The following is a 144,179-nucleotide window of genomic DNA, read 5'->3' as shown; positions in this document are numbered from 1 at the left end:
TGGACAGGTTGCTCTTCTCAGAGCCCCTAATCAATTTCGAGAGGCAAATTGTGCAGACAACACTATATCTGTCCTCGGCGCATTCCTTGAAAAAACTCCACACCTTCGAGAAACGTGCCCTCGAGGTGGGAGTTTTTCGGGGCTGGGTACGAACTGGAACATCTTGGGAGATTCCGGGTGTGGCCTGGCTTCGCCTAAGCTGCTGACCTCTGCCTCTGCCTCTAGCTACCCTTTTTGGTGCTGCACTTGCCTCAACATCCACACTACTTTCCCCGCTTGACATCCCCCCTGTCCAGGTCGGGTCAGTGTCCTCATCATCCACCACTTCCTCTTCCAACTCCTGTCTCATCTCCTCCTCCCGCACAATGCGCCGGTCAACTGGATGCCCTGACGGCAACTGCGTCACATCATCGTCGATGAGGGTGGGTTGCTGGTCATCCACCACCAAATCGAACGGAGATGGAGGAGACTCTAGTGTTTGAGCATCTGGACACAGATGGAATCGTGACGTGGAGAGGCAGGTTGAGGGACAATGAAAGGAGCGGAGAACAGCTCTGGGGAGCAGGGACAGTTGGGGTTATTGTTCTGTGAAGCTTGGGAATTTTGGGAGGAAGGAGGACAAGACTGTTGGGTAATAGGAGGAGAGGAGGCAGAGTCTGACTGGCTGCTGGACAATGTGCTGTAAGCGTTCTCTGACAGCCATTGCAAGACCTGTTCCTGGTTCTCGGGCCTACTAAGGTTTGTACCCTGCAGTTTAGTTAATGTGGCAAGCAACCCTGGCACTGTGGAGTGGCGCAATGCTTGCTGCCCCACAGGAGTAGGCACGGGACGCCCTGTGGCTTCACTGCTACCTTGCTCCCCAGAACCATTCCCCCGACCTCGCCCACGGCCTCGTCCACGTCCCTTTCCGGGAGCCTTGCGCATTTTGAATTCCCAGTTAGAAATTGGCACTATATACCAGTAGCAAAAATTGTGGGTGCACGTAACCCCAATATATTCTTTGAATTCCCAGTCAGACAATGGCACTATATACCAGTAGCAAGAAATGAGGGTATTTATAACCCCAATATATTCTTTGAATTACCAGTCAGAAACTGGCACTATATGGCAGTAGCAAGAAATGAGGGTATTTATAACCCCAATATATTCTTTGAATTCCCAGTCAGACAATGGCACTGTATACCAGTAGTAAAAATTGTGGGTGCACGTAACCCCAATATATTCTTTGAATTACCAGTCAGAAACTGGCACTATATGGCAGTAGCAAGAAATGAGGGTATTTGTAACCCCAATATATTCTTTGAATTCCCAGTCAGAAACTGGCACTGTATACCAGTAGTAAAAATTGTGGGTGCACGTAACCCCAATATATTCTTTGAATTCCCAGTCAGACAATGGCACTATATACCAGTAGCAAGAAATGAGGGTATTTATAACCCCAATATATTCTTTGAATTCCCAGTCAGAAACTGGCACTATATGGCAGTAGCAAGAAATGAGGGTATTTATAACCCCAATATATTCTTTGAATTCCCAGTCAGACAATGGCACTGTATACCAGTAGTAAAAATTGTGGGTGCACGTAACCCCAATATATTCTTTGAATTACCAGTCAGAAACTGGCACTATATGGCAGTAGCAAGAAATGAGGGTATTTGTAACCCCAATATATTCTTTGAATTCCCAGTCAGAAACTGGCACTGTATACCAGTAGTAAAAATTGTGGGTGCACGTAACCCCAATATATTCTTTGAATTACCAGTCAGAAACTGGCACTATATGGCAGTAGCAAGAAATGAGGGTATTTGTAACCCCAATATATTCTTTGAATTCCCAGTCAGAAACTGGCACTGTATACCAGTAGTAAAAATTGTGGGTGCACGTAACCCCAATATATTCTTTGAATTCCCAGTCAGACAATGGCACTATATACCAGTAGCAAGAAATGAGGGTATTTATAACCCCAATATATTCTTTGAATTCCCAGTCAGACAATGGCACTGTATACCAGTAGTAAAAATTGTGGGTGCACGTAACCCCAATATATTCTTTGAATTCCCAGTCAGAAACTGGCACTATATGGCAGTAGCAAGAAATGAGGGTATTTATAACCCCAATATATTCTTTGAATTCCCAGTCAGACAATGGCACTGTATACCAGTAGTAAAAATTGTGGGTGCACGTAACCCCAATATATTCTTTGAATTCCCAGTCAGAAACTGGCACTATATGGCAGTAGCAAGAAATGAGGGTATTTGTAACCCCAATATATTCTTTGAATTCCCAGTCAGAAACTGGCACTGTATACCAGTAGTAAAAATTGTGGGTGCACGTAACCCCAATATATTCTTTGAATTACCAGTCAGAAACTGGCACTATATGGCAGTAGCAAGAAATGAGGGTATTTGTAACCCCAATATATTCTTTGAATTCCCAGTCAGAAACTGGCACTGTATACCAGTAGTAAAAATTGTGGGTGCACGTAACCCCAATATATTCTTTGAATTCCCAGTCAGACAATGGCACTATATACCAGTAGCAAGAAATGAGGGTATTTATAACCCCAATATATTCTTTGAATTCCCAGTCAGACAATGGCACTGTATACCAGTAGTAAAAATTGTGGGTGCACGTAACCCCAATATATATCTTTGAATTACCAGTCAGAAACTGGCACTATATGGCAGTAGCAAGAAATGAGGGTATTTGTAACCCCAATATATTCTTTGAATTCCCAGTCAGAAACTGGCACTGTATACCAGTAGTAAAAATTGTGGGTGCACGTAACCCCAATATATTCTTTGAATTCCCAGTCAGACAATGGCACTATATACCAGTAGCAAGAAATGAGGGTATTTATAACGATATATATTCTTTGAATTCCCAGTCAGACAATGGCACTGTATACCAGTAGTAAAAATTGTGGGTGCACGTAACCCCAATATATTCTTTGAATTCCCAGTCAGAAACTGGCACTATATGGCAGTAGCAAGAAATGAGGGTATTTATAACCCCAATATATTCTTTGAATTCCCAGTCAGACAATGGCACTGTATACCAGTAGTAAAAATTGTGGGTGCACGTAACCCCAATATATTCTTTGAATTACCAGTCAGAAACTGGCACTATATGGCAGTAGCAAGAAATGAGGGTATTTGTAACCCCAATATATTCTTTGAATTCCCAGTCAGAAACTGGCACTGTATACCAGTAGTAAAAATTGTGGGTGCACGTAACCCCAATATATTCTTTGAATTCCCAGTCAGACAATGGCACTATATACCAGTAGCAAGAAATGAGGGTATTTATAACCCCAATATATTCTTTGAATTCCCAGTCAGAAACTGGCACTATATGGCAGTAGCAAGAAATGAGGGTATTTATAACCCCAATATATTCTTTGAATTCCCAGTCAGACAATAGCACTGTATACCAGTAGTAAAAATTGTGGGTGCACGTAACCCCAATATATTCTTTGAATTCCCAGTCAGAAACTGGCACTATATGGCAGTAGCAAGAAATGAGGGTATTTGTAACCCCAATATATTCTTTGAATTCCCAGTCAGAAACTGGCACTGTATACCAGTAGTAAAAATTGTGGGTGCACGTAACCCCAATATATTCTTTGAATTACCAGTCAGAAACTGGCACTATATGGCAGTAGCAAGAAATGAGGGTATTTGTAACCCCAATATATTCTTTGAATTCCCAGTCAGAAACTGGCACTGTATACCAGTAGTAAAAATTGTGGGTGCACGTAACCCCAATATATTCTTTGAATTCCCAGTCAGACAATGGCACTATATACCAGTAGCAAGAAATGAGGGTATTTATAACCCCAATATATTCTTTGAATTCCCAGTCAGACAATGGCACTGTATACCAGTAGTAAAAATTGTGGGTGCACGTAACCCCAATATATTCTTTGAATTCCCAGTCAGAAACTGGCACTATATGGCAGTAGCAAGAAATGAGGGTATTTATAACCCCAATATATTCTTTGAATTCCCAGTCAGACAATGGCACTGTATACCAGTAGTAAAAATTGTGGGTGCACGTAACCCCAATATATTCTTTGAATTCCCAGTCAGAAACTGGCACTATATGGCAGTAGCAAGAAATGAGGGTATTTGTAACCCCAATATATTCTTTGAATTCCCAGTCAGAAACTGGCACTGTATACCAGTAGTAAAAATTGTGGGTGCACGTAACCCCAATATATTCTTTGAATTACCAGTCAGAAACTGGCACTATATGGCAGTAGCAAGAAATGAGGGTATTTGTAACCCCAATATATTCTTTGAATTCCCAGTCAGAAACTGGCACTGTATACCAGTAGTAAAAATTGTGGGTGCACGTAACCCCAATATATTCTTTGAATTCCCAGTCAGACAATGGCACTATATACCAGTAGCAAGAAATGAGGGTATTTATAACCCCAATATATTCTTTGAATTCCCAGACAATGGCACTGTATACCAGTAGTAAAAATTGTGGGTGCACGTAACCCCAATATATATCTTTGAATTACCAGTCAGAAACTGGCACTATATGGCAGTAGCAAGAAATGAGGGTATTTGTAACCCCAATATATTCTTTGAATTCCCAGTCAGAAACTGGCACTGTATACCAGTAGTAAAAATTGTGGGTGCACGTAACCCCAATATATTCTTTGAATTCCCAGTCAGACAATGGCACTATATACCAGTAGCAAGAAATGAGGGTATTTATAACGATATATATTCTTTGAATTCCCAGTCAGACAATGGCACTGTATACCAGTAGTAAAAATTGTGGGTGCACGTAACCCCAATATATTCTTTGAATTCCCAGTCAGAAACTGGCACTATATGGCAGTAGCAAGAAATGAGGGTATTTATAACCCCAATATATTCTTTGAATTCCCAGTCAGACAATGGCACTGTATACCAGTAGTAAAAATTGTGGGTGCACGTAACCCCAATATATTCTTTGAATTACCAGTCAGAAACTGGCACTATATGGCAGTAGCAAGAAATGAGGGTATTTGTAACCCCAATATATTCTTTGAATTCCCAGTCAGAAACTGGCACTGTATACCAGTAGTAAAAATTGTGGGTGCACGTAACCCCAATATATTCTTTGAATTCCCAGTCAGACAATGGCACTATATACCAGTAGCAAGAAATGAGGGTATTTATAACCCCAATATATTCTTTGAATTACCAGTCAGAAACTGGCACTATATGGCAGTAGCAAGAAATGAGGGTATTTATAACCCCAATATATTCTTTGAATTCCCAGTCAGAAACTGGCACTGTATACCAGTAGTAAAAATTGTGGGTGCACGTAACCCCAATATATTCTTTGAATTCCCAGTCAGACAATGGCACTATATGGCAGTAGCAAAAATAGTGGGTGTATATAGCCCCAATTCTATTGCTAGGGGACTTGCAGGGTATTTCTGGGGTGAAGGTGGGGGGGCACACCGTTGGAACGGGTATCGGGGGTATATATCGGGTATACGGGAATACACTGACAGTGTATTCCATTCAGGATCCTGGGAAAGCTGGGTTGCGGCGATTGAGCCCGTCAGTGCCACGTTACACTGACAAGCTTCTCCCTGGAATTTAGCTCTTACAAGAGCTGTTGTGGTTGTCTTCTCCTTCCTATCCTAGCCTGTCCCTGCCTACCCAGAATCTAAGCCCTAGCTAGCTGGACGGAAACCTCCGTCCTCGGTGAATTGCAAGCTCAGAATGACGCGAACCTGGGCGGCGCTGTTCTTTTAAATTAGAGGTCACATGTTTTCGGCAGCCAATGGGTTTTGCCTACTTTTCTCAACGTCACCGGTGTCGTAGTTCCTGTCCCACCTACCCTGCGCTGTTATTGGAGCAAAAAAGGCGCCAGGGAAGGTGGGAGGGGAATCGAGTAATGGCGCACTTTACCACGCGGTGTTCGATTCGATTCGAACATGCCGAACAGCCTAATATCCGATCGAATATGAGTTCGATAGAACACTGTTCGCTCATCTCTACACATCATATGACAAGTGAGTGGCTTGTTTAAAAGGGCTTAATATGCTGCGAGACAAAATTTTGGTCAGAAACCAATCCAGCTAATAAGTGGTAAAGTTAGTTTAAAATTACAGCAGATTTTCATACAGCATTACAGTATGGAAAATCTGATGCCAATTAAGACTGACTAGTCTGACCGTCTAGTCAAACTTTATACAGCCTAAATCTTACAGTTTTATTTTCATCTGCCCCAGAGTCTTAATAAATTCCTCTCATTGGAGGTTATTTGACCCTTTTTTGGCCATACTTTTCACAGGTGTGCCTTTTTTTTTTAACTAGTTCTATTATGGTGATTATTTATGATGTAGACACATCTCCTTATTAAATGTTGTGCACATGTTAGTGTAGATGTGCCATTTTAGGCCATGCGCACTTTGCTACTTTTTGGTCAAAAAGGTACAATTGCCCCTTTCTAATGAGTTCTAACCTGACGGGCTCCTTGATGATGCCCATGGACTGAAGTGCATTTGCGCCTTTTTTGCACCTTCTTAATAAAAAATAAAAAAAAGTCATAAGTAGAGCATAAAAAGGATCTCCATTTAGGCCATGCCCTTTTCTCGCCAAAAGCAAAAGTGCTTAGAGCAGCATAAGGGTCTGTTCACATGGAGTTTCTTGGCAGCAGTTTTTGACGCACAATCCACCTCAAAATCTGCTACCAAACACAGCTCCCATTGACATCAATAGGAGCCACTTGCTTCTTTTTTCCGCTAGCTACCGTGTTTCCCCGAAAGTATGACACCCCCTGAAAGTAAGGCTTGCGGGGGTTTCTGTTGAATTGCCTAATATAAGGCATCCCCCCAAAAAAAAGGCATGCCCGGCAGTGGTGTGCAGGATTTCGGGGGTGGGACTTAGCGGAGCTTTCGTGGGCGGGGCTTAGCGAGCTCCACTTCACTGACACAGCAGCCATGCTATGTGCTCCGTGTGCACAGCAAAGCCGGCTGCTGCCTCTGCTGTTGTAGGATGAGCTCTCCCAGCTCATCCCAGAGGCAGAGACAGCAGCTGCCATACAGAAGAGGCAGCATCCGGCTTTCCTGTGCACACGGAGCACAGAGCACGGCTGCTGTGTCAGTGAAGTGGAGCTTGCAAAGCTCAGCTAAGCCCCCCCCCCAAAGCCTCGCTAAGCCCCGCCCCCCAAAGCCTAGCTAAGCCCCGCTCACCACTTCCAGGACGAACAGCAGCACCAGCGCTGCTAGGAAGAAGGAAAAGGTAAGTATGATAACTTCCCCCCTCCCCTACACTACACTACCTACAACTGGCAGTCATGCTGACGCTCCACTAAGGAAGTGCCGGCATGACTGCCGGTTGTAATAAGGCACCCCCCGAAAATAAGACAGGTCCTATATTTAGAGTGACAATTTAATATAAGACACTGTCTTATTTTCGGGGAAACACGGTAGTATTGGAAAAAAGATATATATATATATATATATATATATATATATATATATATATATATATAAAATCTAAGTTGCTTAATGTGCCCCATTGTGAATTGCAACTAAAGTGTTCATTTGCAATAACAAAGGTTTCCCTTTTTATTTATTTATTTATTTATTTATTTATTTACTCTTATTGCTTTTGGGTTGTTGGAGTAGGAAAAAGCCAGGTGGACCCCACACATTCAGAGAGAACTTGTCTTGTCATGTCTAATTATTCTGCAAAACTGGATATTTGGGCAAAAGACTAATGTATATAGCCAGCTTAAAGGGAACCTGTCATCAGGATGCACCACTAGACCTAAAGCAAATATCCTTTAGTTTCCCCTCTGTTATGTTAAAAATTGCCAAGGTACCTATAAAAAATCATCTTGTCTTTTTATGAAAAGAGATGCATTGGATTGTTTTCTGTTGAGATTAGTCACATATATGTTGCAGTCGGTAGCATCAAGAACCAGCTCTGGTGTTATTTCAAATTTCAGTTTTAAAAGTGTGGAGCTATCGCCAGTTAACCCCCGACCTTCCCAAAAGTGTTTTTCCCCCTTATATTTCAGATGTTGAATTTATGGGTCAAGTAAATATTGTTGGCACATAACTCTGGTGTCTTATGTACATTTTAACCCTATAGTAATCTGCCACATTTAGCCTCCTATCAGTATCTTATCTCTCTCTGCATTTCAGCATAACTTTTTCCATTGTATTTCAATGTAGTTTTACTACACCTTTACAATTTGTAGGTACATATGACTATTTGAACAATTTTTATTTTTATTTTTTGGAGGTGAAAAATGGTAAATCAGTTCTGGTATCTAAAACTTAAGGTTTGTGTTTATTGTCTATCTTTTTCTTTTTTTCTGTAAAACCACTTGTGGTGTGGTCAGCATAAGGAAGCACAATCCTGGTGAAGTTTTAAGACTGCGATTCTCTACTTATATCCCTTCCTGAAATAAGTGATCAAAGCATCAAGCATACCAGAAATTGATACCAATAAAAAGTACAACTTCCCCTGCAAATAAAAAGCCCTTACATATTTGTGTACAAAACAGTAAAACAAAGTTATAATAATCAGAATACAGTGACCCCAGGAAAATTGTTCAATTAAAAAAAATTAAGTATTTGTAAAGGCGTAAAAAAATAACAAAACCAATATACCGTATATACTCGAGTATAAGCCGACTTTTTCATCACATTTTTCATGCTGAAAAATCTCTCCTCGGCTTATACACGAGTCAGGGTCCACAGCAGGGGCGGATCCAGGGCCGGGCGGCCCTAACAAAATGGTCCCGGTCAGCTCGGCATAGTCGGGCAAGAGCCTCTGGGGGCCCCCCGGCACTTGCCTGTCACGATTTCAGCTCATCAGCGTCCATCCGCCGATGAGCTGAATACATACGCAATTAAAGCAGGAGCTGTCAGCTCAGCTCCTGCTTTAAAGCTCCGGCCCAGCTTGCGTGTGTAGGCGCGATGACGTCATCACATCACGCTTACACACACAAGCTGGGCCGCAGCTAAGCATTTGCTGAGCTGTCACAGCTCCTGCATCGCGTATGTGACTGGAGTGGGAGAGAAAAGCGTCGGGAGAACGATGGAAGGTGAGTGATGGAAGGTGAGTGTAAGTGTTTGTTTTGTATTAAATATTAAGGTGGAACATAATGAAGGGGGCCCATGAAACTGGGGGGCAAATGAAGGGGAGGGGGGAACGGCATGATACTGGGGAAGATGAAGGGGGTGGGGAGAGAACGGCATGAAACTGGGGACAAAGATGGAGGGGGCCCAAAGAAACTTGGGGGCAAATGAAGGGGAGGGGGGAACGGCATGACACTGGGGAAGATGAAGGGGGTGGGGAGAGAACGGCATGAAACTGGGGACAGAGATGGAGGGGGCCCAAAGAAACTGGGGGGCAAATGAAGGGGAGGGGGGAACAGCATGACACTGGGGCAGAGACGGGGGACGTTAAACTGTGGGCAGATGAAGGGGGAGAACGTGATGAAACTGGGGACAGAGATGGAGGGGGGGACATGAAACTGGGGACAGAGATAGAGGGGGGGACATGAAACTAGGGTTAGATGAAGGGTGTATATGAAAATTGGGAGAGATGGAGGGGGATATATAATTTACGGGTGACTTTAGGAGGATTATACTGTGTGGAATCACATGAAAAATGAATGAGAATGGGCGGAGTCAACATAAAAGTGGGCGGGGCCTAATTTGCTGCGGCGCGCTGTGCGTAGGGCCCCGCCAAAGTCAATTGCCCAGGGACCCGCAAACCCTGGATCCGCCACTGGTCCACAGAGCACAGAAAACTGGAGGGACCTGGAAGGGAGAGGTCCTTTAGTGCTACTGCTCTGTGATTGGCTTGTCATGAGGTCACGTGACTGTGATGTCATCAAAGGTCCTGTGGTCACTGCTATCTAACATCTGCAGATAAGGTTGAGTCTAAATCCTAGTAGCTCCGCCCACACCAGAGTCTGATCACATGGTCATGACGTTATCAGAGGTCCTTTAGCACTCTAGGATTTAGCATCTACCCTGCAGATGAGTGGCCAGGGTTACTAATATGTGAGACACATGAGGGTACTAATGAAGGACCTTAATTATGAAGATACCTAATTATTACCTCCATATGTCCCACATATCAGTAACTCTTATGGGAGGCACACAGGGGGTTAATGTGAGGGACATGATGGGGTTAACTGCTATTACTATGAGCCCCATGGAGTTACTAAGCTGCAATGCACATGACCAGACTTTTTATCTGCAATGGTTGATTTCCCCCCTCGGCTTATACTTGAGTCAATAAGTTTTCCCAGTTTTTTTCAGCTTATATTCGGGTCGGCTTATACTCGAGTATATACGGTAAATACGTTATTGCCGTAATCATAATGACCTGCTGGACAATTACTATGTTATATTTAATGCAGACTGAACACTATAAAAACACATGTACACATGGACCCCCCAAAAGTAGTAAAAGCTAATCAAAACATTATATGTACCCCAAAATGGTGCAAAATGAAAATACAACTTGTCACGTAGAGAATAAGCTATGTCGACTGAAAACTATAGAAAGTTATGAGTTTTGGAATGCAGAGAAGGAAATTATGAAAAAAAGTCACCAATCATTAAGTCCAAACTATCCTCAAGGGGTCAAACAAGCCACCTCTTCACTAGTTTATATAATTATATACAGTTGTTACGGTCATCAGGATATATAAAAAAAAAATAGAAGAAATAATATTCTGCGGAGCCCTCTGGACTCTGACTGCTAACACCTAAGTGTAAATACGGTCTGGCAGTTAGTGTCACTTCCAGAAACCTAAAGTAACTGGGTGTGCTCCTGTTTAATATCACAGAGCCACATGTGCAGATCAGAGCAGCCGTTGATGCCTATATCAGATGAGATGACCCTCTGAAGAATAGACCTGTCCACCAGAGCATTAATCAAACCTGGTATATACTTGGTGTGGGTTTGAGTAAAAAGAATAATCCAATTTCTAGAGGGGTGCTGATGTCTCCACACAAAGAGCTGGTGGGACTGTAGAATATTGACTATAGGGTTAGGTTCCGACACAGTCTGAGGAGTAGTGGAATCCATTGATGGAACGATGGAAGGTGAGTGATGCATGAGTGATGCTATGCGCGGAACCATGCAGAGAAATTGCAATTGCCTCCTGCTAGGGGCATACACTGAAACTAGTGTATTTTGGACATTGTTAATGTGACACAGCAGAATGACATATCTCCCCTCAACATCGGTAATCTCCCGATCAATAGAAAAGGCTAAGGTGTCTCTAACAAGTATTGCTACTCACCACATGGAAAAAACCTAAGCTGGATAACGCTTGTGGTGGAGTTGAGGAGCATCCTCCTGATTCAAAAGTGTCTCCTGGAGACAAATAGTGTCAGAGTTGTCCTCGCCTCCTTCCACAGTGCCGCTCTTTTATATGGAGAGTTTAAGCCCTTAACATTCAAAGATAATACTTTTAATCCCATGACTACCAATCCAGTTGGCTACGAGGGCTGGGGTGTCGTCAGGAAATGTGGAGTGCAGTACCGAATATCACCAGGAACACTGGGAACATCTTGCATCATTTGTAGTCAGACTGGAATCTACTGAATAAACATGAAGCAAAGTATGTACATACAAAAGAAAGAATATGACACAAAGGATGTATGGTGGGTACTCCCAGAGACCTGGGGGCGAAAATTTTGATGTTAGGGTTCCCAAAATGTGCCGGGCAATACTAACACCATGCGTCCTACTCCATGCACTGCTAAGCCGTGCCCCTAATATTTTCACATTCACTAATATAAGAGCTGGATACTTTTCTATTACTTACATTAAAAAAAAAACTGTCCTGAGTGAACTTGACACCATATTTCTTATCCTCTGATTGCAAGACTTAATGTACGGATATCAATAGCTTAACTGGATTAAATTTCCAATGCTTGTATTACCTTCTATAATGACTTGTGTAAACATGAGCTTACAATATCTGATTTAAAAACATTGTGATCCCTGTATATACCATATGTTATGAAGTTCTTTGTGATATGTACAGTGCAATACAGTATGTACTACCATTTCAAGTCAAACACCATTATAATGAACCAGAAGCAGTTACACCTATTTATTGTGCAATAAAAGTTCTAAATCCATTAGAACAATTTTGTGTATACTATGATAGATATAGTTATAGGAATATAGTCTCATTACATTGGGGCCACACTGTGATTCTGGCCTCATCTTTTATCGTATTGTAAGTTGATGGAACACATACCTTTTAAAATGGACATTAGCGTTTTAAATCCTCTTCCAGTGGTGAACTTGATGGAATTCCCTTAAAGAATAATGGCCCCTCTTGAATATATAGTTTAATTTCCTGTGCAAAACAGCTATGTGTTGTGATTGAATTTTGGAAGTGAGAAAGGAAAATATGATAAACGTTGCCAAATATTAACGTACAAAGTACCCTGCATCCTTAAAGGGATCCTATCATTTAAACTCAATTTTTTCTGCCTATCATGTCGGTATAGCCTTAGGAAAGGCTATTCTTCTCCTACCTTTAAATGTTTTCTCGGGGCCGCCGTTCGGTTAAAATCCCGTTTTTTGCTGGTATGCAAATGAGTTCTCTCGGAGCACTGGGGGTGGGCCCCAGCGCTCAAACACCATTGGGGGCGTCCCCAATGCTGTCAGAGAATTCTCCAGCGCCGCCTCCATCTTCTTCAGGAACAATACTATTTAAGCAGCCATTTGCTTGTGGCTGGCAGGCATGCGCAGTCGGCTTTGCCCTAGGCCCGAGGCCTAGAAGTTTAAAGCCAACCCCCGGAAGAAGACGCATCAAGACCCCGTTCCTGAAGAAGATTGAGGCGGCGCTGGAGAAGATATCTAAAGGCAGGAGAAGAATAGCCTTTCTTCAGGCTATTCCTATGTGATGGGCAGAAAAAATTTAGTTTAAATGATAGGATCCCTTTAAAGGGTTATAAGGACTCCAGAAGCATGGTTCTAGTTGCTACAAAGTATAACATATTGGTATCTGAATTGATCTACCCTTTAAGCTTCTGTGTACCTAAATCTCCGTACTATTCATGCTGATAGACATACACGCATAAATGGCAATTTGTAGCAGAAGAGGGAAAAAAGATAATGCTGTGGATTTAGTGGTGAAAATACTAGTGACAGCGGTACTCTAATGGTAAATTCCCCAAACAATCGTATTTCATATAAGAGTAGGTATTTTATTCTAGATACTGTGGTACAGCATCCCTTCTGCTAAATATGTAGATAAACCGAACTTCTGCAATTGTTTAAACTGCTCCAGCAAAATAGCATCATTGAGTAAGTACAGCAACTGTTCTGTGATAAAGCAACCATTTTTACCATAACAGTGCAAATAAGCAGCCCTGGGGCAATCACGTGATCTTCATTCCCTTCTCTGGTGACGTCTTGTATCCCTCGCACTTCCATCCGTGGTCCGTACAGTTTAGGCACATCCTCTTTGTCTCACTTCCTTTCTGCATTCCCTGTCCATCTCCTCTCTGCACTGGTTGACATTACTGCTATAGAGCACATGGATCGCTCATGTGGAGGACATAGTAGTGATTTAAATATTTATCTGAAAAAATTTTAACGTTCTATGGACTACAAATTTAAATATGGCTATCTTCATGGGAAAACCCCTTTTAGGCCCCAGTTAGGGAAGCACAACAAAAATGCTGCATATAAAAAATGGCAGAAATGCAATGCGTTTTTTCCTGTGTTTTTCACAGAAAGTGGTTCCATAGATATAATGTAATTGACATGCTGCGGTATTGAAAAATGCAAGTGTTTTTGAAAACACAGCCTATATGTGTAGGCACTGTAAAACGCAGTGCTGTTTCATCTTGTAGTCCATCTTCATTCAAGGAGAGCATGCACAGTTATTTTTTCCCTATATCTGTTTATTAGATCAGTGCCACATAACCATGCATGCGCTGCATGAATAATTTATTTTAGGAAAAATTCAATGTAGCAGTTAATGTAGTCATTGGGAAAAATTTAACTAAGAGATGTAGCAGAGCTGAGTGTGCAATGAACCCTGCTACATCTGAGATGCAGTAGAGCTGAGTGTGTGCTGAACCCTGCTACATCTGAGATGCAGCAGAGCTGAGTGTGCGTTGAACCCTGTTGCATCTCCGGTGTAGCAGAGCTCAGTGCACGGCCATCTCTGCTACATCTCGGGTGAACACCGTAAAACCGAAGCCCGTAAGAAAGTCGCAGAGCTGTGCACTTAACACTGCTACATCTGAGATCGGACCACAATGGAGACTGCTGTGGACCAATCTTAGACTCCGCCTCCTCACAGACGAGCCTCCGGCAGAACCAGCGTTGATTGGACGAATGCTGTACTCTGTATGGCATTCAGCCAATCAACGCTGGTCAATGCATTCCTATGGGGAAAAAAAGCTGACAGGGATCCCGACGTAATTCAGGGACTTGGGCATGTTAGGTGCCCCCAGGCATGCTTCCCCTGCTGTTCCAGTTGCATTCCAGGGTGTTGGCATCATTGAAATCAATGGGAGGCTTTTTAACCCATTGATTTCAATGTGTTACGCGCGCTAAACGGTACCCATTGAAGTCAATGGGATTCTGTTTTGCAGCGCTGATTCTGACACGAGTTTACGTGTCATAATCAATGCTGCGTTACATTGTGTGAATGTCCCCTTTAAGAGAGTGTGTCCAGGAAACATTTGTCCGGTGGTTCTGCAACTTAACTCACACCTGGCCAAGCTCCTGGTGTTGCAATTGTAGCAATACTATTTAGTGGATTCCACTGCATTTTGCAAACGCATTGCATGAGCTCAACCTGCATGGAGGATACCCAGCTGCCATTATTTCTAGGAAAGCTGCCCGTTTTACAGTGCCTTTCAAAAAGATTCATAACCCTTGAACTCTAGACAGTGGAGACCCAGTGTACTCTGATGACGGGCATTGTTGCAGGCCAGGACCCCCTCCACATAATGAATTTAAAAAAAAAAAAAAAAGTGACTGGCCCTGTACCTTTCATCGTTGCAGGCCAGCTCTCGCGTGGCGACGATTGTGTAACCAGCCTGTTCAGCTGACAGGTTTTTTTCTAGCAATATTATTATTGTGGCTGGTGTAAGACAAAAGAAGCTGCGTTTCCGCAACGTGGGGCGTCAGCCTAAGTCTCACATATGCACTTTCTCCATTCCCCTCCCAATTTAGAATTTTAGCTCAGCTTTCTAATACATTGTACAATGATTTAAAAAAAAAAAAATAGTACCATTATGAATAACCATTTGTCCTACACACATTAAGCCCTTATATGGCTCTATGATTGGAAAAATAAGTTATGGGGTTTGCAAGGCAGGGAGTAAAAAACTAAAATCAGTCACCAGCAGGAAGGGGTTAATGTGATTAAGAAAAGTCTCCTGGTCTTGCAATAAAAAGCAACCCAGAAACTCATTGAAATTCCACCTTTTACTGTATATCCTGGACTGTTTGCACGAGCACCAGAAAGTAGTCCGTAATAGCTGCAGCAGTGCCAGATGGCAGGGACAATGGTTTATTATTTTACACATTAAAAATCATATTAACATTAAGTAAAGGGATGGCCATTGGATAGCCTTTCTTTAAGATCCTCTACATTGGGAGTAAAAATTGGCATATTACAAAAAATGCTCTGTACCAAAACATAGAATACATAGAATATTTTTCACAAATAATTAAAAAAGCAATTAATAAACCTGTCAATAGTAATGTTAACAGGGCTGAATACCAGCCAGAGATTGCCACTTCAAAAGTGTGGGCCAGAAAATTCCCTTTTACAAAATATCATTTTCAGACAATGCTTCTATACATAGTGAAACAATGAACTTATAAAAATTACTAACCAAAGTGCTTCCATAAATACACACGTGGACAAAATTGTTGGTACCCCTCGTTTAATGAAAGAAAAACCCACAATGGTCTCAGAAATAACTTGAATCTGACAAACTGGAATTTGCCAAACTACATGTTGACAAGCCACAAAGCTTCTGGGAGAATGTCCTATGGATGGATGAGAGAAAAACTGAACTTTTTGGCAAAGCAAATCAGCTCTATGTTCACAGATGGAAAAGGAAGTATATCTTAAAAAGAACACTGTCCCTACTGCGAAACATGGAGGAGGCTCTGTTATGTTCTTGGGCTGCTTTGCTGCATCTGGCACAGGGTGTCTTGAATCTGTGCAGGGTACAATGAAATCTCAAGACTATCAAGGGATTCTAGAGAGAAATGTACTACCCAGTGTCAGAAAGCTTGTTCTTATTTGCAGGTCATGGGTCTTGCAACAGGACAATGACCCAAAACACACAGCTAAAACCACCCAAGAATGGCTAAGAGGGAAACATTGAACTATTCTGAAGTGACCTTCTATGAGCCCTGACCTAAATTCTGCTGAGCATCTTTGGAAGGAGCTGAAACATGCCGTCTGGAAAAGGCAGCTTCAGACCCAAGACAACTGGAGCAGTTTGCTCATGAGGAGTGGGCCAAAATACCTGCTGAGAGGTGCAGAAGTGTCATTGATACGTATACCAATCATTTGATTGCAGTGATTGCCTCAAAAGGTTGTCTAACAAAATATTAAGTTAAGGGTACCATCATTTCTGTCCAGGTTTGTTTCATGAGTTTTTTTTATTTATTTTTGTAAATTCTGTTGAAGCACGTTGAAAAGCAAATAAATTTTATTTATTACTTTTGTCAGATTCAAGTTATTTCTGTTACCATTGTGGGTTTTTCTTTCATTAAATGAGGGGTACCAACAATTTTGTCGACGTGTGTAGCTGCCAGAGTGCCACAATATCCAGGGCAACAGAATGTCCATGCAAACAGTATCAGTCTGGCAGCATTGCACCTGTAAGTAGGTACCTCAAATTTTACAGCCAAGCGGGAGTGGAAAACGTGTAAGGATTTCCTAAACAGCAATGAACAGAGATCCTGTACAATTCCTGTGAAACCTGGTTGGTAATATGTAGAGGGAAGAAGCGATGAAAGGCACGGCCACCATGTTGGTGGCAGTTGTGCCATTTTTTTAATTTTTTTTTTTGAAAGCTCAGAAGGTTGACTCTACGAAGGCTTTTGCAGTACAAAGGGTCCTAAAGGGTTAGAGAAGAACACAGTCAAGAGGCAGGGGCAAGAGGGAACCCCTAGATTTAGGGATCGGCAAGAAGTTAGGTTTGGTATTGAGCCATGATGATCGTACCATGAGAATCACTGTAGGGGAGCGTAACACAGGGCGTCACACATCAGGCCACCTGGGTTGTTTTGGGCCTGGGGGGGGGGGGGTTACACAGGATTGATGACTGTTTAGCTGCTGCTTAAGGGGACAACCTGTACAAAGGGGTGAGCGTCAAATGATGAGGCTCCTCCCATTCTCTATGTATAATGTTGGAATAAAAGAGCCTTGAAATTTGGTGACCAAATTGAAAATCTATTTAGTTTGATACAATTGTGTGTTTGTGTTTTTTTTAAGTTTTACAAGGCATTGTATCACCATTATCATTGCAATTACTATACCACAATACCGGTTTTTCCAGGGATCAGTTAATTGACAGGAAAAATGCTGGTTGGAAAAATTTATGGTAGATTAATCTAACAGAGCTGAACAAACAGGTACTGGAAATGATCTGTCCAAGCTGAAATATAAATATGGTTCAATGTTATATCTGAATAGTATTACATTTTCTCTTTTCAAATAAAAGATTATGTCTGATTATCGAGTGAAATATAATCTGACAATTTTAATCTCAGAATAAATCATAATGCAGCCATATATTGAAATAAAGTTCTGTTCATGTATACGTCAGGTTTTACATCAACAACAGATACCGCTGACACTTGATGGATCCCACTGCCTTATAATGGGCCCATTGGAGTTTTGTCAACAATCCTCACATCAAAACTGATGTTATTTCTGATTTTGAAACCACCATGTAATAATTCCCACACCTACTGACTTGGTAATGAAGACAAATTAAAGTATCACAATACACTATAGAACCAATGCACATTTGTTTAGTTATTTTTGGAGACCTTGCAGCTATGTACCTTTTAAGATCTCAAGAAGCAAGGATACAGCAGCTCACATTTTTATACAAGAATATCATGATCCCTTGAGTTCTAACTAGTTTTGTTGTCCAGGTTATTTTCAAAGCAAGTTGAACCCATTGGCAAGATTTGGAAAGACAAGTACTCCTGCATCTTACAAGTGCATATCCTTCTATAGAAGTTGAATTGATTAGATTTCCTGGGTAGGTATAATGTTTATGTACAGCAGTATGAAAAATAGTCATGTTGGAACTTTGTAACATTTTAACTCCTTGACGACACATTTTTTCATGTCATTGCTGCATCACAGAAGTCATTTTTGTTTTGTTTTTTGTTAACTTTGTTGAGTTGTTTTTTTTTTTTGTTTTTTTTTTACACCATTTTGGAGTGCATGCAACTTATTGATGAATACTCCATGCATAGGAATAAAAAGGTAATTTTCATGAGAATAGAGCTCCAAAGCTGAATAACAATAGCATATTTGGACACTGTAGAAACATCTACAAGCTACTGTGAGTAGGTCTCTAACCAATTTGCCACAGGCAAACTTCCTATAACCCCTTAAAGACTGCCAAAAAACGCCTTAAGGACACAACCCTTCATGGTATTGGTAAACTCTGAGCTATATTTTTTCTGTTTATTTAAAGAAAAAATTGGAAATTTGATGAAAATTTGGGAAAACAAGACGCAATTTTAACTGAAATGTTCTGCTTTTTGGACAGTCATACTCACATACATATATTAATAAATATTATACACCAGATCTATGCTTTATATTGCATTCTTATTTAATTGTCCTTTTATTTTGGACAAGGCCAGATTTACAAGAAAGTTGACCAAAACCATTTTTTAGAGACCACTTCCACTTTATAGAGGATTTTAAAACCCCTCATAAATCGCTTCATTTTCAAAACTGCACCCCTCTCCCTCAAGGTTTCAAAACAGCATTAGGGAGCATTTTTGAATCCTTTAAGCATTTCACAAAAATTACAACTATATGGAGGTGAATCTCACAGAGGGTTAAAGAAAAAAAATGCATACCATAATTTGATATGCAATTTCTCCCAAGCACAAAAATACCAAAGATGTAGATGCAGAAACTCAGCAAAAGAGTGTCACTGGTCCCCTAAAGCACTAGTACAGTAGAAAGCCCTGAAAAGTGATACCATTGTGGTAACTACACCCCTCAAAGAATTTATCAACTCCAATTTATCATCTCATGTGGGCAGTGCGCGGCAAGCACACGGGCCCCATGATAGTCTATGGGGTCTGTGCGCTTTGACAGCACAGCGCTTGAAATTGCGATTGTATTCCGTCCGGGGGGACTCCATGCGGACTCTGACCGGATGGAATACATACGCTAGTGTGAACCAACCCTAAGATAGGTCACTGTGTATTATTCATCAGTGGGTCTACCCGTTGATTATATACAGGTAGACCCACTGATATACAGTATACCCACTATATATTATAAGCGATTTTGCTCTATGGTTTAGGTGTGACCTCTGCACAGTAATATACCTGCCTGTGTCCCTACGCACTCTGGCTAGATTATTAGACCTTTTTGGAGCCTTCTGAGCTATCTTTTATACATTAGTTATTGGTCGACTTTTAAAGAATATTATTAAAAGTTAATTTTTAGTGTTTCATAATTTTTCTTAATTTTATGAGGTTTTACTATTTTTGCAACAACTATGATATGCCATCTGTCTTCTATGTAACTTATTATGTGATCGGAGTGTTTTTTTTTTTTTTTTTACTAAGCAGTATGAAGCTGTTCTTTGCATCTAGAGAGCGCTGGTTGGTCTTTGAAATTGTCGCATTTTGTCACGTATGGAGCCGTTCATTCTACTCGGTAAGACTTGGCTATCTTATCATGTGACTATAATATTCTTCCGTGGGATTACAGGTAGTCATCAATAATATGTGGTCCTTCTGGTTTCATCTTTTTTTGGTATGTTCAATATAGTTTTTGTTAAACGTAATATTTATATGTATGATTTATATGCATGTTTTGTACATGTTTGTTTACTGATTGATTTAAGGACTTTTTTCTGGGGGGGTTTATGTGCCGATGTCGTGGTATTTTCGTTCTGTGCACTGAGGGTTAATTTTACATCAGGTATTTTCGGGTATGTTCACCTCTTTGACACTATTTCCTGGTTGTTCTGTCCTTTGACATACTATGACTAAGGAGCGTATTTTGTTCTGAGACGCATAAGCTGGTGCTTCATTTTAATCATGGGGTTTTGTTATTTTATTTTTAATGGTTAATTAAAAGTTACTTTTGCTGAGAAGACACTTGTGTGCTGGAACTTTTTTTTAACCATCAGCTCTATTGAACTATGGACTCCACTAAAGGGAACAGAAAATTTCCCTGCTTCTCTGGGGTTATTTTTACAGAGGAACTTAAGTGACTATAAGTTGTTTTTTTCCCCCTCTTGGGTCATATTTTCGATTGGATTTTTTCATCATATCTGTCTCGCTTTACTCCAAACTGACTCCACCTCTATTGGGATACTATGTAGTCAGATTTCTATACATGTAAGAGACCTTTAGTTCCCCTCCCCCATCTCAATGGTGAATCAATGACTCTAGTCTTCATCACCCAGATTACCAGGATATTATTGTGAAGGGAGTTCTTCCTTACTAATATGGGCTCTGTCTCTAATCCCCATACTCTATGAAAAGTGCATAAGGCTTTTATGAGGAGTGTACTTATAAAGTTCTGCTCGTAACACGAACGTAAGAAAGAGCAGGATTTTAAAAACATTATGCATAAGTTAGCCACCCATAAGGTATAAAACAAATCCTCAGCTTCTTATGCCCTCTCTGTAGAGCTGCAAGCTTTAGGTTTGTCTACAATCACTTCGAGACTCAATGCAATAGAACATTCGAATTTTCAACTACAAACTTATCTCCACAACAATAAAGTGAGCTCATACTTACATAGTTAGTTACATAGTTGATGAGGTTGGATAAAGACATGAGTCCATCAAGTCCAACCTATAACCCTACAATCCCTACAGTGTTGATCCAGGGGAAGGCAAAAACCCCATGAGGCTCATGCCAATTGCCCTATTTCAGGGGAAAAAATTCCTTCCCGACTCCAAATCTGGCAGTCAGTATAAAACCCTGGATCAACGTGTCCTTAAAATCTAGAACCCATAACCTGTTATATTTTTCTCTTCAAGAAAGGCATCCAAGCCCTCTTTGAACTTGTTTAATGAATCCGCCATCACCACTTCCTGGGGCAGAGAGTTCCAGAGCCTCGCTGTTCTTACTGTGAAGAATCCCCTTCTATGTTTCTGGTGAAACCTTCTCTCCTCCAGACGTAGAGGATGTCCTCTTGTCACTGTCACTGGCCTAGGAGTAAAAATATCCTTAGAAAGTTCTTTGTACTGTCCCTTCATGTATTTGTACATTGTTATTAGATCTCCCCGTAGACGTCTTTTCTCTAAGCTGAATAACCCCAAGTTCGTTAATCTATCGTTGTACTCCAGTTCACCCATTCCCTTAATCATTTTGGTTGCCCGTCTTTGCACTTTTTCAAGTTCACTTATGTCTTTCTTGTATATCGGGGCCCAAAATTGCGCACAGTATTCTAAGTGTGGCCGTACCAGTGATTTGTATAGAGGCATAACTATGTCCTGGTCATGAGAATCTAGACCTCTTTTGATGCATCTCATAATTTTATTTGCCTTGGCAGCAGCTGCCTGACATTGGTCATTAAAGGTAAGCTTGCTGTCCACCAAAATCCCTAAGTCTTTTTCATTGGCAGTCTTACCCAGTAATTTACTATTAAGTACATAATCATACATTTTATTACATCAACCAAAGTGCATTACCTTACATTTGTCAACATTAAACTTAATTTGCCAAGTCTTAGCTAGGAAGGTTAAGCAGGGACATGCCAAATCTTGCACAGCATACTTATTAGATTCACAGGAAAACAAAATAATTGATCCTAGATTAATTTCTCGGCACTTCAGGGCTTATTACGAAACTCTATACAATATAAACAGAGATTCCTCTACATACCTACCCACTGATTCTGATATTAGTGTCTTCCTCAAATCCATAGTCTAAAGTTCCCTCAACTCAGCTGCAAACACTCTCAACACCTTTTTGAGATGGAGGAAATCATTACTGAATTATCTTGTCTTTGAAATATCATTAGGCTTTTCTAATACTTTCTAGCTTTTCTCTGATATCTTATCTCCATACCTCATAGGTTTCTTTCACAAAGCTAAAAGAGGGTATAAATCACTCCACTATACTAAACATAATTCACAGACTGGATGATATCTCTAAAACATAACTTTTATTAATCCATGTTAAAACACAACATCAAATATATTAATAGTAGAGATGAGCGAGGTAAAATGTTCGAGGTTCGTTATTCGTTTCGAGTAGCCCCTCAATATTCGACTACTCGAATCGAATATCGAACCCTATTATAGTCTATGGGGGGAAAATGCTCGTTTCAGGGGTAGGCAACGTTCGATGAAATTATACTTACCAAGTCCACGAGTGAGGGTCGGGCTGGATCCTCCGAGCAGTCTTCTCCTTGCAGTGTCCCTGCGGTGTCTTCCGGCTCTTCATTCACTCTGCCAGGCATCGGCCTGGACTACAAGCGGACATGCGCAGTCGGCTCTGCCCAGGCCTGATGCCTGGCAGAGTGAATGAAGAGCCGGAAGACGCCGCAGGGAAGCTGCACGGAGAAGACTTCTAAAGGTAGGAGAAGAACCAGCGTTGATTGGCCGACCGTATAGCATTCGGCCAATCAATGCTGGTTCTGCATCGAACGTTTACATTCGAATAGCGAGTGGTACTCGATCGAGTACGAGTATTTCGAATACCGTAGTATTCGATCGAATACCTACTCGATCGAGTACTACTCGCTCATCTCTAATTAATAATAAAAGATGTAATCCATATAGATGGCGAAAAAGTAACCCACTTCTATGTTAGTTCATGTCCACTGTTGGACATTCTTCCTAATTGCACAATCCCTAGATGCGCTCAGGCTGGAGTAGGCTATGCCTTTGTAAATACTCACCTCAGGCAATTATGCAAATCAGAATCCCCCCTCAGTATCACGTAACTTTGTACCTAACAGACAGAGTGTTACACTATTGCCATATAGCCATGGGTTGAAGCGTGCACAGGGAGGAGTTTAGATAAATCCCCAACCCTATATATATATGTATATATATATATATATATATATATATATATATATATATACACACACACACAACACACACACACAACACACACACACACAATGCCTTGCGAAAGTATTCGGCCCCTTTGAACTTTTCAACCTTTTGCCACATTTCAGGCTTCAAACATAAAGATATAAAATTTTCATTTTTGGGGAAAGAATCAACAAGTGGGACACAATTGTGAAGTAGAACGAAATGTATTGGATGTTTTAAACTTTTTTAAGAAATAAAAAACTGAAAAGTGGGGCGTGCAATATTATTCGGCCCCTTTACTTTCAGTGCAGTAAACTCACTCCAGAAGTTCAGTGAGAATCTCTGAATGATCCAATGTTGTCCTAAATGACTGATGATGATGAATAGAATCCACCTGTGTGTAATCAAGTCTCTGTATAAATGCACCTGCTCTGTGATGGGCTCAGTGTTCTGTTTAAAGCCCAGAGAGCATAATGAAGACCAAGGAACACACCAGGCAGGTCCGAGATACTGTTGTGGAGAAGTTTAAAGCCGGAATTGGATACAAAAAGATTTCCCAAGCTTTAAACATCCCAAGGAGCACTGTGCAAGCAATTATATAAAAATGCAAGGAGAATCAGACCACTGCAAATCTACCAAGACCCGGCCTTCCCTCTAAACTTTCATCTCAAACAAGGAGAAGACTGATCAGAGATGCAGCCAAGAGGCCCATGATCACTCTGGATGAACTGCAGAGATCTACAGCTGAGGTGGGAGAGTCTGTCCGTAGGACAACAATCAGTCGTACACTGTACAAATCTGGCCTTTATGGAAGAGTGGCAAGAAGAAAGCCATTTCTCAAAGATATCCATAAAAAGTCTTGTTTAAAGTTTGCCGCAAGCCACCTGGGAGACACCAAACATGTGGAAGAAAGTGCTCTGGTCAGATCAAACCAAAATCAAAATTTTTGGCCACAATGCAAGCGATATGTTTGGCATACAAGCAACGCAGCTCATCACCCTGAACACACCATCCCCACTGTCAAACATGGTGGGGGCAGCATCATGATTTGGCCCTGCTTTTCTTCAGCAGGGACAGGGAAGATGGTTAAAATTGATGGGAAGATGGATGGAGTCAAATACAGGACCATTTTGGAAGAAAACCTTTTGGAATCTGCAAAAGACCTGAGACTGGGACGGAGATTTATCTTCAAACAAGACAATGATCCAAAACATAAAGCAAAATCTACAATGGAATGGTTCACAAATAAACGTATCCAGGTGTTAGAATGGCCAAGTCAAAGTCCAGACCTGAATCCAATCGAAGAATGGGCAAGAATTTCAGTCTTTCAATGTGCAAAACTGATAGCGACATACCCCAAGCAACTTGCAGCTGTAATCGCAGCAAAAGGTTTTGCTACAAACTATTAACACAAGGGGGCCAAATAATTTTGCACGCTCAATTTTTTTCAGTTTTTTCTTTGTTAAAAAAGTTTAAAATATCCAATAAATTTCGTTCCACTTCACAATTGTTTCCCACTTGTTGATTCTTTCCCATAAAATTAAAATCTTATACCTTTATGTTTGAAGCCTGAAATGTGGCAAAAAGTTGAAAAGTTCAAGGGGACTGAATACTTTCGCAAGGCACTGTATATATACCACAGCGGCCCCTGCAGCCTATATTATGCCCCACAGTGGCACAATAGACTCTTTAGAGGTATGGCGCTGGCTGTGGGGGTAGTTTTTTGAGGTTAAGGTCCACAATTAAATGTAGCTGACCAGTAGATAGGGCCTATGTCAGCTGAAAGAAGAGCCCTTGGGGTCAAAATATTTCCAAAAGTCATCAATGCAGGTGTGGGTGGGAATAGAAAGTCTCTATTAATCCTCCAGAGGTCTTAGAGATCATAGAGGCATATCAGCTTGCAACAGCTCTAGAACAAATGTAATGTTTAATTCGGGATGGAGATGGAGGAGAGAGACATCCTATTTCTGTTATCTGAAAGGGGCATGTTAAAGTCACCCCATAGGATAAAGGCCAACCCCCGCAAGACTGATACAAGAAATCAACTGTTCAGAGTTAGGGGCATAGATATTACAGAAAGGTCATACAAAGATCCATAGACCACTACAAATCTGCTTTTAAGGGCAGTCTCAATTTTATGGATTTGAAAGGGAGATGACTTAAACATCAGCACCATCAGCCCTGACATTGTGTTAGGGGCGTGTTCTGTGATTGCTACAGAAAACCAATGTTTTCATAAATTAAAGGTTCCTTCAAGGCCTAAATGTGTCTCCTGTAGAAATACTTTATCGGCTTGGGACCTACGAATTTCCTATAGCATCAAGCGGTGTTTAATTTAGCCCCTTAACATTTATTATAAGAAATATAACCTTTGATGAATAAGGTTGGAATATGCGGCCAGGTGAGTGCACGGAGTTACAGAAGGAGGCTCAAGCTAGATGTGCAGAGCTCCTCAATGTATGGGAGAAAACTTCAGTAGTACTGTCAAAGGAAAGACAACAGTTATAACAAAAAAAAAAAAAAAAAAAAAAAAGACATCTCATAAGTATCCATATAATCATGGGTTGAACTGAGTGGAAGCCTTGTCAGATGGGATTGCCAAAAATGTAGCACATCAGCAATCCCAGTAGGGAGATGAGGAAAGAAAAATTCCATAAGGGGTGTGTGACAGTCTCTAGGGCACATTTAACTAATAGAACCGTACAGAACAATACTCAGGTACATAGTCAGACTTACATAGGAGAAGGCGAAAGGGTAGAAGAAATTGGCTGGGGGAAGAGAATTCAATACTACAAATCTTATAAAAAGGCCATAGAATATGCTTAGGAGTTGAAAAGAGGGTCTATGGCCCATTAGTTCACAGAATAAAACACACACAACAAACAATAAGTATCATGTTGGTCATTAGTAAGTGTTCCTAAAGTCAACAGAAAATAATGCTCAAGAATGTAAGGTTCAGCGATCATCCTCTGGATCTCTGGAGTGCAACTTCTTCATCTAGGTTGCTCCCAGGTGAGTGGGTGGGAGGAAGGGGAAGAATATAAGTGGCTTGTCAATCTGGAAGATCTGGAGCTGGAAGAACGCTATTAGTTCTTTAGGGACCTGCAGTAAGACTGTTTCTGCAGGTGCATAAGCTAAAGCGGAAGCCCCAGCAGTAAGGTATCCCATGTCGCTGTAGTTGATGGAACAAGGGGTGCAGTGCTCGCTATTACTTTAAGTTAGTCCTGGAAAGATCTTAGTAGAGCTGTACTAGTTGGTGGGTCTTTTTCTCCTTTAACCCCTAGTGAACATGAACATTTTAGGGTAAAATGAAGGTTTTACTAAAAAAAAATAATTAAATATATAAATTTTTTTGTGCTTATTTTGTGCTTATTTTTGCGGCTGTAAAAAGACGTTTCCATTGAGTTCTATAGTAAAATACGCCTTTATTTTTACGTCCGTAATTTTACGTCCGTTATTTTACAGACGTAAAATTACGGGCATAAAAATACAGGTGTATTTTACTATAGAACTCAATGGAAACGTCTTTTTACAGCCGTAAAAATAAGCACAAAATAAGCACAAAAAACGCCTCGCGTATTCTATTGTACAGTATAGCTAAGATTTTTACCATCCAGCCCATTTCATGTTTTTGAGACTACAGTTAATGCTACAGATAGGGATTTTATTTTTTGAGCATTGAATTTTTAATTAATTTTAAAATCGGAAGAATACCACAATTCCATGTCATTGTAGAGACAGAAGAACTAAAGGACAGACTATGAATTGGGAAATACAGATAAAATAATTGAAGCATACAGTAAATGAAAGCTAAAAGTAATAATTGATTTCATTAAAATAAAAAACATGAAAAGAAAAAATGTCTCCTATACTTTCGATTCATTCCTGTGGCTTATGTATGAAAGAGAACTATAAATCAGCAAGTGAATCAGATCTTAATCCCATAATAATTCAATAGTCTGGGAAGAACTTGTAATTTGCATAACAAATTAGTATGCACTAAAATGTATATCAGATTGGGGTATTTGGCCTTGTACATACTGAAGATAGTTGCTAATGACATTGGCTGTATGCTCAGAGTTGTCCTGCGGCACAATAAATGTGGAGCCAGTGACTCGCCTCTCTGACAGTACAGCAAATTTGAAGAAGCACCAAGAAAACTAAACCATAGACAACAATTACAACCAATGTAATTACCAACTATCTTCAGCATAGAAGCCCCACTTAGCCTTCATCTCGATATTATCAAATCTCTCTGACATTACATGGAGACAGAAGGATTTAAGATCCATGGTTAGTTAGAAAAGCAAGTGTACCTAGAAGAACTAATGATATAAATATTAAAGTAAATGGGTGGGCACACCAAATATTGATTACTTTGCGTTTCTTAATTAACAAAACAAACTATTAATACTTTGATTTTTGAAACATTCTTACTTTGCAGCATTTTTTTTCTATGCCTGTCTAAAACTTTTGCACTGCACTGTACATTGATAGACATTCTGTTTTGGTGCCTGAATACAATCTATACCATTACCAAATACTTACAGCAAAGTGGAATGTTACCACAGGTGATGTATTGTGAATCGCAATGCATTGTCTGTGCTGGTAAATTCAGCACCACTACATATTTTTTATGTATAAGAACATGTCATATGTGTCCATTAAAGGTGCATTTATGTGGAGCAGATGTATTTGTCAATATAGATGGCATACTGTATCCCCTGACTCTGGTCTATAGTCTCTCACTCTGCCAAATCAGTATCCCTGCGCTATGCTGAGGAGGCCCAAAAGGCCGAAACAGCGCTGTCCATAGCTGGGAATCTGTTCCTTTTGGAATAGGAATACTAATTTGGCCATTTGCTGCCCTCTAGATGGCGGCATACAGAGGCACTGTGCTCCTAATTACATCCTGGAGAATAGATTTGCATATTTTTTTTTACCAAGGTTTATTATAGTGAAGGGTCTCAATACATGTGCTATCCTCTTCATCATTTTGTAAATTCACAAAAAATTAAACTTTGCTACATTGGCTTCATATTTGGCATATGCAATAGATGTAGAAGATCTGAATTTGTCTACACAGATGAAACACTGGATAAATATTTGTGGTGAGAAATTCAGCTGCCATATCTGCTTCATTTACAAAATACACACAAACACATTATACAGGAATATAGAGGAGAAGCACTAGATTATAAATTCTGTAGCTCAGCACTTTGGGGAAGAAAACCCAAGACAAGACAGGACGCATTTTTCTCCACAGCATTTTTTTGGCTGCTCTTTGCGACGTGGAGTCATAGGGTCCATTCACATGGCGTAAACGTGCACTCATTTTGGGACAATACACGTGTAAAGAAAATGAGCGTGCATTTACTTTGTGTGAACGGACCCTTATCCTAATAGGGGCAGAAGGTCTGCATGGAAAAACTAGACTTTCTGTGAAAAATGATGCGTTTATCTGCAGCATTTTTTTTTTTTTTGCTACGTCTCCATGTGTGGCCTTTTACTTGCTGTTTATTGAATTAAGCTGATCATGTTATTTCACAGTAATTACAGGTCAAGATTGGGAGTCACATAAGGCACCAGAAAGAAGCGCCAAATATGATGAGAAGGGACCATTGCACCAGATCAATGGAGGGATCTCAACAATGCCTATCTGCTCTATGTACTTTTATAGATTGTAACATTAATATGTGCATTGCATCTTTCCTTCTCCATAAGGATTACCACATGTTCTAAACTATACACTTAGTCACTTGAAAGCGTAGTGCTGAGCGCATTCTATATCTCATACTCCATCCAAAATTGTTCCCCAGCTGTCCAGTACATTGTACAGAATTTTAGATTAGAAAGTATAATTTTGCACAAAAAAACAACCCTGAAAATGTATCTCTGTGGGCAGAAAAATATAAGGCATTTGGAAGGCAGCGAGTGAAACAATATGCAAAAAGGAGAGATGGCTGCTGTGGGGTGAATTGTGTGTTTTTAAACATGAACACCAAACCCGCAGCTGCAGGAGGAAGACAGCCTGACGCACACTGTCCCTCCACACACTGCAATGGATCTGTGTGAAAACAGATGCCCCTTGGGTGCAAAACACTTGTAAAAATTGGCCTTATTCACATGCTTTTGCGATGTCCATCACTCACTAGTTTTGAGAACACATTGATCATATTGTGTCTATACATATGGCTGTTTTTTTCACTGTTAGGGCTAGTTCACACGGGGGCAATGAGGAAGATATTGACAGCAGATTTTGCCTCAAAATCTGCTTCCATACCAATGGTGGTCTATGGAGACCGCTAGCTTTCATTTTTTTCTGCTGACAGTTTTTTTTGCTGCTAGCAGAAAAAAGAAGCAACATGACCTTTCTTCAGGCGAATTACTGCTGAACTCGTTCCTCGCGCTGTGGCCGTGATTGTTCCGGAAACTCTGGAGCTCGCTGGGACTCCATATAATGAGCGTGTTGATGACGTTGATGATCCGAATGCTCCGGCGTTTTGGCAGCTATCAAGCTGGCCTGCCGCTGAACTTGTTCCTTGCACTGTGCCTGTGAATGTTCCGGTATCTCAGCAGCTCACTGTGATGCCATATAATGAGCGTGTTGATGATCCGCCTCAGCTCCGCTTGAGGAGAACTCTGTGACTTCTAGCTTCATAGCTCTCGTAGTTTTCTTTTTCCAGGCATGTTGAAAATTGGCAAACTGCCAATTTCGATTGACGTTGTTTGCCCATGTCATTTTGTCTGCAGTGTCTGGACCAGATCAGATAGTATGCAAATGCATGAACACTAAGGGTTAGCGTGTGTTTACACAGAGCGATAACAGCCGTGGCTTTCTCAGAAGCAAAGATAAGAGCAGTGTAATATAGCATGTGAACATAAATTCATACCAGTCATGAAACCATGTCATTTACCGGAATAAAAAGTAGCCTATGTGTTAATCGAGGTTACAATCTATGTGCCAAATTTCATCCAAATTCGTTCAGCCGTTTTTAGCGTGATTGAGGAACAAACACACAAACTTTCACATTTATAATATTAATAGGATTAAGTTGTGTTTTACATACAGTATACAGTGTAATCTGAAAAAAGTTTGATTTTGGTATCACAGTCACAGCTTTCTAGGTGCAGTATAGCTTTTTAATATATTAGTGAATAACAGCAAAATCCTGCTTGTCTTCTGTATTAGTGTTTTTGGGAGTCTGAGTAGTTGATGTTTGCGGTACATATAGTATATATATATATATATATATATATATATATATATAAATATATACACACACACATTGTCTACACCTTAAGCTATTATTTTAAATGTATTTTGTAAATGAATGTGAGATTGAACATGAATTTTAGGTGCAAGTATGTGTTTTACTGCATTTTTTCCAAAAATTTATTTTGTTTGTCACAAAGTTGCATGAAGGTGGATGTGGCTATTGATAACCCATTAAGACATTTGTAATCTTCAGGTTGTCTACTTTCAAAAAATATATAAGGTTTAGGGGTTCACTTGTTTTCGACGGTGTGTATTTCCTACATTTTATAGGATGATACTTTTTTTTAACATTTCCAGCTTCAAAGTAGATTTTTGTTCCTTCCAGTTCTAGCGATTTTCTGCCTTCGTGATATGAATGAACTCTGCACATGCTGAACTCTTATTTTGAGAAGGTTTGGTGCATATAATTTATTGTTTGGTTTCCACTTTTAACAACTAATATACATTTATTTGCATTTTTTCATAAAATATTTACTTTAAATCAAAATTGCATGAAGATACCTGTTCGTATACAGTACCAAGTGGTATTCTGACAATGCTGCAAGTGTCTACTTTAAGAAAATATATAGTTATGGGGGAGTTGGATGATATTTTAATGTTGCAATTTAGGTTTGATTTATCCATCTCAAAACTGTGAAAATTGCTCTGGCTACTGGAGGTGCTAATTTTCCAGAGACCCTTGGCAGTGAAAGGGTTAAAGGGAAGAGGGGCAGGTCCTGTATTGTCTTAGTACAGAAAGATTCTATTTCCATCATTCGGAGGAAAATACAAAATTATGTATCTAAGGGCACTATAAATAAAAAAAAATATAATCTTTTATCCAATTATTCCTGTATTCCATGTACTACTAAAAATCCAGAAACCTCTACTCATTTTCCTTGACAGCACATTGTGGCCTTTACTGACTCCATCATGTCTCCTTCTATCCATCTTTCTCAAACAAATTCTGACTCGTGCCGTGACCCATTCTGTTTCCATTGCATGACTTTAACAGCTATGCAATGTAATAAAATCCTTGTCACATTCACTACTATAATGTAATTACATTGTATGGATGTTATAAAACAGATGGTATCCAGTGTAAGCATCTTTATGCCCTGTTCACATCTGCTTTTGTATTCCATCCGGGAAGAGTCCGCATGGAGACCCCCCGAACGGAATACAAACACAATTGCAAGTGCTGTAAAAGCACACGGACCCCATAGACTATAATGGGATCCGTGTGGTTGCCGTGCACTGCCTGCACGAATCATACGGACATGATTCGTGTGGGCAATCCGCGGCAACCACACGGACCCCATTATAGTCTATGGCAGGGGTGCTCACACTTTTTCAGCATGTGAGCTACTTTATAACATGACCAAGTCCAAAGATCTACTACCCACTTCTTGTGGGCGGGGCCGGATCTGTGGGCAGGGCGTCTGTGGGTGGGGCCGGGCATGTGGGCGGGGTCGGGCGGAGCGTGAGCGCAGGAGACAGCGGCGTTCTGTGGCCGCCCAGGGATCCCCGCTGTCTGATTGTTCACAGCGCAGGCTGAGTTATTTCTGGACAGTGGCAGGCTGGGGCTGCAGCAGCCCCACCTGCCAGTGTCCGTAGATGACTCTCAGCCTGCACTGTGAACAAGCAGCACCCAGGCCCCCTCCATCTCTAACAGCGGGGAGTGAGTCATCCCCCGGAGCTGCTGCTGCCCGGCCTGCAAGTGTCCAGAGTGCTTGTTCACCCACTGTGAACAAGCAGACACCGGGGATCCCTGGCTGCATCCTGCGATCAACCCATACGTCCATTACGATCGACCGGTAGATCGCGATCGACATATTGGGCACCCCTGGTCTATGGGGTCTGCGTGCTTTTACAGCACAGTGCTTTCAATTGTGTTTGTATTCCGTTCGGGGTATCTCCATGAGCACTCTAACCGGATAGAATACAAAAGTAGATGTGAACCAACCCTAAACCAATTGATAAGCAGGGCTCCCAGGTGTTAGACTGGGATACCCTTTTAAAGGGATTACCCATCCATGGGTAAGAAGCCAACAGTAAGCAGTAGAACTTTCTCTCTGGCTTGGTGGAGACCACACCTTTTCCTCATAGTCTCTATCTTACCAATAGGAGCTCTTGCATATGACCTCTAGAGTGATGGCAAAGTAGAGGCAGGAAGGATGGTAGAATATTGGCAGGAGACAGGAGGATGGCAGAGTTGAAGCATGAGTATAGAGGATGACAAAATTGAGGCAGGAACAGGAGGATGCCAGAATAGATTCAAGCAGGGGATAACTAGCAAAAACTGGGCCCTATAGCAAGCTTCTGACTTAGGACCCCTCACACGGTATAATGTTCTCTTTGCATGCAGTATTATGATCCATAGTGGCCCCTTCACGTAGTGTAATTTCTTATAGTTTCCTCTGCAGTTTTCATTTTTGGAGTTCTCCACCCACAAATTATTATTATACTCTGAGGTCTCTTCACACCCCAGATTATAATGTTTGGAGGCCCGGTGGATATGTGCTAACCTATCCGTATTCCTTTTTGGGAAGCTTGGAACCACACTTTAAAATGTCTTAAATCATAGTGTAGAATACTCTCAGTGCTCCTAGGAAACTATCTATCCAATTTCTAGCTTTCTAAGGCAAACCCAGCCAAAGTTATGTAAAAATGAAAGTGATATTACTATCGTTTGTGGGCCCAGGGAAGGTGTGAAAAATCAAAAAACATGAAGAGACCCTAGAGTATAATGTGGAAACAATTTTAATTCATCCAAGAAAAATCTCCATTTGTTTGTTTGGTTTTGTAAACAAAATGAAAATATACGGGTCGAACCCGGCTCAGTACGAGTCAGTTTGCCCATCTTTGGTCACCCATAACTTAATAAATATTTCCTGTGCTGCCTTAACCTAAATGGGCTGCAGAGCCCTGTATAGAACCACTATTCACCACTATACAGTCATCATATAGTGATAATCTTGGTATACCACAATTGGGGCCCCACTTAAGACATGTTTGCACCCACCCTTCCCTGTGCAGAACCCAATAGCTACGCCTCTGGCCCAAGCTCTAACATAACAAAATTACAGCAGAAGACACACAAATTTAAACTATCTATGGATTTATGGTGTATTTACCTGTAGTTGGAGGGTGGGACCCCAGAATCATTTATCTGCTGGGCCCAAGGAACCCCAGTCTGACACCATTACTATACTTCTCATATGTGTATAATTTCATTGTGCTAATTGCTCTTTCTGATGTACTGTTCTTTTTCTTTGTGGTGATGAGGACAAGGGTCTTAGATAAGTCCTCACTGAAGTTGCTTCTTGTATCCATTGTTTGCTTTATTGATTTATACCGTAGGTGAGTGCATAGGCAGCATATGGTGTTGTTGATTGTGTGTAAAAAAAGCTTTGAAAATGATATTAAAATACCATCTCTCAATTAGAGGAAATAATATTCCAAATGATCCAAACACAACTACCTCTATATGAGTCCATCAGGTGTCAGTCAGGTTATCACCAGTTTTAGGAAGCGTTCACACTTGCGCCACTGTCTGTCTACCGAAATGGAAGGAAAAACAGCGTGGGGACAGTTTGCCAGAGGTCAGTTTAAAAACCCATTCATTTCAATGAGTTTTTAAAGCAAACAGCTGGTGTCTGTATGCAGCCTCTCCGCCGCAAAACCATTTCGTTTTTGCATGGTGTGAGAAAGAGACTGGTAAAATCCTAGAAGGATTGTGAGCGGGGAGGAACCCCTCCCCTCCTGATAATACTTGTCTATGGACGAGTAATGTGAGCAGAGGGGGGGGGGGGGCGTTCCTCCCCACTCACACTGTACAGTGCGATAGGCACTGCTGTGGAGAAAGACGTTCCTGACAGACTGTCAGGAACGCCCTTCTGACTGTAAAGAGCTCTTTACCTGGGGCACAGATCGGGAAAGCCGACAGTGCGCTGAATTCAGCGCACTGTCTGCTTTCTAGCAGTATATAGACCTGCCTGTGCCCAAAGTCATGAAAGGTCCTCTTTAAGCTCACAGGTGAACACAGCCTGTTTTTGTTTTTTTTCTGTGTGGCTGGAGCATGCCACACGTACAGATAGGATTTTTGTGTTAGTTAGCAGCTCAGACGAGTAGGTTTTATTTTGTTGTTTTTGTCTGAAGCTAAGGCCTCTTTATTTTATGTAGTTTTTTCCAAAATAAATGCACAGGGTAAAACCTGTTTATACCAGATTTTTGTGCGTCTGTCTCTGGGTCCACTGCTGCTACCGCTGAGCCTACTCCCCAACATTGGACACAGTCTTGTATGAACCTGCTTCATATCCATGGTGGCTTCAAGGGTAAAATAAAATAAAGTCTAAGTGGTCTAAGCAAGTTATTAATAATGCGTAAGTGCCAAAATGAACCAAAGCTATATTTTCTCAACTCACTGTCCACTCAGCCTCCATTTGTTATATACAGTGTCATAAAGCAATAGGTATTTTATGTGTGACTCAGATACAAAATATATAAACTCATAATGCAGATCAATACTGATATCATCGGAAACACCTGGAAACAAGGCAAAGCAAATTACTCATCAGGGAATTGGGTACACCGATAGTAGTTTGTAAACCATAACAAAAAATGATGGTAGTGAAAAAAGTAAAGCGTAATAACTAGTCTAAAAAACAACCACAATATGGTAAATCAGAACCCCAAAAATGATACGCGTAAAATTTATATCTTTATTTATAACAATGTTAAAAATTATTCCTAGAAATCATAAACACATAGTTGGACACGTATAGGAATTGACTAATTGTGTTTTTCTAATTTGTTTTTCACCTCACTTCCTATAAAAATCTCCACAAAATATAAAATGCTATTCTAATTAGCCCACTCGGCTGTAAGGACCAGTCAGCTTTGGTCTATTCTCTTATCAACGGTACAAAAACTAGAGTATGGCATAAAGAAAAAAAAAAAAAAAAAAAAAGAAGCAAAAAACAGACCCAGGAAAGGGGGGAGGGGGTTTAGCCAAATTACAAGAAAATGACAGCCAGAGGGAACTGAGAGATATGATGGATTTCCTGGCCCACTAAATAAAACAGACATACAATATTCCCTCATTTAAACCCTCTGAGTTAACACAATGTAGCAAAAAAATCCAATGAGCTTCATGTTGTAAAATTATTCTATCAAAGTCCACTCCTCTTGGGGATGGAGAAACCAGTTCAACTCCCTGGAACTTGATCGCTGAGGCCTCACCTCCATGCTTTTCACATTCATGGTGTGCCAATGGAGTGCCTTCATTGCGCAAGATATTATTCACATGGTCCCTAACCCTCCTGTGGAATTCCCTAATATTCTTGCCGACATGTTGGGTTCCCCAGGAGGAACAGGACATGAAGTACCCAACTCCCTGTGATCTGCAGTTAATGAATCTCCTGTTCTTATAAAGTTGTTTAGTAGCATGTCTAAAAAAAGATTTATTTTCTTTATAAAGCTACATGCCCTACAGGAGCCACATGGTAGGTACCCACCAAATCCTTTTATCGTCTTTCCAAGCATGTTTCTGAGCTGTTAGCAGACAAATGGCTATGTACCAATTTGTGCCTTAAAGTAGGCCCATGTCTATATGTTACCAATGGATGTCTCTCCGCCGGGAAATCAATGTCAGGGTCAATTTTCAAAATTGCCCACGAATCTCTCAGGTTTTTTTCACTTTGGTATTCTTATTACCATAAGTCACTATAATTCTAAATTGTGATTCAGATATAGAATATATAAACCCATAATCCAAATCAATACTGATATCAATACATATAAAAACAAAAAAAACCTGCTTTATTTAGGTACAGTCAGATTTAAAGTTTACATGAAAGGTGTGAAAAAGAGATTCTCATTTAGATCCCAAGGTTTCACACACTGTATCCTAAATATCCACTTTCTGAAGTATTTTCATATATTTCACATAGATGGTTGGAATTTCTCAATTCCCTGGTAAGTTAAATTTCCAGGGTCCCCCGATCTACTTCCCAGATATGATTGTTTAGGGGGTGATCCCCTCTGCGTATCATATTGGCTAGATGCATGATCAAGGATCTGAACTGTCTCCTTGTTTTCCTCACATAATTCTTAGGGCAGGAACATGTGGCCATATATATCATTCCTACAGAGCGGCAATTGATGAAGTGTTGATTTTGATAGATTTTGTAGAATTCATATGCCCCCCATGTAATGTGTTTTTATCAGATTATTAGGATGTGTGTCCCATTTAGATGATACAAATAAAGTTTAAATTTCAGTTCCATGTCCCAAACCCTTTTGGTGATTTATAATTTCTATGGGACTGTTCCTCAGCTATAAACAGCAGCAACTGTGTTATCTATAGAAATAGACCCCTATAATTCAGACTTTTTTTTTTTTGTTACACAGCTAGTACAATATTTCACTGCTAAGGAATTTTACAATAAGCCAGATTCCTTAAAGTCTTGATGCTGGAAACTTTCTGGAGGGCACTTCTGCAAAATAAAGATCAGGGTCAATATTTACATTCCTTTCAAAGCAGTAATACACATTCATCTTCTTAAAATGAAATCTGGTGCTAGACTTTATTACAATGGACACAAAAATTAGCAACCAGATCCGTCTATAAACAGTACTTATCACCTATCCTGAGTGTAAGGGTTAAGTATCTGACCACTAGAAGTCCACTATAGGGAACCAACCTACGTTCTACCATTCGAATAGAGCAGCAGTTATGGTTGTCCACTGACGCTCCATTCCACTCTATGGGGCTATCAGATGAGCAGGTTATTAACTCATTTTTTAAGTTGTTTGAGGGTACTGGTAATAATGTGGTGCACATAGATAGATAGATAGATAGATAGATAGATAGATAGATAGATAGATGCTGGACAGCCAGAAGTTCAGAAGCAATAAGGCTTGGAACAAACTTCCAGCAGATGTGGTTCAGAAATCTATAGATAAAAAGACAATTATATAGGTTGACACTAGATGGACAGTATCATAGCTTTCTGTCATTGATCGACTATGTTTCTAAAAAGCTAATAGTGCTTCATATCTAACTGTATACTTATTGTCTCTAAGGCCTGATTCATATCTGCGTTCAGTATTCCGTTTGGGGGTCCCCAAGCGGACTCCTCGAACGGAATACCAAACACATTAATAAGCGGTTAGCTAAGAAACCACATAGACCCCATACACTATAATGGGGTCCGTGTGTTTTCCAAGCGGTGTCTGCACAGAACATGCAGAGAGAAAAGTACTTCATTAACTACTTTCCTCTCTGCATGTCTCATGCGAAGACTGCGTAGAAAACACACAGATCCCATTATTGTCTAGAGCAGGGGTAGGCAACCTTTTCTGTTCGGCGTGCCGATTTAAATTAAAAAATCAAAGATGAGGTCCTCGGAGTGCCGGTCAATAATTGTAAAGCTGACGACACCTACACTAAACTCATATAGCACAAACCGCAACATAGGGGTGCTGTCATACTGCGCTCCCAGCCACATGCGCTTACCACTATTTGCCTGGATACACATGTTCTTTTCCTTTAGAAGCAATGTAAGTACATGCGTAACCCACAATTAGTGGTAATGTATGTGACTGGGAGCAGAGTGAGGTCATACCTGTAAAGCTCTGACACACAATGTACCTGTATGTTCCATCCAGTCCTTGGCAGTTAGTAACTTCAGTTTTCTGTAAGGGAGCGTTCACACTACCGTCGGTGTCCAACAGCTAGTGTCCGCTGCTAATGTCCGTTCAAAATCTTGTGCGGATATTAGTATCGGACTCTAGCTGTGTCCGTGACATTTTGCATTGATTTAAACGGACACTGGGTGCGTTCTTTTACTGTCCGTGCCTGTCCTTAACTGTCCGTTCACAAAGATGTCCGACTTTTCAAGCGGACAGCAAAACCCGATATGTAGGTTTTTCTGTCCGCTTGAAAAGTCGGACATCTTTGGGAACGGACACTTAAGGACACCCACGAACAGTAAACGAACGCACCCGATGTCCATTTAAATCAATGCAAAATGTCACAGACACAGCTAGTGTCCGCTGCTAATATCCACACAAGATTTTGAACAGACATTAGCAGCGGACACTAGCTGTCGGACACCGACGGTAGTGTGAACGCTCCCTAAGTGAAACGCAGATTAATTTGTCACTTTTAGTTCCTGGTGGTGCAATAACAGCAAAACCCCAGCCAGGAATTAATGGGTGTCACACTTACAACAAAATGAATGCACTGGTGCCCAGGAACTGGATTTGGCTATAATTGCATCTAGTTACAGTGTCACCATTTAATAGAATCCCACTAAGGCTGAGGCCCCACATTACAAAAATGCAGCTTTTTTTTATTGCAGATTTGGCTGCGTTTTTCTTTCCGTCAAAGCCAAGAATGGCTAGAAAACGAATGGGAAATATATAGGAAGCTTCTTATACGTCTCCCTCCTGCTCAATCTACTCCTGGCTTCGGCTCAAAAAAACCAGCAAAATCTGCAACGAAAAAAAGCTGTTTCTGCAATGTGGGGCTTTAGCCTAAGGCTGAGGCACAGGGAACACAGCTTTTTTTGTTACATATTTTGCTGTGTTTTTCTGAGCCTAAACCAGGAGTGGATTGAGCAGAAGGGAGACGTATAAGAAGCTTCCTATATACTTCCCATTCCTTCTGTAGCCATTTTTAGCTTCGGTTGAAATAAACCGCATCAAAATCTGCAACAAAAATGCTGCGTTTCTGTAACATGGGGCATCAGCCTCCTGCATACAAATGGCACGCATGTGGTTTCACTGACCTATATGTTAAAAAATGAATTGACAGGGCTGCAAATGCAGACAGATATAGGGGATGTATAGGACAGATATAGGGGATGTATAGGACACATATAAGACCTGCGCCATAGTTTTCAGCTCTTTAATTTGGCCCAGATACACAGCCACAAAAAGAATGGCTGTATATATGGGTCAATTGAAATATATAGGTCTGTACTTTATCCACAGTTGTAGATAAAGAGTCTGGTCATGTATATTACAGGTTAACAACTCAATGTGCCTCATATTAATAGCAGTTAACCCCATCATGTCCCTCACATTAACCCCCTGTGTACTTTACATAAGGGATACTGATATGTGAGACATATGGAGGTAATAAGTGAACATCTTCATTATTTAGGTCCTTTATTAGTACCCCCATATGTCTCACACATCAGTAACCCTTATGTGAGCCACACAGGGTTAATGTGAGGGGCATAATGGGGTTAACTGCTATTAATGTGAGGCACATGGAGTTACTAAAACTAAAGTAATAACCCCAAATGCCTGACATTAATAAGAATAGTTAGTAACACACGTACCTGGTGTTTTTACTTTCACTTTGCTTCTCTCCTCCTCAGGGCTGCAGACGGCAGGAGCCTCTCACGTGTAGCAGCAGGTCCAGGGAGCCCTTATCCTGTGCAGTGAGAGGCTCACCTCTGATTGGTGGGCAGTGAGAGAAGGGGGCGTGTCCTGCACAGCAGCTCTACCAGAGCACTGAAAGGACGCTCTCTCTCTCAATTTAGTATGAAGTCTCAGGCTGGCTGCCGTGCCAGCAAAATATGCCTCGCGTGCCAGTCTTGGCACGCGTGCCAGGGGTTGCCGACCCCTGGTCTATAGGGTCCGTGTGATTTAATAAGCTCATCGCTTGTCAATGCATTTGGTATTCCGTTTGGGGGGGCCCAGCAGACTCTCCAAATGGAATACCGAATTCAGATGTGAACCAGGCCTTTCTCAGGAGAATATAGGAGAATTCTCAGGAGAATATAGGAAGAAGGATATTTATTCAGTAACCAAGCTGGCAGAGGTGGAACTTGCTATAACTGTCAACTGTCTCAACTGAGCTGAGGAATCGCAGAGCTGATAACTGAACAGAGAAAGAGAAACCTAAAAATTGGAATGTGTGATCAATAGAAGACATGCTGAATTCCAGAGAAATGTATGTAAAATGTATATAAAAGTAGTGCTCAGTGTGAAAGACAATCGGGAGATTGATTCAATAATAGAAAACATTTGTGTGGAGGGGCCCCACTGTAACAAGATAGTTATTGACTTTGACCATGTCTGAATGGTGTACCGTATATACTGCAGTAATAGATTTTGATGATTCCTTGAAGCTGCAAGGCCTACCATAATTATACACTTCATGGCTTAATTCTAACTGAAAAAAAAAATCTAAATGTACAAACATCTTACCAAGTTTTGCTGTTGCATTTATTAAAGCATGGGAATCTGGAGAATAATAAGTTCCACTGGACCTAGTGATAAAATAAGACCATATGGCATAGGTGTACAGTATATTAGTTGTATTGTACAGAATGTATGTTCCATAAATTACATTTATATAAAGTTGTGGACTCAATCTTCATCTACTTGTAATTTCAGACATTGAAAAATAAGTTTAAAGGGGTGTTATTTTACCATTTAATAGTGCTCTTGAGGGGGCCATAGACATCAACTTTACTCACCTCTCTCTGGGCCACCGGCTACCAGTATCAGTGTACAGCAGCCAATCACATGATATTTTTGGAGACATAATTTCTAAGCTCTGTCATTGGCTGCAGCAGTCCCATAGCACAAACAAGTGACTCTATGAATTCTAAGTGCTGCTTCTGCTATGGGAGGAGCCACATGACAATGTGAGCACTCCATTGTAAAGAATTAGTTATCAGTAGTGGTCAGACCTCATGGCAGCACTTGTCTACCTGGTGCCAACCACATTCACTCCAACCCCAATGTTATGCTGTCTTGTCTGTCTGGTCTGTACCCAGCAATACGGTCATTCCTGAAAGGAAAATATCTAATTTAACACACACACACACACACACACACACACACACACACACACACACACACACACACACACACACACACATATATATATACATATATATATACACACACACACACATATATATACAGTACAGACCAAAACTTTGGACACACCTTCTCATTCAAAGAGTTTTCTGTATTTTCAAGTCTATGAAAATTGTATATTCACACTGAAGGCATCAAATCTATGAATTAACACATGTGGAATTATATACTTAACAAAAAAGTGTGAAACAACTGAAAATCTGTCTTATATTCTAGGTTCTTCAAAGTAGCCACCTTTTGCTTTGATTCCTGGTTTGCACACTCTTGGCATTCTCTTGATGAGCTTCAAGAGGTAGTCACCGGAAGTGATTTTCACTTGACAAGTGTGCCCTGTCAGGTTTAATAATTGGTATTTCTTGCCTTATAAATGGGGTTGGGACCATCAGTTGTGTTGTGCAAAAGTCAGGTGGATACACAGCTGATAGTCCTACTGAATAGACTGTTAAAAATTGTATTATGGCAAGAAAAAAGCAGCTAAGTGAAGAAAAACGAGTGGCCGTCATTACTTTAAGAAATGAGGGTCAGTTAGTCCGAAATATTGGGAACATTTTGAAAGTGTCCCCAAGTGCAGTTGCAAAAACCATCAAGTGCTAAAGAAACTGGCTCACATGAGGACCGCCCCAGGAAAGGAAGACCAAGAGTCACCTCTGCTGCGGAGGATGAGGACCGCCCCAGGAAAGGAAGACCAAGAGTCACCTCTGCTACGGAGGATAAGTTAATCCGAGTCACCAGCCTCAGAAATTGCAGGTTAACAGCTGCTCAGATTAGAGACCAGGTCAATGCCACACAGAGTTCTAGCAGCAGACACATCTCTACAACAACTTTTAAGAGGAATGAAAACCAAAAGCTAAAACCCAACAAAATGCAACAAACTGGTCTCAAAACAAATATAAGAATATAGTTCAAACAACTTGAGACACAATACGTAAAAAATATATAGTTTTATTAATAAATATCACACAAAACAATACATAAACAGACAGGGGAGACACATAGGGAAAAAGATAATTTTCCCCATTAAATAGCAGAGGAGTACCATAACCCTCCCACCGGTAACAAACTGAGTATAACCCCAGATATTAAAGATGATACAAAGATACAAGAAAAAAGTCGCAAGAAGAGGAATGTAATCCCCAGTTAAAGCTAAATACCTAGTATTACACACCAAACATAGGTAAGAGGATTTGAATACAAATGTCCTCAGACCATAATAATATGACTAATATAGATAGAGGGTGGTAAACAAGTAAAGAAGTGTCCCAAATGGGGTCACCTTAATACATACCGTAGGTGCCGACATATTTTCTGTAATCACAAATGTAGAAATGAAGAAAACAACAGGGGGGACTCAGTCTGAGACCAGTAGGACCATAAGAAACGCCTAACGCGCGTTTCGCCTGCACTCGGCTTCTTGTATCTTTGTATCATCTTTAATATCTGGGGTTATACTCAGTTTGTTACCGGTGGGAGGGTTATGGTACTCCTCTGCTATTTAATGGGGAAAATTATCTTTTTCCCTATGTGTCTCCCCTGTCTGTTTATGTATTGTTTTGTGTGATATTTATTAATAAAACTATATATTTTTTACGTATTGTGTCTCAAGTTGTTTGAACTTTTAAGAGGAGACTTTGTGCAGCAGGCCTTCATGGTAAAATAGCTGCTAGAAAACCACTGCTAAGGACAGGCAACAAGCAGAAGAGATTTGTTTGGGCTAAAGAACACAAGGAATGGACATTAGACGAGTGGAAATCTGTGCTTTGGTCTGATGAGTCCAAATTTGAGATCTTTGGTTCCAACCAACGTGTCTTTGTGCGACGCAGAAAAGGTGAACGGATGGATGGACTCTACGTGCCTGGTTCCCACCATGAGGCATGGAGGAGGAGGTGTGATGGTGAGGGCGTGCTTTGCTCGTGACACTGTTGGGGATTTATTCAAAATTGGCATACTGAAAGAGCATGGCTACCACAGCATCTTGCAGCAGCATGCTATTCCATCCGGTTTGTGTTAAGTCGAACCATCTTATTATTTTTCAACAGGACAATGACCCCAAACACACCCCCAGGCTGTGTAAGGGCTATTTGTCCAAGAAGGAAAGTGATGGAGTGCTACGCCAGATGACCTGGCCTCCACAGTCACCAGACCTGAACCCAATCGAGATGGTTTGGGGTGAGTTGGACCGCAGAGTGAAGGCAAAAGGGCCAACAAGTGCTAAGCATCTCTGGGAACTCCTTCAAGACTGTTGGAAGACCATTTCAGGTGACTACCTCTTGAAGAGAGGTAGTCACCTCATCAAGAGAATGCCAAGAGTGTGCAAAGCAGTAATCAAAGCAAAAGGTGGCTACTTTGAAGAACCTAGAATATAAGACATATTTTCAGTTGTTTCACACTTTTTTTGTTACGTATATAATTCCACATGTGTTAATTCATAGTTTTGATGCCTTCACTGTGAATCTACAATTTTCATAGTCATGAAAATACAGAAAACTCTTTGAATGAGAAGGTGTGTCCAATATATATATATATATATATATATATATATATATATATATATATATATATATATATATATACACTCACCGGCCACTTTATTAGGTACACCATGCTAGTAACGGGTTGGACCCCCTTTTGCCTTCAGAACTGCCTCAATTCTTCGTGGCATAGATTCAACAAGGTGCTGGAAGCATTCCTCAGAGATTTTGGTCCATATTGACATGATGGCATCACACAGTTGCCGCAGATTTGTCGGCTGCACATCCATGATGCGAATCTCCCGTTCCACCACATCCCAAAGATGCTCTATTGGATTGAGATCTGGTGACTGTGGAGGCCATTGGAGTACAGTGAACTCATTGTCATGTTCAAGAAACCAGTCTGAGATGATTCCAGCTTTATGACATGGCGCATTATCCTGCTGAAAGTAGCCATCAGATGTTGGGTACATTGTGGTCATAAAGGGATGGACATGGTCAGCAACAATACTCAGGTAGGCTTTGGCGTTGCAACGATGCTCAATTGGTACCAAGGGGCCCAAAGAGTGCCAAGAAAATATTCCCCACACCATGACACCACCACCCTGAACCGTTGATACAAGGCAGGATGGATCCATGCTTTCATGTTGTTGACGCCAAATTCTGACCCTACCATCCGAATTTCGCAGCAGAAATCGAGACTTATCAGACCAGGCAACGTTTTTCCAATCTTCAATTGTCCAATTTCGATGAGCTTGTGCAAATTGTAGCCTCAGTTTCCTGTTCTTAGCTGAAAGGAGTGGCACCCGGTGTGGTCTTCTGCTGCTGTAGCCCATCTGCCTCAAAGTTCGACGTACTGTGCGTTCAGAGATGCTCTTCTGGCTACCTTGGTTGTAACGGGTGGCTATTTGAGTCACTGTTGCCTTTCTATCAGCTCGAACCAGTCTGGCCATTCTCCTCTGATCTCTGGCATCAACAACGCATTTCCGCCCACAGAACTGCCGCTCACTGGATGTTTTTTCTTTTTCGGACCATTCTCTGTAAACCCTAGAGATGGTTGTGTGTGAAAATCCCAGTAGATCAGCAGTTTCTGAAATACTCAGACCAGCCCTTCTGGCACCAACAACCATGCCACGTTCAAAGGCACTCAAATCACCTTTCTTCCCCATACTGATGCTCGGTTTGTACTGCAGGAGATTGTCTTGACCATGTCTACATGCCTAAATGCACTGAGTTGCCGCCATGTGATTGGCTGATTAGAAATTAAGTGTTAACGAGCAGTTGGACAGGTGTACCTAATAAAGTGGCCGGTGAGTGTGTGTATATATATATATATATATATATATATATATATATATAGCATACCTTTTGTTTGTATATATTTGCTATGTACACACACACACATACCATGTTTCCCCGAAATTAAGTCATACCCCGAAAGTATGATGTAGCAGGGGTTTTGTTGCATTGCCTAATATAAGGCACCCCCCAAGAGTAAGACATAGTAGTTTTCGTTTGAAGGGCCTATCGGGGAAGCAGCTGCCACAGGGCCCGGGACATTAGGGGCCCGGCGACAGCCGCTACCGCTGGGTTTTTTGTTTTTTTTTAATAGGCCATTACTGGCTGGAGTTACTCCAGACAGTAACGGGCCCTATTTATTTACCAATCCTGGCAGTGGCCGGGATCGGTAAGTGACACCGCGGGCACCACAAACACTATTATTATAGTATTATTATACTTTTCAGACTCCTGAGTATAATGATTGGAGGCCCAGGAGAGGTAAGAGAACATAAAAAACATTGTTACTTACCTTTCCAGGCTCCAGACAGGCTTCGGGTCTAGTTGTGTGACATCCCTGATGTCACATGAATGGGGCCTGCGTTCCAGGTCATGTGACGTCCTGGATGTCATTGAACATGGCCGACACCACCGAGGAGTCCATGGTCGGGGATAGGTAAGTAATAGAGATGAGCGAGTAGTGTTCGATCGAGTAGGTGTTCGATCGAATACTACAATATTCGAAATACTCGTACTCGATCGAACACTACTAGCTGTTTGAAGTTTAAGGTTCGATGCAGAACCAGCGTTGATTGGCAGAATGCTATACCTTCTGCCAATCAACGCTGGTTCTTCTCTTACCTTTAGAAGTCTTCTCCGTGCAGCGTCCCCGCGGCGTCTTCCGGCTGGAATTCACTCTGCCTAGGCATCCGGCCTAGGCAGAGTGAATTCCAGCCGGAAGACGCCGCGGGGGCGCTGCGCCGGAGAAGACTTCAAGGGGAATCCAGCCCGACCGTCACTCATGGACTTGGTAAGTATAATTTTATCGAATGTTGCGTACCCCTGAAACGAGCATTTCCCCCCATAGACTATAATGGGGTTCGAAATCCGTTCGAACAGCCGAACAGTGTGCGGCTGTTCGAACCGGATTTCGAACCTCGGACATTTTAGTGTTCGCTCATCTCTAGTAAGTAACAGTGTTTTTTATGTTGGTGTTCCCCCCTGGGTCTCCGGTTATTATACTCTGGGTTCTGAAAAGACCCCAGAGTATAATAATTGTTCATGGGTGTCCACAGTGGGGCATAATGCTGTGTGCAGGGGCCACTATGGGACATAATACTGTGTGCAGGGGCCACTATGAGGCATAATACTGTGTGCAGGGGCCAGTACGGCGCATAGTACTGTGTACAGGGGCCACTGTGGGATGTAATATTGTGTGTAGGGGCCACTATGGGGCATAGTAGTGCACGCAAGAATGTTCATTTTTTTTGTTCAGCAATAAATGTGAATTCGTCTTCAATGAAAAACATAACACATCCCCTGAAAATAAGACTTGGTGCATCTTTGGGAGCCAAAATTAATATAACACACTGTCTTATTTTCGGGGAAACAGGTTAGGTATGTGTTGTTGGTAATTGTTTCTGAATGTCTTAGCTGCAGTTATAGGGAAAATCAGCAATAATAAAATGTATTAAATGTTGAAATGCCCTCAAAAGGTCTATAAAGGCGAAAAACTTAAGGAAATTGACAATATTATCAAAATTGTCAATACAAACCTATGTGTTACACATATAAAAACAACACTAACAGTAAGCAAAACAAAAAATTTTAAAATATTTTATTAGTACCTTGTGCTATAATAAAGTGAAAAAATAAGACATAAAAATAAAAATCCATGTTTAATTAAAAAAAAAAAAAAAGAAAAACATTACCGTATATACTCGAGTATAAGCCGAATTTTTCAGCACAGTTTTTGCGCTGAAAAAGCCCCCCTTGGCTTATAATCGAGTCAGCAATGTTTTTATTTTTAGGAGGGGGGGTGTATGACCAGCCACAATATCAATGTATAGAATCTCCCATAAAATAGTGGGGGGGAAAAGAAGCTTTTAAAAAAAATAAATAAAAGTTCTAAATCACCCCTTTCCCTGGAATACATACAAAAGTAGAAAATTACTATGAAACACATACACATTATGTATCCCTGTGTCTGAAAGTGCCCGGTCTACTGAATATAGGGAATCTGCAGTGCTCTTGTTCTGTCGGGAAGGGTTTAATAGGAGCACTGCAGATACCCTATATTCAGCCAGGCTGAATTCCAAGTGGGGGGAAAAAAAAAAAAAAAAAAAAAACAGTCCTCAAGCTCAGGGAAGGGGCAGACAGACAACCAAAACACCCCCTCCCCTTTCCCAGCACCCAGCAACTACTGCACCAAAAACTCCGACCATTTTAATTTTTTAAATTTTCCAGTAGCTGCTCATCCCAATCCCCCCCCCCCCCAGGCTTATACTCGAGTCAATAAGTTTTCCCAGTTTTTGTGGTAAAATTAGGGGCCTCGGCTTATACTCGGGTCGAGTATATACAGTAATTTTTTTTAGAACTTTCAAAACCGAACATACTAAGGCCGGGTTCACACGGAGTTACGTGCCGCAAGATTTGGCACGTGTACGCCGCGTGACCCTTTGCGTGCCGTACACGCTCCCATTCATGTCAATGATAGCGGGGATCGTATGCGCCGCGCTAGTTTGCATTTATTCACGGCCGCAAACTAGCGCGGCGCATACGATCCCCGCTCCCATTGAAATTAATGGAAGCATGTACGGCACGCAAAGGGTCCCGCGGCATCTACGTGCCAAATCTCGTGGCACGTAACTCCGTGTGAACTCCCCCTAAAAACCTGAAAATGTACCTGATCATGAACTGGGGAAAATGTCCTGATCATAAAGTAGATAAAACAGCATGGTCTAGGTATGGGTAATTTTTTTTCAGTTGTCTGAAAATAAGGCAGGATAAAAATGTATTGTAAAAAATTCCAAAAAAGTAATGTAAAAATATATAAATTTCATATCATGTATTGCAAGCCCATAAAGTCGTGTGAAGGAAGGTTAAAGAAGTTTTCCCATCTCAAGGATCCCATCTATGCTGCTAGTTTATGTAAACTTCAAGAGTTTTCCTAAATACAATGCTTTAGCAATGCTGTTTTGTTTAACTGGTATGTGAAATTATTCCTCCCATTGTTGCACATTGCTCCCTTGGTCCCTGTCTTGTATCTGCTAACAGGTCAGAGGGTGAGTCACTGCGCTCTGGGGAGAACTGAGTTCTCTCTCTCTGCTCTCAGGACAATTAGGTCAGCTATTTGCAGATTGCTGATAAAGGCTCAGACAGTGTGTGTTTTCTTTAAGTATATACAAGGATTTACTGTAAATATGTTCTCTCCATTGAAGAATGTACGTTTACATTTTTAATCTTCTCCAACCCTGTGTAATATAAAATACATTTTACTGTGTATATTCGATCTTCCTTTATATTAGATTTCTAGTAATCAGAATTGATATCTCATGATAAAGGCAAAGTCTGTATCTAAGTGTCATGTCCATCAGTCAGTCAGTCATCCAGCAGCTTGTTTAAGAATACAGAAGTGAGGAGAAGAAAGAGCAGACAAAACTGGTGAGAGATGGGACATTTCATGAAATTAATTCACCACATCATTTCCCCCTAAAAATGTATAAGTAAAATCATGCTTTTTACTTTTCTAATGGAAGGAAGTCATGCAGTTCTAGTCCATACTGTTCCTAAGTGCTGATTACAATCTCAAATTACAGGTAGGCAATTCTGGACCAAAACAGACAGCTTAGGACAGCCCTCTATACAGTTGAGAACCCAATTAGCATATCAGACACCAAAAATATAATTGCACTGATTGTTCTGGAAAGGTGAGGGCTAGAGAAAAACAATTCCAACTGTACTCAAATCAGTGGATGAGCATTTGCTGAAAGACGCAGAGTTGGAGTTTGGAGGGGATGAAAGTTTCTCTTCAAAAATAAGTAAGTAAAAATGAACTCACGTTTTCCTGGCGTTTACAATCCCCATTTGTACAAAAGATGCCAAAGTATTTCTCAGCAAATCAGAAGATAAGGCATCATAGCATTTGGTGGCTCCTGCAGAATTACATATTAAGTACAGTTTGCTAAAAATATTTAATATGAAACAGGACATGCAAGTCATGGAACTTAACTCTGGTTATAAACAATTTTCATAAATGAATAAAACGTGAATATAATGAACTTTTTGTAAAATATCCTATTAAATCCTTGCAGCCCGAGCTTGCATTCCACAATTTTGGAAACAAGTGGAATCTCCTCCTCTCTTCCTCTGGATTTTGAAGGTCAATGAGATTATGCGCATGGAAAACCTCACTTCCTTCCTGAATGACACAGGTGAAGCCTTTAACAAAATTTGCTTTTACTTGTTGGAATTCAACGTTCTGTGGAGTATCACAGTTTTCTGGGCTCTGGATACCCCTCCCAGGCTTAAACTTTGGACTATGAGTTTTGAGCACCACCTCCCACCAGGCGTTTGTCCTAGCATTATCTTGGAATCTACATATGACCTTACATAGTGAATTTCAAGTCCTTCTACTGTGGTGCTGACACATAATGTCCTGCGGGCCTCCCTCTGGGCCCACATGTGGTATGTTACCCTGTTCACTCCCCCATTACCCTCCCTGGGTTTTTCTTTTTCTCTCTCCCTCCTCTTTTCTGTCTCCTCTTCTTGTCTCTCTGCTCACCTTCCCTCCCTTTCTTCAAACCAGATAGGCAGGTCTTTTGAGCATCAGGGCATCACTTTTTTATTTTCCGATTATATTTTATTCTATTTTCTGTCAATGACTAAGGTGACAATTAGAGATGAGCGAGTACTGTTCGGATCAGCCGATCCGAACAGCACGATTGCATAGAAATGAATGGACATAGCTGGCACGCGGGGTGTTAAGCGGCCAGCCGCCGTCAAAGCGGAAGTACCAGGTGCATCCATTCATTTCTATGGAGCGTGCTGTTCGGATCGGCTGATCCGAACAGTACTCGCTCATCTCTAGTGACAATCATCTTGCCAAGCTGCTGCGCTCATCTGTGAACAGCAGGTTCCCAATCAAATGTGAATAGATTGGAAGAGAATCCCTTTCAGACACTATAGACAGACCATATTATGAACTTATATTAAACAAAGATGTTACTAAAAGTATAAATGATACTGATATACTGTACATACCCGTTGAAATTTGTTTAAAAACGAAGTTCCTTGCTTCAGCAATATACTGCTTATCTGTGAAACTCTCAGGCATATTTTGCTTTATGTATGTGCAAGCCAACTGTAAAAATAACCACAAAGTACAAAGAGTATTAAAAACAGTAAAATTTCATTAAAGATTTGGACCCTAGGGATTTTGAACAGTTAAACAATGTAGTGGAGACTCAATGATATGCCATGCCCGTTTAGCAGAAGATCTATAATAACAGGTCTGGGAGCCTTTTACATTGCTGGATTAATAACATCTAAGTGCTTAAAAGCCATGATTATGATCATGTTAACACACAGGACTGTTCACACTGGGTGCCTGCTGTATAATACAGCAGATATGCACTGCATGTGGCGAGAACTCAACTCCTGAGCATTCTTGATATCCCCTGCCTGACGTTATGATATACATGTATAAAATTACTTTTAAATTACCCCACAGAAGTCATGTTCCTCATCAGAAAATTAAGCCTAAATACCATATTTTTCAATGTATTTATGCCAAAAATTGGCACAAATTTAATGATGAATAATCCCAGGTAAGAAATTCAAATCTTCACTTCAAAAGAAACGACTGCCTGCGGCCTATATTAGAGGGAGCTCAGTAAATAGGAATTCATACAGCTGCCATAGAAGTCAATAGGAAATGTAAAAATCTCTGATTCAATTATATCCAAAACTCGAACTGTAACAAGGGGACATCCAATGAAGTGAGACTAAAGTCTTTCTCGAAAAATAATATTATATTATTTCATGCTCCAAAAGATGGGCTAGGGCTTATTTTCAGGGGACGTCTTATTTTTTTTCCATGAACAATCTACTCACCAGACCCCCTTGGATCCTACAATTAAGAGTCTGTAAGTGGCAGTGTTGTACAAGCTCTCACACACATTATCTATGTCACTCCTGTTAGGTCCCATGTCATAGCAACAGCAGTCTATTGCAGCCAAGTATAGCAGTTGGCTTCCTCTGTTGTCAGGAAGCAGCCACAATAGAGTGATGCCAGCAGGACTACCCGATCAGTGTTTAAGAGCCAAACACTACCGATAGTCAACCCCGATTGTTGTGGAGAACCATCTTCCTAATGCCATCTTGTACAGAAAGCTCCCTTTAAAGTCAACGTCTGATTCTTTTGGGGGTGTCTGCTTTCCTTGATGAAGAGTCTCTGAGGCATTGACTTCATGAGTGATAAACAGGACTCTTCAAAAATGGGCGTTACATACAGAAAAGCTAAAAGAAAGCCAACACTGACACCTAAACAGAAAAAAACAAGGTTACAGTGGGCTAAGGAAAGGCAATCGAGGACTGTGGATGACTGGATGAAAGCCATATTCAGTAATGAATCTGGAATCTGCATTGGGCAAGGTGATGATGTTGAAACATTTTGGTGCCCTTCCAATGATTTATGCAGACGACTGTCTGAAGAAAACATGCAAATTTCTACAGTCATTGATGATATGGGGCTCTATGTCAGGTAAAGGAACTGGGGAGATGGCTGTCATTATTCCCATGTACATAAGCACATCTATATTTGTAGATAATTAAAAGTTAAACATTTTTGCAAATATAAGTAATTAAAAATTCTGCAGAGTATTAAAGATTTTCTCTCACTTTCTTAGTGGTGACAGTCTGTTGTCTTGATCGGTTGCCAATGGATACGACCACTAATGCAGAAACTTTCTATGGTCTGGGACTTGTCAGTAACTTAGTCATGATTTTCTTATTGTAGCCGGGTTATCAGGCAGGGACACTACATGTATCAGAAGATATCCCGCCACAATAAAGAAATCATGGCTGATTTTCTGACCTCAGAAAGTTTCTGCATTGGTGGTCGTATCCAATGGCAATCGATCAAGATAACAGACTGTCACCACTAAGAAAGTTAGAGAAAATCTTTAAAACTCTGCAGAAATTTTAATTTCTTACATTTGCAAAAATGTTTAACTTTTAATCATCTACAAATTAAAAAATAATTATGTAGATGGGAATACCCCTTTAATTCTTCAATAAATGCACATGTTTACATTAAAATTTTGAACACTTTTTTTTATCCCATCTATCAAAAGGGTGTTTGGGGATGATGAAATCATTTTTCAAGATGATAATGCATCTCGCCAAAGGGCAAAAACTGTGAAAACATTCCTTGAAGAAAGACACATAAGGTCAGTGTCATGCCCTGCAAACAGTCCAGATCTCAATCCAATTGAAAATCTGTTGTGGAAGTTAAAGAAAATAGTCCATGACAAGACTCCAACCTGCAAATCTGATCTGGCAACAGCAATGAGAGAAGGCTGGAGCCAGATTGATGAAGAGTCCTGCTTATCACTCATTAAGTCAATGCTTCAGAGACTGCAAGCAGTTATAAAAGCCAGAGGTGGTGCAACAAAGTACTAGTGATGTGTTGGAGTGTTATTTTGTTTGTTTTTCATGATTCCATAATTTTTTCCTCAGAATTGAGTGATTCCATAATTTATTCCCTGTGCTTGCTATTATTTTTCTTGATTTCTTTTAGTGTTTCTTAAAGCCAGAAAGTTGCCATTTGAAATGCCTTTAGTTTTTTGTCATGTCTGTGATGTTTTTTTTTCTACAAAATTAAACAACTGAATGAACATCCTCAGGGACAACGAGTTCTTAGAGGAATGAAAACATATTCCACATATACAGGGATGTAGCAAATTCCCTGTGCTTCCCAAATATGGAATGAACATGATATATCTGTAGTTTATAGAGGAATGAACACCTATTCCACTTAGACATGTAGAAAATTTCTAGAGAGGGTGAATCTGTTCCTAACAAACCAGATTAGGCCCAAATGTTCCAAATTGTTAGATTTTGACAAAACCAATCAAATGGCGATTCCCTTTGATCAAACAAAAACGGCCATTCTACGAGAAAATGGCTGCCACCACGTGTTTGCACACGTTTGTTCTTTATTTTCTGATCAATGACTCTATAGACGCTATTGGCTAAGAAGTGTTAGATGTTGCTACAACATCACAGACAGTGGTAGGTGGACCTTACAGTGTCAATGTCAAATGGAGTAAAGCATAAGCTTTTGTTCACAGCCTTTAGTTGCTGTAAATGGTGGACATGCGGATGGATATAAACTCAACATTGATGTCACGCTCTTTAACCCCTTCCCGCCGATGGCATTTTTTGATTTTCGTTTTTGACTCCCCTCCTTCTAAACCCCATAACTTTTTTATTTCTCCGCTCCCAGAGCCATATGAGGTCTTAATTTTTGCGGGACAAATTTTTCTTCATGATGCTGCCATTAATTATTCTATATAATGTACTGGGAAGCAGGAAAAAAATTCAGAATGGGGTGGATTTGAAGAAAAAATGCATTTCTGCGACTTTCTTACGGGCTTTGGTTTTACGGCGTTCACTGTGCAGCCAAAATGACATGTCCCCTATATTCTGTGTTTCGGTACGGTTCCAGGGATACCAAATTTATATGGTTTTATTTACATTTTGACCCCTAAAAAAAATTCCAAAACTGTGTTAAATTTTTTTTTTCCTAAAAGTCGCCATATTCCGACGGCCGTAACTTTTTTATATGTAAGTGTACGTGGATGCATAGGGCGTCTTTTTTTGCGGGGCCGGGTGTACTTTTTAGTTCTACCATTTTTGGGAAATGTTATTGTTTTGATCACTTTTTATTCAAATTTTTATCAGAATCAAAACTATTTTTCCCGCTACGGCGTTTACCGAACAGGAAAAATATTTTTATAGATTTGTAGAGCGGGCAATTTCGGACGCGGGGAAACATGTACATGTTTCACAGTTTTTAACTACTTTTATATGTGTTCTAGGGAAAGGGGGGTGATTTGAACTTTTAATACTTTTTATATTTTTTTTTACTTTTTTTAAATTTTTTTTTTGCATTTATTAGACCCCCTAGGGGTGTTGAACCCCAGGGGGTCTGATCACTAATGCAATGCATTACAATGCTAATGCATTGCAAAAAATCATCCTTTCTTTTGCAGGCTGCATAGACCAGCCTGCAAAAGAGAGGATTTGCAGACAAGCCTGGGAGCCTTGTACAGGCTCCCGGCTGTCATGGCAACAGGACGTCGGCCCTGGAGCATGCTCCAGGAGCCGGCGATCCCGAGCAAAATGGCGGCGCCCATGCGCCGCCTTTGACCGCGGCGCAGGAGGGGCTAATGCCTCCGATCGGTCCTGGGACCGATCGGAGGCATTAGAGCCGGTTGTCTACTGCTTAAAGCAGTAGACACCCAGCGGCTATGGCGGCCGCCCGGCTCCCGGGCGGTCGCCATAGTTACAGACCCGACATGCGTCGTACTATTACGGCGCATGTCGGGAAGGGGTTAATATCCCCTGGTTGAACTTGAACATATGTCTTTTTAAACCATAATAACTATGTTACACAGAGAGTAGGCAGCTGAGCGGCACTCTGTGTCTCTGCCCCCACACTGATCTGCTAGATCAGTGCTGGCAACAGAAAGAAAGCGGAACGTGATGAATACATCCTATTAATATTATAAAGGTGAAGTTTGTGAGTTTGTGGGTTTGTGTGTTTGGATATTCAGATGTTTGTTCCTCAATCACAGCCAAACGGCTGAATGGATTTGGGTGAAATTTCACACACACCTACATATTTCCCACGAAAGTCGAATAGGCTACTTTAAATGTGGGTCACTCACCCCAAATCACCACCGTCACCCTCCAAAGACCCCTCCGGGCTCGGCTGTACAAACTGGCATTCTGCCAGCGCTGCTCTGTCCATGCTCCTTCTACTGGTGCAGGGCAAGCTGTGGGCGGGCTATGGAGCCAGGACTGCGGCACCATAGGTTGGGGGCTGAATGTGGGCGTGCCGATTCACCAGGGACACAGTGAGGAAGATGGCGGCCGCCCACAGGGTCCCGGAGTCGCAGCTATACCATGCTGCCTACACACATCGCGAAGGAGAAGGCTGCTGCACCCCACACTACACATACAGGTCAGTGCAGCGGGGGAAGGGGGTGTCCCGGGAGGGGGGGGGTCCGGGGGAGGGGGAGTCCCGGGGGGGGAGGAGGTGTCCACAGGTCCCCAGCTTCAGTTCCCCACCTACATCGTCCCCCGTGTAGTAGCTCTCACCTTTGGCTCTCTCCTCTGCTCCTGTGTCTCCTCCGCTCCACACACTTCTCCTGCTGCCTGTCTGTGTCCTGTTTGAAGCACAGCGAGGTCCGGCGTCTGGTTGCTATGACACCGGGCCTGCTCTGCTACATAAACGCCACAGGGACCAGCAGGAGCAATGTGTGCAGGCAGCCAGCAGAGGGAGCAGAGGAGAGAGACAAAGGTGAGAGATACTACACGGGGGACGATGTAGGGGGTGGGGGCAGGGATGGGGGAACATGAGACTGGGGGGCAGAGATGGGGGGCAAGACACTGGGGGCACATGAAGTGAACTGGGGGCAGAGAAGGGGGGACATGCAGATGGGGGCAGAGATGACGGGGACAAGATACTGGGGGCAAAGATGGGGGGGACAAGGTACTGGGTGCAGAGATGGGGGGACAAGATACTGGGGGCAGAGATGGGGGGACAAGGTACTGGGTACAGAGATGGGGGGACAAGATATTGGGTGCAGAGATGGGGGGAACAAGATACTGGGGGCAGAGATGGGGGGACAAGATACTGAGGGCAGAGATGGGGGGGAAAAGATACTGGGGCAGAGATGGGGGGACAAGATACTGGGAGAAGAGATGGAGAGGACAACATACTGGGGGCCGAGATGGGGGGGACAAGATACTGGGGGCAGAGATGGGGGGACAAGATACTGAGGGCAGAGATGGGGGGGAAAAGATACTGGGGCAGAGATGGGGGGACAAGATACTGGGAGAAGAGATGGAGAGGACAACATACTGGGGGCCGAGATGGGGGGGGACAAGATACTGTGGGCAGAGATGGGGGGGACAAGATACTGGGGGCAGAGATGGGGGGACAAGATACTGGGGGCAGAGATGGGGGGACAAGATACTGGGGGCAGAGATGGGGGGACAAGATACTGGGGGCCGAGATGGGGGGGTACAAGATACTGGGGGAAAAGATGGGGGGGACATAAAGCTGGGGGCAGAGATGGGGGGGAAGATACTGGGGGCAGAGATGGGGGGGACAACATACTGGGGGAAGAGATGGGGAGGACAACATACTGGGGGCCGAGATGGGGGGGGGGGACAAGATACTGGGGGCCGAGATGGGGGGGGCAAGATACTGGGGGTAGGCCCGCTCTGGCCACAAGTAGAGGGGCGTTGGGGCCCACGGGCCGCGCTGCAGGTGGTTTGCACAGGCATCAGGGGGCCGCCGCCAAAGTCGCGGGTTATAGCTATTTGTTTATAATCTTGCCATGGAGAGTACCCTATGACAACACAGCCCTCTCAAAACTTCACATCCTGAGGCAACACATACTTCAGAATACAGGGAACTGTAGGAAACTGTAAGGGCCTTCCATGACATCACAAGCATATGACTAGTCATGAGGAGGGAGATGGGAGGAAGAGTCAGGACTCACTGTTAGGGGCACAAGTTTTAAAAAGCTTGTTAGGTTTTTTTTTTTTTTTTGGATGTGGCTATTTATAGGTACCGTACATACAGTGTTTGCTAAAAGTATTGGCACCCCTGCAATTCTGTCACATAATACTTATTTTCTTCCAGAAAATGATTGCAAGCACAAACTCTTTGGTATTAGTATCTTCAATTATTTTCTTGCAATGAAAAAACACAAAAGAGAATTTAAAAAAAGTCAAATCATTGATCATTTTACACAAAACTCCAAAAATGAGCCGGACAAAAGTATTGGCACCCTCAGCCTAATACTTGGTAGTACAACCTTTAGACAAAATAACTGCGAACAACCGCTTCCGGTAACCAGCAATGAGTTTCTTACAATGCTCTGCTGGAATTTTAGACCATTATTCTTTGGCAAACTGCTCCAGGTCCCTGAGATTTGAAGGGTGCCTTCTCCAAACTGCCATTTTGAGATCTCTCCACAGGTGTTCTATGGGATTCAGGTCTGGACTCATTGCTGACCACTTTAGAAGTCTCCAGTGCTTTCTCTCAAACCATTTTCTAGTGCTTTTTGAAGTGTGTTTTGGGTCATTGTCCTGCTGGAAGACCTATGAACTCTGAGGGAGACCCAGCTGGGCCCTACATTATGCTGCAAAATTTGTTGGTAGTCTTCAGATTTCATAATGCCATGCACACAGTCAAGCAGTCCAGTACCAGAGGCAGCAAAGCAACTCCAAAACATCAGGGAACCTCCGCCATGTTTGACTGTAGGGACCGTGTTCTTTTCTTTGAAGGCCTCTTTTTTATTCCTGTAAACTCTTTGTTGATGCCTTTTCCCAAAAAGCTCTACTTTTGTCTCATCTGACCAGAGAACATTTTCCAAAACGTTTTTGACTTTCTCAGGTAAGTTTTGGCAAACTCCAGCCTGGCTTTTTTATGTCTCTGGGTAAGAAGTGGGGTCTTCCTGGGTCTCCTACCATACAGTCCCTTTTCATTCAGACGCCGACGGATAGTACGGGTTGACACTGTTGTACCCTCGGACTGCAGGGCAGCTTGAACTTGTTTGGAGGTTAGTCGAGGTTCTTTATCCACCATCCGCACAATCTTGCGTTGAAATTTCTCGTCAATTTTTATTTTCCGTCCACATCCAGGGAGGTTAGCCACAGTGCCATGGGCTTTAAACTTCTTGATGACACTGCGCACGGTAGACACAGGAACATTCAGGTCTTTAGAGATGGACTTGTAGCCTTGAGATTGCTCATGCTTCCTCACAATTTTGCTTCTCAAGTCCTCAGACAGTTCTTTGGTTTTCTTTCTTTTCTCCATGCTCAATGTGGTACACACAAGGACACAGGACAGAGGTTGAGTCAACTTTAATCCATTTCAACTGGCTGTAAGTGTGATGTGATTTAGTCATTGCCACCACCTGTTAGGTGCCTCAGGTAAGTAACAGGTGCTGTTAATTACACAAATTAGAGAAACATCACATGATTTTTCACAGTGCCGATACTTTTGTCCACCCCCTTTTATGTTTTCTGTGGAATTATATCCAATGTGGCTTTTTGACAATTCTTTTTGTGGTTTTCCATTGAAGACAAATGAAATGAAGATAATAATACCAAAGAATTTGTGATTGCAATCATTTTCTGGAAGAAAATGAGTATTATCTGACAGAATTGCAGGGGTGCCAATACTTTTGGCCAGCACTGTATAAACTTAATTGAAATGCAGATGTTTTATCGTATTTATCCCAGTACATTTTTACTTTATTAAGACGTTTATCTTACAATGAATATGGCTAATCATCCTCGCACTGCGGACATCCATCCGCTCTAAAACAATCTGCATGTGTTGTGGAACAAGAAAAACAAGTTGTAAATTTGTTAGACTTTTTTTCCCAAATCGAAATGGCATATCATATTCGTGTTTTCCCTTAGTGTTCACTTGGAAAAGAGTGCTGGCTGTTGCTCTGTTTTCCTCGTTGACTGCCTTTGATTTCGAGGTTGAGTAGAAGTTGTAAACCTCTTCTCTAATTTTGTGATCATGATGCAGTATAACAGACGTTACCTTCCACATATTCGGTTTCGGTTGAATTCCTTCACTCTGGCTCACCTGTTTCATTCGGTGACTGCATTTATGAATCTGTTGTTTCTTGTCGCAATAATGAATGGTTACCAGTTTTCATCACAGAAATTTTACACACACTCTCTTGTTTCGTCAATTGAGTTAAATTCAATCCCAACAATAATGGAACATGTTTCACAGGACGCCATTATTTTGGATAATAATCAAGGGAAGACAGAGCGTGGAACGCTTTGCGAGAAGAAAGGGTCAAACCATTTTAGGAATATGGAGAGAGGAGAGGATAGTTGTGTATACAAGGGATAGTGCAAGGAACCTGCGGTTAGTTTATGGGTACCTATAAATAGCCAGCAGTTTATAGGTATGGTACCTATAAATAGCCACATTCTTTTTTTTTTTTTTTTTTACATTAGCCAAAAGCAGATATAATTCAGTGAGAAATTTTTAAGATCTGTTCGCTTAGTTCATATGCAGCATTGCTGTCTTTGTGAAGTCTTATTCTTATGGTAGAGTTGGAAGGGACCTCAAGGTCCATCGGGTCCAACCCCCTGCGAGTGCAGGTTTTCCTAAATCATCCCAGCTATATGTTTATCCAGATTCCACTTGAAGATTTCCATTGATGGAGCGCCCACCACCTCCCGTGGCAGCCTATTCCACTCTCTCACTACCCTCACTGTCAGAAAGTTTTTCCTAATGTCTAATCTGTATCTCTTTCCCTTTAGTTTCATCCCATTGCTTCTTGTACTTCCTTGTGCTAATGAGAATAGGGTAGATCCCTCTGCACTGTGACTACCTTTCAGATATTTGTAGACTGCTATTAAATCTCCCCTCAGCCTTCTCTTCTGCAAACTAAACAATCCCAGTTCTTTTAGCCGCTCCTCATAGGACATGGTTTGCAGACCTTCCACCATTTTGGTTGCTCTTCTCTGGACTTGCTCCAATATATTGATGTCTTTCTAAAATTGAGGCGCCCAGAACTGTACACAGTATTCCAGGTGTGGTCTGACCAGGGAAGAGTACAGCGGAATAATGACCTCTCTTGATCTAGATTCAATGCTTGTCTTAATACATCCCAGAATTTTATTAGCCTTTTTTGCAGCAGCACCGCACTGTTGGCTCATGTTGAATTTGTGATCTACTATTATGCCCAAGTCCTTTTCCCCTATGCTATCACTTAGTTCTATTCCTCCCATACTATATATGTTTTTTACATTTCTGTTACCCAGATGTAGAACTTTGCATTTGTCCCTGTTAAATACCATTTTGTTCGCCTCAGCCCATTGTTCCAGTGTGTCTAAGTCCTTTTGAATACACACTCTCTCCTCTCTAGTGTTGGCTATTCCTCCTATCTTCGTATCATCTGCAAATTTTATGAGTTCCCCAATAATTCCATCGTCCAGATCATTTATAAAGATATTAAAAAGTACTGGGCCCAGAACAGAGCCCTGCGGCACCCCGCTTTTGACTTTCTTCCAGTTCGATGTGTAGCCATTTAGTATTACTCGTTGTGCCCGATCATTAAGCCAGTTGTGAATCCACCTAACTGATTTTTTGTCAAAGCCATACGTAATCATTTTTTCAATAAGAAGGTTATGTGATACTTTATCAAATGCCTTACTGAAGTCAAGATATACTATGTCCACGGCATTCCCTTGGTCCAACCATTCAGTGATTTTGTTGTAGAAGGAAATCAGGTTAGTCTGACAAGATTTATTGGTCATAAAGCCGTGCTGGCTCTGGTTAATTAATGCCTTCCCATCCAGGTACCGAAGTAAATGTTCCTTGACAATTTGCTCAAAGATTTTTCCTGCTATCGAGGTCAGACTTACCGGCCTGTAATTTCCTGGATCGTCCCTTTTCCCCTTTTTGTAGATGGGGACAACATTTGCCCTTTTCCAATCTAAAGGGACCACTCCTGTTTCCCATGACTTACCAAAGATTATAGCAAGGGGTTCTGTTATTTCCTCTGCTATCTCTTTCAGGACTCTAGGGTGTAAATCATCTGGTCCTGGGGACTTGGTTTCCTGTAACTTGGCTAAGTGCTCTCTTACTAGACCTTCGCTTATAGTCAGCTTGGAGTCCTCCTTCCCCTCATCTCCATCACCATTAATGTCGATATTTCCATTAGTTTCTTGGGAGAAGACGGATACAAAATATGAATTTAGTAGCTCCACCTGCTGTTCCACCATGTTAACTGTTTCTCCTTTGTCATTCTTCATGACTCCAATGGTCTCCTTCACTTTTCTTTTGCTTTTAACATATCCCCAAAATCCTTTTACCTTACTCTTTGCCTCTTTTGCAAGCTTCAATTCGTGTTCAGCCTTAGCTCCTTTGATGCTTGTCTTGCAGAGTCTGCAGACTGCTGTGTACTCTTCCTTAGGTATAGTTCCCATCTTCCACTTTTTGTATGTTTCCTTTTTCCTTTTTAGCAGGTTATGTAATTTTTTGGTCATCCATCCTGATATTTTTAGGTGCTTCCCATTTTTCTTCCTTCTAGGTATTGTTAGTTCCTGTGCTTTAATGATTTCCCTACGGAAGATTTCCCACCCTTCATGTGCATTTTTGTGCTTAAGAATTTTGCACCATGGAATTCTGCTAACCCTTGCCTTCAGGCTCTTGAAGTCTGCCCTGCTAAAGTCGAGCCTTGAAGTCTGTGTCTTCGCAGGTCTTCTTCTTCTTGCAACCCCAAACTCAAGTATAGCATGATCGCTGAATCCCAGTGTCCCTGCTACCCGTAGTCCCTCAACCATGTGCTCTTTGTTGGTTAGGACTAGGTCCAAAATGGATGTTCCTCTTGTGTTTTCTTCTACTAGCTGGGCAATGAAGTTGTCTGCTAGAGAGGATAAAAATTTGATGGAGCCTTTACTCTTGGCTGTATGGGTTTCCCAATGAATGTCAGGGTAATTGAAGTCTCCCATGATCACTATTTCATGTTTCTTTGAGAGCGTGGTCATTTGCTGTGAAAAAATCTCATCCATGTCTTCTGTCTGTCCTGGTGGTCTGTAATAAACGCCTAGTATGATGTCCTTATCATTGTTTTTCCCTTGAATTACTACCCAAATAATTTCCAGTAGATTATCATATAAAATTCATCAGGGCACCCCCCGATCTCGCCGCAGGGGGTGCCCAGGGGGGTCCACATGTACCGCAACTCTCTCGATGTCGCGGACATGTGTCCGCGGCATTTGGAGGGTTAATACCGCTGATCGGAGCGGAGCGGAGTGTGTGCAGCAGAGCTGTGTATATATGTATATGTGCTTACAATGTACAGTCCTATGAAAAAGTTTGGGCACCCCTATTAATCTTAATCATTTTTTGTTCTAAATATTTTGGTGTTTGCAACAGCCATTTCAGTTTGATATATCTAATAACTGATGGACACAGTAATATTTCAGGATTGAAATGAGGTTTATTGTACTAACAGAAAATGTGCAATATGCATTAAACCAAAATTTGACCGGTGCAAAAGTATGGGCACCCTTATCATTTTATTGATTTGAATTCCCCTAACTACTTTTTACTGACTTACTGAAGCACAAAATTGGTTTTGTAACCTCAGTGAGCTTTGAACTTCATAGCCAGATGTATCCAATCATAAGAAAAGGTATTTAAGGTGGCCAATTGCAAGTTGATCTCCTATTTGAATCTCCTCTGAAGAGTGGCATCATGGGCTACTCAAAACAACTCTCAAATGATCTGAAAACAAAGATTGTTCAACATAGTTGTTCAGGGGAAGGATACAAAAAGTTGTCTCAGAGATTTAACCTGTCAGTTTCCACTGTGAGGAACATAGTAAGGAAATGGAAGACTACAGGGACAGTTCTTGTTAAGCCCAGAAGTGGCAGGCCAAGAAAAATATCAGAAAGGCAGAGAAGAAGAATGGTGAGAACAGTCAAGGACAATCCACAGACCACCTCCAAAGAGCTGCAGCATCATCTTGCTGCAGATGGTGTCACTGTGCATCGGTCAACTATACAGCGCACTTTGCACAAATAGAAGCTGTATGGGAGAGTGATGAGAAAGAAGCCGTTTCTGCACGTACGCCACAAATAGAGTTGCCTGAGGTATGAAAAAGCACATTTGGACAAGGCAGCTTCATTTTGGAAACAAAAATTGAGTTGTTTGGTTATAAAAAAAGGCGTTATGCATGGCGTCCAAAAAGAAACAGCATTCCAAGAAAAACACATGCTACCCACTGTAAAATTTGGTGGAGGTTCCATCATGCTTTGGGGCTGTGTGGCCAATGCCGGCATCGGGAATCTTGTTAAAGTTGAGAGTCGCATGGATTCCACTCAGTATCAGCAGATTCTTGAGAATAATGTTCAAGAATCAGTGACGAAGTTGAAGTTACGCCGGGGATGGATATTTCAGCAAGACAATGATCCAAAACACCGCTCCAAATCCTCAGGCATTCATGCAGAGGAACAATTACAATGTTCTGGAATGGCCATCCCAGTCCCCAGACCTGAATATCATTGAACATCTGTGGGATGATTTGAAGCGGGCTGTCCATGCTCGGCGACCATCTAACTTAACTGAACTTGAATTGTTTGTCCAAAATACCTTTATCCAGGATCCAGGAACTGATTAAAAGCTACAGGAAGCGACTAGAGGCTGTTATCTTTGCAAAAGGAGGATCTACTAAATATTAATGTCACTTTTCTGTTGAGGTGCCCATACTTTTGCACCGGTCAAATTTTGGTTTAATGCATATTGCACATTTTCTGTTAGTACAATAAACCTCATTTCAATCCTGAAATATTACTGTGTCCATCAGTTATTAGATATATCAAACTGAAATGGCTGTTGCAAATACCAAAATATTTAGAACTAAAAATGATTAAGATTAATAGGGGTGCCCAAACTTTTTCATAGGACTGTATGTTTACAGTGTGTGCACCAGTCCTGTGTGTGTGCGAACTGTGTACAGCAAGATTGTATATGCAGTGTGTGCAGAAGAGCTGTCTGTGTATCTTTGCAGCAGAGCTGCAACATGGAACTCCTCGTATTGTGTGAGGGTGCTTTGTGAGCAGTGGGAAACTCCTTTTGACCACCTCAATCTGTGTCAGATGGAAGTTTAAAGTGAGGACAGTCTCGATAAATTGGCAATTTTCTGATTCAGTAATTCACCTCAAATAAGAAAAAAGTAATTAACCCCTTAACGCTCTGGTCAGTAATAGTACGTCCTGGCAAGTAGCACGTTCGCGCTCAGGTCAGTACTATTACTGACCAGTAATTGCGCGGGCACAGAAGCTGTGCCTGCGCCATTACACCCGGCACTCGGCTGCATTACACAGCCGAGGGCCAGGACGAGCTGCCCCAGTGAACTGCCGGTCGGAGCTCCGCTCAGCGGTATTAACCCTCCAAATGCCGCGGACACATGTCCGCGACATCGAGAGAGTTGCGGTACATGTGGACCCCCCTGGGCACCCCCTGCGGCGAGATCGGGGGGTGCCCTGATGAATTTTATATAGCCCGGGGTCTGGTTAGTGACCCTGGGCTGCTAGGACCCCTGCTTACCTGCTTGGATCCATGCAGTGCTGCAGAAAGTGAATCTATGTGTCTGCATAGATTCACTTCCTCTATAGTCTGCAATACATGTGTATTGCAGGCTATAGTACTGGATCAGCAATCAGAGTATTGCTGGTCCAAGTACACTAATAGGAGAAATAAAAAGTGTGAAAAAAGTGTAAAAAAAAAAAAAAAAAAAGTGTGTGAAATAAATAAATAAATAAATTGATTAATAAAGCTCCAAAATTCCCTTTTTCTATATCAAATGAGTTAAATAAAAAAAACACCTAAAAATAATAAAAACAATGCATATTTGGTATCGCCGCATCCGTAAAAACCTGTACCATAAAACTAAAACATTATTTCACCTATATGGTAAACGTGAAGAAAAAAAATGGAAAAAAAACGCCAGAAATAATGATTTTTGGAAATTTCACATTAAAAAATATGCTATAAAAAGTGATCAAAAAGTCATATGTACACCAAAATAGTACCGATGAAAAGCACAGGTTGTCCCGCAAAAATAAGCCCTCAACCAACTCTGTCAATCGAAAAATAAAAATTTTACGCATCTCAGAATATGGCGATGTAAAAAACATTGATTTATGTCCCCAAAAGGGTTTTTGTTCGGCAAAATTACTAACGCATAAAAAAACCTATAAATGAGGTATCGCCGTAACCGTACTGACCCGCAGAATATAGTTCACATGATACTTATGCTGTACACCATGTGGAAAAACATTTAAAAAGTAAAATGCAATGCCAGAATTGATTTTTTTTTTTTATCCAGCAAAAAAGAGTTAATAAAAAATAGTCAATAAGCTATAGGCACCCAAAAATGGTGTCATTACAAAATGCATCATATCCCGGAAAAATAAAAGCACTCATATGGCCACATCAACACAAAAATAAAAAAATAAAGCTTGAATAATGTGAAGACAAAAAAACCCCAAAAATCGCCAAATGCGTCAGGAGGGGAATATATAAGTGGTGCGACCGTATGTCAGGGTACAGACCAGTTTTGCTGCTTACAAGAGAAAAAACAATAGAAGAGACCCCCAAAGCAACCCCCCCAATCATAGGAGCTACTGGGACATAGTAGGGAATTTGGTGCTCCCAATGTCCTCCGCACCGCTTACATATTACCTCTTCACCATCCGCTGTGCATTCACGTCTGGGATACTAACACTCACTACACCCCCTGATAAATTCTTTGAGGGGTGCAGTTTCCAAAATGGGGTCACTTTTGGAGGTTTCCCACTATTGTGGTACTTCTAGGGCTCTGTAAATGCAACATGGTGTCTAAAAACCATCCTAATGAAATTGCTGCCCGAAATCCTTAATGGTGCTCTTTGATTTCTGAGGACACGTATTGAGTCACGTTGCACAGAAGGGCCACATATGGGATATTTCCACAAACTGCAGAATCAGAGAAATAAATATTATGGTATGTTTTGCTGTTAACCCCTTCTTTGTTACGGAAAAATGTGGTTTGAAATGGAAAATGTGCATAAAAAAGTGACATTTGGAAATTTCACGTTCATATTGCATTAATTCCTGTGGAACACCTAAAGGGTTAATAAAGTTCCTATATACAATTTTGAATAGTTTGAAGACTACCGTTTCAAAAATGGGGTCATTTATGGGTGTTTTCTTGAAAATCTGACAATTTGCTACTACAGTTATAAGCCTTCTAACATCCTAGAAAAGTAAAAGAACATTGAAGAAACAATGCCAATATAAAGTAGACATATGGGAAATGTTAATTAGGAAGAATTTTGTTTGATAGGACTGTCTGTGTTTTCACGAGAATAACAGAAACTTTCAAAATTGATAATTTTATGAATTTTTCAGTACATTGTCCTTTTTTTAACAAACAAACGCAAAGTATAATGACCAAAATTTACCACCAACATAAAGTACAAAGTGTCACGAAAAAACAATCTTGGAATCACCTGGATAGGTAAATGCATTATGAAGCTATCCTCACATAAAGTAAAAGAAGTTATATTTGAAAAACAGGGTCTGAGCCTTAAGGACCAAAGTACCCTGCGTCCTTAAGGGGTTAATGTACCAATTGAGGAGTTTGATTTTGGGAATGGAGGAAAATGGTTGGAGGAAAGATGCAACAATCTGTCTGGATCCCAGAAACTCACTCAGCTTTTATGCACACACAGGTCAAAGGTGAGAATGTTACCTCTAGTAGCCATTCAAACCCCTTTGTGTCAACTTCTGGGCATGTTGTCAGGCCAAAATCACCAGGGTATGTGAACTTTTGAACAGGGTCATTTTGATGTATTTGGTTGTCATTATGATTTAAAAAGAAAAAAAACACAGAAGTTTGACAATAAATGGCTTCAACCAACCACTAACCATGAATGAAAAAAAAAGGTTTTGTGTTATTGTTCATATTCTCTGAAAAAAGGGCAAAAAAACCAAAAATCTGCCGGGGTATGTAGCCTGTTTAGCACAACTGTATCTCTTGCCTAGGAAGACATACTATGCAGCAACCCAGTGGAAGAGACCGGAGGACAGGAGTCGTAGATGACACTGGCTGTGCCACCTGCTAGGCCGGGGATGCTCCTTACTCCCTCCAATCCTTCTCCAGGGCACAGCCAAGGTGGGGTCCTGCAGTACTACCTGATGGAGATGATAGTGGACTTGTTTCCACCGGGGCACTTCTAGTTGTGAGAGGGGACCTCTCCTAGCTGAGCCGGTGTGATGGTGTTCACAAGGGCCCTTCATGGTGAAGCAGGCAATGACTCAGGAGTCCAGTGTTGCAGGGTAAACCAAAGAACTCTTCTATTAAACAGCATGAACAGTTTCACAAGCAGCTTGCAGTTGGGTTACAGATACAGTTCAATTCCCCAAAGCCTTGATCTTAGGAGGTTTGCCAGGGATAACACAGACTGCAGAAATACACTTCGCCTATTCTCCTCTCGTACCACTCCCAGCATCAGTAGATAGGGGCTGTATCGGGCAAAGAGTCCTGATAGGGACCTGGGTACCTGGTTACTCCTACTGGCACGGATGGCAGATGTCTCACAGAGACGCACCAAATTTTCTCCCTGTCTCAGGGGCTGTCTCCGGATGAACCTGCAACAAGAAGAATTCCTCCTAGGAGCTGGACTGGAGTCTGATGGAGTCCTAAGTTCTCCCTCTGCACAGAACAACATGACATGTGCAGGATGGCTGCTCACCTAGGACTGAGATACACCACTGCAAACACTACACTGGACTAACTCTGTAACGGCTATCAGGAGACTATAAACTCTCTACAACCCCGCCCAGTGGCCTTTGATTGGCCAGAGAGAACCAAGGAACAAATTTGAACTGCAGAGGGGGTAAAAATATCAAGAATGCAATATATCACATTACATATTACATTTAACATAAAACACATAGGACAAGACACACCAAGACAACCTGCAGGTACAAGGGACAAACACAAAAATATAGCAGCTCACTCCGGGATGCTGCATACTACACTAGGTGTGCTGTGTGTTTTCTTATTTTACCAATTGCAAATATCAGACCAAATCAACATCCTATCCTATTCTAGTTTCCATAACCTGTGATTTTGACTTTCAAAATTGACAACCAGATTCTTCATGAATTTGACTGTTATCAACCATGACAACAGCTTGGCAGTAATTTCAATAGTCTCACTCTTAAAGTAAAGAAGCCCTGTTTGTGATAAAGCAGTTAAGAGCCTATAAACCCTGATAAGCTGTACAAAAAAGGACAACTCAACAGCAGAAAGTTCCAAAAATGAAAAAGTAAATAAAGCCCACAAATAAACTGGAATGTTCAGCTCTGTGGCCTTCTTAGTGATTTCTTCTTAGCTAAACATCAGCTTAAACATGTTTTAATTCTTTTTTTGCGAGTATTATCGAGCAGCAGATACAGTTGTGCTAAAAAGTTTACATATCCCTGAGAATACTCTAACAGCCTTGTACTATGAGAGAGGGCGATTCTTGTCGCTCAGCGATGACGCTGAGCTCTCAGGAATGTCCCCACCCCATTCTATGAACAAGTACTGTCAGTAGGGGGTGTTCCTCACAGTTTACTGCAAGCCCATTATCTGTCCTGGAAGCGTGTAATTTGTTTTTCTCTCTAAACCTCTGTGTAATGTAATATACATTTACTGTACATATTATTTGATCTTAATTATTATAGATCTTACAATAAATAATCTCTCATTGTAAAGGCAATGTCCATATGTATGGAAGTACTTCATAGTATCCTGTCCATGAAATAATCAAAGTCTGTTCACCAGCTCGCTGCAGAATGCAGCAAACAAGAAGTATAAATAGTGGGCAATCTGGTGAGAGAGGGAAATGGCAAAACCCCTTCCCGCCAATGGCACTTTTTGACTTCCTGACCAAGCTCGATTTTTCAAAACTGACGTGTCACTTTATGTGGCAATAACTTTGGAATGCTTTAACTTACCAAAGTGATTTTGACATTGTTTTTTTTCGTAACACATTATACTTCATGTTAGTAGTAAATTTTGGTTGATATGTTTTGTGTTTAATTATGAAAAAATAGGAAATTTGGTGGAAATTTTGAAAAATATGCATTTTCTAAAGTTTGAAATGATGTGCATTGCATACAGATAGTCATACCGCCAAAATTATATCCTAAATCTCATGTCCCAGATCTCTGTTTATATCGGCATCAAACTTTAGTCGCCCCTTTTATTTTTTTACGGACATTATAAGGTTTACAAGTGAAACAACAATATTCAAAATTTTCAAGAAATTTCCAAAACCCATTTTTAGGGACTATGAAGGGGTTTTGAAAGACCCTTGTATTAAAACCCCCCATAAATCACCCCATTTTCAAAACTGCACCCCTTAAATAAGCCAAAACAACATATACCTAGTATTTTAACCCTATAAGTGCTTAACAGGAATTAATACAAAATGGAGGTGAAATTTTCAAATTTGATTTTATTTTACTAATATTTTTGTTTAGCCCTAGAATTTGTACATTCAGAAGGGGTTAAAGGAGAAAATGCATCCCACAATTTGTTAGGCAAGTTCTCCCCACTACCATAGTACCCCACTTGTGAGTGTAAACTAATATATGGACGCACAGCGAGACGCAGAAGGCAAGGCGCGCCAAGGAGCTTTTAGAGGGCAGATCTGGCTGTGATCAGTTTCAGGAGCCATGTCACATTTACAAAGCCCTTGAGTAGTCAAAACAGTGGAAACCTCTAGAAAGTGACCCCGTTTTGAAAAAGGCAGGCCTCAAAGAATTTATCAAGTGATGTAGTGAGCATTAGTAATAATAAGTGAATATGTAAGCTGTGCGGAGTAAATTGGGTACACCAAATCCCATCTATTTTCCCACTAGCTTCTATAACACGGATGGGGAAGAGGAGCATTCTGGGGGGATCAGCGCTGGTATATTCTCTCTCATAAGCGCAAAATATGGGGTGTCCCCTGAAAACGCTCGCACAGCTTATACATTTCCTTCTAGTCGCAGCCACTTATGTCCTAATGATTTGGCGACTTTTAGGGTTTTTGTCTTCACATTGTACAAGCTAGATTTTTATTTCTATTTTCTGGCAATATGGCCATATGAAGGCTTGGTGTTTGCGGTATTAGATGTACTTTTCAATGCCACCATTTTGGGCCCTGTAACTTATTGACTACATTTTATTAACTCTTTCTGGGTGGGATGTAAAAGGAAACATCAATTCTGGCATTGCTTTTTAGCATTTATTTTTCTCCTGTGCAGCGTACAGCATAAGTAACATGTTACCTTTATTTTGCGGGTCGGTACGGTTGCAGCGATACCTCATTTATATGATTTTTTAATGTGTTGCTATTTGTGCAGAATAAAATTCAATTTAGGGGAAAAAATCAATTATTTTTGCATCGCCATCTTCTGAAAGGCATAACATTTTTATTTTTCGCTAGACAGAGCTGGTTGAGGGCTTTTTTTTTGCGGGATGACCTCTGCTTTTTATTGGTACCATTTTGGTTTTCATCTGACCATTTGATTACTTGTTATTGGACATTTGGTAAGGGAAAGGTGGTGAATAATCATTATTTTGTGCGGTTTTCTACGTTTTGTTTTTTTTTAATGCCGTTCGCCGTTCGGTTTAAATAATGTTTTAATTTTATTGTTCAGGTTATTACGGACGCAATGATACCAAATATATAATGTTTTTTTCTATTTTTCTTTATTTTACATAATAAAACATTTTATATGGGGAAAAAGGGATTATTGGGGCTTTATTTATTTCTAATTTATTTTAAACTTTTTTATTTTTACTTTTTTCTAACTTTTTTTTTTCTGTCCCCATGGGGGATTGACGCAGTGATCTGCTGACCACTGCTTCACTAGATATACGCTGCAATACACGTGTATTGAAGTGTAGAGGAAGCTGTCAGCCTGTGTAGACGCACAGGGCTGACAGCTTCCTTTTGGGCAGGATCAACCAGGTACGTGGAGGGGGTAAGTGAGGGGGAAGACCCGGAGTCACTGATTAGACCCCGGGCTGCCCCCTACGAACATCGGCACCCCCTGAAACCGCCGTGGGGGGTGCCAATCGGCACCATAATATACCGAAACCCCTGAGATACCGGTGGTAATGTTTTGACCGCTGGCATCTCAGGGGATAACACCTGCGATCGAACCCGGTTCCGACCGCAGGTGTTACAGGGCATTGTCAGCCGTAACATATGGCTGACACCAGCAGGGCATGGTGCGCACAAAGTCCTTCCCGGCAGCGCCGTACTATTACAGCGGATGTCGGGAAGGGGTTAATGTTCATGACTCCACCATCAGAAAGATACAGAACAACAATGATCTTCTAGGCAGGACTGCAATGAGAAAGCCGCTGCTCTCCATCTGCAGTTTGCTAAGTATCACTTGGACAAGTCAGAAGGCTACTGTAACAATGTTTTGTGGCTGTTTGAAATGCTGTGGAAGAATTGAAGGAAACCCACCAGCATAAGAGTTGAATCCGTTTTAAACATGGGAATGGTCTAAAATCCCTCCAAGTTAATGTGCAGAACTAATCAAAATGTGAAATGAAAATGTTTAGGTGCAGTTATTGCTGCACAAAGGGGTTCACATCAGATACTGAATGCAAAAATTCACACATTTTTGACACTCTGACATGTAAGTAAATTACCAAGTGTAATATTTTTTACTCAACTGTTTGATTTGTTTCCCTTTAACTAATTTTAGGACTTGAAAATCTGATGTAATTTTAGGGCCCATGTATGCAAAAATGTAGAAAATTTGGAAATCTACACAAACGTTTATTCACCACTGTATGTGTCAAGAAATGCAGTAGCTAGTAAGTGAGTAGTGCCCGCCTTTCCTACTTATTACTTTCCATAAACAATGTTACAGATACAGTTAATAGGACTTGGTACCTGATATGCTTCAAACACTGGATATAACATTCCGTATAGAAATTGAGCCAAATTATTCTTCTCATTTATAAAAATTTCATAAGGTGTCCTACAGATAACATTTAACCTGGCCAGTAGAAGACAATCATCTTCAAAATCCTAGAGGAAAAAATATTTATTTTGATTTACTACACATTTTAAATGATCACACAGAAAAGTTACATAAAAAAGAAATATCCCAGCAATTTCTCCTGTAGGAAAGAAATCGGCTTTTTGATAGAGTAACTAATCACCAGCCCTGGATCTTAATCTTTGGGTCAGCAATCACTAGTAAAATAGTGGCGCCCATATGCTGCCAGGAAAATGGTGCCAAGTTCAGGCTTTATGGAAGCATTAGATGGTTTGATACCTGCGATCATATTGCTGTCATGTTTAAAGACCTGACATTCACCAATAGTATGGCAGATGTCTGGTAAGGGTTAAAGAGGTACAATTTAGATAGTAGTTCAGAAAATGTTAAATGGATCCCAGACTTTGTAGCTGTATTTGTGTATGCAAATTCATCAAGACGGTTTGTATGCTGGTTTTCTGTGCCACCAGTGGATTAACCTGATTTATGACAAGGCATAGACACATCGGGCTATGCACCTACACTGACACTGTGTTTCTCCGAAAATAAGACAGGGTCTTATATAATTTTTCTTCGGAAAAGGAGACAGGACTTATTTTGGGGGTAGGTCTTCTTTTTCAGGCACCAAAGCGAATCAGAATCTTTTCTGATTGACTCCGGAAGAATCTAGTAAAATGGTTAGGGTTAGTAAAACTAACCCTCGCTTACAGTCACAATTGATGGTGCAGAGTCAGGTTTTTAAAAAACAAACAAACAAAAAAATTATTGACACTCTCTCACTCACAATTTATGTGTCAGTGGCCCAGTGCCTGCTCTACCTCCTCTCCTTTATGCTGAGGGACGGTGCTATAGTGGAGTGGCTGCATTTGTGGGAGTAAGCAGGAGTGGCACTTAAAGAGGACCTTTCACCACTTTTGGGCACATGCAGTGTTATATACTGCCAGAAAGCCAACAGTGCGCTGAGTTCAGCGCACTGTCGGCTTTCCCGATCTGTGCCCGGTGTAAAGAGCTTACGGTGCCGGTACCGTAGTGCTCTATGGTCAGAAGGGCGTTTCTGACCATTAGCCAGAGACGTCCTTCTGCCTCGCGGCGCCTATCGCGCTGTGATGTGGAGCGGGGAGGAACGCCCCCTCCCTCTGCTCACACAGCTCGTCCATAGACGAGTATTATCAGGAGGGGAGGGGGGAGTTCCTCCCGGCTCTCACAGCACAGCGCGATTGGCGCCGCGAGGCAGAAGGACGTCTCTGGCTAATGGTCAGAAACGCCCTTCTGACCATAGAGCACTACGGTACCGGCACCGTAAGCTCTTTACACCGGGCACAGATCGGGAAAGCCGACAGTGCGCTGAACTCAGCACACTGTCGGCTTTCTGGCAGTATATAACACTGCATGTGCCCAAAAGTGGTGAAAGGTCCTCTTTAACATCTGGTCACACAGATAGCCAAGCCAACAGCATAGTAGTGGCTGGGAGGCAGGACCCAGGAGGTTGCACTCAGAAGGCAGACTCGTTAGGCAGAAGGCTGTGGAGAGTGACTGTGGAGTGAGACTCGGGAGCGGGTGAGTGGATTTTACTCTGCCGTTGGGGGAGGTAGCGGGGCACTTGTCTAGGACAGTTGGGAGCTACGGTATGTCTATTCTCTGTCTCATTAACGTCACGTGACATAACCTAGTACTGGAAGTGTGGACTAACTAGGACTTATTTTTTGGAGTAGGGCTTATAATTCAAGCCTACTACAAAAACCCTGCAAAATCAAGATAGGGCTTATTTTCGGGGTAGGGCTTATTTTTGAAGAAATAGGGTATCTATGCCTGCTTAGATTTCAAGCGTCATTTACGCTAGCAAGCTGCCATAAATAATTATGAATCTGGTGGCTCAAAGAATGCCATCACCACACTTTCTTTTCAATAAGGTTCGGTTCATACCTGTGTTGGAGTCTCCCTTTATAGTCTATGGAGACTAAGGGTAAGTGCTTTCAGTCTTTCAGGCCCCCAGGCAGATCCGAGCGACTAAAAGCCAAATGCTAGGCTGAACCTAGTGTAGGTGGCAAGGTCAGGAAAAAAAACACTTGTGACAATTCTTAAATTATAAACCTGAGATTCTTAATGGATCTACCCCACAATGTGTATATGAAAACTGAATTTCATTATATAGCATGTCTTTTTGTAAATTCCATTTAAAGCACACCTGTCTGATGAAAATGCAGGGATATCTGCAGGCAGCATGTTAAAGAACCAAAAGAGGCAGAGCAGACTGATAGGTTTGTAGTAAAGGTTATATATACACAGGGTTTAGAGTCCTATTTCAACATCTAATCACACAAGGGTACTCCATTTTAGACACAAAAATAATAAAACCTAACTTTTATTGGCTATAGTTAAAAATCTACACCCAGTGATCATTCCAAAATAAATAAAGTGAATAAAGTGACTAAAAACAAATGACTGATACTATTTTATGGTTGGTACAATCACCAAGTAGTAGTAGTAGTAAAGGCCCTAATGACTGCCTGTCTCCTTGACTTTGGAGTAACACTTCATTTAAAAGTATGTAATATTTGTGAAATCTATTATTTCTATTAAGTTCCTTGCAAGTTTTGTTTTACTTTTTGCTAAATTTGATTAACTTTCTTATTACCTGTTCTTCATAGCCATAGAAAAGGATAAATTCTTTGGAAAAAAGATTCCTCAAGAAAGAAAATGAGATATGGATATAATCTAAAAAAGAAATAAAAAAATGACACTACATTAGCAAGTATTATATAGTATAAATATCATTAAAATAAAAAAAGAGCCAATATGCCTATTATTTTCATTCTGTGGCAAGAAAAGGAATATGGCTCTTTTTTATCCGAGTTAAGGTTTTGGAAAATTTAACATCTATGCTTTTACCTTGTATTACTTTACAATCTAATTGCATATACTTATGAATATCTATCAAGTCTAACCTATAATTCTACATTGCTGATCGAGAGGAACCCAAAAAACCCTATGAGGAAACTCCCTTTGCTCTATATTTTTTTACTCCAAATATGGCATCATAATCATCTGGATCCAGAAGTGTTATATATTTTATGAATCATAAAAAGATCCAATATATCTATAATTTTTATACTTAAAGAGGACCTTTCATCAGATCGGGCACATGCAGTTCTATATACTGCTGGAAAGCTGACAGGGCGCTGAATTCAGCGCACTATCGGCTTTCCCGTTCTGTGCCCGGTGTAAAGCGCTATCGGTCGTGGTACTGTAGCGCTTTACAGTCAGATGGGCGTTTCTGACACTTAGCCAGGGACGCCCTTCTGCCCAGCAGCGCCTATCGCGCTGTACTGTGGAGCGGGGAGGAACTCCCCCTCCCTCTCCTGATAATACTCGTCTATGGACGAGCTGTGTGAGCAGAGGGAGGGGGCGTTCCTCCCCGCTCCACAGTACAGCCCGATAGGCGCTGCTGGGCAGAAGGGCGTCCCTGGCTAAGTGTCAGAAACGCCCTTCTGACTGTAAAGCCCTACGGTACCGGGACCGATAGCGCTTTACACCGGGCACAGATCGGGAAATCCGATAGTGCACTGAATTCAGCGCACTGTCAGCTTTCTAGCAGTATATAGAACTGCCTATGCCCCAATCTGATGAAAGGTCCTCTTTAAGATAAGTAATATGGCTTTTTTTTTTTTTTTTACTCTGAAGATTTTTGAAATTGTAACAATGTTAGGCCACTTTCCTTTTACCTTGTATTATTTTGTAATATAATTACAGATTTTTTTTTCACAATTATAAGTCACATTTTTTAGCAAGGAAACACTTGGAAGCAGTGAAGAACTGTAGGAAGAAAGATCATCTGTAAAGAAGGGACGGTGAGAAAGGGAGGCGGCTGATGAGGCTATGGTGTTCAGGGAACAGTGAGAAGGATTCCGATGCTCCCTGAAGAGTACTTAGCATATCAAGAAAAGCGGGTTAATTAAAAAACGGTGGCACAGATCAATGAATGAAAGGTATGCCTAGAATAGCCTAACGGTTATGTAAAGATATGCTTATTTAAAAAACAATATAGTCAACAATAAAATCCCTTTATCATCAGAGATGATCGAACAATGTTCGATCGAATAGATATTCGATCGAATATCAGGCCGTTCGAGGTACTCGATTCCAATCGAATACCACGAGGCAAACGCATAAAAAATTCGGATCCTCTCCCACCTTCCCTGGCGCTTTTTTTGCATCAATAATTGCGCAGGGGAGGTGGGACAGGAATTACGACAACGGAGGCATCGGGAAAAAAAAAATTGGAAAAAGTAATTGGCTAGCTAAATCAGGTGACCTCCAATTTATACGAATGGTGGATTTAACATTTGGTTAATTTGAGACTGTGAACTATGTGACTGTGAGACAGGGATAGATGTACAGTTAGATTAGCTAGGGATTACCTTTATTTAGGTGGGAACGTTACTCCCCCAACTCTTTGGGGCTCTATCTGGTCGGGATCCCTGTCAGCTTGCGATATGTGCGAGCTGACTTTTTCCCATAGGAATGCATTGACCAGCGTTGATTGACCAGTGTGTGCAAGCAGGGTTCAGCGCACACTCAGATCTGCTACATCTCTGATGCAGCATAGCTGAGTATGCAGCAGGGTTCAGCGGTTCTCCGGTGTAGCAGCAGTTCTCCGGTATAGCAATGCTGGCCGTGCGCTCAGCTCAGCTACTCCAGAGATGCAGCCAAGCTGCTCACAGTGCTCACCCATAGAGGAGTATTATCAGTAGGGGGTGGGACGTTCCTCCCCGTTCACACTGTACTGCGCGATAGGCACTGCTGTGGAGAAGGACGTACCTGACTGACTGTCAGAAACGCCCTTCTGACTGTAAAGAGCTACGGTACCGGGACCGATAGCTCTTTACCTGGGGCACAGATCGGGAAAGCCAACAGTGCGCTGAATTCAGCGCACTGTCAGCTTTCCAACAGTATATAGAACTGCCTGTGCCCAAATCAGTGAAAGGTCCTCTTTAAGCAGAGACTACTACATATTTGTACACAAAAATACAAAGACATGAGACAAGTGATGTAAAGCAGAAACATCAAACCTTCCTGTACATGAAGAACACTGATAACATTAACACCACAGATTAAGTATCCCTAACATACGGAACTTAAAATCAGGTGTTGTAATAGGTATATACAAATATTTAAAATGCAAACTTTTCAGAAGGCAAATAACACAACTGTGAATAAGCAAACAGTTAATGTCAATTTGATTTAAAATAGGTTTTACCTTTTTGAAAACTCTGTGCTGTTCTACATGCCAACACAACAAGGGCAGGTCGTATGAAAACATTCACCATTTTGTTTCTGTAAGATGTGCAAGTCAGATAAGTGAGAGCTTGTTTGGTGACTACTTCTTCAGTCAAGACTTCTGTAACATTGTGCTCACGCAAAACAATGTGACCGTCCACAACAGCCATAATATTTGAATGTAGGGAGAGAGTGGATTGAACAACTTCATCGATGGATTTATTACCTAGATGACAGTTATAAAAGAGAATGTATAAATGCATTAGTTTATAGGCATATAAAATGCTCCATTATTGAATGTTATGGAATATAACCAAGATATGGCAGAACATTGTGATTATCAGAGGTCCGACAACATTGACCTTCACGAATCTTGAGAATGTAAGGGTTGGGGTCACATTTTGTTTTATACCTGTGCATCTTCATTCTCAACCACCTGATATGCAGTGAACTGCAATCAGATCTGTAAGATGCTCTTGTAAGTTGCTGACACTGGCAGATCACATGACTGCTGGGTCAGAGGGCAGCCACATCATGGTGGAACATATAGCTGTGTATACAGGACTAGTTGAGCACTGTATACACAGTGATCGAGTAGGCAGGGAAGGTAATAAACTTTCCCTGCCTTCTCTCTGGGAGCGCTGGCTGAAATTACAGCCGGCTCCCAGTATCAGCAGCTGCACAATCTCATGCAGCTGCTGTGTTCTGACAGGATGTACCGGTACGTCCTGTCAGAACAAGGCAACCACTTTCTGGACGTAAATACTCTATGGGCGGTCCGGAAGTGGTTAATATGGTTCATATTACCTGAACTGCATTGGTAACAAAGTGAATTCTATGTACAAGGCAATACAGATCACGATGTATACAGATTGTCATTGGACGAGCTGTTGATCTGTGAGCATGAAGAAGCCTGTAGAGAAATGGCACTAAATGACCAATCAGGTTGGAATGGAGTTTGCCTGAATGTCCATCACTATGCTAGTGATGGACACTATGCTTGTCCATCACAAGTGCTCCCCTGCCAAGCTGAGTTTTCACTAAAAGGCCTACCACGCTGTCTACATCTGCTCAAATTGTGCCACCTTCTATATATTCTTCCCTGGCCTCGACTCTAGATGGTGCATCAAGTATGTTGGGTTTTGAGGATGTAGAGGACCCATCTGATTCTCTATTATCCTGGTCAGTCTTGAAATATATACTGGATTCGCTCTCCAACCCTCTTATGTCTTGAGACATGTCTGACACAATGATTTAAAGTGCAACATATCAGCTCCGGGTAAGATAATGACGCCCATAGAGACTGAGATGGAATATCTGAGATGGAATGCTTTGTTTAATATAATGTTTCCATAGGTCTCTCTTCAGAGCCTCTATTACAGGTTCCTCATGACTTTCTGTGCCTCTGTACTGCACAGATGAATCTCCATTTTCTCGAAGTTCAAGGTGAGCATATTTACTTGTGACCAGGTGCTCGTGGTATTGCTGATAGGATGTTAATCATAGACAGAAAGCAGTTTTTAGCTGGATATCAACCTTGATTTGGAGTCCAGTGTCCCTTGATCTCCTATATTGTGTTTACTAGGGCTTTCCTCAGGTATTTCTTTGTTATTTTATAGTTACTTTCTGCAGAATTGCATGCACAGACATAAATAGATAGGAAGCCATGTGTGAACCATATATGGCATTATCCTATACTGTTTTGGTGTTGAATACATACCTGGCCAATCTACAAGTCCTCCCAAGTCCTCTGTTAATTTCCTGAGCCAAATCAACTTCTCAATTAATAGATCGTAGTTTAAGGCTGGCAAATTCTGCAGCAAAATTGTTGCTATCAAATCTCCAGGACTTAGCATAATGTTGGATATTTGCTGATGTTCCACTTTGTATGCCATGTCAGAAATAAACTTCTGAATATCTTTTGGTCGTTGATGACTCTGTCTGTAATATAAAATATATTAATCAGTGTACCAAAGCCACAAGGTCTATAAATTGATTGCTGCATTGTATATATGAAATTCAATACCTGTCTGTTAGATTATATTGAGAAAGATTAATTTTTCCAGAGGCCATCGTTCTCAGTGATATTGGTTCTCCAAAGAAAATGTGAATATTTCCAAAATTATTTTTGAGTAGTCTCCTGGCTTTAATCAAACCCTGCATGAAAAACAGACAATTAAGAGCACTATCTTTTATACACAGGTCTTCTTTTATTCTTCAGATAGAAGGCTTACTTTCTTACATTAAAGTCTATAAAGAGGAATTTGATGGAAAACATACCATGAAGTGGACCCCTGTAATGCAGCAGAGAGGAAAATACTCTGTGGTCTTGTGCTGCATATGGGTGTAGTGAAGATACCAAATATTTCACAGTTGCTTTATAACACTCCAATCTATCTACTAATAGCCATGACCAGGACATGATTCAAAATTATCCTTAAGAACTGAAGTTGTCCCTAAAAAATTAGTTTTAGAAATTTTCTTGTAAATCTGGAAAATCGCTATTACACTTATAAGGCTTCTAACATCCCAAAAAAATTAAAGGATAATGATAAAAGATGATGCCAATATAAAGCAGAGATATGGTAGATAATATCTATTCATGTTTTTGGAAGGTATGACCATTTGCCTGAAAAGCAGAGCATTTTACATTTTGAAAATTGCAATTTTTTTTCAAATTTTTTTTATAAATAAAAATACAAAAATGTTGATTATTGTTTACCACTAACATGGAGTACAATGCGTCATGAAAAAAAAAGTCTCATATTCACTTGTGTAAGTTTTAGCGTCTCAAAGTTATTGCCATATAAATTGACATATGTCAGTTTTGAAAAATGAGACCTGGTCCTTAACCGGTTAAGTACATGGGAGGGGTTGACCTATCTGACCAAGTCCTAAAGCCATATAGCACCATGAGAAAAACATACATTCCACAAACTGGATAGTGGGAAGACCCAAAAAAAAAAGTGTAAGGCTGCAGTCACATTACCATTTGGTGACTCTGTACCCTATTCTGCTTAAAATAAGCAAAGAGAAAAGTCTTGCAAGCAGGACTTTTCTCTTTACCGATTTTGGGCAGTAACCTGGTGGATCTCTTTATAGCCTATAGGATCCGCAAATTTCTGTTGGTAACTGCTTTTTAAGCGCATAGTGTTTCTGTTTTTTTCATTTATCAGTGTGACACCTGCACCAAAAAACCTGGCCTGTGCATGGAATTTTAATTTTATAATTGATTTGCCTTGATAGATCATCTACAGTGTTGGACAAAAGTATTGGCACCCCTGCAATTCTGTCAGATAATACTCATTTTCTTCCAGAAAATGATTGCAATCACAAATTCTTTGGGATTATTATCTTCATTTAATTTGTCTTCAATGGAAAAACACAAAAAGAATTGTCAAAAAGCCAAATTGGATATAATTCCACACTAAACATAAAAAGGGGGTGGGCAAAAGTATTGGCACTGTTTAAAAAAATCATGTGATGCTTCTCTAATTTGTGTAATTAACGGCACCTGTTACTTACCTGAGGCACCTAACAAGTGGTGGCAATAACTAAATCACACTTGCAGCCAGTTGAAATGGATTAAAGTTGACTCAACCTCTGTCCTGTGTCCTTGTGTGTACCACATTGAGCATGGAGAAAAGAAAGAAGACTAAAGAACTGTCTGAGGACTTGAGAAGCAAAATTATGAGGAAGCATGAGCAATCTCAAGGCTACAAGTCCATCTCCAAAGACCTGAATGTTCCTGTGTCTACCGTGCGCAGTGTCATCAAGGAGTTTAAAGCCCATGGCACTGTGGCTATCCTCCCTAGATGTGCCCTGCAGTCCAAGAGTACAACAGTGTCAACTCGTACTATCCGTCGGCGTCTGAATGAAAAGGGACTGTATGGTAGGATACCCAGGAAGACCCCACTTCTTACCCAGAGACATAAAAAAGCCAGGCTGGAGTTTGCCAAAACTTACCTGAGTAAGCCAAAAACATTTTGGAAGAATGTTCTCTGGTCAGATGAGACAAAAGTAGAGCTTTTTGGGAAAAGGCATCAACATAAAGTTTACAGGGAAAAAAAAGAGGACTTCAAAAAAAAGAACACGGTCCCTACAGTCAAACATAGCGGAGGTTCCCTAATGTTTTGGGGTTGCTTTGCTGCCTCTGGCACTGGACTGCTTGACTGTGTGCATGGCATTATGAAGTCTGAAGACTACCAACAAATTTTGCAGCATAATGTAGGGCCCAGTGTGAGAAAGCTGGGTCTCCCTCAGAGGTCATGGGTCTTCCAGCAGGACAATGACCCAAAACACACTTCAAAAAGCACTAGAAAATGGTTTGAGAGAAAGCACTGGAGACTTCTAAAGTGGCCAGCAATGAGTCCAGACCTGAATCCCATAGAACACCTGTGGAGAGATCTCAAAATGGCAGTTTGGAGAAGGCCCCCTTCACATCTCAGGGACCTGAAGCAGTTTGCCAAAGAAGAATGGTCTAAAATTCCAGCAGAGCATTGTAAGAAACTCATTGATGGTTACCGGAAGGGGTTGTTCGCAGTTATTTTGTCTAAAGGTTGTGCTACCAAGTATTAGGCTGAGGGTGCCAATACTTTTGTCCGGCCCATTTTTGGAGTTTTGTGTAAAATGATCAATGATTTGACTTTTTTTTCATACTCTTTTGTGTTTTTTCATTGCAAGCAAAATAAATGAAGATATTGAATGGATTCTACCACTAAAACACATTTTTTTCTAGTTAACACGTATTCGTCTCCTACCTATAGCTATATGGCACTATGGCTGGGACCGCAATTTCGCGCATGCGCAGTACGTTCGGCAATCTTCGCCGAACAGAGCGTACTGCGCAGGCGTGCGACAGGACGCTGGAGAAGCAAGGGGAGGATACGCAAGACCATAGAGGCGGCGCTGCGGTCGGTTTTCAAGCTGCAATGGGGACGCCCCCATCGCTGCTCCTGCGATGGGGACGCCCCCATCGCTGCGAGAGAACTCATTAGCATACCGGTACAAACCGGTATTTTGAACGAACGGCGCGGCGGAGAGCACTTCTAAAGGTAGGAGACGAATAGCCTTTCTAAAGGCTATTCCGACGTGTTACCTAGAAAAAAATGTGTTTTAGTGGTAGAATCCCTTTAATACCAAACAGTTTGTGCTTGCAATCATTTTCTGGAAGAAAATGAGTATTATCTGACAGAATTGTATATATATCATGATGTTCTCCACACAGATTTACCTTTCATCCTCTGTTGTGCATCACTTTGTGGAAAATCAATTAACACAGTACCTGTGAGGGGAACAAGTGCTCACCATGCCCCTTGATTTCTTAAGGTGTCTAGTTTTCAAAATGAGGTCATTATTTTTCACTTACATTAGTTGAGTTTTCACTATACTGGTACTTCAGGAGTACTGCAACTACAACAAGGCTACTGAAAACTATTTCTGCACATCTGTCCACCGTGTGCTCATACAGCTGTTTACAACCAAGTTTTAGGCATTTCTGTAGTCAAGAGAAATTGCTTAATAAATTGTGAGCTTATTTTCTCCTTTAATTCCTTGTAGAAATGATAGAAATGAGGTTACCGTATATACTCAAGTATAAGCAGAATTTTTCAGCACACTTTTTGTGCTGAAAAAGCCCCCCTCTAGTCAACAATTTTATTTTTTTTTAGGGGGGGGGGTCTATGACCAGCCACAATATTAATGTATAGAATCTCACATGAAATAGTGGGGAAAAAAAGAAGCTTTAAAAAAAAAAATTAAAAAAAGTTCTAAATCACTCCTTTCCCTAGAGTACATACAAAAGTAGAAAATGACTGTGAAACACATACACATCAGGTATCCCTGTGTCTGAAAGTGCTCAGTCTACTGAATATAAGGTATCTGCAGTGCTCCTGTTCCGTCAGGAAGGGGTTAATAGGAGCACTGCAGATACCCTATATTCAGCCAGACTGAATTCCAAGTGGGGGGAAAAAAACAGTCCTCAAGCTCAGGGAAGGGGCAGACAGACAACCAAAACACCCCCTCCCCTTCCCCAACACCCAGCAACTACTGCACCCAAAAACTCCAACCATTTTAATTTTTGAAATTTTCCAGTAGCTGCTGTATTTCCCCCCTAGGCTTATACTCGAGTCAATAAGTTTTCCCAGTTTTTTGTGGTAAAATTAGGGGCCTTGGCTTATATTCGGGTTGGCTTATACTCGAGTATATACGGTAAATCAAAATTTTATAGGAAAAAAATGTTTTACATTTTCATGGCCCAATTCTGTGAAATGCATGAAGGATCAGATTTCTCACTAAATCCCTTGATAAATTCCTTGAGTGTCTAGTTTTCAAAACTGAGGTCATATTTTGGGGGGTTTCTAATGTTCTGGGAGAGACTGTGGGATGCATTTTCTCCTTTAATCCCTTGTGAATTTGTAAATTCTAGAACTAAATGAATGTGTTAGTGAAAGAAATTAAAATGTGTACCTTCAAGAAATTCTAAATGCGGTTTTAAATTATTTCAGGGGTGCAGCTTAAAGAATGGGGTGATTTATGGGGGGTTTCTATTATAGCGGCCTTCAGAACTGAATTGGTCCCTTGAAAAATGTTTTTTTTGGAAATGTTCTTGAAAATTTAGAAAATTGTTGTTTGAGTTGTAAGCCTTAGAATATCCAAACATTAAAATAAAGGTTAAAAATTAAGGATTGCTGCCGACATAGAACAGAGATTTGGTAAATGATATTTCTGAAGTAATTTCGGTACTATGACTATCTATATGAAACCGTTTTTTTTTTTTTTTTTTTTTTTTAGTCGGACATGCAGGACTTTGTGTTTGGTAAAAAAAAAAAAAACTGTTTCGCCATGGGCAGCAGAAGACGCTCACCCACAGACACTGAATGTCAGTTTCTGTCTTCTGCCAACAGAAAATGGAAACCTGCATAACTGAGATCAGGTGCTGTGAACCCGCCCTTATATGTATTCTAGGGAAGGAGTGATTTAGAACTTTTATTTTTTATTATATTTTTTTTAAACTTTTTTTTTTTTTTACAATTTTTTTTAGCCCCCCCTGGGGGACTTGAACCTGCAGTCATTTGATTGCAGGTCCCATAGACAGCAATACAAGTGTATTGCCGTCTATGGGAGATTCTCTACATTACTATTACGGCTGGTCATAGACCAGCCGTAATAGTAATATAGCGATGACAGGCCTGGGAGCCTTCATTAGGCTCCCGGCTGTCGTCGGAACAGGTCGGCTCCTGCGAGCGCACTGCGCAGGAGCCGGCCTGCAACTTTAAAGGTATGGGGCCGGTGGGGACCGGCCCCGGGGGCTAATTTTGAACTAAGAGGGGGAGGGCATCTCCAGAGGGCACCTCCGCTGTAACGCTTACGGCGGAGATGCCAAAGCTTATGCCTACAATCAGAGATCGCAGGCATAAGCTTCAGCATCTCTGCTATAAGCATTACAGCGGAGGTGCCGGTTTCTATGGCGACCGCTCTGTAATGCTGTACATTAAAAACTGCAGAAGTACTTACGGTACTTCTGCTAGCACGCCAGGAAGCAGACACACGCCGTGTGTGTGTCTGCTATCCTGGCCTGCTACCAGAAAATTACCGTAATGACCCGAAAAAAACTGTGCTGAAAAACTCGGCTTATACTCGAGTATATACGGTAATCCTGCACACATATCTAGACATGAACTATTTGATTCATTTTCCTGTTTTTTTCCCTTAGTTTTCAGGGTTTAGTGTCCCTTTAATAAATAGTAGGAAATCGCTTATATTCACCGGTACTATTCATTTAAAAAAAAAAAAAAAAAGTTGTTTATCTTACTGAAGTAGATTCTTTGGATTTCTGTGCTCCAAGAAGTTCTTGCACATGGAAAGATTCTTCTAAGATTTTCTCATAGGTGATACTAATAGGAACCAGATAAGTATCGAGCACTTCTCCTCTGAAAAATGGGTCAGTTACAACATTCAATAGTCCTAAAAATCAAAAAATTAATTAATAATCTGCACAGAGTTCTGCATTTTAGCAAAAACACACTTATCTGTTTATCGTAAAGACAACTCATCGGATCTCCTGACATGTCTGCTGTAGTTAAGATCAGTATTCCCCATGATATAGCCATCTTTTGAGCATCTTTCCCTATAACTGTACTTAAAGTTCTTTCCCTGTTTTTTTTTTTCTATTAGAAAAGTATGAATGAACAAGCATGGTGTTACCAGCTGGGGCTGACACTGGTACACTCTGACATTGCCGGCATCAAGCTATACAAGATCGCACTACTCCAAAATTTATTAGACTTTACATACATTCCCGCCACGCTTTTTTAATGCAGTCCGTTATGTTTATGTGAGGCCTAAGCCTGAAGCAGTTAAAGGATGTGAAGTAGCAGCAATGAGTAGCACATTATACAATGCATTTCAGCTGCAAGCTAACAGCCATTAAACACAAAAACCTCTGGCTTAGCGTGCATGCTCATTGTGCATCAGCCACACGATTGTACTGTATAACTGTGCAATCACTGGTCATCTAAGTAATGCACTGTGTGCAAGAATACTTACTGGTATAATAAAACATTACTCAGCTGAAATGCATATTAGTTTGATACTTATTACTGACATTTTAAAAAGAAAATTCAGTTTTTGATTCAAAAAAGCATTGTGTATACCAGACCTATATGGAGTCACTGTAGTCATGCCGATCAATTATGGATTACAATACTGTACCCTGCATCTGTGAATCTAGCACCGAAATTCCAACGCTGTATATGACATACACTCATTGTCAATAACGTATCAAGGAGTGGATAAAATCAAACGAAACCTTGTGTGTGAAAGCAACAAATATATTAGAGCATAACATTAAAAGGGATCCTATCATTCAATCACTTTTCTTCTCCCTAACACGTCGGAATAGCCTTAAGAAAGGCTATTTGTCTCCCACCTTTCATTGTCTTCCCCACGCCGCCGTTCACCTAAAATCCCATATTTTCTCAGTATGTAAATGAGTTATTTCGCAGCACTGGGGCCATCCCCAGCGCTCAAACAGCATGGGGCGTCCTCAATGCCATGAGAGAACTCTCCAACGCCGCCTCTATCTTCTTCTGGAACAAGGTCCTCACCGCGTCTTCTTACAGTGGCGGCTTCTAACTTCTAGACCTCGAGCAAAACAACTGCGCATGCCCGCCGGCCACGAGAAAATAGCCACTTACAATACTATGTAAGCGGCCATTTTTCTTGTGGCCGTGAGCACGACAAGCCAATCACAAAGCTGTAGCACTAAAGGACCTCCCCCTTCCAGGTCCTTCCAATTTTCTGTGCTCCGTGGACCCTGACTCGTGTATAAGCCGAGAAGAGCTGAAAAAGTCGGCTTATACTCGAGTACATATGGTACATTTTATTATGTTTTAATAAATCATTAAAAAAAATATTAATTCGTCTAATTCTGTGCTTTTTTTAAAAAAAAATCATATTATAATTTAAATGATAACAGAACGTCTATTAAAGCTTGGTTCACATCTGCATTTGGGGATTCCGTTCCCCTCTCAGCATCAAAAACGCAGAGAGAAAAGCGCTGCATGGACCCCATTATAGTTAATAAGGTCAGCGGGTTACCTAAGGTAACCGCTTTTTTTGTGGATTAGGCTTCCGGTCGGGGGGTACGCAAATGGAAACCCATGCGAAGATGTGAATCAAGCCTCAATGAGGGTTAGTGGCCTATAATTTTTGTAGTTTGTGTCTTATCCTGTTGGAAAATGCCAGCTTTGAAGCCCAGTCATGAGAGGCAAGACAAGTGACCGTAGTCTTGCACATATCGGTGAGATGTTAGTGTACTACAGTGACCAACTCTTGTATGCAGTGTCTCCTTAGATCCTCTCCACAGCAGTTGGGGCAGTGTGTTGAAGGATTGCAGTGCTCGCTACAAGACGTCTGTACTCAAACCCTACCATTGTTGGATTCCAAACAGAATCTGAATTGCTCAGTAAAGACCAGACAACTGCAGACGAGGTTAATGGTGACTGGCAGCCAATGGCAGAACATTTAATAGTCACTATAACATCAAAATTCCTTCTGCTAAGCCCCCAGAAATGTTCCAAACAAAGACAGGGGTAAGGAAGGTGCCATCTATGTCTAGATCGTGGATAAGGAAGCTTTGAGCTCGTCTTGCTTGTCAGTGGATCAAATGATCCTCCCTACTGTCTGGGTCATTCGGTCTCCGTTTGCCATGTGTACGTGCACTCACATAACAATTGCTCGTAACAAATCCTAACAGCTAAAATCGGCCAAGCCTGTGAGCTATTCATTGAAACAACCATACTTTTTCTCTCAGTCCAATAATGTGCCTCTTCTCAAAGCCTGTTAACTGGGTAAAATGTCTTTAAGCATACCATAGAAGCTTGTCTAGCAGTCAATGATCTCTCACCAAGAAGTACACAGCCCCAAAGTAGCCTCAGAGTCTTTTTACAGGGCAGTGACTGATGCTCTTATAAAGTCTTATGTGTCTAACCAGACCATACCTGTAATCATTTACATATCTGCTTGACACATAACTGCACACCAAGTTTTGCAGTAATTTAACATTTCGATCTGTGGGGCGGGAGTTATTGTTAGTCAATGAGTTGATTTTTGAGAACAGCGCTGTTATTTTGTAAGAGCTTATTTATTAAACATGTTTATCCTTTTTGGTATAAATATTCTATGGTCAGTTATACATACCAAGCCTTGGGTGCATTGTCTTGCCTGTTCTGCTCCTCTGACCTTCAATGAAAAACTCTAGTGGTGCATATCCATTCTGTAAATAAAAGCATATATTCTACTGCATAAATGCAGTTTTGGATTCTTATGTATTTTATGCATTTACTCTATTAGTTAAAGCAGTGTTTCCCAACCTTTTTAGACACGGGGCACCCAGGAAAAACAAAATTACTCGGGCACCCCTCCCCAATAAAGTTTAACAAAAAGAAAAAAAAAAAAACATGTTGATGTGTTTTTTTTTTTTTGGAACAATTTTTTAATTTATAGTTCGAACATTAATGTGTTCCACATGTGGTTTTTGGTGAGGTTTTCTACATTTATATCCAAACTGCATGCATTTTCCCATTGCAGTTTTGATGCAATTGAGTGATAGAGCAGGAAGCTAAGCCTTACTCCTGCACCATTCTATTCAATTACATCGGCAGTTAAAAGGGGACATGCAGCCATTTCCCCACCAGATTGTCTCTTTTGCACCCCTTGGTACTATGTCACCCTGTTTGAGAGTCACTGAGTTAAAGGGTAGTTTCAACACAAAATGAAGCTATATATAGGATATCACTTAACCATTCACAAAAAAGATAGGAGCGCTGCTGTGCAGGGAAAGAAGGTAAATTCTTTCAATCAATGGGGCTGACACCTTTTAATATAACAATAAAGCAATCAAATCATCTAATAATAAATAGCCTCCTCAGAAGAACAACTGACACATAGGAAATATTTTGTAGTGGAGGAATGAACATGGGTTATTATTCTGAAGTGTATATTTATGGCACATCTTTAAACTGTGGCAGGTAGTGATGACAGCAACCAAACACTGCTAAAAGGACAGGAAGATTTGTGTTGGTTCTGACTTCACAATTGCTGTAATTGGTCAGTCAATGACGATTGACCAGTCATATCACTGGACAAAAGCCAGGATCAGTCAGGATCCATGCTATAGTTGCCTCATTCTTGTTATAGAGGCCATCTATGTGTGAGCTCTGTGAGTGATCATCCGCATAGCATGTCACTTGCTGCTCCCAAGAACCTCTTCATTACCCTCAGCTGCATGCCAAGTCTGAAAGAGCTGAAAATTACTGTGCAGTGTGTGTGTACAGTGTGTACAAATGTTTAGCCCAGTGTAGGATCAGCACCCCCACCTCACTCCATAATTCCATGGATTACAAAAAAATATCATAAAAGCCTTAGTTTTTCAAAATCTGGAAGAGAAGGATCACAGCACTTTGGAAAGTAAGGTTGCTCATATTCTACTGCTGGAAAAAAAGTGCAGTGTGCAATAGTAGTATTCAACAAGACCATACCACTTATCCCAATTAACCGGGCCTATGTCTTAATAACTACTTTAAGAGCTGTCTTATTTGGAACCAGAGGCACCCTGATCGCCTTAATGCTGTGGTAACAAATGAGGAGATCAAACTCACAATTAAACAACTTAAGCTTGGGAAAGTCCCAGGTCAGGAAGGGTTGTCTGCTGTCTATTATAAAAAGTTTCTTTCCTTGTTTTTCCCCATATTATGCCTCCCGAATTCATAGATGCCATGATATTCATGATCCTTAAGTCGAACATGAATCTTCTGTCCCCTTCCAATTATAGGCAGATATCCCTGTTAAATTTAGACAACAAGATCTTTACCTCCATCCTAACCCAACGCCTGAACGTTTTCCTACCTACCTGGGTCCACAGTGACTAAGTGGAACTCGTCCCACATAATATTTGTAATTCGTCTTCATTATCACAGCTTGGACTTTACAACCTTGTACTATCTATATAGAGAAGGCCTTCAATAGCCTCTCTTTGGACTATCACATTGCAGTCCTCCATAAGATAGGTATCATTTGCCCCTTCCACAATGTACTTCGATCTCTCTATTCCACTGCAAAAGTGTATCTCAAACTCCCTTCCTCCACCCTCTCCCAATAGCAATTGGTACTTTCCAAGGTGCCCTCTTGGCATGTTCTGTCAGATCAAATCCTAATATCATGGGAGTCCACATAGGGCCGTGGGAAAATAAGAAATGCCTATTTGCAGATGACCTGCTATTGATCTCACTAACCCTGATCTCTCTACCCAACCTAATTAAACTTCTCAATGGGCTCTCGTCAACTTTAGGAATTTTTGTGAATGTGTCAAAGATCAGAAGTGATGTTCTGCAATGTCAACCGCCCGACCATTAAGCTAATAGAGCTAAATTTTGTCTTCAATGTATGCTACATAAGGTTGCTGTACATGGACGTCACCCTCACCCCAAAGAAGACCTATACACTGCCAACTACCCCCTTTTGTTGCACATCATTCGCAGGGATCTTCAGACATGGGGATAACCCATGGTTTGGACGAGTCCATGCCATTAAGATGCTGACCTCACCATACCTATTTTGGAATTTCCCATACGATTTCCCATGCCTGAACAAGCAGGATGATGTACTTTGCTTTATTTGGGCCAACAAATGCCCAAGAATTAAGGCCTCAGTCATTTATCTCCATACAGGAATGGGAGAACTATCTATTCCCAATTTTACCAAACACTTTTGGGCTACTGGTTTAGCATAATTACTCATTTGGAAACTGACTTGTTGTTCGCAGGTTTTTCACTCATATCCAAACTGAGATACACATGATTAGATGACGCTTATGGACCAATGGAAACTCGTAGGTTCTTCATTCCTGACATACACACAGCTTTACACCAGGTTTCCATAGAAAGCAAGCTATTTAGAACCTGCATTAGCCAACAGCAGTTTGCGGGTCCTTAAATATTCAACAATATGACATGTATCAGCCAATATAACTTCACATTTCATTTACCAGGTTTCCATAACAACACAGCCATAAATAGACTGTGCCTATACTGGACTGCCATACTGGATGCATTCTTATAAATTGAAAAATATTTAAACTACACACAAATAACATACAAAATAGACCAATGCCAATTGTTATGGAGCCACTACACAAACAAAAAAGGAAATATACCCATGCAAAGCGGGGTCCTTCTGCTAGTGTGTATATAAAATATATATAATACTTGAAGAAATATGTTTCCTGCTCCACTAAGACAGCTACTTTTTACATAAAAATCTATGGAGAGGGGAGGAAAGGATGAAAAGGCTGTTGGAAAAAACACACAGATAGCTGCAACTTTTTAACTCTGCTATGAAAGTCAGGGAGTTCCTTTAAGGGCCCGTGCACATGGAGTAAACGCGCGCTTATTTCTGCATAATACACGTGTAAAGAATACACGTGTAAAAATCAGACTCCCATTGACTTCAATGACATTTTTACACGTGTAAAAAAGTGCCAAAAAGCGCATGTTTTTTGGCGCATTTTTTACATGTGTAAAAAATGTCATTGAAGTCAATGACTCACTGACTATGCAGAGTTCCCATAGGAACTAATGTGAGATGTACTATAATAGATAAAACGTAATAAAAACCAACATAAATATGGTATTGGCGTATTCGTAATGACCCACTAGATAAAGCTGCCATGTCAAAACGTAAAAAAATTATGATGATGAGAATTGTGTGTTATTTCATATGGACCCCTCAAAAAAGTAAATAAAAGCTAATCAAAACATTGTTCCCCAAAATGGTGACAAATTAAAGTACAACTTGTCACGCAAAGAATACACCCTCACATAGCTACCATATATACTCGAGTCAAGCAAAAAAAAAGAAAATATATTTTTTTCTTTTTATGGGAGGGGGGTCTATGACCAGCCGCAATAGTATTGTATAGAATCTCCCATAAAATAGTGAAAAAAAAAAAAAAAGCTTTAATATAATAAATAAAGTTTCGAAAAGTTGTAAATCCCTCCTTTCCCTAGAAAAGTAGAAAATGACTGTGAAACACATACACATTAGGTATCCCTGTGTCTGAAAGTGCCCGGTCTACTGCAGTGCTCCTGTTCCGTCGGAAAGGGGTTAATAGGAGCACTACCGATACCCTATATTCAGCCAGGCTGAATTTCAAGTGGGGGAAGAAAAAACAGTCCTCAAGCGCAGGGAAGAAGCAGAAAGACAACCAAAACACCCCCTCCCCTTCCCCAGCATCTACTGCACCCAAAAACTCCGACCATTTTAATTTTTGAAATTTTCCAGTAGCTGCTGCATTTCCCCCCCTCGGCATATACTCTAGTCAATAAATTTTCCCATTTTTTTGTGGTAAAATTAGGGGCCTCGGCTTATATTCGGGTCGGCTTATACTCGAGTATATACGGAAACAGAGTTAACAGAAAAATAAAACAGTTATGAATTGAAATTGAATATGAAAGACAGAGAGGGAAAATATTCATAATTCACCAAACATTATCGTACAAACTACCCTGCGTCCTTAAGGGGTTAACCTACATTCTGCATACTTTTTACTTTGAGAGGACCACCCCAATAAAAGACCTATTGTAGTTTTGTACCAGACTGTCAGAATACTTGTGCACGAGGCCTTATTCAATGACTTAGACATATGGGTATGAACACTATGACATATGGATCTGAAGGCTTTGATAATATGTATTATATAGCTTTAAGGTTAATGAACAAATGTTAAATGTACAGCACTGTAATTAATAAACTAACCCGCATCATAGTCTTCACATACTCTGAAAACACGGCCCAATAGAGTTTATCCCCACGAAATGTGCGTCTTATGAAAAAGGCTCCAGATAAGCGGAGAAACGGTCCAACAAACTTCATACGACCGAGGTCTACAACATGAAACAGAAAAAAAAGTTCATAAAATACCTGATAAAATGAAAGAAATATAAGACAGAGGAAGGTCCTCAAAGTTTTTCTTTTCAATATTACATGCATCAAGACTATCCTCTACATAGAGTACACTATAATGTAACAGCCAAAGAAAAGAATACAAGATTTGCAAACTATATTTACTACATTCTTGCTTTTTAAAACGTAAATTGTGCTCATGTTTTTTTCTGTGACTTAGGGGTAGATTTACTTAGACTGGCATTCTATACACCAATCTTTAAAAAAAAATAAAAAATCGCAACGGACGTAGGGTGCATGAAAACTGGTATGCGTTATAATGAATGTCAGATTAAAGCATCCCCGTGACACTTGCGCACATTTGCACAATTTAGAGAGTGTGGCAAAGAATGGGGTTGTGGATCAAACTGACGCAAGAAAGAGCCTTGCGCCAAACATGTATTAACAACCATAAATTCTCCCCACTATTTAGGCACCGCTAATCTTATTTTAAACCTCCGTCCCGTTTTAAAATAAAACTATAAAAACACATATGTAAATCATACCTTTGCATGCACAGGGGGCGGTCGTGCACGATCCGACGTCATCTTCGGTCCCGCCTTCCTGTTCTTCCTTCTTCCAGCGACGTCCTCCTGTCCTGGCTTTTCTCCGCCTTCATCTTCTGTTCTTCCGGAGTGAAGACGTTCACGAGCGTACTGTGCATACTCGCGTAGTTCTAAGGGATACTTAGAATACAACAAAAATGGCGCCACCCCGTGCGCAGTAGCGCTCCGGAGGGAGCGCTACTGCGCACGCGCGGGATTTGAATGCAGCCCGCCGGCAGAACAGAAGATGAAGGCGGAGAAGAGCCAGGACAGGAGGACGACGCTGGAAGAAGAAGAGGAAGGCGGGACCGAAGAAGACATCGGATCGTGCACGACCCCCCCCTGTGCATGCAAAGGTATGATTTACATATATGTTTTTATTTTATTTCTATTCACGCATATGTGGGGCAGTTTTTTTGATGCATGAATTGACATCAATTTCTGTCAGTTTTTTGATTAAAAGAACAGATCCGCTAAGCTGACTTGAAAAACATGATGAGAAAGGGGCCTAAATTATCTAAAAATAATCTGAAATCAGAAAAAAACACCTGCATTTATTCACAGCTTTGCCTCTCATAAAAAATTTGAATAAAAAGCTATCAATTCATCCGACACGCCCCAAAATGGTATAAATAAAAAGAACATCTGCCCTCCCCCCCAAAAAAAGCGTCTTATGCAGCTCCGTACACAGACGTATTAAAAAAAGTTAGAGGTATCAGAGTATGACGAAAAGCATAGTGGCACAGAGGAAAGGGGGTCACAGAGAAGTGACACAAGGATGAGTTCTCTTCCTAATAAGTACAGCTCTGCGGGCAATGCAATCAGTTCAGCTAATTGCAGTTTGCCGATAAAGGCTCAGAGTGTGTCTATTATCTCTCTATGACAGAGAGATAACACAGTCAGTTCTCTCCAACCCTGTGTAATGTAATATAAATTTACTCTGCATATTAATTTATCTGAATTTATAGTACTGTAGATTTCAAGTTATAATAAATAATCTCTCATGGTAAAGGTAAAGTCTATATCTACTTAGATACTTCATAGTGCTCTGTCCATCAAACAGTCAAAGACCGCCCAAGAGCTTGCAGAAAAATACAGGAAATGAGAAGAGGAGACAGGAGGCAAATTGCTGAGAGAGAGGGGAAATAGGAAAACTTCTTTAACGCAAAATAACGTACTAGTACAAAAGATTGCTGGTTCATATGCCCTATTGGGACGAATAAAATATGTAAAAAAAATAAAAATAAAAATTGCAAGTATAAAAAAATAAATCCCTCGATAAAATGCATCTTTTTTCCCCATATACAGTATAAAAAACACACAATACAGAAAACACTACATATTTGAAATCGTAACAAACTGTACAATAAAAGTAAGCCATTAGTTTACCGCAAGGTAAACGTCAAGGGGAAATAAATACGTGTAAAATAACAATTTTTTTAATCTCGCCTCAAATAATATGGAATAAAAGTGATGAAAAAGTCATATATAGCCCAATATGGTACAAAATAAAAAGTACAACTTTTCCCGCAAAAATAAGCCTTCAATCAGCTCTTATAATAGAAAAATAAAAATGCTATGCCTCTCAGAAGATAAAGACAGAAAAATAGATTTTTTTTTTTCCTCAAAAGAACTTTTATTCTGCAAAATTAGTAATGCAACAAAAGAAAACAAAAAAAAACCCACTATATAAATTATAAATTTGGTATTGCCGTAATGGTACTGACCAATAAAGGAAAGGTAACATTTTTGTTGTTGTAGAGCGAAAAAAAATTTAAACTGTTAACAATGCCAGAATTGATTTTTTTTTTAAACCATACAGAAAGAGTTAATAAAACTTTGTTAATAAGACAACCCAAAATAGTGTCTTTAGAAAATGCTTCTCATCCTGCAAAAAAACAAGTCGTTATACGGTTACATTACATGAAAAATAAAAAAAAATTATAGCTTGTACAATGTAACAACGAAACTTTAAGGCAAAACTGATTGCTGTAGGAAGAAAATGAATAAGCTGTGCTAGCGTATATCAGTTGTACACCCCAGATATAGAGCTTACAATCATAGGAGCTACTGGGAAATACTAGGGAATTTGGTGTTCCTAATACACTCTGCACAGCTTACATATTCACTTTTCACCCACATATACAACTTCTTTGTAACCAGGATAACCCACTTAATAGTTTTAGGAGTGCATGTAGCATGGGGGCAGAGTTGAGCTGCAGTTAGTAGCAGAAGACAGTGAAGCCCACTGATGGAAGCAGCACCCCTAAAGCCCTTTTCTGTTAATTTGCATAGGGATAAAAGTGGGAACCACATGCTGGGCACTGAAATGGCACATTTCTTTAAAGGAATCCTATCATTCAAACACTTTTTTTTCTGACTACCATGTCGGAATAGCCTTAAGGAAGGCTATTCTTCTCTTACCTTTCGTTGTCTTCTCTGCGCCGACGTTCGTCTGTAATCTTCGTTTTTGTCGGTATGCAAATGAGTTCTCTCACAGCACTGGGGGCAGGCCCCAGCGCTCAAATCGCACTGGGGGCGTCCCCAATGCTGCGAGAGAACTCTTTCCAGTGACTCCCCCATCTTCTTCACTTCTTCTTCTGGATGGGGTCACACGCCTGCGCAGTCGGCTCTGCCATCGGGCCTCAGGCAAAGCCGACTGCAGATGCCGGCGGCCATTGTTTTGTGTCCGCTTACGCCAGCATGCGCAGTACGCTCTTGTAGTTCAACGGAGTACAGAGCGTACTGCGCATGCTCACATAAGCGGGGACAAAAACATGGCCACCGGCATGTGCATTACGCTCTGCCTGCGGCCCGATGGCAGAGCCAACTGCGTAGGCGTACAAGTGTGGCCCCAGCACCGAAAGAAGACCCCATGAAGAGGACGTTCCAGAAGAAGATGGAGGTGGCTCTGGAGAGAGTTCTCTGGCAGCACTGGGGACGCCCCCAGTGCTACGAGAGAACTCATTTGCATACCGACAAAAAACGGAATTTTAACCGAACAGCGAAGAAGACATCTGAAGGTAGGAGAAGAATAGCCTTTCTTAAGGCTATTCCGACGTGTCAACTAGAAAAAAAAAATGGTAGAATCCCTAGATGGCCTAAGGATAAGCCATCAATCCTAGAAACCAGGTAACCCCTTTATTGCTAGGTTTTCCTATTTTTAAAAGCCAACCCAAATGCAGCTCTCATTAAGTAGATATATTATCTCAGTACCTCCTCAATTACCTATAATAATGTATATGGTCAGCCGCACTTCATTTAACATACAGATCGTTCACACTTTTATTCAAAATTCTTAGAAAAATGTTTCAATAATCTATTTTATTTTTTTCAATAATCTATTTAAAGCATGCAAATTAGAATATGGGGCTTGACTCACATAGGGGCTTTGCAAAAATAGGCAACAAGAAAAGTGACAAAACATATAATGTATGAATGTATACTTCAACTGATAATGTTGCTGAAAAATGATAAAATATACTGATGTAGTTACCTTCACCTGCAGCAATGACTGGAATGGCCAAGTTATATGTGAACATAATGTATGATATTACCAAGAAGTCAACATAGCTTTGATGATTTGGCATCAGCACAACTGGATACTCTTGAATAACTTTTGCCAACTGCAAATTAAAGATAAAAACAAGATAAAAACAAAATAAAATTAATTACTGTAGTACATTACACCCTACAATGTCATGATTTTGGAAGAAAAAGTGCTTCTAAAGGGGTTGTCCAGCAATGAGAGAGTTGAGTATTGAGTAAAGAAAAACTAAAAGGTAGTAGGATACGGGGGGAGGGGGGGAGACATGGGAGGGGCTAGTAATGGGCGGGATAGCCAAGGTAGGGAGACAGGGAGGGGGAGTGTAATGAAGTGAAAGAGAACTAGTGTAGAAGCTACAGAGGAAGCTGCACAGCAGGAAGCCAACACCATGCAAACAAATCTAGAAGATGATGTCAGCAACAACCAGAGACACCCAGAAATCACTCTAATCACTGCTAAAGGTATATGGTTGTACTTATTAACCCATAACTAGCGCTAACAGACCTTTTTCTTTTTTTTTATATATATAAAGAAAAGATGTTCTGCCCAGAAAACTCCTTTAACTCAGTAGCAGGAAGCGCAACCTTCCGCCTGGTTTTGTCCCACGCACATATCAGGAACATACACAAGAAGGCTAAGGGTATTTGCCATAATCCTAGCACTTCTTAGTCTTTTATAGTCTGATCACGTGAGATTCATCTAGACTCATGACATATAGTACAACACCACCAAAGTCCTTAATGCCATCTACTACATACACATCAGAGAAATCTCTACATGTCCTCTACCTGGACACTGACAATATGTTTGTTCCATTGTGCCTGGCAGCCTTAGTCTCCTTCCTCTCCTCCCGCTTTCTCAAACAAAATATGAGAAAACAGAGTTTATCATCTTCCTCCACCCGACCACCTCTCACACTTGGTGCCACACTTACCCCAGTCCCACAAGTCCCGTTGCCTTGGGGTAACCTTTCATTCTACATTCTATAGAGGAATAGAAGGCACTCCTAGTATGTTTGTATGAATTAGGGTCCCAACCCTTATTAAATCAGTATGTAACGTTGCAGACAATAGGATGATGTCATGCAAATGTGGTTTATTCACCAACAGTAGAGTACTTAAACAGAACAGTAATGTTTTGGTCACAATCCTGACCTTCGTCAGACTGTATGTAGCAATGCAAAGATGTGGAGAATTTGGAGAAGGTTCTCATATACAGAGGCAGAGCAGTCAGAAAAAGCGAAATTCTGCTATACTCAAAGTGCTGACAAAGTTCAGGATTGTGACCGTAACGTTAGGGGGCGTTCACACTAGCATCGGTGTCCGACAGCTAGTATCCGATGCTAATGTCCGCGCAAAACACCCCCCTTCCCCACAGCCTCCCAGCAAATGCTATCGCTCCCTCTCCAACCCAACCTAAACTCTGCTGAATACCCATTACACAGAGAACGAAGTTTAAAATGTTACAGCTGACATACAAGGACATCCACAACCTTTCTCCGTCAATACATCCCTAACTTAATCCTCCTCTGCCTTAGCCACACATAATTTCCTCCCAAGACCTACGACACTCTGGCCTTATCTGCTCTACACAAAACTGCCTCCAAAATTTTGTTGCATTTTTTTTGAGCCAAAGCCAGGAGTAGGTTGAGCAGAAAGTAGAAGTAGAAGAACAGTGCTATGAAAAAGTTTGGGCACCCCTATTAATCTTAATCATTTTTAGTTCTAAATATTTTGGTGTTTGCAACAGCCATTTCAGTTTGATATATCTAATAACTGATGGACACAGTAATATTTCAGGATTGAAATGAGGTTTATTGTACTAACAGAAAATGTGCGATATGTATTAAACCAAAATTTGACCGGTGTAAAAGTATGGGCACCTCAAGAGAAAAGTGACATTAATATTTAGCAGCTCCTCCTTTTGCCTCTAGTCGCTTCCTGTAGCTTTTAATCAGTTCCTGGATCCTGGATGAAGGTATTTTGGACCATTCCTCTTTACAAAACAATTCAAGTTCAGTTAAGTTTGATGGTCGCCGAGCATGGACAGCCCACTTCAAATCATCCCACAGATGTTCAATGATATTCAGGTCTGGGGACTGGGATGGCCATTCCAGAACATTGTAATTGTTCCTCTGCATGAATGCCTGAGTCGATTTGGAGCAGTGTTTTGGCGTAACTTCAACTTCATCACTGATTCTTGAACAATATTCTCAAGAATCTGCTGATACTCAGTGGAATCCATGCGACCCTCAACTTTAACAAGATTCCCAGTGCCGGCATTGGCCACACAGCCCCAAAGCATGATGGAACCTCCACCAAATTTTACAGTGGGTAGCAAGGGTTTTTCTTGGAATGCTGTTTTTTTTGGACGCCATGCATAACGCCTTTTTGTATGACCAAACAAATCAATCTTTGTTTCATCAGTCCACAGGACTTCTTCCAAAATGAAGCTGGCTTGTCCAAATGTGCTTTTTCACACCTCAGGCGACTCTGTTTGTGGCGTGCTTGCAGAAACGGCTTCTTTCTCATCACTCTCCCATACAGCTTCTCCTTGTGCAAAGTGCGCTGTATTGTTGACCGATGCACAGTGACACCATCTGCAGCAAGATGATGCTGCAGCTCTTTGGAGGAGGTCTGTGGATTGTCCTTGACTGTTCTCACCATTCTTCTCCTCTGCCTTTCTGATATTTTTCTTGGCCTGCCACTTCTGGGCTTAACAAGAACTGTCCCTGTGGTCTTCCATTTCCTTACTATGTTCCTCACAGTGGAAACTGACAGGTTAAATCTCTGAGACAACTTTTTGTATCCTTCCCCTGAACAACTATGTTGAGCAATCTTTGTTTTCAGATCATTTGAGAACAGGCTGTCCATGCTCGGTGACCATCAAACTTAACGGAACTTGAATTGTTTTGTAAAGAGGAATGGTCCAAAATACCTTCATACAGGATCCAGGAACTGGTTAAAAGCTACAGGAAGCGACTAGAGGCTGTTATCTTTGCAAAAGGAGGATCTACTAAATATTAATGTCACTTTTCTGTTGAGGTGCCCATACTTTTGCACTGGTCAAATTTTGGTTTAATGCATATTGCGCATTTTCTGTTAGTACAATAAACCTCATTTCTATTCTGAAATATTACTGTGTCCATCAGTTATTAGATATATCAAACTGAAATCGCTGCTGCAAACACCAAAATATTTAGAACTAAAAATGATTAAGATTAATAGGGGTGCCCAAACTTTTTCATAGGACTGTATTTCCCTTTCCTTTAGTAGCCATTCTTGGCTTTGGTTAACCCTGCTGTTCTGTTCGCATTTGCTATACACTTGTACTGTTCCCGGGTCAATATGACCCGACCTATTAATTCTTGATTTTTAGCTACTCTAATTGTTTTATTTGAATACTTTTTTCATTGAAATACTGTATGTGAACATCTTTGATCATAAACAAAAGAAAAATTTAAATTCAAACTTAATTATTTATTTTTTTTCCTAAAAAGGTTACACAGGCTTGTTGCAATTATCTTCGATTGTTGACATTCTGCACACAAATAATAAAGAAGCTTTACATTACTATTACTAAAACATGAAATTTAACTTTTTGAAAACAAATTTTATAAATCAACAAATGAAAAATCATAAAAACTTAAACCATTTTAGAAAGAAAAAAGAAAAAACTGAACATGTTCATGCGTTTTTACACTGAACACTATAAGACACATGTCCTTTACACAGATATTTTGAACATCCAGCACATGTCAGATTAGTCTTATTGTCACAGGAAGATGGACAGAAGCTACATCTCTTCCTTTTTTGCTGGTAGCTGTGCTGGTGGAGGCCGTGGATGTGGAGTCTCTTTCTTGAGCATGCTGGACACTTTTTACAATGGCTGCTGCTCCCTCACTTCTGGGGGTCACTTTTCTGCTCTCAATATATGGCCTCACCAGGGATTATCCCAATTCCTCAAGAAATAATCTTGTATTCAGCTTATTCCGGTTCCAATCGGGGTCGATTTCTCTCCATAAGACAAATGCATTGTATGCAGAAACGTCCAGTATGTTATAAAATAAAATCATTGGCCACCGATTGGTTTTGCGTTTGCATGTATATGTTGATATTACTTGGTCTAAAGTATCAACTGCTCCCTTTGTGGCATTATAATCCAAAATAATGTCAGGCTTTCTGTCTTCTCTATCACTTACGGCATTGTCATGGTGCATTGTGCTCATGAGAATTACCTGTTTGTACCTAGTTGATAGGATGTAAAAAAGTTGTCACATGTGACATTTTGTCCTTTTAGTCCATGAGTCAAATCTAGAACAACACGCATACCCAGATTTTTTTCAGGTCTTTCATCAGGGGCTTTTCCTGTATACACTTGAACATTTAGAGCATATGAACGTTTGCTGTCGCAAAGTGTCCAGATCTTGATGCCATATTTTGCTGGCTTACTTGGTATACATTGTCTGAATGGGCACCTACCTCGGAATGCCACCAGTTGCTCATCAACAGTTACATTTTCACCACGGTTATACAATTTTGGTAGAATCTCTACCCATTTATTCCAAACATTTCTAATAGGGGCTAGTTTATCTTTAGCTCTTCTTTCCATGCTATCTGTTTTAGAATCAAACCGCAGTACTCTCGAAATGTGATGAAACGTTTCAAGACACATTGTAGCTCTAAATATGTGGCGACCAGTTTCGCAATTCCACAAACTTTTACCCTTTGAATGATAGACAACCAGTCTCCTCTCTCACAAACAGACTAGATAATTACTTGCTTACTGATAAGAACAGTGAAACCACCACCATTTGGAGATGAAGTACACATAAAAAAACATAACTTTTGCAGTCAGAAATAATCAGAGACCTGTAGAACAGTATAAAATGCTATCGGGTCATATTGACCCGAACAGTACAAGTGTAACAATCAGCGTGTAGCAAAAAGTAAACAAAAAAAAACAAACAAAAACAAAAAAAAAAAAAAAAAAAAGAGCTCCACAAATGAGGAAAAGTCAAGGAACCACTAGTTTCAAATCCTCATTAAAAAAAATCTGCAGGGTCTCAAAAATCATTTCGGGTCATATTGACCCGAACAGAACAGCAGGGTTAAAAAAAAAAAATGTAGCAAAATCTGCAACAAAAAAGCTATGTTTCTGTAATGTGGAGCCTCAGCTTTAGTATTCAAATCTTCAGACATCAAAGAGCAAAATCGGGGGTAATATATGCCAAAGGGACACAAGTTATGCAACTACAACTACATAAGAAATTCAATACCTACAATGAAAAAGTAAAACTTTCTGAACAATTTCAAGTCACTATTATCTAAGGAGATGATCTACTCAAAGATCTTTGCTGATCAACAGTTTGAAGCGGTCGCAACACTCATAAACAACACTGCACAGCCACCATGTAACAGAGGGCGTACAATGTAAACAGTGAATACGTCACAACAATTGTACGACAGACGCAGACTCTTCAAAAAAGCTGATCAGCAGGGTTTCTAGGTGTTGGATCCCCATGATTCCTGAAGATAGGTCATTAATAAAAAGTTGGATTGCAAGGAACTTAATGTTTTCATGAGAGATCTTAATTTGGGGCATCACTTACCCTCTGTATGCCTTCCAGGTTGACAAACACTTTCTGGTAAAGCCTTTTGAAGATTTTACTCAAGCTGAGCGCAAACAGTCTGATAGCGCCCAGTTTTAAATTATGGCCCATTTCATCAAGAATCTGAGCAGCTTGTTTTTGGATGACATTTAATGGTTTACCAGACTCCACACTGATCTATTATCATTCAAGACATAAAAACAGAAATAATGTGAAGTAATGTTAATGTTTTTGAAGTGCACAGTGAACTATACTGAACTACTTAGTCAAACTAAAAACCAGTATCAAGCTAATGACAGTGTCTTGTAGGACAGTTTCTATATTTTCCAAAGATGCCTTCTTATTCTGCATTACAGACCCATTTTTATGAAAATCAGCAATTTATTCTTATGCAAATTAGCTGAAAGGGGATTTAGGCCAGGTCGTCATGTGGCGTAAATGTAGTCTTTTTTTACAGTTGCTAGCGAATCCCGCTCTACTTTTTCACGGATCACAGGCAGCACTCAACCCCAGTAGTGTGAACAGAGCCTAGCACTAATCAAAAAAGCAAAAATACCTGTGTGGTTTCAAGGTGTTGTTGCAGTCAAAACCAGGCTGTGGATCATTAAAGGGGAGAAAGTATATTGGACAGCCACTACTCATTATTCAACTGGTTGTTCTTGTTTTTGAAGTCAAAAAGAACCTGAGCAAATCCTGCTTAAGGTTTTTTACTTACTATTATTCAGATAATAAAGTGGAAAAGTCTTAGGCCAAACTGTCAGTGAACGGGGGCTATTCACATGACCGTTATCTTGACGGTCCATTGCCATTATTAGTCAAAATAACGGTCATGTCCTATTTTTGTCTCTTTTCACAGACACCTTCATACACTCAAATGTACGGGGGGGGGATATCTGTGAAAACGGGAGCCCTGCAGGTGCAAGACAGATGTGAAGATGCATGTTTTTCACAGCCGTTTTGCACCTCTTTTGTGTGAATCTATCCTTACCGCGCTGGAGACTCATCCTTACTATGAAAATTACTACCACAAAAATGTAAAACATATGTGCGATGTCAAACACATGGATTTCCACAGAACAATTAGGTAATAACAGTACCATGTAAAAACACAGATGAGTAACAGGATGGGCAAAGCCATTTTACTTATTACTTACCTTGTAGAGGACATGTGAGGTAAAATATCAGTTTATATGAGTAATTAACTTGGCCAGGGAACAGGGGGCAAATGAGGTTTCACACCAAGGAAGTGTTAAACTTCTAAAGTGTGAGGAAGGGAAAAAAGTAGAGAAAACGCAATACGCTTTTAGTGCTTTAGCCTACAGGTATAAAGCTTGTGGTTGCCAGCTCTCTACTCTTCCTGGCAGTCACAAGGTTACTTACTCTTTCTGCCATGTTCTGCCCCCTCCATGCTGCCATGTACGTTCCTTCTCCTTTCCCTCTGCAGCCCACAGAGTGAATACAGCTTTTGATGCTGTCCCCATCTGAGGTGTATTCTCTGCTTACCTGACCCATGTATTAACCCCCAGTTGTTACCTGATTACCATTTCATCCTTCCCGATACCTTTGTCTGGCTCATTTCTGACCATCAAGGCTTTTCTGTTCACTATAACTATTGGCACTATGCACAGACTTCACTCTGCTGACTCTCTTACTAAAAGCTTCACCTCTAGAAGAGAACACAGATTGGCAGTGATCTTTAAGTGGAAAAGATTTAACATCAGATTCAAGGTACCCACCTGTTTCATGATGTGCTGCAGATTGTCCGAATCGAGAACAATTGTTTTAAGAGCACTTGGTTTGCATGGTGTCAGATTTTTGTACATAACTGGTGTAAAATTCTTCATTGCATATCGAATATCACTCGCCTTGCGTCGCTCTTCCAGTATATCTTCAAACACCTCTCTTGTTTTGTCTGTTATTTCCTGCTCCTGAAATGAAGACGGAATATTGGATTAATAAATAACCAAAACAAAACAATAATAAATTTGTGAAAAAGTGATGGAACAGGAAAGCAGACAGAGATCCTACTTATATCTTGTCAGTCAAGCTCCGCCTCCATCATTTTCCTGTCGACTATAGCTCTGCATCAGGCAACAAAGAATAAAGCGTTTACTGATGGAGAAGACTGTTACCATTGCATCTGCCAATGGTCAGTGAGGCTACAGGCAATAGGCATTGTATGGAATGATTTTCCTAGACTTAAACACTTAAAGGGGTACTCCCACGTCGCATACTTACCCGTCTTCGTTCCTCTAAAATCTTCTGTCTTCCGGCTTTGTCTCGTCATTGGTGGGCGGGGTCACATATGCAAAGCCAAGCGGCGAGATGCCGCCGGCCCTGCGTGCGCGCTCATACACCAGTCTACCCTTCACAATGCAAATACAGACCCGACACCCTGCGGGTCTGTATTAGCATTGTGAAGGTTAGACTGGTGTATGATCTTGCACGCAGGGCCGGCGGCATCTCGCCGCTTGGCTTTGCATATGTGACCCCGGAGCGGAACAGCATCGCTTCTGCCGCTGCTGTCTTCATGCAGGGCAGAAGCATAGCGATGTGCCTGTGCCGGCGTCTAACAGTCCCCAGCATCCGCCTATTACAGCGGATGCCGGGGAGTTAGATGCTGGCACAGATGCCTGCAACATCGCTATGTGCCTGCCCTGCATGAAGACAGCAGCGGCAGAAGCGATGCTGTTATTCCGCTCCTCCGCCCCGGAATAGCAGCATCGCTTCTGCCGCTGCTTGCTTCATGCAGGGCAGGCACATAGCGATGTTGCTGGCTTCACCTGTCACCCAAAGGGTAAACTACCCTCCCCCCCCCTCCAGGCTCGCTCCCGTGCACTTAGCCCCTCCTCCCTCCCCCCTCAGAGCACGCTGACACATCACTTGACTCAGGAGCAGCTAGGTCAGGGCTGTGGCCACAAAAAAATGAATAAAGTGAGATAGTGGCCAAACAAAGCAGTTTTGCTGAAGCATTGTATTTAGGAAAAGTCTTACATTCACATTTACAAGCAGTATAGATAGGATCCTTGTGACGGGACAACCCCTTTAAAAAAGTAAAAATTCTGGTGCTGTGTGTTAATATTCATCTGTTTCATGTATAAGAAGAGATATCCAGTCGCTAGAAGTAGAGCAGTGAAAGGTAGAAGCAGTAGCATACCTTTCATGGAGGTAGTTTACATGACCGCTATGGGTCACATGGATGGGGGAGCCCAGCATCAAACTACTTTTGCTTTCTGAGGGTTGGGTTCACACCTGCGCCCAATTTCCGTTTTCAGGTTTCCGTCTTCTGTAAACAGAAGACGGAAACCCGGCAGACAGTGTCGGGCCGTGAGTGTTTTGTGCCCTCCGCAGTGAAACCGTTTTTTGTTTTTTTTTAACCAGACACAAAGTCCTGCATGTCCGACTTTGAGTCCAGTTAAATAAAAAAGGTTTCGCCGCAAAGAGCACAAAACTCTCACAGGCGCTCAAATGAATGGGTTTGAAAAATGACTGCAGGTTTCTGTCTCCTGTCCAGTTTCGGCCAGGAAACGGAAACCTGCAAAACGGAGACCAGGGCACAGATGTGAACCCGCCCTGACACAGGTAAAGGGAGCAGTTCATTACTCAGATTTTTCTACTTGTTTAATTGAAGTGTGAACTTAAAACAGGAAAAATTTACAAGTCAATATCACAACACAGTGTACATTAGTTGTCACTTATATGTTACATGTGGTTACATAAATCAAATAGTCACTATGTATTGTGCCATCTAGAAATAGGATGTGAAATTTCACAAAGCAAAAAAAAGGATTTACAACAGTTTTGACCCATTGCATATTAGTTTGCGGTCAGGGAGGATGGAAGGACTGGGAAAGACCAAGTAGATAGAGTGGGGATGGGGGGGGGATCTATAAAGTTCCTATTGCTTCGCTAAAGACTCTGAAGTATGGAAGTTAAAGAGGTATTCCCATCACTAAGATCCTGTCTAAACTGCTAGAAGACTTTTCCTACCTACGTTACTTTATAAGTGCTGCTTTGTTTACTTACCAGATTATTCCTCCACATTGTTAACAGATTGTTATCAAGGCTATTGTCACTTCCTACTCTCTGAAAGGGAAGGTGGCAGAGTTCTCCAGAGGGCTCCCTCTCGCACAGCCAGTTGTCTCCTGCTCTTTGCTCCACTCAGATAGCTGAGAGCTATGTTAGCTATCAGGTCAGTTCATTGCAGTTTGCTGATAACCTGAGAAGGGCTGGACTTGCTCACTGCCGGTTATCTCTGTATGTAATTGCAAGCAACTGTTCTGAGTTTTGTCTCTCCTTGCTTAAGCCCACCCACTAGCTTGCCAGAGAAAAAAAGGAAATGATAAGTGAGCTGCTGAATGAGTGAGATGGGAATACTCCTTTAAGGGAGCGTTCACACTACCGTCGGTTTCCGACAGGTAGTGTCCGCTCCTAGTGTCCGCTCAAAATCTGTCACGGACATTAGGAGCGGACACTAGCTGTGTCCGTGACACCTGTCATTTATTTCAATGGGCATCGGGTGCGTTCTTTTGCACTCCGTGCCCGTCCTTTCCTGTCCGCAAGTGAAGATGTCCGACTTCTCAAGCGGACAGAAAAACCCTGCAAGGACCTGTCTGACGTCATAGTCATATGACTCTCTAGTCTTGTTACTGGGTATGTGTGTCTGTGCTCACAAGGAGGTCCTTGAACATGTAGAAAAGTTGTATCCCTTTGCAGTGGAGGAACATGCAGAGATGTGAGATGCCTGGTGTACTGTGGGGATGTAAAAGATGTGGGGTTTATTGTGTAGTGTGGGTGAGATGTAGGGTGCATGGTGTGGAGGAGAGGACAAATCTGAGGGATAGATCTGGGGTGAATTGTGTAGTGGGGCTGAGAGATGTAGGTGCATGGTGTACTGTGGAGGGGGGTGCGAGATCTCAGGTGCATGGTATACTATAGGGTAATAGTTGTAGGGTGCATGTTGTAGTGTGGAGGTGGAGAGATGTGGGGTGCATTGTTTAATGTGGGGGGAGAGATATAGGGTGCAAAGTGTACTGTGGGGGGAAGATCGGGGGTGCATTGTGTAGTGGGGGTGAGAGATGTAGGGTGCATGGAGTACTGTGGTGGAGAGATCTTGGGTGCATGGTGTACTATGGGGTAAGAGTTGTCGGGTGTGTGTTTTAGTGTGGAGGTGGAGAGATGTGGGGTGCATTGTATAATGTGGGGTGTAGTGTGTACTGTGGGGGGAGACATGTGGTGTGCATGGTGTACTTATGGAGGAGAGATGTGGGGTGCATAGTAGAGGGGCACTTGTTGAGCTGGGGGGTGCTTGTGTGTGCTCTTTGCACTGAAGGTACATTCAGAAAGGGGGGGTTTGGCGATGCACAAGAGGCTCATGAAGAATGGAGGAATCTTTCATATCTGTGTTAGGTTTGCATGAGGGACACAAAGAAACTCTGGAATACACTGCAGTTTTTGCCGTGACATATGGGGAGCTGTGTGAAACTTGTTTGGAGTGTTCTGAGCTGTTGACTGCTTATTAAGACTATGGGGGCGCACTAGAAAGATATAGTATGCTTGTCTAGGGGTGCACAGAAAATATATGTCTATTGGTGAAATAACTGCTAGCAGTGAGGGATTGACTTACAGGGGCTATCTGCGACAAGTTATCCCCTCCCCCGTGGATATCTTGCAAGGGAGTCATAAGAATTTGAACTTTTCTCTGGAATTTGGACTGGTGAGACCCGGCTTCGCACGGGTATATTTAGTTTTTGTTTGCGTAGTGGCCCCATAATAATTATCCAATTTTGCACTGGTTTATTTTGTATATAGTTTGTGTGTATCCATAAGCGTCATGTGATCATGTGTATCTCATTTTGAATATCAGTAAAAAACCTGCGATCAGTTGTTATGGAGACCTGGAGTAAAGCACAGTGTTATTCACAGCCTTTAAAGGGGTTGTCCCGTCACAAGGATCCTATCTATAATGCTTGTAAATGTGAATGTAAGACTTTTCCTAAATACACTGCTTCAGCAAAACTGCTTTGTTTGGCCACTATCTCACTTTATTCATTTTTTTGTGGCCACAGCCCTGACCTAGCTGCTCCTGAGTCAAGTGATGTGTCTGCTGCTCTCAGGGGGGAGGGAGGAGGGGCTAATTGCATGGGAGCGAGCCTGGAGGGGGGGGGTAGTTTACCCTTTGGGGGACAGGTGAAGCCAGCAACATCGCTATGCTTCTGCCCTGCATGGAGCAAGCAGCGGCAGAAGCGATGCTGCTATTCCGGGGCGGGGGGGCGGAGGAGCGGAATAACATCATCGCTTCTGCCGCTGCTGGCTTCATGCAGGGCAGAAGCATAGCGATGTTGCAAGCATCTGTGCCGGCATCTAACTCCCCGGCATCCGCTGTAATAGGCGGATGCTGGGGACTGTTAGACGCCGGCACAGGCACATCGCTATGCTTCTGCCCTGCATGAAGACAGCAGCGGCAGAAGTGATGCTGTTCCGCTCCGGGGTCACATATGCAAAGCCAAGCGGCGAGATGCCGCCGGCCCTGCGTGCGCGCTCATACACCAGTCTAGCCTTCACAATGCTAATACAGACCCGCAGGGTGTCGGGTCTGTATTCGCATTGTGAAGGCTAGACTGGTGTATGAGCGCGCACGCAGGGCTGGCGGCATCTCGCCGCTTGGCTTTGCATATGTGACCCCGCCCACCAATGACGAGACAAAGCCGGAAGACAGAAGATTTTAGAGGAACAAAGACGGGTAAGTATGCGACGTGGGACAACCCCTTTAAGGCTGACATATAGTAGTGAAGAAAAATGGCTGGGTTGCTATGAAAACCTGGAATAAAACTCTAATATGTGGTACACTGTTAAGAGCCATGTTCTAATCCTCCGGCGTGTGGTACTGTGTGCACACGCACGTATCTATTGCACTGGCATGTGGTACTGTGTGGAGTGGTGCGCATCTATTCCTCTAGCGTGTGGTACTGTGTTCAGTGGCGTGTATCTAATCCTATGGCGTGTGGTACTGTGTGCAGTGGTGCGTAACCAATCCTCCAGCGTGTGGTATTGTGTGCAGTGGCGCATATCTAATCCTCTGGCGTGTGGATTTGTGTGAAGACGCGTGTATCTAATCCTCTGGCGCTTGGTACTGTGTGCATACGCGCGTATATAATCCTCCGGCTTGTGGTATTGTGTGCAGACATGCGTATTTAATCCTCCAGCATGTGGTACTGTGTGCTGACTTGTGTATCTAATCCTCCAGCGTGTAGTACTGTGTGCAGACGTGCGTATCTAATCCTCCGGCATTTGTAACTGTGTATAGACGCACATATCTAATCCTTCGGCGTGTGGAACTGTGTGCAGATGTGCGTATCTAATCCACTGGCATGTGGTACTGTGGGCTGACTTGTGTATCTAATCCTCCAGCGTGTAGTACTTTGTGCAGACACGTGTTTATAACCCTCCTTGTGTGGTATTGTGTGCAGTGGTGTGTATCTAACCCTCCGCCGTGTGGTATTGTGTGCAATGGCGCGTATCTAATCCTCCATTGTGTGGCATTGTGTGCAGACGTGCATATCAAATCCTCCGGCGTGTGGAACTGTGTATAGACATACGTATCTAATCCTCCAGCATGTGGAACTGTGTAAAGACGCACGTATCTAATCCTCTGGCGTGTGGCCTTCTGTGAAGACTCGCGTATCTAATCCTGTGGCATGTGTAACTGTGTGCATTGGCGCATATCCAATCCTCCGGCGTGTGGTATTGTGTGCAGTGGCGCGTATCTAATCCTGCGGTGTGTGGAACTGTGGGCAGTCTTGCGTATCTTATCCTCTGGGTTGTGGTATTGTGTTAAGACGTGCGTATCTAATCCTCCTGCATTTGGTACTGTGTGCAGATGTGCGTATCTAATCCTCTGGCATATGGTACTGTGTGAAGATGCGCGTATCTAATCCTCTGGTGTGTGATACTGTGTGCTGACCTGTGTATCTAATCCTTCAGCGTGTGGTACTTTGTGCTGACGCGCGTATCTAATCCCGTGCCATGTGGAACTGTGTGTAGATGTGTGTATCTAATCCTCCAGCGTGTAGTACTTTGTGAGGGCTCGTGTATCTAATCCTCCGGCATGTTGAATTGTGTGTAGATGTGCGTATCTAATCCTGTGGCATGTGTAACTGTGTGCATTAGCATGTATCTAATCCTGCGGCGTGTGTAAATGAGCGCATTGGTGTGTGTCCAATCCTCCAGCGTGTGGTATTGTGTAGAGTGGCGTGTATCTAATACTGTGGCATGTGGAACTGTGTGCAGACGTGCGTATCTAATCCTCTGGCGTGTGGTATTGTGTTAAGACGTGCATATCTAATCCGCCGGCTTGTGGTACTGTATGCTGACCTGCGTATCTAATCCTCCAGCATGTGGTACTTAGTGCAGACGCGCATATCTAATACTCTGGCATGTGGAACTGTGTGCAAACGCACATATCTAATCTTTAGCCATGTAGTACTTTGTGCAGACACGCGTATCTAATCCTCTGGCACGTGATACTGTGTGCTCACCTGTGTATCTAATCCTTCAGCGTGTGGTACTGTGTGCAGATGTGCGTATCTAATCCTTTGCCGTTGTGGAACTATGTGCAGACATGCATATCTAATCCTCTGGCATGTGATACTGTGCGCTGACCTGTGTATCTAATCCTTCAGCTTGTGGAACTGTGTGCAGACGCGCACATTTAATCCTCTGGCGTGTGGAACTGTGTGCAGATGCGTGTATCTTATCCTCTGACATCTGATACTGTGTGTTGTTCTGTGTATCTAATCCTCTGATGTGTGTATCTCAGATTGTATGTCAGTGTTGGATCGTACATGTGGAGTGACCGTGTGTTTTGCAGTTGGAATATGAGTGAAATACTTGCAGGTTTGTATTGGATAATGGGGGGTCAGGGTGATGGGAAAGCTGTATCTCCGGTACGTCCGAGTGAGTTGGATTCTCGTCTTAAACCTTCCCGGACTCCTGAAGTATCTGTATGCCAAATTTGGTGAAAATCGGTCCAGTCGTTTGGTTGCGTATAGAGGACAGACAGACAGATAGACAAAAATTCATTTTTATAATATCTATAGATATATAGATATATATATATCTATCTATCACTGGTGAGGACCTGGTCCTTCTGGAGTAGGGGATTTAGCCATTTTACTGTGAGCTGGCTATATACTACTTCAGTTCTGGACCCAACCACTAGGGGGGAAAAAGGTCCTGACTAGATATAAGCGAACACTGTTCGATCGAATATCATGCCGTTCGAGGTATTCGATTCCAATCGAATACCACGAGGCAAACGCACTAAAACTTCATATCCCCTCCCACCTTCCCTGGCACTTTTTTTGCACCAATAACTGCGCAGAGGAGGTGGGACAGGAACTACAACAACGGAGGCATCGAGAAAAAAACAGGAATAAGTAATTGCCTGGCTAAATCAGGTGACCTCCAATTTATACGAATGGTGGATTTAACATTCGGTTAATTTGAGACTGTGAACTATGTGACTGTGAGACAGGGACAGATGTTAAGGCAGGGTTAGCTAGGGATTACCTTTATTTAGGGGGGAATGTTACTCACCCAGCTCTTTGGGGCTCTATCTGGTCGGGATCCCTGTCAGCTTGCGATATGCGCGAGCTGACTTTTTCCCATAGGAATGCATTGACCAGTGTTGATTGGCCGAATGCCATACAGAGTACAGCATTCGGCCAATCAACGCTGGTTCTGCCCGAGGCTCGTCTGTGAGGAGGCGGAGTCTAAGATAGGACCAGAATGGAGACTGCTGTAGACCGATCTTAGACTCCACCTCCTCCGGCAGAATCAGCGTTGATTGGCCGAATGCTGTACTCTGTATGGCATTCGGCCAATCAATGCTGGTCAATGCTTGTTGGTTGATGGGTGTACCCCACACATCTTGAGAACCAGGATGTTTTGAACCCCACATACTATCTTAGGTAGGACAATATCTGAAGTGTTATTGATTGAGGAATCTTTGGCCAAATTATATAAGATTGTAGAATGTGGGGAGAAAGTAGGGTGGCATTAGTTATTATGTCGGCAAACCGAACTAAAGAGAGTATTGAATTGTTCCTGAACGATCAAACTTACTGTGGTATGATCTGACCACAATAGCTGACTGATCCGAGAGGCTTTTAACTTTTCAATAAGTAAATAATTGATTCAACTATATACCTCATGAAGATCAGAAAAGAAAGTGTCCAATCCGTCAAACATCAAAGATTATTTGTAAGAAAAAGACTGGCAATATGGGAAGGTTTAAGGCTGACTTTAGATTTTCTGCTGAGACAAAAAATTGAAATAACGCCCCACCAAAAATATTTATTAGTGTTTACCACTAACATGAAGTAAGGATGTCACGAAAAAATCTCAAAATTACTTTTGTAAGTTAAAGCCATTTAAAGTGACACGTCAGTTTTGCAAAAGAGTTTTGTGTCCTTAAGACACTTTTGAGCTGGGTCCTTAAGGGGTTAAACAGCACATCAGGCACCAAAAGTACCTGCGCATGTTGCTTGGAAATGGTGCAGGCTAGATGCCACACATAAAAAAGTTCACCTTTCCCAGGCCTCTTCTTTTTCTTGTATTTACAGATCCCACTTGACATCGCTTGAATAAATCCCATTTGTGTCAGGTGAGCACTCAAGCAAATGGCGGTGACCTCTGCCCAAATGGCGGTGACCTCTGCCCAATTTGCACATCACTGCTGAGTCCAGTTAGTCATGTGTCATTTGTGCAGAAGCCTGGGCCGCAGGAGTCCCCGGACACACACAGGACGTCATCCGCCAGCGTCATCCAGGATATATAAAGTAAAGGAGCAGCTATTTCTGGAAATGGAAGAACTCCGCAATACCCCAATAACTCCAGGAATGTGGTCACCATGCGGTGCTTGTATGCAAAGTTAGGGTGCTTCCATAATTTTTCATTCTGGTTTCTAATGCAGGTTTTGAAGTCAAACTTACATGAGGCTCACAATAGAGAGAACATCAGACAGATATTACTTCTCTTTTTTTGAACCCATTTCTGGTTTTTGTGATCCCGAATTAGATTTGGATGCAAGGACCTGTATATTGAGTGAGGAGAAGCGACAGTCATACACATCAATGTATAATAAACCCCAGAGATCTGTGCACTTAGCAACCTGCCTGCTGTAAGAACACAAACAACATGAATAACATCAGCAGATGAAAAGCTGCTAAGTAAATTCCCATGGACAGACTGCAGTGCTGAAAGGCTTGGACTCTGCCAAGTGCACAGCTCATAGTCCACTGACAAATCAATGTCCATACAAAACAAGCAGAGTGAGCAGGTGCAGGCTCTGCTGCCCGAGGAGCTGCGCATTTACAACGCCTCGAGTCCCTGCCACACAACAATGTATAGAACTTACTGCCACAGGACACTATGGTGTGAATAATAACTTACTAAGAACTTCTCCATGTCCTGTCCCGCCATCACCGCACCAATGTCTGCTGCGTCTCCTTCTATACTGCCGACTTTCCACAGAATGCAGGGAGAACGAGCGAGCATCACACGGGAGAACGAGCGAGCATCACACGGGAGAACGAGCGAGCATCACACGGTAGAACGAGCGAGCATCACACGGGAGAACGAGCGAGCATCACACGGGAGAACGAGCGAGCATCACACGGGAGAACGAGCGAGCATTACACGGGCACCCGCCGGGATGGCATCTCCTGACAGGCTACAACTTGCGCGCTATCTGCCTGTATAATCGGGATAATCAGGATTCCGGTCAGAGTCTACGGAAGCCGGGCAAAGTCTGAATTACTCTGCTGCAGCAAATCGTCCAATGGCGAAGCAGACTGGCAGCGTGATATAAAGTCTACTTTCTGGACACACAGTGTGGCTATGTCTTCTGGTCCTGAATACTGTCTGGCCACTAGATTTAGTAGCCAAAAGCCGTGTCTGTGCAGCCAATAAGCCATGTCACTTGTATTCTATGGGTCAGTGCTATTCCAGGCACCCAAAACTTTGCAAAAAAAATCTTGGAACCATATTCTTTTTTAATACTTCCATTTACATAGAACATAAGGTGTCTTTTTAATAAATAAATAAAATGTTGATTCATGGCAATTTGGGGAATGTTTATTGCTTTGGTTGCTTTTTATCCAAATTTTTATGAGACATGAAACAGCAAAAAAAAAATGGCGGTTCAGCTCTTTTTTCACCGCTGCGGCGTTCAGTTTGCACAGGGATATAGAATTTGTATGTGTTTCACTTTATTTAAAGGGATTGAATCATTAAAATGTAAATTTTCCTCCCTAACATGTAGGAATAGCCTTAAGACACACTATTCTTCTCCTATTCTTCTCCTCCTCCCCCCAGTTTTCTTTGTTATGCTAATTAGTTTAGCACTGGAGGTACCAGTGAAAAGTAATTAGCATACCAAAGAAAATCAGGGTTACGGAACGGCGGTGCAGACAAGACATCTGAGGGTAAGTTCACATGGGGGCTTTTTGGACTGGAACTTGAGGCAGAGGCCGCGTCAGGTTCCGTACCAAAATAATGGTAGCTGCGACTGGATGCTGGTGCACTGCCCCGAATTAGGCCCAAATGAATGGGCCTAGTCGGGAGAGAGCGTCTTCGCCTCGCAAATTAGCATGTCACTTCTTTTTTCCGGGAGCTGGAACAAACAGCTCCTGGAAAAAAAAGAACTGACCTCTCCCATTGATTTCAATAGGAGACGTCTTTTTGGCCAAAATACCCCGTGTGAACTTACCCTAAGGATAAAAGAATAGCTTTTCTTAAGGCTATTCCAACGTATTAGGGAGAAAAATTCCATTTTCATGATTGAATCCCTTTAAGTACTTTTATATGTGTTCTACAGAAGGGGTAGGGGTGATTTAATTTTTTTTTTAACTGTTATTCTTTTAGATACCCTAGTTGTCTTGAATCCCAGGGGGTCTGATCTCAGTCAGCTTTGACCAAGGCGCAGGGGTCTTAAAGGGGTTGAAGGTAGAAGAGTTATTCCAGCATGCCACTGTAGCTCTGTCCGGGATTTTCGCCGTGCAGCCTCCCATTGCTGTTGAAGTCTACATTGGCTCTACATTGGCTTTATATCGTTCCAGGTGGTAAGAGCTCCATTATCTTTTTTTGTCTTAAAGGGGTTGTCCAGGATAATTTTATTTTTTATTACATGGGAAAGTAAAAAAAAAAAAAATACTCACCTGTTACCAGAATAACCTGGGGTGTGCTGCTTCTGAGGTTCCACAGGAAGGTAGCGGTGGTGAGTGTATAAGTACCGGGTATAGAGTGGTGTGGGAGGCCAGTTGACTCAGCTGCTGCAGGACCTGCTGTTCTGAATAGAGATGAGCGAGTAGTATTCGATCGAATACCTCCCATGCATAGTTATTGGTGTACTCGGAAGAATACCACGTGGTAAACGTGCGAAATATTCGATTCCCCTCCCTTTTTTTTACACCATTAGCTATACTGGGGGAGGTATTCGATCGGATACTACTCACTCATCTCTAGTTCTGAACCCTCAGGATCAGTCATTTCATTGTCAGCATGTGAGATGGTTAGTTATATGCTACCTAAACAGAACTGCAAATTTTCATGAAGACCATAACCTCATTGGTCTTTTTGTGAATAGAAACAAGAAGCTAACTTCATATTCCATTTTTAGGATAATGCATTCCACGGTGTGTACCCACAAAACCTATCTGAGATACACACAGCCTGCCACGGTGTGTACCCACAAACGCTAAAGTGGGACACACACCAATAGTCAGCCTATGTACGCTAAACCCAGCATTCCACGGTGTGTACCCACAAAACCTATCTGGGATACACAGCAATTGTCAGGCCATATACGACCAACACAGCCTGCCACGGTTTGTACCCACAAACGCTAAAGTCGGACACACAGAAATAGTCAGGCTATGTACGCAAAACCCAGCTTTCAACGGTGTGTACCCATAAAAGCTAACTGGGATACACAGCTTAATCTAGGTTTTAAGGGTGTGTACCCACCATAAATTAGTGATATACATATTAAGATTTTTTTTTCTTTTTTTTTTTTATGTAGATTGTTTGCCCCACATTGCCATGAAACCCTGTGTTACTACCTGCCCGGTACTATATTGTTTCTGAAGAAGGTCCAAATGACCGAAACGTTATGCCCTTTGAGCTAGTGTCTGCTTTATCCATATATGCTTACTGACTTAAAGGGATTCTACCATTAAACTACCTTTTTTTCTAATGAACACGTTGGAATAGCCTTAAGAAAGGCTATTTGTCTCCTACCTTTAGACGTGGTCTCCGCTGCGCCATTCCGTAGAAATACCGGTTTTAACCGGTATGCAAATGAGCTCTCCACAGCAATAAGGGCAAGCGGACAGCGGATTTCGCTTCAAAATCCGCCCCTTTACAATGGTTGTCTATGCAGACCGCCAGGCTTCTTTTTTCCGCTAGCGGCGGGCTGCTGCTAGCGGAGAAAAGAAGCGACATGTCCTATCTTCAGGCAGAAACCACGGCGCGCTGGGCCGCGGCTTCCGCCTAGCAGCAGCACCCTCCTATGTCGGCTCATTCATTTGAGCCGACATAGGAGGGGAAAGCCGCGACTGCGATGGTCGCTGCAGGCGGGTTTTGACCAGAGAGAGACGGGGCTCGCCGCGGCTCTCTCTGTGTCAAAACCCGCGCGGGACTGTGAACGTGTGAACTTACCCTTACTGCTAGCACCATAATTAAATAAAGAGTGTGCGGTACCATTGCTCTCCCCCTACAACCACAAAATTGGCAGGAAATGGCGGATGCTCCAGTGTTTGGGCATCAGGGCACACAAAGTCGTCTGGTAGCTCCTGGGATTGGTGAAGTGGTTTGTACAGAGTGAGGGACAGTTAAAGGACCTGAAAAGCTCTCCTGGGAAGGGGGAAATGTGGAAAGACTGTCCTGGGAAGATTGGGCTTGTTGGGAGGAAGGTGGACCAGACTCTTGGCAACGAAGAGGACTTGAGGTAGTGGCTGACTGGCTGGTGAATAAGGAGCTGTAAGCATTATCCGCTAGCCATTGTAACACCTGTTCCTGGTGCTCGGGCCTGGTCTGCGTTGTACCCTGCACCCTGCTTAACGCATCTGTCATATCGGGAATTGTGATGCTAATCTTTCTTTAGCTTAAAATTTGGTTTTCTGTCAATACAATTGGGGAGGAAAGAAGGTTTCCAGGTATTTTTCCAGTTTCCATAGAGGTTGTATTGTGTGTGTAAAGTGTGTACTTGTTAGGCTGTGATAGTGGGGTAATACAGTGACTTGGGCGTGTTAGATGCTCCCAGCCATGCTTCCCCTGCTGTCCCAGTTGCATTCCAGTGGTGTTGTCATCATTTGCTGAGGTGTCATAGTGGACTTGGTGACCCTCCTGAGTCGAATAGTGGTTTCCCCCTTAACGAATATTTTTTCCCCATAGACTATAATGGGGTTCGATATTCGATCAAATAGTCGAGTGTTGAGCGGCTACTCGAATCGAATTTCGAACTTTGAACATTTCACTGTTCGCTCATCTATAATCTATCCCAGTTCGCTCATTTATAATCTGAGGTTATGAGGTTATCTCACCTATGATAGCAGATTCAATAGCAAAATTGAAGGGTACAAGACACAGCTCCCACAGTGTGACCTTCCAGCTGGCACTGCAGTCCAGCTCTGTCCAAAGTCTTGCTACTGGAGCTGACCTTTTAAACCTCCCTGACGAGGTCAATCCACAGCAGCTGACACACTGCAGAAACATCCACAATGTGTGGACTGGAGGGGGTGTGGAATGACAGGTCCCACTGCCAATCCTACCTGCCATTCCTAAAAAAATCCAGCCCAATACTGAGCATGTAACAAAATTCTCAGCAGACAAAAGCTGTCTGCTGAGAACAAGTCATCTCTGGACTCTCTCTCATCTTGCCCACCTGAGCAGTCTGGGCGAGATGTACACCCCCTCCATTATTTTGCCAGCCATCGGCTTACATATCCCCCCCCCCCCCTTTTCTCCAGACCAGAGGGCTGGGCACTTGTGGCCAACATACAATGGACTCTTGACAAGGCATCAGCATTTCCCAGTAATTTCCCTGGTCTGTATTCCACACTGAAAGAAAAATTCAGTAAGGACAGGAACCATCTGGTAACCCTAGTATTTTTGTCCTTATTCTTCTTCATCCATGTAAGGGGGCATGGTCAGTGACCAATTTAAACTTTCTACCCAAGAGTTAGTACCTTAGGGCATCCAGTTCCCACTTAATAGCCAAACATTCCCTCTCTACAATGGAGTAATTTTTCTCAGCGGTGGACAGCTTCCTGCTCAGGTACATCACTGGATGCGCCTCACCATTTACCACCTGGGACAGCACCGCTCCTAGACTTGCATTTGAGGCATCTATCTGCACCAGAAACTATTTTCTGAAGTCAGGAGTTATCAGCACTGGCTGCTGACAAAGAGCTAACTTTAGCTTCTGGAACGCCTCTTCTGCCTCTGGCGTCCAGTGGATCATCACTGAGTTTCCACCTTTTGTCAGGTTAGTGATAGGGGCTGCAATAGAGGCAAAGTTTGGCACAAACCTCTGGTACTAGCCAGCAATGCCAAGAAATGCCCTGACTTGTTTCTTGGTTAGCGGTCTTGGCCAGTTCTGTATTGCCTCCACTTTATTGATTTGGGGCTTTATGACCCCTTTTCCAAAGAAATAGCCCAGGTACTTGGCTTCCTCCAGCCCTAAGGCCTGCCTCACTTATGGAGTCTAGTATTGCCTGCACCTTACAGAGAGGATTTCCCCTGTCTGGACTATGTATGACCACATCGTCCAGGTAAGCTGCTGCGTAGTCACAATGTGGCCGCAAGATCTGGTCCATCAACCTCTGAAAGGTAGCAGCAGCTCCATGCAAACCAAATGGCATAACCCTGTACTGGAATAGCCCTTTCGGAACAACAAAGGCAGTTTTCTCTTTGGCTTCCTCTGACAAAGGTATTGGCCAGTAACCTTTTGTAAGATCCAGTGTAGTTATGTACCTGGCATTACCCAACTTTTCAATAAGCTCATCAACCCTGGGCATGGGATAAGCATCAAATTTTGAAATTTCATTCAGTTTTCTAAAATCATTATAGAACGTCCAAGTACCATTGGGTTTTGGTATCAAGACAATTGATTTTGTATTCTGTAGGGTTTGAGTTGTACTTTCCGCCCAGGTTCTGTCATTACATGGTGCTCTATTAGGTGTGTACGCCCTGGTAGATCTGAGAACTTGCATCGACTCTTCTGCAGAAACTCTCTTGCCTCCTGTTGCTGGGGCACTGATAGGGTCTCATTCACATGGACTGGAGGGATTGGTGGCAACGAATCACCCACCTCTGTATTTGAGGCCACCAAGGATTACCTCTGGTTCCAGGGCTGTAACATCTCTGCCTGTTCGGGTCTCTGCTCCACCCTCTTCTCGCATGCTGCGGCGCAGGAGGCATGTGCAGTTTGATAATTTGCTTAGAGTTTTTAGTTGCACTGTGTGAACACAGCTCTAGTTCTGTAATTGAATTTGCACCACACCCATCTTCTGCCCTTGTTGTCTCTGTCCATTATGTGGTTAGATTTTGTCTTGCCCTGTGATTGACAGCCTGCCTTCCTGTCAGGTCCAGGGCAGGTTCATCCTCCCCTATTCAGTCTTGGCTCACATTCACACTGGTGCTGTTATTACCTTGTGCTTGCTGGCTTCTCTTTTTGTTAATTTACTAATATTCTTATCCTTGACCTCTGGCTTTCCCTACTGACTATTCTTTTGGACTTCGATTTGGCACTGCATTGTTCGACTGTTACCAAACCCTGGCTAGCTGACCTCCCTTTGTTGTTGTTTGTCTTGTCTGCGTTTTTGTGTATCATATATATAGGAAGGGATCGTCTTCGAGTTGCCACCTATTACATAAGATAGGGCCTTGCAATAGGAAGGGACAGTGGGGGCCTTCAGCTTAGGGCTCACTGTCCCTTGTGCCCCTTCCTCCAGGGTTCTCCAGCAGCTTCTGGGGAATTGTCATCTAGCAATTCCCTAACAAGGGCTTAATAAAATTCACATGGTAAACTTGAAAAGGCTTCCTTTTCCCTGGTTGGTGAACCTTATAGTTGACTGGCCCTACTTTTTACACAATTTCATATGGGCCTTGCCATTTCGCTAAGAACTTACTTTCCACAGTCGGCACCAAAATAAGGACTCTGTCCCCTGGATTAAATTCACAGATTCTGGCAGAACGATTGTAAATTCTGCTTTGGGCCTCTTGTGCTCTTTGCAGATGCTCTTTTACAATTGACATGACTGTTGAAATGCAGTCCTGCATTTGGGCTACATGCTCTATGACACTATGGTATGGGGAATTCTCATTTTCCCAGGATTCTTTGGCTATATCAAGTAAGCCCCTGGGGTGTCTACCATAGACTAATTCAAAAGGGAAAAAACCTGTAGACGCTTGTGGAACCTCTCTAATAGAGAACATCAGGTATGTCAACAGGCAATCCCAGTCACGACCAACTTTTTCTACCACCTTTTTAAGCATATGCTTGAGAGTTTTATTAAAGAGCTCCACTAACCCATCCGTCTGCGGGTGATACACAGAGGTCTGTATGTGGGAAATTTTGAACAGCTTACATAGCTCCTTCATCACCTTTGACATGAGCGGTGTGCCTTGGTCAGTCAGTATCTCATCAGGTATGCCTGTCTTTGAAAACATATAAAACAACTTATGGGCAATACTCTTTGATGTTGTATTATGCAAGGGAACTGCCTCAGGATAGCGAGTAGCGTAATCCAAGACAACCAGAATATATTGGTGACCTCTAGCTGACTTGACTATTGGACCGACCAAGTCCATACCAATCCTTTCAAAAGGCACTTCAATGATGGGCAGAGGTCATAATAGGCCTTCTGGGGTTCACCAGTCAGATAGGGAGCAATGACGTCTGCCCAGTCCGCAGCTGGCAGTTTCTCCCGTTCGGCCACCCTCTCGAACATAGTCAGGAAGGCCTCTACATCGTCATCTGGGGTAATCTTTTGCAAAGCTCTTTGCACAGCCCGCTTCTCATCTCTGTGCGCCACAGGTCTCTGCGGGCTAGTGACACCAGTCTCTTTAAGGAGCGTAATCTGCTCCAACAGCAAACTGTTGGTTTCTTGTTGCTGTAGATTGGACTGCACAAGATGCTTCAGCAGCTCCTTTATAGTCCGGGTTTGTATAGCAGCAGCAGCCTTAACCCAGGACATAAAAAATGTTTTCTCCAGCAAGGAGTGGACGTGTCGTTGCCCCTAGCAACCTCTGATTGCCTGCATCCTCCACCAATTGTCAGGGTCTGGGGTTGCTAGATGGGGTGTCATAGACACACAAGTCAAGTTTCTTTAGTCCAAAACCAAAGTAGAGTTTTATTTTCACTGATAACCAAACGGTAGTGCAGCAACAAAAGGAAAACAATACAAAATTAAATATCTGCCCGGCTAGGCTCTAATTACACACATCAATAGATTACCTCACCTATCATAGCAGATTCAATAGTAAAACTGAATGGTACCAGCCACAGCTCCCCCAGTGTGACCTTCCAGCTGGCACTGCAGTCCAGCTCTGTCCAAAGTCTTGCTGCCGGGGCTGACCTTTTAACCCTTACTGACGAGGTCAATCCACAGCAGCTGACCTTTTGTAGAAGCATCCACAATGTGTGGACTGGAGGGGGTGTGGAATGACAGGTCCCACTGCCAATCCTACCTGCCATTTCTAAAAAATCCAGCCCAATACTGATCATGTAACAAAATGCTCAGCAGACGAAAGCTGTCTGCTGAAAACAAGTCATCACTGGACTTTCTCTCATCTTGCCCACCTGAGCAATCTGGGCGAGATGTACACCCCCTCCATTATTTTCCTAGCCATCGGCTTACACTTGATTATAAGAGGGAAATTATATGAGAACTGGGAACGCTTCCCCAGAACTCCTGGGAATGCCTCCCCAACCCTAGAAGCTAGTGAGAAAATAGTAAATAATTTGGTGTATCCATGGTATTCTGCACAGTTTACATATTAAATTTTCATCTGCTTCACATCTGGAAAACTAATGCTCACTATGCACCTTGATAAATTCTTCAAAGGGTGCACTTTTCAAAATGGGATCACTTCATAGGGGATTTCACTTTAACGGCATGTTAGGGGCTCTTCAAACATGATATTGCATCCAATTCCTAAACCATGTAAATCTGTCCTTGTAAATACTCTGTCCCTTCTGTGTATCTAAACAATTTATGCCACATATATGACATTGTTATACCCAGGATAACCCGCTTAAGGCTAAGGATAAGGACCCATGGGTGTCCCATAGCAAAAAAGCACTGCAGGAAAAGATGGGCAACATTGGGCAGTAAAAATGTAAAACTATAAAATGCTGCTTAGTCACAAATGTTTCATTTTTAAAAGGTGTTAAGGGAAAAAATGCAACCCACGAAAGTGTAAACAATTTCTCCTGAGAACGGAAATACCCAACATATTAATGAAAACTGTAGTTTGGGCACACAGCAGGGCATAGAACGCAATGAGCACCATTAGGCTTTTGTAGGGCAAAATTGTTTTATTGCTGTCATGATACATTTGAAGAGCCCCTAAGATTCCAGTGCAGTGGAAAGTACTAAGAAGTTACCTAATTTTAGAAAATGCACCTTTATTAAGATATATGGTGATCTTTTTGACCACAGATATACTTTGCAAAAAGTAATGGCCGCAAAATAAAAAGTAAGATTTTCCCAGATACTGTATAGGCTGCATTCATAGGCAATTGCAGAAGGTCTGAGAAACTACACCCCATATAGAATTTCGTAAGTGGTACAGTGATTATTTTGAGCTCAAAAAATGTTTAAAAAAACTTAATGTGCAAGGTGAAAATTGAAAACATTCCATTTCAGTGCCCGTTATGTCGTGCCCACTTTGTGTCAACAGAAGACATGCAACACCAAACAAGAAAGGGCTAGTTCACACGTGGGCAAAGGGGAGGTTTTTGACAGCGGAATTCGCTTCAAAAACCTCTCCTTTAACATGGTGGTCTATGTAGACCACTAGCTTTTTTTTTCCTCCTAGCGTTTTCCGCCTGAAGAAGCGACATGACCTTTCTTCAGGCGGAAAAAACGCGCGGTTTTCGCCTGCAGTTTCTATAGCACATATAGGAAAAAAAAAACCTAGCGAAAACCGCTAGCGAAAACCGCGTCAAAAACCTCGTCAAAAACCGCGTGGAATGCAAAAAACAGCGTCAAAAAAACTCCCCGAGGTTTTTTACCTCGCACAAATAAGCTAGGCGGTTTTCACGTGTGAACTGACCCAAAAAGTTGCATACATATAAATGAGACACTGAACCCAATGTTATGAAAAAGTAAACATAATCTTACTTTTTTCATAATATTGGTTTGAGGGTCTCATTTATATCTATGGAACTTTTTCTCATTGTTTGTTGGTTCTATGCATATAACCAAAATCGGTGGAGAGAAAAGTCCTGAATTAAGGACTTTTCTTTCCACTGGTTTCAGTATAAAAATGGCAGAAACCTGATAGACAGCCGGCGGATCCCATTATAGTCTATGGCGGTGTTCTATGGTGGTCTGCGGGTGTTCGTAGGTAACTGCTGCATTATTGGATGGGCTCTCCGTCATTCATCCTAGCGATGGTTTAACCTAGCCTAGAACTGCTGTATGGGCATACAGCAGGGCGCAGAAAAGGTACGCTACACTTTTTAGCGTAGATTAACCACATAAGGACCGCCGTACGTAAATATACGGCCTGCGGTCCAGGTACCTACAGACCGGACTATTGCCGAAATACGTCCGGTCTTTAGGTACCTTCCTGGAGCGGGGGGGGGGGGGTTACTAACACCTAACCCCTTCCTCAATAACGTGCAGTTGGAACTGAGTCCGACTGGGCGTTTTAACCCTTTTGATCGCGCCGTGAAACATCACGGCGCGATCTAAAGGGATCCGCCGAAGATTTAACCTGATCGGCACCCCCTGCGGCGGAGATCGGGGGGTGCCGATAGCAGTAAAAGGTAGTCTGGGGTCTGGCCAGTGACCCCAGACTACCGGAGCCCCCACATACCTGGTGATCCTGCCAGGCGATGGAGGAAGTGAGCGATGCAGCTCACTTCCTCTGTAGCTTGCAGGATACTGAATCCTGTGTCCTGCAAGCTACTGTGCAGAATCAGTTGATGCTTTCATCAAAGCATCAACTGATTCAAGTGTCCTAAAGGGACACATGAAAAAGTAAAAAAAAAAAAAGTGAAGAAATAAAAAAAAGTGTATAAAAATTTTTATAAAGTTATAAAGCCCAAAAATCTCTTTTTTTTCTATAGAAAATGAATTATATAAAAAAACTTTAAAGATTAATAAAAACAATGCATATTTGGTATCGCCGCGTCCGTAACAATCTGTACAATAAAAGTGTAATAATATTTAATGTACACAGTGAACGTCGGAAAAAAAAAACGGAAAAAACTCGCCGTAAGTAATGATTTTTCGCCATCTCATCTTACAAAATATGCTATAAAAAGTGATCAAAAAGTCATATGCACCCGAAAACAGTGCCAATAAAAAGCGCACATTGTCCCGCAAAAAATAAGCCCTCAACCAACACTGTCAACCGAAAAATAAAAATGTTACGCCTCTCAGAAGATGGCGATGCAAAAAACATTGATTTATGTCCCCAAATGTGTTTTTGTTCTGCAGAATTAGTATCGCATAAAAAAAATAACATAAATGAGATATCTCCGTAACCGTACCGACCCTCAGAATAAAGGGAACATGTTACTTTTACTGTACGCTGCATGGTGAAAAATTAAAAAGGTAAAACTCAATGCCAGGATTGATTTTTCTTTTTTAAATCCAGCAAGAAAGAGTTAATAAAATGTATTCAATAATGGTGTCATTACAAAATGCATCTCATCCCGCAAACAACAAGCCTTTATATGGCCGCGTCACCAGAAAAATAAAGAAATTATAGCATCTAGCAATGTGAAGACAAAAAAACACCAAAATCGCCAAATCATTAGAACACAACTGGCTGCGGCAGGAAAGGAATATATAAGCTGTGCGAGCGTATATCAGGGGACACCCCAGATTTACAGCTTATGAGCGAAAAGACACCAGAAGTGACCCCAGAGTGAATCCCCCAATTATAGGAGCTACTGGGACATAGTAGGGAATTTGGTGTTTGCAATGTCCTCCGCACCTCTTATATAATTCGTCTTCGCCATCCGCTGTGCAGTCACGTCTGGGATACTAATACTCACTACACCCCCTGATAAATTCTTAGAGGGGTGCAGTTTTCAAATGGGGTCACTCCTTTGGGGAATCCACTTTTCTGGTACCTTTACAGGCTCTACAAACATGACATGGGGTCCAGATACCAAACATCAAAATCTGTACTCCAAAAGCTGCATCGCGCTCCTTCCCTTCTGCGCCCTGCTGTGCGCCCAAACTGCAGTTTATGCCACATGTATGACACATATATGACACTGGTGTACCCGGGATAACGGACGTAATGTCATATGTGGGTATAAACTGATATTAGGGCACAGCCGGACACAGAAGGGAAGAAGGGTTATTGGGTTTTTGGAGCACAGACGGTTTGGTTTTTGGATGCCATGACACTTTTGCAGAGCTGAAACGCCAGTAAAGGGGAATCCCCTGATATGTGACCTTATTTTGGAAACTACACCCCTGAAGGATTTATCCAGGGGTACAGAGAGCATTTTTAACCCCCAAGTGTTGCTATAACTTATTATCCATAAATGAATACGAAGCTGATTGTGAGAGGTGAAAATGACAATTTTTCCAGGAATACGTTATTTCAGTGCGTAATATATTGTGCCCGACTTGTATCAGAGATGAACGCTCTAAAAACTGTTGTGCCCGGGATACCCGCTTACCAGTTTTTGGAGTGTCTCTGCTGACATAAGTCGGGCACAACATATTGGCACTGAAATGGCGAATCTCTGGAAAATTTTCATTTTTAACTTCTCATTATCAGTTGCGATTTCATTTCTGGAAACTAAATAAATGCAACACTCAAGGGTTAAAAATGCTCGCTACACCACTTGATAAATCCCATGAGTGGGGTAGTGTCCAAAATGGGGTGACATGTCTGCGGATTCCACTTTATTGGCAATTCAGGGGCTTTACAAAAGTGGCATGACGTCCAAAAATCAAACTGTGCTTCAAAAACCAAAATAGCGCTCCTTCCCTTCTGCGCCCTGCTGTGTGCCCAAACAGCCATTTCTACCTACATATGGCATTAAGTCTGTTATTCTGGGTACACCAGTGTCATACATGTGGGCATACACCGCCATTTGGGTATACAGCAGGGCGTGAAGGAGCGATATGTGCTTTTTCCATTCTAAGCCCCACCATGTACCCATACAGCAGATTATGGCCACATATGGGGTATTGCCGTTTTAAGAAGAAATTGTGTAACAAACTGTGGGGGGCTTTTAATTCTTTAACTACTTGCAAAATTAAAAATGTGGTGCTAAATGGACGATTAATTTGAAAAAAAAGTAATTTTTCATTTTTACGTCCCATTGTTAATAAAATCTGTGAATCAGCTGTGAGGCCAAAATGCTCACCAAACTCCTAGATAAATTCTATGAGGGGTGTAGTTTCCAAAACTTTTAGGGGGTTTCCACTTTATTGGTACACTAGGGGCTCTGCAAATGCGACATGACACCTGAAAAATATTCCAGCAAAATCTGCCCTTCAAAAGCCAAATAGCGCTCTTTCCATTCTGCGCCCCGCCATGTTCCCATACAGTAGATTATTACCACATATGGGGCATTTCTGTGTTCAGGAGAAATTGTGTAACAAACTTTAGGGAGCTTTTTCTCCTTTATCCTCTTGTGAATATGACAAATTTGGGGCTAAATTGACAGTTTGTTGGAAAAAAAAGTAAATTTTCATTTTCATGCCCCAATGTTAATAAAATCTGTGAAACAGCTGTAGGGTCAAAATGCTCACTATACCCTTTGATATGTTCTGTGGGGGGGTGTAGTTTCCTAAATGGGGTCACTTTTGGGGGGTTTCCACTGTATTGGTTCTCTAGGGGCTCTGCTAATGTCACATGGCACCTAAAATTATTCCAGCAAAATCTGCCATCCAAAAGCCAAATAGCGCTCTTTCTATTCTGAGCCCCGCCATGTTCCCATACAGCAGATTATGAGCACATATGGGGTATTTCAGTGTTCAGGAGTAATTGTTTAACAACCTGGGGGGAGCTTTTACTCCTTTAACCCCTTTTGAAAATGAAAACTTTGGGGATAAAGTGACATTTTAGTAATTTTTCATTTACACATCCCAATGTTGGTAAAATCTGTGAAACAACTGTAGGGTCAAAATGCTCACTATACAACTTGATGAATTCTGTGAGGGGTGTAGATTTTAAAATGGGGTCACTTTGGGGGGGTTTCCATTGTTTTGGTACTCTAAGGGCAATGCAAATGAGGCATGGTGCCTGAAAATTATTCCAGAAAAATCTGTTCACACACCCAGTGTCACTCCTTCCCTTCCATGCACTGCCATGTGCCCAAAAATCAGTTTACACCCAGATGTGGGGGATTTCTGTGCACGGGAGAAATTGCATAACAAAATCTGAGATGCATTTTCTCTTTTAACCCTTTGTGAATGTGTTAATTTTAGGTCTAAATGAATATATTAGTGAAAAAAAAATGAAATGTCTAAATTTCACCTCCATATTATTTTTATTCTTATGAAATGCTTAAAGGGTTAACAAACATCCCAAATGCTGTTTTGACTAATTTGAGGGGTGTAGTTTTGAAAATGGGGTGATTTATGGGGGTTTCTATTATACAGGCCTTTATAATTTCTTTCAGAACTAAAGTGGTCCCTAAAAAATTAGTTTGGGGAATTTTCTAGTAAATCTGGAAAATCGCTGTTACACTTGTAAGCCTTGTAACGTCCAAAATAAATTAAAAGACAATCAAAAGATGATGCCGATATAAAGCTGAGATATGGTAGATAATATTTGTTAATGTATTTGGATGGTATGACTATCTGCCTGAAAAGTAGAGAATTTCACATTTTGAAAATTGCAATTTTTTCCAAATTTCCATCAAATTTCCTAGTTTTTTTTTTAAATAAATACAAAAATATTGATTAGTGTTTACCACTAACATGAAGTTAGTGTTATGTGTTACGAGAAAACAATCCCAAAATCACTTGTGTAAGTTAAAGCGACTCAAAGTCGATTATTGCTATTTAAAGTGACACATGTCAGTTTTGAAAAAAGAGGCCTGGTCCTTAACGAACTTCTGGGCCTGGTCCTTAAAGAGGACCTTTCATCAGATCGGGCACATGCAGTTTTATATACTGCTGGAAAGCTGACAGTGCGCTGAATTCAGCGCACTGTCGGCTTTCCCGATCTGTGCCCGGTGTAAAGCGCTATCGGTCCCGGTACCGTAGGGCTTTACAGTCAGAAGGGCGTTTCTGACACTTAGCCAGGGACGCCCTTCTGCCCAGCAGCGCCTATCGCGCTGTACTGTGGAGCGGGGAGGAACGCCCCCTCCCCCTGCTCACACAGCTCGTCCATAGACGAGTTTTATCAGGAGCGGGACGGGGGAGTTTCTCCCCGCTCCACAGTACAGCGCGATAGGCGCTGCTGGGCAGAAGGACGTCCCTGGCTGTCAGAAACGCCCTTCTGACTGTAAAGCCGTACGGTACCGGGACCGATAGCGCTTTACACCGGGCACAGATTGGGAAAGCCAACAGTTCTTTCCAGCAGTATATAAAACTGCCTGTGCCCAATCTGATGAAAGGTCCTCTTTAACCGGTTAAAGGACAGGTTTTTGGATGCCATGCTGTTTTTTCAAGAAGTGACTCCATTTTCAAAACTAAACCTTTTATGAAATCTAAGGGGTGTAGAGGGTAGTTTTATCCCTTGCTTTTAATTTAGTTTCCAGTAATGAATGTGCAGCCGTGAAAAGTTAAAAATGTAATTTTTTTTACAAATAAGCCATCTCAGTGCCCGATATGTTAAGCATAAAGACCCTAGGTTCCCTAGGCTTGTCTAGAGCTTGGTCTGTTCCTCTGATCTGATTGTCCATATGAGCTTCACTATCTTCTCTGTGTTTCTAACCATCCCTTTCCTCTGAAGAATAGGAATAGAATAAAATAGAACAGAATTGAATAGAATAGAAGTCTCATCAATAATTTCAATACTTCCAATAAGGATTTTTCAGATTGTCAAACACAATCATAGGATGTTTGCAGATATCAGGTAGTGAAGGATTAATTTTTATTACATTTCAAGGATAACATAAAAACATAGTAAAAAGGAAATTCATCAAGTGGCAAGTTTTGTTATACAACCCCAATTCCAACAAAGTTGTGATGCTGTGTAAAATGTAAAGAAAGGTTATAATGCTGTGTAAAAGTGAGAATGCAATGATTTGGAAATCTCTTATAACTACGGTATATTTTATTCAGAATAGAACATAGGACACATAACAGAAAGTTAAACATTTTTCCATTTCATTTGAAAAATGTCTCTCATTTAGAAATTAACGGCAGCAGCACATCTAATAAAAGTTGGGACAGGGCCATGTTTACCAATGTGTAGCATGCCCTCTCCTTCTTACAATAGTCTGTAAACGTCTGGTAAGTAGGGAGAGAAATTGCTGGATTTTTGAGAGAGGAATGTTGTCCCATTCCTATTTGGTGTAGGTTTCTAGCTGCTCAGCAGAGTTGGGTCTTCTTTGCCAGATATTTCATTTCATAAGATTCATCTCTCTATATTATAAAAATGAATTTCTGTCTGTCTGTTCTCTATGCGCAACCAAATGACTGGACTGTTCTTCACCATATTTAGCACACAGATACAGAGGATTAGATACGCACCTCAACACATAGTACCACACGCCAGAGGATTAGATACGCGTGTCTTCACACTGTTTTATCTGCCACAGGATGAGATACGTGCGTCTATACACAGTTACACATGCCAGCCAGAGGATTAGATACACGCATCTGCACACAGTACTACAAACCAGAGGATTAGATACACACTTCTTCACACAATACCACACGCCAGAGAATTAGATATGCGCTCCTGCACACAATACCACACGCCAGAGAATTAGATATGCGCTCCTGCACACAATACCACATGCCAGCGGATTGGATATGCACCACTGCACATAATACCACATGCCAGATGATTAGATACGCGCCACTGCACACAATTCCACATTCTGGAGGATTAGATATGCACGTATGCACACAGTTCCACACACCGCAGGATTAGATATGTGCCACTGTACACAATACCACACGCCGGAGGATTGGATACGCGCCAATGCATACAGTTACACATGCTTCAGGATTAGATACGTGCATCTACACAGAATTCCACATGCCGGAGGATTAGATACGCGAGTCTGCACACAGTTCTACACACCAGAGCATTAGATACACACGCCTATAGACAGTTACACATGCCACAGGATTAGATACACACGTCTGCACACAGTTATACATGCCACAGGATTAGATACGCCCATCTGCATACTGTTCCACACACCAGAGGATTAGATATGCACCTAAACACATAGTACCACATTCCAAAGGATTAGATATGCACGTCTTCACACAATTTTACCTGCCGGAGGATTAGATATGTGCGTCTATACACAGTTATACATGCCACAGGATTAGATACACACATCTGAACACATTTCCACATGCCAAAGGATTAGATACCCCCATCTGCGCACAGTTTCACACGCCGGAGAATTAGATGCGCACGTCTTTACACAATACCACACAATGGAGGATTAGATACGTGCCACTGCTAACAATACCACACGGCGGAGGATTAGATACGCACTACTGCACACAATACAACACAGGGAGGGTTAGATACACATGCCTGCACACAGTGCCACATGCAAGATGATTGGATACGCATGTCAGCACACAGTACCACACGCCGGAGGATTAGATACGTGCGTCTATACATACTTACATGTGCCGCAGGATTAAATACGTACGTCTGTGTACACTTCCACATGCCGGAGGATTAGATACGTATGTCTTTACACAGTACCATGCGATGGAGGATTAGATATGCGCCATTGCACTCAATACCACACGCCGAATGATTAGATACACGCTACTGCGCACAATACCACACAGGGATGGTTAGATACACACATCTGCACACAGTACCACACACCAAAGTATTAGATATGTGTGTCTGCACACAGTATCACACACTGGAGGATTAGATACACAAATCAGCACACAGTATCACATGCCAGAGGATTAGATACGCGCGTCTGCACACAGTGCCACATGCTGGAGGATTAGATACACAAGTCAGTACACAGTATCACACGCCAGGGGATTAGATATGCATGTCTGCACACAGTACCACACGCTGGAGGATTAGATACACAAGTAAGCACACAGTACCAAATGCTGGAGGATTAAATACGCATGTGTGCACACAGTACCACAAGCCAGAGGATTAGATACGCGTGTATGCACAAAGTACCAACCGCCAGAGGATTAGAAAAACGCATCTTCACACAATTCCACACGCCAGAGGATTAGATACGCACTACTGCACACAATACCACACACTGCTTTATGTCAACTATAAAGGGGCAGGGCGCTGTGGATGACACTCTTACACAAGGTCACATACACACAGCTTTACTCCAGGTCTCCATATCAACCGATCGCAGGTTTTTCACTGATATCCAAAACGAGATGCTTATAGACACACACACACAAACGATATACAAAATACACCAGTGCAAAACTGGACAAATCTTATGGGGCCACTACACAAACAAAAAATGAAATATACTCGTATGAAGCCGGGTCCTCCTGCTAGCAATATACTAAATTTTTTCTATTTGTGAAAGGTCTGGACTGCAGCCAGGCTATTTCAGCACTCGGATTGTTCTTCTTTTGAGCTGTGTGATGGATGCAGTGTGTGGTTTAGCATTGTCTTATTGAAATATGCAAAGCCTTCATTGAAAAAGATGTTGTCTGGATGGATCCTGGAGAGATACTGCATGCCCTGAAAGAGAGGGCCCCAGAGCTGGAAAGGGAGATCCACCTGCTGCTTCAGTCATCCTCAGAGACTGAACAGTAGAAACGAGAGGATCTAGATAATCCTGGAATCCAGAATCAGTCTTTAGTAGTCCTATTAATATTATAAAGGTGAAAGTTTGTGAGTTTGGATGTTTGTGGGTTTGTGTGTTTGTTCCTCAATCACAGCCAAACGGCTGAATGGATTTTGGGGAAATTTCGCACACACACACACACATATTTGCCAGGAAAAGGTAGTAGGCTACTTTAAATGTGGGTCACTCACCCCAAATCGCCACCGTGACCCTCCAAACAATCCTCCAGCTCGGCTGCAGCAGCTGGCATTCCGCCAGCGCTGGTCTGTGCACGCACCTCCTATTGGCGCCTACATAGTCCCAGCGCCGCAGCTATCCCAGCCCACCTACACAGCTCGCGGACGGAGGAGACTGCTGCACCCGACACACCACAGGTCAGTGCAGCGGGTACAGGGGGTTGGGGAGGGGGTGTCCCGGGGGGAAGGGGTGTCCATAGGGGGGGGAGGGGGCCATGTCCCTACATCGTTGTCCTCAGGGATCAACCACATACCCCAGCTTCATGTCCCCCCCCTTCATCGGCCCCAGTGGAGTTGGACTCACCTTGCCACGCTCCCCCGACGCTCTCTCGCTGCACATAGGTGTCGGGCGGCTGACTGCGTATGGCACGTACACTGCAATACAGGCGCCGGGAATTGACAATGCACTGTTTAATACCGGTGCCTGTATTGCAGTCTATCTGCCTAGGCTGCAATACAACTGCACACCTGACAGGCCAGGGAGGCAGCGCGAGGCTCCGGCTGTCATAGCAACCTGACGCCGGTCCTCGCTCTGCCTCCTATACTCATATATTCAGATATTAATGATAGCATACCCCAAAAATAACACCAGATAGTGTCTCCCAAAAATAATAAAACAAATAGATTGACATTAAAAGTGCACCAAATTGTGCCCCAGTCACTCAGTATACATATGGTAATAGTACTTATATGGTGCCCGACATGGTGATTATGCCCCGTTGTGCTCCACAGTAATATTTTTTCCTGAGGAATACTTTGAAGCTACTGGGCCCAAATTTCCAAATCTGTAATGGAGCCCCTATATGCCATTTATGCCTTTGGGGTCCATTTAGGGTCCAGGGCCTGGTAGCTACTGCTGTACCACCTATAGCTACTTTCCTAATTTTTACTTTTGGGCCCCATACACTGCCCCCTTTTATGCGTCACAGGATAATAGTGCTCATTTCGATGATCTCAGCAGTAGTAATACTGCCCCCTTAATGCCGCACATAGTAATAATACGTCTTACAGAATTAATAAGCCCTAATGTGATCCTAAATAGTAACGATGTGCCATTGTTTGTCTCCAAAAATAATAAAAATGGGCAGCACAGCCTCTTGTCCTCTGCGGTGTAATATTTGACTTGGGGCAAGTGGGGCCATGTAGTGATGCCAAGGTGTACATACCAACTTTTAGATGTTGACTTCAATGGGATCTCTTGTATGAAAAATTTTTTGAGGCCATGCCCCCTTTTTTTTTAAAGCCCTACCTCCATTTTTGAGCATGACACCTCCTTTCTGTTGAGTGTTATGCCCCTTTTTGTGACACGAAATGTGCCTGTCACGCCCCTTGATTGTGAGGCAACGACACAAAAAGTGGTCATATCATGAGTTAGGCCTGGGGAATTGCCCTGTCTTTGGGGACGCCAAGAGTTTAAGGTTTTTTTCGGCGTCCTAGACGTTTCAGGAGGGGGACACCTGTCTATGGATGCCTTCGACCAACGTGTATGGTACATTTCAGATCTGCTGCATAGAACCATTAGTGGGATGGGGCACAATGGCCTCCCGCTCCACCTCCAGAGGGGCACAAACAGCTGATAATGGTACTGACTGTAATCTGTCCGCTGCCAAGAGGTTGGAGGTTAAAGTGCCCACCCTGGCTCCATAAATAAAATAGTCTCCAAGAAAGAGATCAGTGGCTGCCAGACAATGCAGCGCCGCTTATCCCTAGAATAAAATCCAAATCTATTTATATATATATTGTACACATACTTCTAGAACTGCCAGAAGAGCCGCACAGAACGATGTAAGGTAAATTATTAGATGTGATTATTGGACGTTTTAGGGTTAGTTCACACGTAAATAACGTGTGGCTTATTTTGGCACTGGAAAAAAAAAGCTTCCTAATTAGGAAGCTTTTTTTTGACCTTGCCAAGCTTTTTTTGGAGCTTTTTTTTTTTTTTTATAAAAACAGCTTCCAAAAAAAGCCAGGCTGTTTTCCCCTCCCATAAAGTGAATGGGCTGAAAAAACATTATTTTTGCAAAAAAACGCGCACCAAAAATGTGCGGTTTTCGCCTCCCATACACTTCTATTGTTTTCTTCAGGCAGAAAACGCCTGAAGAAAGGTCATGTCGCTTCTTTTTCTACTAGCAGAAAAAAAAGCTAGCAGAAAAAAAAAAGCTAGCTGTTTACATAGCGCTCCATTGTAAAGGGGCTGATTTTGAAGCGAAATCCGCTGTCAAAACCAGCCTCTTTGCCCCCGTGTATATATAATAAAAAAATCTAAATCTGCCTCTGCTTGTGTATTCGCCACCACCAGTAGGTACAAATTCACATTTAGAAGATGTTCACACAGTGCTAATACACATCAAAGCCCTTCTCTGACGCGATTTAAGCTGTTTCTGCCACGGGTTGACCCTCTAATCTCCAATATCTTGAGTGAAATAGTGTATTCACTACTGAAAAATATGCAATCCTCACAGTATAGGACCGTGTGCAGTAAGGGGTATACATGGACCAAAAATACAGCAGTGTGAACAAGGCCTAAAAGCCTGATAAGACAGAGTGTGTTTATTGCCCATAGCAACCAATCACAGCACAGCTTTCATCTCAGATTCTACTTTTCAAAAATGAAGAAAAAAGCTGTGATTGGTTGCTATGGGCGACAGGGACAAGTTCATGAATTGGGGGAGTTTAACTCTATGGCAAGGGACCGAGTCTGGTACTGCAAGTTATGTCACTGATGTGAACTTAGGGGAGCCCTTTCATTGTTGCACACACCTATAGACATCTGCACACACGTATACAAACACCTATACATGAGTCCCCCTTTGACAACAATAACAAAGGATTAAGTCCCGCCCTTCCTATTTCCGGTCGAAGATCTCTTTCCGGTTTTGAGAGTTTGCCATGTCTAGCAGGGGTATAGGCATACTGTTTCGTGGTTACGACGAGCCTGCTGCAGAACCTCATTTGCTAAATGCTATACAGTATATATATTCATTTGCCGAATGCTATATATATGTATAGCATTCGGCAAATGAACACTGATTCTGCAGCAGGCACGTCCTTGCTACAGGCAGGCAAGAGTTTTTCTCATTGGAATGAATAGTCCGATGTTAGACTCCGCCTCCTCAGACAAGCCTCTGGCAGAACCAGCGTTGATTGGCCAAATCACTGGCCACTGGCCAATCAACGCTGGTCTATTCATTTCAATGAGAAAAAGTCAACTGGTAACAGCATACTTACCTGCTTGTAGCAAGGACGAGCCTGCTACACAATCAGCCTTCATTTGCCGAATGCTATACACTGTATAGCATTCAGAAAATGAGGTTCTGCAGCAGGCTCGTCGTAACCCGAGGACCATACCCTGAAGTACATACCCAGCCCTGGTTAATTCACTAAGGAACAGGAAGTCTTCTTGCCGCCCTTCCATTGCGCATGTGCCAACCGGAAGTTCGCAGGGGGACTCATGTATAGACATCTGCACACACCTATAAACATACCTATAGACGTCTGCACACACCTATAGACATCTGCACACACCTATAGACATCTGTACACACCTATACACATCTGTACACACCTATACAAACACTTATAGACATCTACACACACACCTATAAACATACCTATAGACGTCTGCACACATCTGCAAATAACACCTCCTCACCCCAATACATGCCTATAATACACACCTATACACATACCCTCATACTCTTGCACTCACCTATACATACATCTGGCATACACAACTACAGACATACACACATGTGCACTTCCATACACACTTGTACTCACCCATATCCACCTGTACACATCCATATCATGTCCACCCTATACAGTATATGAGACTAGAGACTATGACACATTACACACATATATAGCATACAGTATTTATACATTATACACATCCCACATGTACTGTATATCACATACACCCCACCTGTAGTGGAGCAGTCTGACACCCCTCAGTGCTGTCCCCATAAGCTGCACTAGCCTCCCCTCCCCCCAACTCCATATCCGCGGACGGATCCCGCCCTGTACACATACTGCGCCTAAGCCACGCCCTGCGGAAGGATCTGCAGTGAAGAACCGCGTGCGGGGCCGACAACATGGAGAGCAGAAGAGACAGGTGAGGGAGGGTCAGCGGGGGTGATATATACATATACCACTAGTGTACTGACTGTATAATACTGTATACACCACTGACCGCCCATATAATACTATATAGAGAGTGTGAGATTTCACTACTGTACTGATATAAGGACATGTCCACATAGTACTGTATACAGATTGTAATATATCACTACTGGTATAGGGACATGTCCACCTATATAATACTGTATACAGAGTGTAATATATCACTACTGTACTGGTATAGGGACATGACCACCTATATAATACTGTATACAGATTGTAATATATCACTATGGTACTGATATGAGGACATGTCCACCTATATAATACTGTATACAGAGTGTAATATATCACTACTGTACTGGTATAAGGACATGTCCACCTATATAATACTGTATACAGATTGTAATATATCACTACTGTACTGGTATAGGGACATGTCCACCTATATAATACTGTATACAGAGTGTAATATATCACTACTGTACTGGTATAGGGACATGACCACCTATATAATACTGTATACAGATTGTAATATATCACTACTGTACTGGTATAGGGACATGTCCACCTATATAATACTGTATACAGAGTGTAATATATCACTACTGTACTGATATAAGGACATGTCCACCTATATAATACTGTATACAGATTGAAATATATCACTACTGTACTGGTATAGGGACATGTCCACCTATATAATACTGTATACAGAGTGTAATATATCACTACTGTACTGGTATAGGGACATGTCCACCTATATAATACTGTATACAGATTGTAATATATCACTACTGTACTGGTATAAGGACATGACCACCTATATAGTACTGTATACAGATTGTAATATATCACTACTGTACTGATATAAGGACATGTCCACCTATATAATACTATATGCAGAGTGTAATATATCACTACTGTACTGGTATAGGGACATGTCCACCTATATAATACTATATGCAGAGTGTAATATATCACTACTGTACTGATATAAGGACATGTCCACCTATATAATACTACTAGCTTTTACCCGCGACTTCGTCTGCGGTGAGTTGAGTATTGGGCGGACACAGACGTGTGAAACTGTAAAAGTGCTTTAAAAAGTTTGGTGGGCTAGCAAATGTGATTTGATGTGTTATATTGTGTATGTTGTGATACAGACAATGTGATGTGTTATACAGCCTGTGTACAGGAGTATATATGTATCAGGTACTGTATATAGCAGTGATAGGAGATACATGTAATATATAGTATATACAGCCTGTGTACAGGAGTATATATGTATCAGGTACTGTATATAGCAGTGATAGGAGATGCATGTAATATATAGTATATACAGTCTGTGTACAGGAGTATATATGTATCAGGCACTGTATATAGCAGTGATAGGAGATACATGTAATTATATAGTATATACAGTCTGTGTACAGGAGTATATATGTATCAGGTACTGTATATAGCAGTGATAGGAGATACATGTAATTATATAGTATATACAGCCTGTGTACAGGAGTATATATGTATCAGGTACTGTATATAGCAGTGATAGGAGATGCATGTAATATATAGTATATACAGTCTGTGTACAGGAGTATATATGTATCAGGCACTGTATAGAGCAGTGATAGGAGATACATGTAATTATATAGTATATACAGTCTGTGTACAGGAGTATATATGTATCAGGTACTGTATATAGCAGTGATAGGAGATACATGTAATTATATAGTATATACAGCCTGTGTACAGGAGTATATATGTATCAGGTACTGTATATAGCAGTGATAGGAGATACATGTAATTATATAGTATATACAGTCTGTGTACAGGAGTATATATGTATCAGGCATTGTATATAGCAGTGATAGGAGATGTATGTAATTATATAGTATATACAGCCTGTGTACAGGAGTATCAAATCAAAAATGCTTTATTGGCACGTCCGAATAGGTATTTGGCATTGCCAAAGCTAGTAAAGTGGGCGGGGGGGGGGGGGGGGGAGTTGGGTTGGGTGGGTGGTGGGTATGGGGGGGTGTTTTGGGTTATAACAGTCCATGGAGTCTCATCTTCCTCTTCGTTGGTGACCGCTATATGGGGGGGTGGGGTTGAAGGTGGGGTGGGGCGAGTGTATTGGGATAAATATAACAGTCCATGGAGTCTCATCTTCCTCTTCGTTGGTGACTGCTATATGGGGGGGGGTTGGAGGTGGGGTGGGGCGGGGTGGTTGGTTTGGGGTATAACAGTCTGTGGAGTCTCATCTTCCTCTTCGTTGGTGACCGCTATATGGGGAGGTGGGGTGGGGCGGGTGTATTGGGATAAATATTACAGTCCATGGAGTCTCATCTTCCTCTTGTTTGGTGACAGCTGGACACGTATTGGGCAGCGATCTCCACAGTGGCCTCTTCTTCTCCCAGTAGGATGTAGATTTTCCTCTTCTCGTCTGCAGATATGAAGTCTGGGATGTGGGCAGAGAGTCTTTGGTAGTAGACGGCCCTCACAGCTGAGTATTTGGTGCAGTGTAGCAGGAAGTGGGTCTCGTCTTCTAGGGCCCCCTGGTCACAGTGCTTGCACAGTCTGTTCTCCCGTGGCTTGTACGTCTGCCTGTATCGCCCCGTCTCTATCTCTAGGTTGTGGGCGCTCAGTCTGTACCGGCTCAGGGTCTGTCTGTGCTTGGGGTGGCGTATTCTCTCCAGGTAGGTGGCCATGGTGTAGTCCCTTTGTAGGGATTGGTACACGGTGAGTTTCTTGGAGTTATTTATTTCGTTTCTCCATTCTTCGATGTACCGCTCTTTGTTTGCCTCTGTGGTCGCCTTTATTTCGGCCTTGGTTATCATCTGTTGGTGTTTTTGGTTTGGTGGTTGGCTGTTGTTTGGTTGGTGAGTGTCTGGTTTGCTCAGGGCTCTGCGGCTCAGCCAGGCTTGGTGGTGGTAGGAGTCGGGCTTGCTCCCCTGGATGTGTGCCTGGAAAGCTAGCGCCCTCTTCTGTATGGTGAGCCATAGGGGGAGTCTGCCTAGCTCTGCCCTGTAGGCCATGTTGGTGGTGTTGCGATGGACATGGAGCAGGTATTTGCAGAACTCCAGGTGGAAGTTCTCTGTTGGGCTGGAATCCCACTTTGACTGGTCTGGGTAGGAGTATATATGTATCAGGTACTGTATATAGCAGTGATAGGAGATACATGTAATATATAGTATATACAGTTTGTGTACAGGAGTATATATGTATCAGGTACTGTATATAGCAGTGATAGGTAATACATGTAATATATAGTATATACAGCCTGTGTACAGGAGTATATATGTATCAGGTACTGTATATAGCAGTGATAGGAGATACATGTAATTATATAGTATATACAGCCTGTGTACAGGAGTATATATGTATCAGGCACTGTATATAGCAGTGATAGATAATACATGTAATTATATAGTATATACAGTCTGTGTACAGGGGTATATATGTATCAGGCACTGTATATAGCAGTGATAGGAGATGCATGTAATTATATAGTATATACAGCCTGTGTACAGGAGTATATATGTATCAGGCACTGTATATAGCAGTGATAGGAGATGAATCTAATTATATAGTATATACAGCCTGTGTACAGGAGTATATATGTATCAGGTACTGTATATAGCAGTGATAGGAGATACATGTAATTACAATGTGATGTGTTGTATTGTGTATGTATAGTGGAAAGCTATATGTAAATGTGAGTGAGTAGAGTGAGGGCTTCTCCTGAGGTGACAGTAAGGAGTGTGCAGGCAGGTTGAGGCAGGAAATGCCAGGCAGTGTGTGTGAGTCTATAGCTGGGGCTAGGAGTCCTGCTTTTGTGAGTCTCCTGCTAGGAAGCCATGTTGTTTAGTGGCACCAAAAGTAGCCTGTGACTCAATCCTGAGGGAAAACTATGTTTGTGGAAAATTGCACGCAAATCCGTCCAGGCGTTTTAGCATGATTGAGGAACAAACATCCAAACACACAAACATCCAAACATCCAAACACACAAACTTTCACATTTATAATATTAGTAGGATATATATAATGGTATAAGACACCAGAATGGTTACATACACATGGTCTGGCGGACACGAAACTGTGCTGGAGGTGTAAGTCACAAACAGGTAGCTTGCTCCATATCCTATGGTCCTGCCCTGACATCCAACCTTTCTGGTCTGAAGTGGAATCCAAGATATCTAAAATAATGAAAAAACACATTAAACTGACACCTGAAATGGTTTTACTCTCCAAACCTTCAGCCCAATACTCCCCCTCGAAAGTGAATCTCTCTACTCACCTCATTGAAGCGGCCAAATCACTGCTGCCGCTGTTCTGGCTCCAATCAGAACCTCCTACGATCCGACTCTGGTTAGATAAGGTTCTTCAGATCGCTAGATATGAAGAATTAATGCACTGGTCATCCCGCACTTGTGCTACTTACCTAAAAATTTGGACTCCTTGGTGGAATATGTACGAGGACCTGGCTTCTTCCTTGTAGACACCTACATATAGTATATTTCACCGACTTGACAACACTGTCCAAAATACCACTGCCTCTCTGAACCCCCTTCCTCTCTCATCTTAGATTAAACCCCCCTACCTCCATGTGTTCTATGTTGAACCCTATACTACCCCCCATCTCCAACTACGCTTCCATTACTGTTATATACACCCATTCTATCTATCTTCATTCAGATAGTTGTTTTCACTACGCGGAATGTTTTAGAATTATCATTTACAAATGTATTGTCTAATCCGTGATTGTCTTTCAGTTACTACTATGTTGTTTCTCGCTGAACTGTTTAATCAGTATCTGTACTCGACTGTTTCAACGAACTTTGTATAATTGTAAAATGTTCAATAAAATCAGAATTTAAAACAAAAACAAAACACCTATATAATACTATATACAGATTGTAATATATCACTACTGTACTGATACAAGGACATGACCACCTACATAATACTATTTAGGCTGCATTCACACAGAGTAACGCCAGGCGTCATTTGTGTGTAATTTGTGTGTCTTTTACGGCCGTCATAAAACGTTTACATAGAGTTCTATAGGATAAGACGTCCGTAATTTACTGCCGACATTGTCTTATTTTCGGGGAAACACAGTATATGCAGATTGTAAGATATCACCACTATAATGGTATAGTAACATGACCGCCTATAATAATACTATATACAGAGTGTGATATAGCAGTACTGTACTGATATAAGGACATGTCCACATATATAATACTATATACAGAGTGTAATATCTCAGACCTGGCCCTTTCCTGGATCTCCTCATACCTCACCAACTGCACATTCAGCGTCTCCCACTCGCACACCACCTCCTCACCACACCCTCTCTCTGTAGGTGTCCCCCAGGGCTCCGTCCTAAGACCCCTCCTGTTCTCCATCTACACCCTTGGCCTGGGCCAACTCATAGAATCTCATGGTTTTCAATACCATTGCTATGCCGATGACATCCAAATATACATCTCTGGACCAGACATTACCTCCCTGCTGGCCAGAGTTCCAGATTGTCTAATGTCTGTAGCCTCCTTCCTCTCCTCCCGCTTTCTCAAACTCAACATGGAGAAAACAGAGTTCGTCATCTTCACTCCACCCCATATGCAGGTGGAGACCTGACCCATCTATCAAAGTTAACGAAACCACACTTACCCCTGTCCCACGGGCCCGATGCCTTTGGATAACACTGGACCCCGACCTATCCTTCAAGTCACACATTCAAACCCTCAACACTTCCTGCCGCCTCCAACTCAAGAACATCCATCGAAAGCGCTCCTTCTTCACCCCTAAAACTACTAAGATGCTTGTCCAGGCCCTCATAATCTCCCGCTTAGACTACTGCAATACCCTTTTCAATGGACTCCCAGCAAACACCCTCGCCCCCCTCCAGTCCACCTTAAACTGCGCTGCTCGCTTAATCCACATCACCCCCCAATCTTCATCGGCTCCCCTCTGCCAGTCCCTCCACTGGTTACCCATAGTCCAGCAAATTGAGTTCAAGCTACTAACGTTAACATACAAAGCCATCCACAACCTGTCCCCTCCATATATCTCTGAACTAATCTCCCGCTACCTGCCCACACGTAACCTCAGATCCTCCAATGACCTCCTGCTCCACTCTGCTCTCATCCGCTCCTCACACAACCGCCTCCAAGATTTCTCTCGTGCATCCCCCATACTCTGGAACTCCTTACCAAGACACATAAGACTGACCCCCACAATCACAGGCTTCAAGAAGGCCCTGAAGACTCACCTATTCAGGAAGGCCTACAACCTCCAATAACACTATCACCGCACTGCCATCTGAACAGCCTCCCCCCTCTCCTTCTGTCTCTACCCCCTTCCCTCATAGATTGTAAGCCCTCGCGGGCAGGGCCCTCTACCCCACTTTGCCAGTCGGTCACTGTTAGTATTATATTTTCCTGTATATTTCCTGACATGACTTCACAACTCCTATTAATTTATGTGAATACTAGCTTCTGCCTGCGACTTAAGAATTGAGTCTACAGAGAAATGAAAAATGTGTAATAAAAATATTAATGGGACAAAAAAATTTCAACCTTCATATTGGTTTATAGAGAGAAGTAGCTGCAGTTTTGCGTTTAAGTCATTAGTTATTTGATATGGTAATCACAAAATTTATATTGTTTTTTTTTTGGAAACACATATGTTAGGTTAATATACTTCTATAGACGACATTGTGTGATTTATATAAGTCCCAGGGCCAAACGCTGAAAGTGGCACAAATTCATTTGGGCACTCCTTGCTTCTCAGCTTTGTGTCGCTTGCTCAAGAGTATTGAGTGCCCATCCTGGTGGAAAATAATAACTCATACAATGTCGTCTATAGAAGTGTATTAACATACGTGTGTCCCAAAAAAACAATATAAATTTTGTGATTACCATATCAAATACCTAATGACTTAAACGCAAATCTGCAGCTATTTCTCTCTTATTACAGCGCAAGCAATATGACGAGTGACTTTTTTTTTTTTTTTATCCCATTCA

General features: G+C 41.8%; 1 protein-coding gene across 1 annotated transcript; it reads right to left on the bottom strand.

The window, feature by feature from the left end:
- Window positions 1–36,360: 36,360 nt before the first annotated feature.
- On the bottom strand, window positions 36,361–114,136 carry LOC142197476 (dihydroxyacetone phosphate acyltransferase-like). Its single transcript, XM_075267774.1, has 16 exons — window positions 114,028–114,136; window positions 104,310–104,501; window positions 102,574–102,750; window positions 96,912–97,041; window positions 92,685–92,812; window positions 88,071–88,146; window positions 85,183–85,334; window positions 79,396–79,526; window positions 79,090–79,310; window positions 77,350–77,595; window positions 74,728–74,807; window positions 71,984–72,121; window positions 50,456–50,555; window positions 49,254–49,347; window positions 40,767–40,828; window positions 36,361–37,036 (listed from the first exon to the last, which is right to left on the bottom strand). Exons 1-16 carry the CDS (start codon window positions 114,130–114,132, stop codon window positions 36,999–37,001), a joined length of 2,070 nt encoding a protein of 689 aa, XP_075123875.1. The 5' UTR covers window positions 114,133–114,136; the 3' UTR covers window positions 36,361–36,998.
- Window positions 114,137–144,179: the final 30,043 nt, after the last annotated feature.

The sequence above is a fragment of the Leptodactylus fuscus genome, chromosome 3 (genome assembly GCF_031893055.1).
Source record: "Leptodactylus fuscus isolate aLepFus1 chromosome 3, aLepFus1.hap2, whole genome shotgun sequence".
Taxonomy (NCBI): domain Eukaryota; kingdom Metazoa; phylum Chordata; class Amphibia; order Anura; family Leptodactylidae; genus Leptodactylus; species Leptodactylus fuscus.
This window is presented reverse-complemented; position numbering and strand designations above follow the sequence as displayed.

Excerpts from the sequence above, each read along its gene's own strand:
- LOC142197476 (XM_075267774.1), bottom strand. The coding sequence starts at position 114,132 with ATGCTCGCTCGTTCTCCCTGCATTCTGTGGAAAGTCGGCAGTATAGAA. Across the intron at positions 49,348-50,455 it reads TTTTAAACAAATTTCAACGG|GAGCCACCAAATGCTATGAT; the intron begins GTATGTACAGTA and ends GTAATTCTGCAG. Across the intron at positions 37,037-40,766 it reads AAATGCAACAGCAAAACTTG|AAGTGCCCTCCAGAAAGTTT; the intron begins GTAAGATGTTTG and ends TTTATTTTGCAG.